This window comes from Portunus trituberculatus, chromosome 25, assembly GCF_017591435.1.
Source record: "Portunus trituberculatus isolate SZX2019 chromosome 25, ASM1759143v1, whole genome shotgun sequence".
In the NCBI taxonomy this organism is placed as follows: Eukaryota; Metazoa; Arthropoda; class Malacostraca; order Decapoda; family Portunidae; genus Portunus; species Portunus trituberculatus.
The window spans coordinates 8,213,271-8,351,152 of NC_059279.1; the positions used below are offsets into that span (position 1 = coordinate 8,213,271).

General features: G+C 47.3%; 2 protein-coding genes across 3 annotated transcripts; both read left to right on the forward strand.

Annotated features, from left to right (window-relative positions):
- The first annotated feature begins 54,220 nt into the window (after nt 1-54,220).
- LOC123508646 (serine-rich adhesin for platelets-like) lies at nt 54,221-120,960 on the forward strand. The gene is made up of 15 exons (XM_045262490.1): nt 54,221-54,230; nt 54,597-54,670; nt 72,798-72,833; nt 83,054-83,269; nt 84,322-84,363; nt 84,983-86,380; nt 86,482-86,654; nt 88,471-88,771; nt 89,085-89,250; nt 90,512-90,810; nt 91,034-91,354; nt 94,321-94,426; nt 115,727-115,925; nt 120,537-120,688; nt 120,856-120,960. Exons 1-15 carry the CDS (start codon nt 54,221-54,223, stop codon nt 120,858-120,860), a joined length of 3,498 nt encoding a protein of 1,165 aa, XP_045118425.1. The 3' UTR covers nt 120,861-120,960.
- On the forward strand, nt 101,028-115,353 carry LOC123508981. Of its 2 annotated transcripts, none has more exons than XM_045263081.1 (2): nt 101,028-102,451; nt 115,225-115,353. In XM_045263081.1, exons 1-2 carry the CDS (start codon nt 102,100-102,102, stop codon nt 115,233-115,235), a joined length of 363 nt encoding a protein of 120 aa, XP_045119016.1. In that variant the 5' UTR covers nt 101,028-102,099; the 3' UTR covers nt 115,236-115,353. The 2 variants fall into 2 exon arrangements, with proteins under 2 accessions (XP_045119016.1, XP_045119015.1); XM_045263080.1 differs by lacking the exon at nt 115,225-115,353 and adding an exon at nt 104,177-104,313 and having other exon boundaries at nt 101,045-102,451.
- Nucleotides 120,961-137,882: the final 16,922 nt, after the last annotated feature.

Genomic DNA, 137,882 nt, shown 5'->3' on the forward strand with positions numbered 1-137,882 from the left:
GGTGGGTGAGTAGGAGACGCCTCAAGATCCTGTAACAATTCCTGCGTTCACCTCAATGGCTTATTTTCTCCACATTCTTTCTCTCTCTCTCTCTCTCTCTCTCTCTCTCTCTCTCTCTCTCTCTCTCTCTCTCTCTCTCTCTCTCTCTCTCTCTCTCTCTCTCTCTCTCTCTCTCTCTCTCTCTCTCTCTCTCTCTCTCTCTCTCTCTCTCTCTCTCTCTCTCTCTCTCTCTCTCTCTCTCTCTCTCTCTCTCTCTCTCTCTCTCGTCTGAGTAGCGCATAACTTTACAACTCACGTAACTGTCTATATATATAACCAGAATACCTTGTTCTTTAAATGCTTAATCCTTTAGTTCCCATTGTATGTACCTGGCCTAATCTTCCTTGGTCTTTATGCTCTTTACAAGTCGCCTAATTCTTGGGTTAAGGTTCCTGCAGCAACACGCTCACTTATTGGGACACTGGGGAGTGAGGAGAAAAAATCTGGTTCGTGCAAATCAGGTTTAGCTGAGAGGAAATTTAATTGGTTGTGAGTTGATGCAAGGCTTGGCTACTTGACTGCTTAGTGAATGAACGCCTTACTCTGTTCGTTGGGAGTTTGAGTGTGTTGCAGTGATTGACGAGGGTGTAAGTGTGATTGAGTGGTATATGTCACCTTCTCCCATTGTGTGTGCTTTAGAATCGAGGGAGGCGGTGACACAATAGCTCAAGGTTGTAATGTGGCCTCGAAATAATTGTGATTTAAGCTGCTTAGGTTGTGGGTGAAAGTGAGGCACCATTACCCACCGCCGGCAGGATGATGAATTACCTGCGTGCTCACCTCACGCTCCTTCAAGGGTGTTTGCGTGGATTTTGAGGCGTTGGCAACAATGGTTTGGTTAATTAATTTACCTGGTGAATTTTCAATATAACAAAAAAAGACGTTTTTGTGTGATAATTGTTATGGATTGATTGAAAGCTCCTTCGCTAATTTCAAGATAAATGGTGAAATTGAGAGACGGTTTATAGTATCAGTGTGTGTGTGTGTGTGTGTGTGTGTGTGTGTGTGTGTGTGTGTGTGTGTGTGTGTGTGTGTGTGTGTGTGTGTGTGTGTGTGTGTGTGTGTGTGTGTGTGTGTCGGTAAGAATCTGTATAGGTTTTTTTTTCTCTCTCCACTGCGTCACAGTGTGTCCATATGCTCCAGGTGGTAGAAGGGCCTGGCTACTCGAAGAAGTATTGCGTCATTTCCATTGACTTCCTTGGGGTCGGTGGCCTTTACGAGCTCTTACCCAGCGGGGCACTAAAAGGCCTTTGTCGCGCCCCTGCCCCACACAAGCAGACGAGGACCATTGTGGAGGCGGGAGCGTCCAAGGCAAAGCCTCCCTGAGACGAGGTAGTTTCTCCGTGATGGATGTGTGTCAGTCCTCTGCGGTGTGTGGCAACCTCGTCTCCTGATGGTGGTTTTAGATCTACGGCCTGGGTGTTGAGAATGGCTGTGGCGTTGTATCGCGGCAGAACTTTTATCAAAGTCACCTAGTCTACGCTGCCTTTTCCGTGGCTTGATTCATGTCATAAACTATTATAAATTTCGTCTTTTAAGGCGTCATCGTGCTGGAAGGCTCATGACGAGGCAAGGACTGGCTGAAAGGATCCTTGAGGCCTAAACGAACACTGTCCTTTGCTCTTCGTGGCGGCAGAAACACAAATAAAGTCTCGCTCCTCCAGCCCCATGGAGACACCCTTCTGCCCAGGAGGAAGAAAGACCGTGACAGGTCGTGGCATGGCGGCGTGGCCTTCATGCAAGGTCAGAGGGTCACGGCTCACTTGGCAGATTCCACATTGCCTTTGGCCATGAAATCTGGTTTTCATGAGCACCTTTTTTTTTACACCAAAGTTCGACACCTGTTCGTAAGTCAGTGAATGTGCTTTGTTCAAATTGATTTGTACATTCATTCAGTGATTCTGCAACTCCTGAGATAGCAAGTTGTCAAATTTATATTTTAGGTAATAATCACTATATCAACCCTATAGGTAAGTAACGCCACAAAATAGAAATTCATGTACAGTTACACAGTAGACACTAACCCTTCTGGATACAACACTCGGGCCGGCAGCTCACGTGACACAATGGACAGCTTTATGGGCCTTTGCTGGACGCCAAACACAGGCCAGAACCAGCCACGGTGTCCCGCTGCTCTCTATTGACCAAACGAGACGGGAGGCGAGTCACGTCCTTCCTATTGCCACGTGTCTTCACCGCGGAGTCCTCCAAGTGGGTAAGAGGAGGCCACTTAATGGTTCCATGACGTATTGGCATGTCTGATTAAAAGTCGTTTCCTTCAACTTTTCCCCTTTCAAATTCTTCACTTTCTATACTCTACAGTCCCTCAGGGATGCTGTAGTTTAGTCAGACAGGTAAGCGACCACTTTCAGCTCTTGTTTGTGGTGAAAGGGTATGAGGGAAGGAGAAGTTGAAGGAATGTTTTATATGGATTTCGTATCATCTGTTGGGAAAAGTGCCAATAAAAAACTGCCTTATCTATGTCGCTTTTGAAAACACCCGTGAAAACTCAAAATGTTCCAAAATACACCCATTAAAACTAGACAACCCAGCCGATATAGGATAGTGCAAAGCAGCCAGATGGAGATACATAAATAAGCCTTCTTGGGCTCTTATATTAACGCCCTTATGTAGTGAAGAAAAGGCGGCGTTAGGTAAGTCAGCGTGATAAACTCCCGTGTCGGCGGGGTGCGGACGAGGACAAAGGGCGTCTTGAGGCAGCCCAAGTCCTGCTTGAGAAGAATTGATGGTTCCATAGCGGCTCCAGTATAGCTGTCGTGACCGGCCAACCTGAGGCTCTTGGAGCGTCCGGCCTCGGCTGGTGAATGAAAACGGGGCTGTGTGGCGGACGGGGGATAATGCGACGGTTTGGGCGTGATGTATTGCGTGGGGTGCTTCGAGACAGGCCGGGAGGGGACGGAAGGCGAGCTGGAGATGGGAGGGAAAGGGAGTTTTAGGCTTCTTGACAGCTGATGACGAACGAGATCAGATAGCAGGTCCACTCTCAGATGCCTCTTAATTTTGGGTATTGTCTCCTGGCAGTGTCGTTTTCGGTTCTGTTTTTTTATGTATTCTTTCGTTACTGTTTGACTTCTGTTTTATTATACCTTTATGTTTTTATCTGTCATGTTATTTTCGCTACTATTTCATCTCTTCACTGTTTTGCCTTGGCTATCCTTTCATATCTTCCGTATTCGCTGCCTTTGTATTTACTCTGCCTTCGCTGCCGCCATGCCGTTAGTACCGCTACGCACTGCTGTCTCTTTGTTGCGCCGCCGTGACTGTGGACGCGAGCAGCACGGAGAAAGCCGCGGCAGCCTCTGTGGCGAGTCACGTAGATCATGCTAAATCAACTGTGGGTGAATGATTGGCAGGAAGGAGGCGTGTTTGGCCGTAGACGCAAGGTAGACTTTCTAGTGCGTGTCTATAGACTTATCCCTTTCACTCATTATAAATCTGGCTGGTGTTATTTCAACTACAAAGGAAGCCCGAAGAAAGAAAGAAAAAGAAGGGAGGGAAGGAGGAAAAAGATACTCAGCGAAGAAAAAGAAGGTGACCCTTGACTTCCTCTATCATCAAACCACAGAGACCCAGCCAGCCTGACCCAGAGAGGAATGTGCGGGGTAGGCTGCAGCGCCGGAAGATCGGGACCCAGAGGTCATGGCCGTGAATGATAAGGCTCACCTGACGTCGCATCCTCGCCACCTGCGCCAGCCAGGTGTGGAAGGGAAGCGTTTAGGTGTTAATGCTGCGTCGGGAAGAGATTGCTTTAATGTTTAGTGACAGTTTTGGAGTGATAAAAAGCAAAGCAGGGATGAGGACTATAAGAGAAAAGTTGTTGTCTTGCATTGGAATCTTAGGTTGGTGATTGCGAAAAGAAAGCGAATCACGTGGGTATCAGTTAGCGTGCAGAGTAGATGACCTACCTTGGACCACATTGTCATCGAGCACACCATCGCACCGGAACATACGGGCGCCTCGAGTTACCTCCATCATTAGCATATTCATTGTCTGTCTTTGCGGGCCATTAGTGCCGTGCTTCGTTTACTCTCTCTTTTCTCAGCGTGAATTGGGGTGAAGGGTGCTGTCCGGGGTGTTTTCCTCCTGGGGCATGAGACGCGTTACCAAGTGATGTACTGGTGGTGGTGGTGAGATAGTGCCACGGCCTCCTTGCATCATTGCCTCGGAACATTGGTAGAATTTCGTCAGGCATGCCAGAACAGTAAGAATAGTGAATTGAAGTGCTAAAGTCATTTGCTTTTATTTTACCCTAGATTGTGGGATGTAAGTCGTTCAAACGTGATTTGTGTTGTATGTGGAGGCACACCTTGCCGTGGTGAAGTGTCAGCAACACGGGTCTTGCCAGCAGCCGGGGCGTCACGCTGGTTCCTCGCGGTAAGTTTAGCTCATCACAAAGACACCGTAAATAACTTGTAACACGCGGTGCTTGCTTGGCTGCTAGCGAGGAATGTCTGTCATCTTGACTCCCTGTGCTGCTCTTGAGATTTACTATATGTTATAGACATACATAAAGCAACATCTTCGGAACCTTAAGAAAGTAAATTTGTTGTTTTTTATTCGTCATGCTATGATGAATCAGAAGGGGGAAAAACAAAATTATATCAAGCCATTTTCAAGAATGACATGGAAATCCTTACAACGCCTCTCTCCAAAGACTAAAATGCCTTCACTTATATTGCATTTCTTCCTGAATTCGAGCTGTCCTAGTCTTGTCGTGCAGCGTTTCAAGGCGCCCTGGGTTAAGTCGTAAAGAGCCCTCGCAGCGAGTGTTAGTGTCCCTGAAGGTGATGAAGTGGGATCTCTGGCGCTCTTCAATGAATAGTCCTCCTGCGATTTAAAGAGACCAGTCCTTCATGCACTTAAAGAGACGGAGGCGAGATGCGTTCACTGGGCCACGGTGGGACTAACTTGCTCCTCTCCTCCCCTCGGCCCTCACTCAGTAAGCTCGTTGGAGGCCAGTCACTGTTTTGATCAATAAGGGGCGAGGGCTGCTCCTGTGTTTGGTTCAATTTGCCACGCCGCCCCTCAGCACTCTCATCGCAGATTATTAGTTGTTCTTTTTCCAAGTGTTCTCGTGAAATGGGTTATTAGTCCTTCAAAACTCAATTACCGGAATTCTCATCTCGAGCAGCTGTGTGGAAGTGGAGTTTGTGCTTCCTTTGAGTTGTTTCTCTGGCTGTGCAGGAGTGTGTGGGGGAGGGGGGCGGATGCAGCTGTCGCCTCTGAGTTTGTAAATGAGATTATTTAGGCAGAACATCACAGGAAATTGCCGACGGCCTTGTATTGATTTTTTATCAGACAGGGATGGACGTGACTAGCCTGATGTGGTTTATTCCCAAATGTCTGGTTGAGGAGGGTTGAGGAGCTTGAGGGCAGGTAGGCATAGGGAGGGATGAATAAATGGAATTATTCAATGTATCAGGTAGAAGAAATACCGAATTTTCACTCAGTCTAGATTTCACTAAATATTCCGCCTTGTATATATAGTTTGAGGGATTTTTCAGTGTTTATTAGAGCTCCGGAAACCTGTGATGTAGGGAGGATGCGTGAGGCTGAGAGGAATGCACAAGTAGCTTCCGTCTGACTCTTGCCACTCACCAGCACTCCAGTTCTCCAGTACTCACTTCACACCTCTCTGGACTCTCATGCCTCACCCCATTACCTCCTCACCTCCCTGCCTTCACCTCATCACCTCGGCCTGATTTATCAACTGCATTCAGATCTGGAATAAAGAGACAAAGCTGAAATGGCACTTCACGTCATTATTCTGGAACTCTGTTTTTGTTTCCTCTTTCTTTTGACTTGAACAATTTTAAGAGGGAGGTTTCATGACACTTATTCTCCTTTTTTACCTCTCTTAGGGGACTAATACTTTTTATTCATTAATTTTTTTTTGCACTTCTTTTATTGTCTTTGGCCAGTGTTCCTCTTACACCAAAAACCTGGTATACGTATGCATGACTCGTAACGGAATGGAAGCAGAGGGATGGAGGCGTGAGAGCTGCATCTTGTGAGTGTTTACCGTTGTATTTAGTTCGTTGGAGTCTATAGTGAGGACAGATTTGACCTTTCTCTCTCTTGATGGGTGCCCAGAAAATTGACCCCGAGTTGTATAATGTGAAGGAAGAATTAGAGGGCGCTGATAGCTTACCTGCCAGATTTTTTTTTTTTTTTCAAGTGTGTTAATGAGGTGGTTGAGTAACGTTAGGTTCAAGGTCCTCACATCGATCTTCCAACCTGACGTTCACCGGTAGTTTAGTTTCATAACTCCTTTATTAATGAGCTTATGTCACCTGAGCGCGCCTGGTGATGAATTCTGAAGTGTAATATTGCCAAGTGATGATTTCCTTCAGTTCACACCAATGCTTAATGGTCTGTAAGAAAAAAAAGTAGCAAAAAATATCGCTATAACACTTAATGATTTGTAAAACCGCGAAAAACCGGTTCTTGCTTTCCAGAGGAGCACGTGTGACCTTGAGTACTGTTCCTCTTGCGTCTTACATAGCACCCAGGCAGTCACTCGAGCAGCACCAGGGTATATGCAATCCCCCACCTACACTGCAGCCTCCCTAGCAACCTTGGGCTTTTGTAACTAACTGGCCCGGACTGGAGAGGGAGACAGGTGGGGGAAAAAGTCACCTTTCATGTCGCCGGTGTGTCTAGCGTTGCCATTCCTCGTGCTGGTTGACTGAGGAATATACTGAGGTGTAATGGAGGTTTAATCTTTTCACTGCGATATGCAACAATTGACTGGAGTAAAAGCATTTTACAAAATCGTAACCTACACCCATTAGGAACAACTGAACGAAAGGTATAGATTTTCCAGTATGTTGCTTGTGTTGACGAATGTTAGATGTAGAATGAAGAAGGAATGCCACAGACTGGTCGGTGATTGAGGAACGATGCGCCAAATAACAAAGGTTACTGTTTGTTTTGTTCACTGCATGGATTACTTATCACCACGCAACTGTTCCATCTTGCCTCACACCGCCACGCCCTCACCTATGCCTCACGCTATATATAATATGGCGGCGACCTCGTCCTCGCTCACGACGTGGCCGTCAACTTCGATATCTCTTGGTGGTAAAGGGAAAATTCCCTCTGTACGTAGTGTAGCTGGATGCTTTTTGCCTGTAGTGGCAGAATAACATTCGGCTCACGCGAGAAATTTGTCAAACTTTCTTGTTGTTACGCCGGCGATCAACATGTGGAAATACGGTGCTTGTTTTTGGCAACAATGTGATTTATATTTAAAGTTGTTCTTAAGTCATAAGTCATCTTCATATGTCCCATGATGGCACCATACCGACCGTTCTCACGCTGCCCGCGGAAGTCACAGTCACAGTGTCTTTAGTTTCCCTGTTTGTCTTTCTAAGATTAGTGTTCCCGTTGCAAGTCTTCTTCGATGCCTCACTGTTATTCGGCTTCATCGGGATGGACCACCAAAGTTTTCTTCCTTGATCTTTTCTTTATCTTTTTTGCTTGTCTTTCAGTTTATTTTTTGCCACAAGTTTATCGCTAACATTCAGGATTTATTAATGTCTAGTTTCCTTATAGCTGCATGTTCTTGTTCCAGTGGGTGATCAGAGGCGGATGACCTTTTACGTAAATAATTTTATTCTTTAACAGTTGAGGTTACATATGAAGCGTGAGAGGGCGTTCTCACCAGTGGCGGCCGCTGGCAACGCTGCTCTCGGTGGCTGTGACCGCCGTGCGGCAGCCGTGGTGGCGAGTCAGTCTGCCCTCGACAGTGCTGTGAGGGGGAGCTGTAACCCCTCTCTCACTTGCGTGTTCTCTGAAAAATCAATTAGTGGTATTTTAACAACGTTTTTTTGTGGTTTTGGTGTATGGTAGGAGAGTTCACGCCCCGGGGAGCATGCAGGGTGCCACGAGGGGCGAGGGGGCGGCCCTCGGGAAGTGTGGAGTGTGTTGAGGTGCCCGGGTGATGGGCGGTATCTTGGTGTGTGTGGCGGTTGAAGTGGATGCAGCGGCTCTTTCTCAAGCAGGGTATTGCAACGTGCCTCACTGGACTAGCCTGTGCCATCGGGAAGCAGCCTCAGGATATACACGCTGGTGAGTCAGTCTCCTGGGCGCCACGCCGGGCTGGCGGGGTGCTGCAAGGCGGACACTTGCTGAACATGGACTGGTTTTTCTCCCGTGTAGTGGTTATGTAGCCAACCACATGTCAGATAGGAACGCCGCCAGTAACTGTCCGGTGCATTGGGTACTGGCAGATTTACAGGTGTATAGTGTGTCGCTACTTGCAATTGATAAAATGAAGTGTGTTCAGTTTAGTACAATTAGTTTTTTCAAGATATATGAAGGTGTTTTTACCTTTCCATTCAGCTGAACACGTTGAGCCACAGGAATTGATACTTTCACTTGATAACAGTTGATGTTCCCACTGGTGAGCGAGAACTGAACACTAATACACTTGGTATGTCATACAAGAGTGTCAGGTTTGGTGTGTATACTAGCGCGCACGTTTGCACACGCTCACACTTACACGGTCGTTTTGAGGTTGTGGGGCCGACGACTCAAGTCACTCGAGCCGCACAGGTTTTGTTTTGTTTAGCGGGATTTTTGAGACGAATGCAACAAGAAGGAATATTCTTTAACGAGAAACAAGTCCAGAGCAAAACAGTTTAAACCTCAACACTTATCATTCATATCTAATGTTTATTGTAGCACACAGTTCATTGCCTCTGCAGCATTTAAGTACTGGAGTCGACACGACAGTAAAATGAAGTACACGGACACTGAGGTGGCGGGGCCTCTTGCTTGGCCCTTAAAAATCCATCATTAATTAGCCCCAGAAGGGAGGCGAGGACGCGGCAGTGCCTTTGATGTTGCTGCAGGAGAAACAGTAATTCCTCACATTGTGTCCCTGCTGACCTGACGCGTAAGTAACTAAAGACAACATAGAGACGATATGAACTTGATACAGAGATGAAAGAAATTCGATATCACCGAGTAGTTTAAGTGAGATATGAAGTCAATACGATCAGTTTTCAATGCAGGTTACTTGGAGGTTCGTCAGAATACTTTTCTCTCTGACTTGTGACTTTCCCGCTGGTTAGGAAGGAAGAAATCAAACTCGAGGTGCTCCGGAAGCGCCTTCCCACCACGGTACGCGGGCGACGGTTGGCGATGGTGGTGCGGTAATGACCGTCATCGTTCCGGCCCCGCGGTGGCGTGCTGCGGGATTGCCTCGGGCCTTGGCGGTGGTGGCAGCAGCCTTGGGACCAGAGCAGCGCTGGTTTACACAGGAAGGAACACGAGCAATGTGTAACGCTGATATGAATGCCAGTTTACGTAATGTTGTTATCAAGTAACCCGAGTAGCAAAGGCTCCGTTTAGGACTGATGGAGTGCTGGGAAAGTGTTGTTGATACATTGTTTGTATTATCCAGAGGCAACTAAAGAGAGCAAATCGCTAAGTGTGTACACACAAGATTTCAACTTGGATCAGCTTAACGCTCTGTCTGCAGAGATTGTGAAAATAACACCGAGACGGAGGAAGCTATGGGTGATGGAGTGAGGAAGCTGTGGAGGCAATTTGCTCAGGTGCGTGAGGTGCGCCGGGCGGCAGTGAGTGTACTGAAAAGACAAACCGAGACAAAAGGCTGCCCATCACACGCCAGGCCCGTGGCTGCCGTGTTGGACACAAGGATCTCGGCATGTTCATTGTGTATATATATATATATATATATATATATATATATATATATATATATATATATATATATATATATATATATATATTGCCCAAAGTTAGATTGCGGGGGGAAAAAACCCGGTTATTTAGCTTGAATAGGTGAAGGAAAATGATAAGGTGAAATAATGGCTTGATGCTGTTACATTTTGAAGAATCATTAATTGCATTAAAGGGAAAAAAAAGATGAATCGCCGATAATATAGTATTAGAAGTTCATCTTGCATGAGACTACATCTTCTTCCTTGCATCGTAACATCAGATGCCAGGGAAAAATGAGCACCCACATGATCCAGGAAACGGCTCGCTTCCTACAAACGTTAGAATTTCTCCGCCAGTCACGAGTCTCTGGCAGAGGAGCGAGGCGTGAGAAGGCTTATTTGTGCAGCAGGGAAGTGAAACCCCGAGTCGAGAATTGCCAGAGAAGCGGACCGTTGACCGTAGTAATGGCCAGGAGGAAGGGAAGCGCCATGACCACCAGGACTCGCATCTTCACAGGGGACGGTTCTCTTTTTCCTGTGATAGATGTCTTCATTTTGCTGTCGAATTTCCAGAATCCCTGAAGTGTGTTGTGCCTGCTCGATCTCTTCTAAAGTTAGCGGTGTGATGTGTTGTTTATGCGGGTGGGTGAAGGAAGGGAGGAAGGTGTTGTGGTGGCTGTGGGTTGAGTTGATGAGGGGCGTTCAGGGTCGGTCACGTCCTTTGCTTCTCCCGGCACACGCCACGCCACTCAGGTGCACTTTCAGCCGGGACTACCTTGCATTGCCTCACCTGATTGCACCTCACCAGGGAAGGACAATGTTAATTAGCCTCAGCCTCTTGAAGTTCTTCCCTAAGGCGCCACAGTCTTTGTGCCTTGGTGGTCGTGATTACAGATTCCCGTGTTCTCGGCGCTTGATGCTGGGATAATCTTAGGCCTGAGTTGCCTTTCATCACCGCTCCATTGATCGCAGTAACTAATCATAGAGGGACGCGTGTGTTTCTCTTTGAGCTTCACTAATGTGTATACTCACGACTCGGCCAGCGAAGAAAACACTGATTAAGAGAAAAATAACGCTCCTGTAGGGATAGTCAGTGTTATCTAGAGTTGTTTTCCTTATACAGTGCAGCCTCTCGTGTTGAGCAGCGCCGCGCCAACACCTGCAAAGTGACTCCCTTGTCATCACCGCCTTGTTTGTTCCTGGTGAAGAGGCAGGGACGTCGAGTGAGGGGGTGCTGAATCCTCGCTACCGTGACATTTGTACTTGCCTCAGCTACAGGGAAACGCTACCAGGAAGCCTTGTGGACAGGGCCTAAGTGTGTCATGGGCAGACCAGAATACCGTGGGCAGTAGGGCTTGGGGCGAGGAAAAAGAACACGCGAGACCACCTGTCGATGCCACCTGTAGAGCCGCGAGCGTCAGTGGCGAGGAAGCACTACGGAAAGTGAGGTTGAGAATAGGCTGAGAAAGTTATGATATATGTGGCACGGAGGAGGCAGTGGGCTGTGTTAGGGAGAGTAAAGTGAGGGTGTAGTGGTGATAGCTTCTATAGTGCGTAGGGAGTATTGTGATGGTGGTGGTTGCGGTTGCAGGGCAAGGCAGCATTGTGTGGTGAGGTTTGTGGTGGCAGAGGAGAGAGGAAAGCAGCATGAGCGTGGCGACAGACTCACTGGAAAATGGAAAGTGGTAGACTGAATGACATTTTCACTATATCTTTGTCTATTGGTGTTGAGGTGACTCTGTTGATGCTCTAAGTGAGAAATTAATTAGAGTATCACTTATCTTTCTCATTAAGCTTGCATTTCCGTAAGAGAGACAGGTGTGTGTGTGCAGCAAGGCAGCTTTCACCCTCTTGAAGGTAAACACGAGGTGGAGGGTTGCATACACTTAGCCTGGTCTGGGTAAACAACACAGCTCTCACGCGCCGTTCTCAGCCAAACAAACAAAACTTAACCCCAAAGTGTTCTTGGGCTTGTATCACTTATACCAGACGCTAGGGAAAATTTTGCAATATGTAACATTTTGAATTTAAGAAAACGAAGGGAAAAGAAAAAAAACAGCAATGCCATTAGTTTATTTTGGGTTAGTTAGATGTGTTCATGTATTTGCTGAATAAACAAATCCTTTTTAGCAGCCTTGAGTATGCTTGTCTTGTGTTTCCTTTTTCAGTCTATTCATAGGTGTTGTTTCACTGTTACTGAGCCGAAGATACTGTTACTGGGCCTCGGCTGGCTGGAGAAAGCGCAGCAACAAAAGGATGTGGTGGCTGTGGAGTGGGTGGGAAGATAGCGTGGGAGGGAGGGCAAGGTAGAACAAGTAAAAGGCTTGATTACAAAAAGAGAACAAAACACAGTTAAGGAAAGACGTGCAGGCCATACAGATGCAGGTGAGAACTTCAAAGTAAGAAGGAACAGGACATGTAGCAAGATAACTCAAGAGACACGACCTCAAACTTCCATCATTAGAAAATAATTTGGAATTTGCAAGTCGGAGCTGAAGCCTTAGCACTTAAGTTCCCTGCCTAACAAGGAATGCTCATATGCTTCATATTCCTGATCGGCGGAGTGTACATGAAGTAACAGACGTGTGGGCCGCGCTGGAGAGAAAGCGGGTTGTCTGAGTAATGTGACTTTGCTGACCTTCACTGTCTGAGGCTCGCGGGGCGGTGAGGTGAGGTGAGGTGGCCATCATCTGCATCCTCACTACTCACTTTGGGCATCGTGGTGTTGTATTGTCTTAACTAACAGAACTAACTGGTCATATTGTATTGATTTGAATGAACGATAGTATTGAGTGAGTCACCGGGAAGGATGGTGGTAGGAATAAGTAGATTAGAAATGATACCTTATGGAAAAGAATAATAACTTCCTTGTGTTGTCTAAGCTCTAAGTAGTAATATCTAACGAGATAGGAAGTGAATTCAAATTACTGGCTTGGTGAATAAGTAATTGTGAAGAAAAGTCGATTAAAGGTAATAAGGTTGCCTCCCTAACAATGTAAATGGACTTCCCGGAAACCTGTAGCCTACACAGTGGAGTTATATAAGCAGCGGCCATCAGCTGGTGGCGCGGACGTGACAGGTTCATCTTCTGCAGGCGCGGGACTCTTGACCACCCTGCAAACCAGCCCATCTCTTTCCATATTTTCTTTCCCCGCGGCCCACTGACCGGAATAGTAGGAAATTTCTCGTGTCTCCGAACCCCCGCCTCTCGCCCCCCGCCGGGTGGTCGCATCGCCAGGCGCCGCGGGGCCGCCTCCACCTGTTCCTGGAAGGTCGGCGGCAGCGGGATGTGTTGCAATATTCGCCTTCATTGTTATTTTAAAGTTCCCTTAGTGTTTACAAATGTCAATTGTTCCATGGAATAGTATTGTGCCTGATGGAGTTACGTTCGTATGTCAGGTGACAGAGTACACTACCACCACTCCGTTCTTTCTCCTCCATTGCTTTTACACAGACTGCACCCGCCAGATGGCGTTGACCTTTTGTCCTGACACGCTCACATGCATCCAGATGCAAAAAAAATCACCGTGTATATCTTGTACTAAGTTTAGATAATTTCTGAAAGTGTAATCGAAGAGAAGCATTAAAAAAAGCATCACAAACAAGTTGTGTATTTTCAGTTAATACATCGTGCCAAGCAGGTGTTGACAGGTGCAAGGTGCAACATGTGAATATCATTATTAGTAGACCCTGGCGGCGAAGGACACCCGGGAGGGAAAGTTGTTTGAATCGTTCGTGTGTGGAGCGTGACGTAAGCATCCACGAGCCATGGAAAGTTTCTTCTTGTGTTTTAAATTATTCCAGAACGACAAGGCAGCTGGTCCATCACTGAGCACTCTAGTGATCACTGAAGCGGTTAATGAAGAGAGCAAGCCGCCCCTCTCAGTGTCCGCGGCAGGAGGTACACAACAGTTGTCAGGAGAGCCATTTAGGGCACAGCAGCCTCGACACTGAGTGAACAAGTGGCGCGGAGGGACCTAGATTAGTTTCCAAAGCTTTCATCTGCTTGCCGCCGCGCACTGCTGTCCATATCATGCCGTGCAGCTGACGTACTTATGCATGTATACAGGCACACCCATCACAGCTACGGAACAATACTGTGGGGCGGATCACACACACACACACACACACACACACACACACACACACACACACACGTGCAAACCAGCGTATTAAGTCATGTGAGGGAAGGGTTATATAGAAATTCACTTTAAATGCCTTTTGTGTATCAGTAAGTTGGTGAAATGTGGAGTGGTGATTATTTCTCCTCAACCCTCCAACTTTTTTACTCTTTACTTATCTTTCTTATGCACCACCACCACCACCACCACCACCACCACCACCGATACCACTCCCATACATCTTAGAGTGAAGTGGTGCCAAGTTTTGAGTGGTGAGTCATACATGAGTAGTCTCTCTCTCTCTCTCTCTCTCTCTCTCTCTCTCTCTCTCTCTCTCTCTCTCTCTCTCTCTCTCTCTCTCTCTCTCTCTCTCTCTCTCTCTCTCTCTCTCTCTCTCTCTCTCTCTCTCTCTCTCAGTTCACACTTGCATGCACAGCTACAATGATCACTGCAGCTCGTAAATAATGCAACTCACTCGCCCTTCCAGCAAGCAACAATAATTTAGGGCGAGGGGCTGCGGGACGGACGGGCGTGGCTCACGGATTCTATGCTTACTCGATACTGTACCATGACAGGCACTTTTTTGCTTGCACTGGCACCCTCCACCATCACTACCACTAATACTGCATGTACTTCATTCTCTCCTGTTACTATATTTATTACTAGTGCACTCACCTCCATCATCTACCGCCATCACCCCACTGTCAACACCCGCCCACGCCTCCAGTGATAAAGCAAGTTACTTCATCACCACTTCTCGTGCATTATGTAATCAAATTAAGAAGGTTTATAGTTGGGAGCGTAGTAGGTAGACATGCTCGCACGGATGAATGCACTCTTGCACGCAAACTAGCAAGGAAGCAAGCACACACACACACACACACACACACACACACACACACACACACACACACACACACACACACACACACACACACACACACACACACACACACACACACACACACACACACTCTCTTTGTTCATCTCACTTTTCTCCCCCCCCCTTTTTTTTTTTAGGTCAATTTCACTCACACTATCAGCCCATTGACTCGACCACCACCACCACCACCACCGCCGCCACCACCACCACCACGTCACTTGTTTGCAGAGATGTTCAATAAAATTACAAGGTTTATCTCCCAACCTTGGACTCATAGACTATGGCTCACATGGGAATCGGCGTGTGTGTGTGTGTGTGTGTGTGTGTGTGTGTGTGTGTGTGTGTGTGTGTGTGTGTGTTATCTGAGTGGCATCGTAGTGGCCAGTGGTGAGTCACAACCCTGGACTGTGCCCACTCACCCTCTCTTCCCTCCTCTTCCTCCTCCCTTTCACTTGCCTCCCAGCGCCTTGGTTTAATATCTTTGTTGTCACACTTTTATTTTCTTTCTTATTAACTTTCCCGCCTCTGGTTGCCTCATCTCGGAAACTTCTCCTTACCGGCATAAATCCCTATTCCTCCTCCTCCTCCTCCTCCTCCTCCTCCTCCTCCATCGAGAAAATCCGGGAGTTTATAAGATTTCCCGTCCCTTCAACATGGCGGGAGAAGGAAGAGGAGGGAATGTGAACTCTGGTGGTGGTTGTGATAGTAATAGAGGAAGTGGGAGGGAGAGAGGCGAGAAAGGGGAAAAACACTTAATAGGAAACTTATCCACCTCTCGCTTTACTGGTCCTGTTACCCTTGTCTGTGAACCTAAATGTTATCAGTAAGGGATGAGTGGGCGGCAGGGAGAGGATCGGAGTCTTATACTTGCATTCGAGTGGTCCTGATAGCTTATCGTGTTGTGTCTACTTTATATATAGAGTGATATGTGTTACTGTAAGCCTTATCCTCTCAGCATATCCAGTGTCCTTCAGTTCAGTTTCCTTTTGCCTTTGTTTAAATTGTATACTGGGACCTGATACTGTTGCCACATTTAAACTAGAGTATTAATTCCGTACCGTTACGTGTCAAGTGGTATTCAGTGTACTAGTGTATATTTGTCCTGGCTCTACTGATTATTTGAAGTTCTGAAGTGGAGCAAATCTTAGTGTGTTAATTCCATATTGTTATTTAGTATTAGTGGTGTATATTTGCCATGGTTCTGCTGACTGTTTAGTATTCTGTTGTCTGTTACTGTATGCATGAATTCTAAAGTGCAAAAGATCTAGGGAGTCAATTGTTTATCGTTAAGTCTCCAGTGTTATTTAGTATCGGTGATGTATGTTTCTCCTAATTCTTACTGACTAGAAAATTATGCTATTCTTGTGCTCTGAAGTGGATGAAATGATTGACCCTATTTTACCTCTGATGAAATTTTCTAACTTTCGCAAGTCTTCCATTAGCATCTCTATCTTGTTTATTCCATTCTTGTTTATACTGTAAACGTAGATTTTTTCTCATTATTTAGAAACTTCATCAGAACTTTCCTTGGAATCTTGACTTCGTATGTCACTTAATGTGGTCACAAATGAGTTAATGCTCGCATCGCCTCTATCCCGAAATCGCCGCACAACGATTGGTGTGTTTCCTGTGTTAGATAAGGAAAAACACCGATTCTTGGTAGAGACGCAAATAAAAAGTCTGAAAATTAGGAAAGAAATGAGTGAGGAAATAGTAAATCACTTGAAACTAAAAAAAAAAATCTACGAATAATAGCAGGGTTGGTTACTGTTTTATGGGGAAACCTTTGAGTGAGGGACGCAGCCAGTGAAAGGTGAAGTGTCAGCGTGGCTTGAACGTGAAACCCGCCCAGCTCAGCCCAACCACATCCTCCCTGTACCTTTTTCCACACTCCCACTAGTACACTCCACAGCCACGAGTGTGATTGGTTCCTGCTTTAACGGGACTGCCATTCAGGAAATCATCGTTAGTCACGTATTTCGCATCGCTTCTGTTTTTATCATTTGCAGCATTACCAGGCTGATCTTTCTTGTGTGTTTGTGTTCGTGGGGAGATGAGACGTTAGTGCTGCCATTGTCACTATTTCATTTATTCCTCACTGCCACTATCACCTCTTCATCATTGCCTTTATGGTCCATTATTGTGTGATGAAAGGGAATAGAATATGTTTGTCACCATTCCATTGCCATCACCATCACTTTCATCACTGTCGTTGCCATCACAGTTAGTTTTGTGGAGTTTTGTTTTCATTGTGTGGTGAAAGAATACGTCCAATCACCATTATCCCATAAACATCACTATCAATGTCATTGCTCTCTTATCACTATCATTATCTGTACGTCACTATCATTGTCCTTTTATATAGATGAAAGATTAACACTATCATCATATCTCATTGTAATCATCATCTCACCACATCATCATTGCCATAGTCCTTCCTACCCACAATTTTATTTCCACAGTAGAATTTTGGCAAGTTACGTTTTTTGGTTTAATTATTCATCATTTGTTTAATGTATAGATAAGACAAGGCAAGATGTATTAAATATAAAGCTTACCCGTCCCTTCCTTGTAAAGGTGTATAAAATAGTAACGTTTTTTTTATAGGATAGAAGGAAAAGAAGTTTATTGGGGCTATATACACATTTTTTTTCAACCTTCACCCTCCTCTTGCTTCATGCCGGGGTTACGGGAAGATGGGAAGGGGAGGGGGTACTGTGTTGGTGTAAGCTTTGTGTGTTACTTACCCTTACGCAACACAAGTTTCCCAGGGAGTCAGGTCGCTGTATTACTTCAACACTCATGTTACTGTCTTTTATGTCTGATGTTCTGGTCAAGGTTGTGTTTCATATGTTCATTAGTTTCGTATTTTCCTTTCTTCTGTGACCGTCTTTTTGTGCGTGGCTGCAAGAGTGAATATCCTGTCTTGTAAGCGTGAAGAGTGAGTAAGAGCATGGGTAAAAGCACCGGTAAGAGCAAGGCTTGGAGGTTCATGAGGGAACGAAAGATTAATGGGTCGATTTTGTAATTCGTCTCGCCATCGGTGACGTGTACAGCCGCGCCGCGCCCTAAGCCTCCTCCTCCGAACTGAGTCTGATGGATGGAATACTGTAAATGTGTACCATGTGTCGAAGGTTTGATATGTTTTACGCCGCAGTCAGGGTGTATTTACTAAATATTAGGTTCATTTTCTTTGAACGGCGTCACACCTAGAGAAAAACTTCCGTTATTACGAGTAATACCACTGCCTGGGTGACCGTTTACCGGATGAACGTTTAGCTGTGATCTGCAAACGTGCACACGAGACGGTCTTGTTTTCTTAGTCAGACAGACATGGCGTAGAGTGCATGGCTGCTGTGTGGCCGACACTAGAGTGAATAGACAGTAAAGTCAGGCGTTCTGTGATGATATAAGGTTCACATTAAGAAACATTTATGTGTTGCACCTCCACTTTCAAAAGGCTCAAATTTAAGTTATTCGGAATTTTAAGGATGTTTTCATGGTCGTAGTGAAAAGATAGTAATAAGGTTTTTACATTATGAATAGGAAAAACACTTAACTGCTAATCATCTTTGTGGCCTTTGAAAACAGCCGTGGTGAGAGGGCAGGGCAGTGTTTCAGAACATTTCAACGGTTGATCATTTCATTGGGTAGTCTTGTTCTTCCCTCCTGGTAAGGCGTCCTGACGTCCTTCTCACCTTGGTCTTCTCTCCTACAGATCCTGCTCAAGGACATCGAGGCTCACGGTCCAGTGTTGAAGAGCGTTGTTCGCCAGTACGAGCGAATCGCCGCCGCGGCCGCCTCACCACCAACATCATCACCGTCACCAACACCAGCATCAGGTGACCGTGCCGGCGCCGCCCCACAGGACCCCCTCACTGCCCCGGGCCGCTTGCAACACCCCCGCCGTGGCACCAAGGACAACATTCCACGCAAGGCTCGCTCCCTGGAGAAGCGCTGGCACCAGATCTACCTGCGCTCTCGAGTGGCACTACTACCTGGAGGGCGTCATCGCTAACTTTAAGGTAAGGATCACTGAACCTCATCGTTAATTACTGTGTTGATCGCCAGACCTGTGGCGTGTACTCCAGAAAGAACAATAGTACCCGTGTCTTTGTGCTGAGTGATGTCGTAGTTCCTCAGTAAAAACCTCACTTCTTTCTTATTGACATGGTGGGGATTGAGCACCGTCACTCCTCAAGGCTGGAGAGTAGAGTACTTTTGTGGCTGTGTAATTTCATGGATCGAGACTCGGTGCTTTTTCTGAGGTACATAACGGGAACCTTCTACCATGAAACGCACCTTTGTTTCAGCCAATTTCCTGTGTCATTTGACAAAACAGGAGAACTGAGAGCGGCATCCAGCACTGGGTTAAGATCGAGGCGTGTTGTTTGATAGCGAGGAGGGGAAGAGAGAAGGAGGGAAGGAAGGGCTCGCCGGGACTTACTCGTAACAAAAGGCATTCTCGTCACACCTCCATGTTAAGGCACATGGTTAGCTTGCCCTCGCCGGAAAATTAAGCAAATCAAGTGCCCCGTGAAACAAGATAATGACTGAGGGACGAGAGTTAGGCGTGTGTCGGCCCTGAGAGAGAGAGAGAGAGAGAGAGAGAGAGAGAGAGAGAGAGAGAGAGAGAGAGAGGATGATGAAAGTAAGAATAGCTTCATTCTAATTGTTTTCTATTTTCGTTATCTCCATAATGCTGCAGGTGGAACGGATGCACGTGACTTAGGAAAGGTGTGGCAATAGCGTGGTTGTAATAACTAGGCAGGACGGAGGTAGGTAGTATTTCCTTCCTTTCACTTAATAGACATGTTGCTGACTTCCGACCGAACACGGCAGCGAAGCGATGAAACGAAGACAGCCGCAGTGTTGCCTTTTGAACACAAACACGTATAATTTTCAGCGCTTCACTTGTAATTATTAGGGTTTTCTTGAACTTAGGATTGATATTTGAAACCCTACATCTCTGGGAACAAAACTTCACGAGAGTCGAACACGCCCGGTAGCTCAGTGGTTAGAGCGCTGGCTTCACAAGCCAGAGGACCGGGGTTCGATTCCCCGGCCGGGTGGAGATATTTGGATGTGTCTCCTTTCACGTGTAGCCCCTGTTCACCTAGCAGTGAGTAGGTACGGGATGTAAATCGAGGAGTTGTGATCTTGTTGTCCCGGTGTGTGGTGTGTGCCTGGTCTCAGGCCTATCCGAAGATCGGAAATAATGAGCTCTGAGCTCGTTCCGTAGGGTAACGTCTGGCGGTCTCGTCAGAGACTGCAGCAGATCAAACAGTGAAACAAACAGTGAAACAGTGATAATCGCTGTGGTATCAAAAACTCATCTTGAAACCCACAGCAGCGTCAGAATGTGTTAGGAGAGCTGAGGGAGGAGCGTAGGATGTGTTAGAAGCTGGAGGAAAAGGAAAAGTGTTAGGGTATGTTAGCAGGGTTGGAGGAGCCTCAAGGTGTGTTAGAAGAGGTTCAGAAGGAGCATAAGATATGTAAGTAGGGCTGGCGAAGGCGCTTACAATGTTGGAGAGTTGGAGAGAAAGAAAACGTTAGGGTGTGTTAGTACTTAGTAGGGAGGGATGAGCGTCAGATTGTGTTGTGGAGCTGGGGGAGGAGCTTAGGGTTTATTGGTAGGACTGGGGGAAGGAGTGTAGAGTGTGTTAGTTGAACTGGGAAAGAAAATCCTTAGGATGTGTTAATAGGGATGGAAGAGCGTCACGGTATGTTAGGAGTAGTGGAATAGGATGGTAAATTGTGTTAGTGGAGAGGAGGAAAAACGTTAGGTTGTGTTAGTAGGGCTGGTGTGAGTTGTGGTGCTGAAGGAGGGTGGAGGATGCGTAAGTCGTGGCGTCCGTGAGTCAGTGAAGAGAGTAGCAGGTTAGGGAGTTCATTCGTAGGCCCTTTAAGCATCTTGTACCCTTGATCCACACGCGGCGAGACTGAAGCCGTGTGTTTGTGAGCATAGCAAGTGGCTATTATGAATAGGCCTCGCTTTTCATAGAACACTGAGTATCTAAGAACACTTCCCCAGCACTATACCCTCCGCCACCGCCCCCGCCATGCCCAGTCCCACTCCCCAACCAAACACTGTACCTTATGACTCTTCCACGGGTGACCTCCCTCTCCTCTCACCCACACACTTCTGAGACGCGCAGTAATTGTGTTAATCGTATCATGTAGACAGAGAGAGAGAGAGAGAGAGAGAGAGAGAGAGAGAGAGAGAGAGAGAGAGAGAGAGAGAGAGAGAGAGAGAGAGAGAGAGAGAGAGAGAGAGAGAGAGAGAGAGTGAGTTGTCCCAGCCAGCATCTCCTTTTCTTTTCCTTAACCTCTGCTCATTCCCCTCTTTCCTTCTACTTATCTGACCCTCCTCATACTCCTCACTCCCCCTCTCACTTCTTCCCGGTCATCAATCATCTCCTCCTCCTCCTCCTCCTCCTCCTCCTCCTCCTCCTCCTCCTCCTCCTCCTCCTCCTCCTCCTCCTCCTCCTCCTCCTCCTCCTCCTCCTCCTCCTCCTCCTCCTCCTCCTCCTCCTCCTCCTCCTCTTTCTTCGCCTACTGAGTCAACCCTAGGAGGGAAGGAAGACTGGGGTGCCCTTGTGGTCATTCCTGTGGCACTAGACAAGAGGAAGAGGAGGATCACTGGCTCTCTGCTGTTTATTCTCTCTCTCTCTCTCTCTCTCTCTCTCTCTCTCTCTCTCTCTCTCTCTCTCTCTCTCTCTCTCTCTTTCCTCTCTCTCTCTCTTTTGAACTAGACTTTTGAACTAGATGAAATTAAAGTTGATCCTTGAAATCGAAAATAGACCGTGCCTTACCTTAACTAATTAGTGTGGCCTACATCCTTCGATCAGTCAGCAGGTAGGTAATTTCTCACGGTGTAGGTCAGAGGGCGCAGGTGGTGTGGAGATTGAGGGAAAATAAACAGGAAATTATCGCGGACGTCGCCACTTTTCAAATAGAGAGAGACGAAGACAGGCCAAGACAAACAGGCAGAAAAGAGCGAGGTATTAACACACACACACACACACACACACACACACACACACACACACACACACACACACACACACACACACACACACACACACACACACACTACAGAGAGACAGAGAGAGAGAGAGAGAGAGAGAGAGAGAGAGAGAGAGAGAGAGAGAGAGAGAGAGAGAGAGAGAATGAAATAAGATACACTGGAGGTGGAGTGGGAGGAAGAGCGATATTAGGGCGAAAACGGGAAGGAATGTGTGGCTATGGCGAGGCGGTGGGCGGAGGGGAGGAAAGGTAGAAGGCATCAATAAAAAAAAAAAAAAAACTGGAGGAAGTACATCACTATATCGAGGCCATGAGAAGGTATAAACTCGGTAAAAACTCTTCCCTGTGGCCATTCCTCTCGCCTGCCTTCCTCACTTGTATTAGCTGATAACCTGAGCTGTTACAGGACACCGCAGCCTCCCCACCGCCAGTTCCGAACATAACAAGGCTGTCCACCTCTTGCCATGTCCCAGCTGACCGTACCTTACGTGACTTTTGCCCCGTGACGTGTGGTTTCTTGCCTTGAATCTCGTTTGTGGAAGGTCAGAGGACTTTGTGAACATTGCTGATTTATAAAAAAAAAACAGTACTTTAGTTTTTTTATGAGTATGTTTTGTTGTACTTTTTTTTTTTTTTTTTTTAATTGTTTGATCGTTAAGTGGTATGGTTTTAAGATAAAGAGAGAGAGAGAGAGAGAGAGAGAGAGAGAGAGAGAGAGATTTCTGCCTCAACATCACTTTCTTCCCAGCAATCTTGTAACTTACTTTCCTTCTTTCCGTTCTAGTCCCTCTCCCCTTCCTGTCATCCCCATCTCTCTCTCTCTCTCTCTCTCTCTCTCTCTCTCTCTCTCTCTCTCTCTCTCTCTTGTGGCTATTAACCCTTTCTGCTTTCTTCCCTCTTCCTGCCTTTTGTATTTCCCATTTCCTCCTGTCTTTCCCCCTCTCCCTCTCCCTCTCCCTCTCCCTCTCCCTCTCCCCGCCCGTCGCTCATCGCTCTTAGATTGCCGTTCTTAATATCTCATTCTCCCACGACGCAGCATCGCCGTGTTTGTATGCAGGCGCCGGTGAAATGAGCAGCCTAAACAGGAGACAAAAATAAAAGGTTTTATGCTGAGGTAGTCATGTGTTTGGTGGTGGTGGTGGTGGTGGTATGGCGGCGGCGGCGGCGGTGGTTGTGGTGTTTTCCTGTCATATTATTTCTTGGAATTGTCTTTTTTCCTCTCTTTTATTCTTTATTGTCATTGCTTAACACACACACACACACACACACACACACACACACACACACACACACACACACACACACACACACACACACACACACACACACACACACACACACACACACACACACACACACACACACACACACACCGTGGCAGAAAACAAGGTCTGTTGGATGACCCCGAGGTGACCCCAGGCGCCACACTGATCCTGGGAGCCCCGATCGATGGCTGGCTGATGGGGGAGAGGAGGAGGAGGAGGAGGAGATGGTGGTGAGGGAAGGGAAGAAGGAAAGAGGAGAAGGAAAGGAGTAGAAAAGAGTGTTTGTGTCTGACGTTTCTGAGTAAGGTCATGGCACTAGTTAATTGGCGCTCCTCCTCCTCCTCCTCCTCCTCCTCCTCCTCCTCCTCCTCCTCCTCCTCCTCCTCCTCCTCCTCCTCCTCCTCCTCCTCCTCCTCCTCGCTTTTAGTAAACATAATCATCCAAACTTTTTCACCAGGTCTGGAAGGCAAAATCTGATACCTAGTAGTAGTCCAAACGAGGAACGTAAACAAGGTCATCATTAAACCAAAACAGACGCTGAGTAATCCAACCCGTCATTCCTCCCTTCCCTCCCTACCTCCCCCTCACTCCCTTCTTCCATCCCCTCCCTCTCCCCTCCATCCATCCCTCCCTCCTTCCATCCCCTCCCTCTCCCCTCAATCCCTCCCTCCCTCCGTGTTACTGACTCCGAGACTAATTAATTATCCAAAGTGGGAAAGTAGGCAAACAAAACCTCAGAATTTGCATTTAATTACCGCAACCTCTACTAATACGATGACTATTAGAGGCACCACCACCACCACCACTACCACCACCACCGTAACTGTTCTTGAGGTGGGAGTGTGAGTGGTGGTTTTATTCTAGGTGTGGTGGTGGTGGTGGTGATGGCGGCGGCGGTGGTGTGGCCGGGGTCAGTGTATTAGGTGGGAAAGGTGAAGCGTGCGAGAATCTTTTATTTTTCTTTCTTTTTTCCTCTCAGCCTTGTACGAACCTTAATTTCCTGGAGGTGGTGTGTTGATAAGGTCATGTGTGTGAGAGAGAAAGAGAGAGAGAGAGAGAGAGAGAGAGGAGAGGGAGAGGACGGGGACTATAGACTTATCTGTTCAAATTTAATTAACACATCAACAAGTTTACCTGTGAATGTTTCTTTAGTCCGTTGTTTACACTCAGCATCGTTTCCAGTGTCAGTCTCCCAGGGCGCCGTTCATTACCTTCCCCTTTTGTGCCTCCATGTCATTTTCCGTCGCCGCGTGAGTGACACGATGTAATTAGTCACGGAGGGAAGAAAACGGAAGCTCAGGCGTGTGCTGTTTCCTCTCCCTTCTTTCCCTCCCCTGTTCCCTCCTTTCATCCGTCCCTCCTTGACTCCTTCGTCTCCTTCCTCCCTTTCTTGTCTTTCCTCCCTTCCTGTCCATATCCTCTTCATTCCTCGTCTCTTTGTTGGCTTATCGTTTATGTTACTCGTCATCGTTACTGTTCTTTCCTTCTTTCCTTCCTCCTCCTCCTCCTCCTCCTCCTCCTCCTCCTCCTCCTCCTCCTCCTCCTCCTCCTCCTCCTCCTCCTTTATTCCAGGCTTCCATTACCCAAATAGTTTCCTTGGCCATGTTCTTCCAGCCCTCACGTTCCGCCCTCCTCCCATTTTTCCTAACTGCTCCATCTTTTTCCTCCCTTACTCCCATTATCCCCTTCTCCATCTCTCGTTTCGTCTCCTCTCTTTGCCTCTCTCATTCTCTTTCTCTCTCTCATTCCTTCCCCTCTCATTAACTCCTCTGCCTTTTGATTTTCGTTTCTCCTTTTGTGCTTTTATCCTTCTATTTCTTTATTCTTACTTTTTTATTTTCTTTCCATTAATTCTTTTGTGTTTTCATCTTCATTCTGAAGGTGTGGACTTTTTTCGTTTGTTTTCCTTTGTGTCTTGAAAATACTTCGCTTAATATTGTTTTCATTAATGTATTTTGTTTCTTATTTTACTTTGTATTTACTTTTTTGCTTCGTGTCATCATTATTTTTTTGTGCGCCTCCAGTCTTCTTCCTTTGTTGTTACTGTTTTTTTTTTTTTCCTTGTTGCTCATCTTGAATATTTCCTTCCGTATTATTTATTCATTTTCTTTCTCGTGTTTTAGTTTTGTTTTTTCTTGTTACCTTCGCTTTTTATTTATTGTTTTTTCAAGCAATTCGCCATAATTTAGCCATTTAACATGTTTTTTTCCCCTTCTTATTACTATCTTGTATTTTTTTTCCCAGTCATATTTTACTTTCATTGTCGCTAGTTATTTCTTAGAACATTACTTTATCATATACTTTTCACTATTATTTCGCCTGGCTTCCTTTCGTCAGTCTCCTTAGCGCATGAGTATCTGGAAGTATTAGGGAAAATGAGAGACGATACATCACAGTGAATGGCAGTGTTGGCCCTATCACCACCACCACCACCGCCACCCTCCTGAGGTGTGATGTCAGGCCGCACACGTCTCCTCGAAGCCTTAGCGCGCCCTCTTTTCCCCTACACTCATCCTAGGCCTACCCGAGGCTTGATTGATTGCCATACAGTGAGGTTATAAGAAGGCAGGTCCGTGGGTGGTGGCTGGTATGGTAGGCTTTTGTTGCTCTTTGTCTGAGGTAGTGAGAGATTTGCGGTTACTCCTCCTGTGTGTGTGTGTGTGTGTGTGTGTGTGTGTGTGTGTGTGTGTGTGTGTGTGTGTGTGTGTGTTGTAGATCGGTGTTAGCCATCATTGTTATTTATATATCAAATTACTGCATTTTTATATTCTAAAGCAAAGAATTATTAATATATTCCATCCTAACTCTAATTTCGAACACGCACGCCGCTTTGTCTATCCTCTGTCAAGTTAAAGTCACGTCCCTTTCGATTCCCCGAGACGCGGCCGCCTGCTGGACACTGAGGAAAACTTGAAGGCTTCGTCACCCACGCTGCCCCTCCCGTTTCCTGGAGCGGCGACCAAGGCAGCATCCGGCCACCATACCCTCGCCCCGCCCCACCGCTGTCGTATCCTGTCCGCGGCGGAAGTGAAACGGCAGCACACGTTTCTATAGCGCGGCGTCTGTGGTTGGCGTCATGGTGCTGAGGCATTGTGGGGTATTAAGCTTAGTATTGATGAGCTGGATAAACACGTGGATTGGAAACTTAGTCTCGGACGTTTTTTTTTTTTTTTTTTTTTTTTTTTTTTTTTTTTCTCCTTCCTGACCACATCCACTCATTTCCTGCCGTCTCTTTCTCTGTAGTACTTGAGTCACACTGCGGATGTCACGCGTCATACACCGGCGGCATTGTTTCTTCTCAAGTCGCTCTGTTAGCTGGTCACGTACGCATGGCAGTGTACCACTGTTAAGTGGTTGTTGAGTTGTTTTGGAACGTGTGATATCTCTTATCCAGTTTACATCCACTCGTGTTAGTTAGTCCCAGAGTTAACAAGCGTTACGTCACCTGGTGTTTAGCTAGTCCAGAGTTTGCCTGATTGCCGTGGAAAGTGACACACGCACGGACGGAGCATTCTTAGTATTATATGTTCCCAGTATCCAGCAAGGTCGTCTATAGCTCACCACCTCAGTAGCACCGCTGCACTCCACGTCCCTGCCAGAGGTCGGTGGTGGCTTCAGTCGACCACAGTTGCGTCACCGTGACCACATCTTGGCGGAGTGACCACAGCTCGATCGCAGCACCACACGAGGCCGGCTGAACCGAGAGAGAGGAACAGGAAGAGGTCAGGGATTGGTGGAGTAAAGTTTTAATGGTGTGTTTTCAGCCAGGCATGTTGACGTGACTGCACCGTCTCCTCCAGGCCGTGATTGTATGCTTGACGGTCACGCGGCGGATCAAATATGGAGGGCGTCTTGAGGGGAAAGGGCTGCACTATTTGCTCTCTTAGTCTTGTTCCCAGCACAGGCTTTTGCATAGCTCAGGTTTCTCTCCCCACCATCTCTGTTAAGAATGTGATGAAAATATTTTGTCAATGCCATAAGGAATGACTTTGACCGGAGGATACGAGAGCAGAACGAAGTAAAACCAATTACGACTGCTTTGTAGTGAATTTCATGCTGTAATAAACAAAACGTGACGTAGCACAAAGCATATACCGTCTCCTTTGTAAGCGACATGACTCATAACATGTAAATGAGAGGACTCGGCTCCATGTGTTATTGTGCTGTGGTGGAGCGAACCGAGGCTGCAGGAGGGGCGTGGCACGGCTGACGGGAGATGGCTGGGGTCTTGAACTGGAACTAGAACACCCAACCACCGGCCTGAAGGGATTTGATGTGGCTGCATAACATCAAACATACAAATACGCAGGTAGATGAGAATGTTACGATACGTATGTTGAAAGTGCATCCCCATACAACTCTCTGGCCCCTTTATTACATCCTCTTCTGACGACATCAAAGGAGCAGGAAGCTGCGACAACACACAACAGTCCCGAGCGTCATTAGGTCAGCTACTGCCTCGCCCTTCACTGGAGTGTCGAGGAGGCTTACCGGGACGTGAAGAGGCTTGGAGTGGCTGTCATTACCGGCCTTAAAAGAGAGAGAAGCCATTTATTCTGACATTTTTCAAGGTTCGGAAACTAGGTCGATCACACGCGAGGTCAAGTAAATTGGGTCAAGCACGGGTCAACGATACAAGTCAGCAGTTCCCACATGGTCAGGTATGAAGCGTCGTTAGCCGAGGAATGGCCGGCAGAATGAGGCGGGGAATCAAAGGTAAAGATAAAAGAAAGCTTGATGGAATCGAGGACTGTATAATAAGGCGGTGGTGGTGGTGGTGGTGGTGGCCTTGGGCTACGTGTGTATGCGGCGCCACAGGGGGACTATGGGACGGGGCGTTAATGAGGAGCTGGAAAATCTAAGTCATATGCCGCGGCTTCTCTTAGATAGGACGTGCCCTTGTAGCTGCATTGGCTCGCTCCTTCAGGTATCGGAGACAGCTTTGATTTAGGTAGACTTTCTCGAACTACTGTGTATAAAAAGAGAGAAAAGTTGTAAGCCTATCAGGAAGCCCGGAACTAATGCGATTACTCTTCAGATTGGCCTGGACAGCGTCGCCCGAACTTAGGAAATCATGTTTGCTCATAATTAGTCCTGGGCTCCTCGTGGGGACTGGCTGTAGGGGGAATACGAGCCGTTGTGTGAGGAGTGAAGGGAGTAGGAGTGCACACCGTGTCTTTTTCGTCGTGTTCCTCCTTCACGTGACCCGCAACGCTCTCATTTACATAACACAGCGTGGATTTATCAAGACTCGCCAAGTTCGGGGAAAGGTTTGTGCTGATGAAAGGGTTCGCGTGATGGACGGGATGTAGAGACAAAAGACGCATGATGAGGTGCTCAGGAATTGCTTCAAGAATGCACTCACGCGAACCGATAAGATCACAAAGAATAGTCAGCCTTTTTCTTTCATCTCTTTCCTCCTTTCTTCCATCTTTCCTTTTCTTCCATCGTAGCGATAACGATAACAAGAACTGCAGAGAGAGAGAGAGAGAGAGAGAGAGAGAGAGAGAGAGAGAGAGAGAGAGAGAACCACTAGCATATACTCCCCAGCAACACCGAAAAAGACGTTCAGGTCAAAACCATTACAACGAAAAGTGGTTACGGCGGAACGTGCGCGAGTGAGGGAGAGAGTAAGAGGTCAAGGGAGGAAGCGTGAGGGCGGGCGTGCAGCGTGGGGCGGGCAGGTGGTGGCAGAGAGCAGCGACCAGAGAAACAACAGGTGGTGGCCGCTGCTTTGCTCCACCCACCCTATGCTCCACTCCCTGCCTTCATCTTATCGCTTTATGGGAGACTCAATTAAATGTGATTATATTGCCCGCACGCCCGCTCATCCCAGTGTGGTTCCGTGGGCGCGTGGCGGTGAGTGTGACGTTGACCCTCCCTCGTAATTGTTCTATACCCTCTTCCTGTGACTAAGATTAATGGGAGGAACACTGGCCTATAGAGGGGAGCGAGATTTCATGGTAAATATAAGCTTGACTAAGAGCCTGTGTGGTACTGTTAGTGTATATCAAAGACTGTACATGCATTCCTCTTTCTCTGTTTACTGCTGGCTTGTGTGAGGAAGGCTGGGGAAGCAATACAGGTGTGGGAAATAGGTGAGGAGGTGAGAGAGAGAGAGAGAGAGAGAGAGAGAGAGAGAGAGAGAGAGAGAGAGAGAGAGTACCTATTTCGTTCCAGGGTCTGAGTGGGCAGGGTGAATTGCGTGTGTGGGGAGCATTAGGGCAGCTGGGGAATGTAGATAATAAATGTTCGAGAGATGAAGGTGCTGATAAGGGAATATATGAACAGATGGTCACTTTAAAGATTGGAGGTTATGAGGGTTTAGCAGTGTGTTGAGGAAACGTGAAGGTGTAAGATGATTAGTGATGTGCTGTGCTGTTTTGGTATATCATTTTTTGTTGTGTTGAGTGTTGTCGAATGTTTTGATGTGTTGAAAGGTATCAGTGTCAATATATGGTTTGGTGAAAGTATTATGTCTTAGTAGTAGCAGCGTGTTATTTCTGTTGTATCCCATCGTTATCACCATCCCAAAACCACATCCCTATAGTTACAGCAACACCGCCATCATTATCCCACATCCAACCCTCTGGAACCTTTACCCTGCCTAATTCTATCCTTCCTAACATTGTAATACATTATCTAACCTAATCTAACATAAACTTAACTCAATAACCTTTATCGTCCGGAATCTCATCCCTATTATAACACCCCATCCAAATATCCTAATGCATTACCTAACTTAACCTAACCTAACCTCATGAACATTTACACTTTGAAGTCTCATCCACATTAAAACACCTCATTCTAACACCCTAACACATTAATTAGCCTCCTCTCTCCCACCCCAACACCTACCAACACCCATGGCGAGGTACAATGACCACCACACCTGAGACACCTGTACAAACACGAGTCACACAAAGCTTAATGACAAATGTAAACTCGGGTGATGGACGGAGCGAGTGGCAGGTGACGTCTGTAACACTAAGGGGCGAGACTCTTCACTCCGCCAGCCACTTAGCCAACAACACAGCCAAGGACGACTTTCACCTTCAGGAGATAGATTGGTTCCTTGTTTTTTTTTCTTGTCTCGTAACTTCTTGTGTTTGGTTTGATGGTGAAATGAGTAGAATATCGTCACTCGCCGTGTAGTCTGCCGTTTTATTGAAGATACAAAAACTTAGACTGGATTAGATTTTTTCATCGATAGCCACTGAGATATTTTTATTCTTTTTACACCATACAGGCTAGAAATTATGACCTTATTCTTTTGTTACCCTTCTTTCTTGTAATGACTAATATAGATATTTCACACATTGTTTTTAGTTTTGTGAATTGTCGTATATCACAGTGAAAGAGTTATGTTATGTCGTGATGTAGATGCACTAGTACATTGTAAAGGAAAGGGATAGAAATGTAAGGTTCGGTACATGAAAGGTAGCAGTGAACATTGGCGGGAATACTGACGAAGTGGAGGTGAGTTGAGGAACCAAACGGCGGCACAACAAACTAGGCTGTCTCGGTGTGTGGAGGCTTTAAAGGTCAGCGAGTTGGTGCATCGTGGAATCAAAGAACAGAGAGGTCAGTGGTAGGAAAGGACAAGCCACACGTGATGTGATAGCAACAGTATCCTGATCCTGAGGAAGCGGAAGAGGAAGCAGATGATTTGGAGAATAAACTACAACTTGGCCAGTTCATACGTGGCAGCTTTCTGGACGCGGTAATGAAGGGCGGTTGAGTTTACATCAACGAATTATGTGATGTGTTTGTTAGGCGTTAGTGTAATCAGTAAGCATGGAGGGTAGGAATGGGTGGAGGACGTCTGTATGTAGTTAGTTTTGTTGCACAACGCGGGAAGGAGACGCTGTGCGGGATCTTAAGTGCCGGAGCGGAGCCACTGACCCGCAGATGAAGGGGATGAAGGGGTGACCATCTGGCAGTGAGACCTAACCCTCCCTTTCTCCCTCTCTCCTCTCCATCCACGTGTTGGGCTCCAGGCATCTCTCTTACCCCAGGGAAGAACCTCTCGTTAGGCCTCGATGAATTACAGCTTGCGTTTCTAAGCACAGGTCTTATTACAGTGTTATCATGTCTATTAATCTTAGCGGGCCTTATTTTTTACCGCCTTTAGAAAGCACACCGCCTCATCAGGTCTACGCTGGAAAATATTACGCAGAACCGATTTGATAACGCCGTGGGCCGATCTCCGCCATTGGAATTCCGCCGGTGTGGTGACCCAAGACAAAAGAGGAGTAGGACTCGCCACACCTGCACCCGCGCACCGCCACCTGTCCTCAGTAGCTAATGTGCGTGTGTCTATTGACGTCACGAGTCGCTCAGGCATCGTCCATCCTGCATCGTAAATCTCTGGAAGGATCAACTGTCGCTTCATTCACAAAGGGTGTTGGCCAGGACTCTCTACACCTCCCCGCCTCCTTTATGTGGATGGTGTACGTACTCCTTCTACGGCGCCACCTGCAGCCGCCGGGAGAGGTGGTGTGCATAGACAAGCTTGGCGGACCTGAGGGTAAACACACACGGCTCTCAGGAGGGGAATGTTGATCGGGGGTTGGGGGTATGAGCTGGGAGTGAAGGAGGCGCCGGATGCCTACCTTTCCTCCACACGTACTCCTCTCTCGCCATAAAGCTCTCCGATCAGGTATTCTTCGTGGCCTGGTGTACTACGCTGTGCAATGTATACATGTATGTGTATGGACGTGTATGGCTAATCAGCGTGTGTGACTCATTGGTTAGTATACAGACGCGCGTGGCGGTTACCTGTGCTTTGTTCTGATTAATGGAGTTAGTGGCAGCCTTGGGTTAAGAAGGGTCGAAGGACTGTTGGGTTGAGGGCGAGAGGAATGAATGAGGGAAGTCAGGGTCGGTGGAGGGAGTGGCGTGGCGGGTGGAGACATAGAAGATGAATCACAGCCACACATAACTGAGGGACCCAACCACGACAATTGCCAGGGTGACTGAAGGGAATAAATGTCTCCAGCTAATGGAAGCAGCCACGTAGGAGTACTGTCTTCACACACACACACACACACACACACACACACACACACACACACACACACACACACACACACACACACACAGGACGCTGCCAACCTTCTTTTACCCACCCGTATTAAAGATAGCGCAAGGGCCGACGTTTTTCCCTAAGTGGTGATGCTGGCGCTCGACTGCACCTCAAGGGCATGACTCACTCCCTCGTCCACTGCCTCGTCTCCGCCACCCCGACCTTGCTGTTGCACCCTTTGACAACAACTTTACGCCTCCGTCACGTTAAGGCCTCCCCGCATGTGTGTTGGGATGCACTGGGGAGAAAGTAAAATTCACACGCGGCGCTGGACGTTTGCTTTCTCTGCTCATAATGGGAAAGAAAGTGTTTTGCGCCAAATAGAGAAGTGATGCTTGCCACTTGTCATGCTTGCTGAGAGAGAGAGAGAGAGAGAGAGAGAGAGAGAGAGAGAGAGAGAGAGAGAGAAACATAAACACAGACAGAAGGACAAATTGTATATACAGGAGCAGCGGACAAAATCTCAATTATCACACAATATAAACATTGAATTCACTATTGTTCCGCCGGCTCCTTTGTTTAGCCAGACCGTACAGGCAACACTCGCCCTTAAAGAAGCACTAGGAATGAAAGCTTCACACCAGCACTTGAGGCGGCCGTGTTTGTGGGAGCAGAGGAGCAGAGCGGAGAGGGACAATGCCGCCTGCTCCACACTGACAGCTTGTACTGGTGTATTGTGGCTCAAGTGGCTTAATATTCTCTCTCTCTCTCTCTCTCTCTCTCTCTCTCTCTCTCTCTCTCTCTCTCTCTCTCTCTCTCTCTCTCTCTCTCTCACACACACACACACACACACACACACACACACACACACACACACACACACACACACACACACACAACGTACTCGCTCTAACGTCACTACTGAAACAAGAGACATACGCTGAGGCTCAAGATTGATCGCGTTGGCACTGTCAGCGGTACCGTGAAACAGCGACTCACAAACTGCCTTCGCGGACTGAAGGGACGAGAAACGAGGAAGAAACGAGTGTTAGAAATGTAAGACGTACACACATACAAGCGTTAATACAAGAGTAACCTTCATACCCTCACCCTCCCTCCCCTTCCCTCGCCTTTCCTACCCTCCTTCCCTGCTCCGCCATCCTTGCAGCCTCCCACTCTCCACTTCACTGTGTTTACTTCTTGTGTGTGGATCATCCATCGGGCGTTAGGCGGTGAGATGTTTGGCGTTTTTCATCATTACAGCGATAAGCGAAGGCCGAGAAAGAGAGAGAGAGAGAGAGAGAGAGAGAGAGTAAGTGTGATGGAGCAGAGGAAGGGCTGAAGGGTTGAGGGAGGGGCAGGAGGGGGTCCGCCGTAATATTAATAGTCCCGGGGAGGCGGGTGGGGGCATCGTTACGGCTTGACGCGGCAGTAACGGCTCTCCGCCACCTCCTCCCACAACATCACGTTTTCTTTGACTCCCAGCACACGCCCTCGCCTCTGTACACCGATACGTGTGTGTGTGTGTGTGTGTGTGTGTGTGTGTGTGTGTGTGTGTGTGTGTGTGTGTATGCTCTATTTCTTCCACGCCTGGCTTGATTGTTTTTTAAAACTTTATAAATGAGAGAGGGACAAAAATTATAACTAAGAAATGCGGTTTATAACTATGTGTTGATATGAGGCAGGCACACTCTGCTTCTTTCACTTATGGTTTGATTAATTTTTGCTTTAGAAAGGAGAGAGCAAAAAAGTTTATTAAGGTATCAGATATAATTGAATACTAAAAGGCCAAAAGTGAGAGTGTGAACTTAAGAGGTGACTATTACAGAGGAGACGTGGTAGAAAGGACCTTAATGTAAAACGGTCATAACAGACTTGATTGGAGGGACATGACAGACGCAGAGACACAGAACAATACAGGTTTAAAACGAACGGAATTGAAGGCTGAGAATAACTTTTAAATGTGAACGCATAAAGAAACAGCTCCCCACATGACTGACCGGGCAAGCGAGAGGCAGCCGTTAGAAAGTGATGCAAAAAACTTAAGTCTATGTAACTCGCATTCACTGAGATAAGGGTCGTCTGTGTAGGAAGAGGCGATAAGGCGGCGCGGTATCACACAAGTACAAACCGCGGGGCTCAAGAGCAGGTTTGGGGGTGAGTAAGAACATGTTATTTGATTGGTTTTGTTTTGCATTTAATATTGATGAGTATGTTCGTGGTGAGCGTGAGACCAAGGCACACATTCCTAGACACTTCTGCCTGCACCTCCACTACTTTCAAAAGGCTCTGGATGAAGTCACATGTGTTTATAAGCGTGTTTTTATGGTTCTAGTGACAGATTAGCAACATTTATATATTATCAACAGGGGGAACACTTCAGAATCCAGTCAATCTTCTCTGTATCTTTTGAAAATAGTTTTAATGTGAGAGCAAAGCGTTTCTGTTTACGGTCATCATTGAGAGAGAGAGAGAGAGAGAGAGAGAGAGAGAGAGAGAGAGAGAGAGAGAGAGAGAGTATTAAAGTTTAATAAATATGAAACTTTTTTGCCTTCACAATATGCATGAAAAAAACCTGCGCCAACTTTTACTAAATGTATCAAAACTACGTACTGAGAGAGAGAGAGAGAGAGAGAGAGAGAGAGAGAGAGAGAGAGAGAGAGAGAGAGAGAGAGAGAGAGAGAGAGAAAAATGTGGAGTAAATTACATGCAAATGTTGAAACTTGAGAGAGAGAGAGAGAGAGAGAGAGAGAGAGAGAGAGAGAGAGAGAGAGAGAGAGAGAGAGAGAGAGAGAGAGAGAGAGAGAGAGAGAAATGTGGAGTAAATTACAGCAAATGTTGAAACTTGTTTGAGAGAGAGAGAGAGAGAGAGAGAGAGAGAGAGAGAGAGAGAGAGAGAGAGGTCACGCACGTGGTAGCTCCGTGTTTTCGTGGTGTTACAGTGGTTTAACAAAGTGCAGTGTTGTGAAAATTTCAGTGCTTGAAGTGCTAAGTGTCCTGGTGTCCATGTAAAAGTGTAAGGTGTGCTAAGCCTTGCAATAGTGTTGAAAAATCACTTGAAAAGAGTGTTTGTACCCGTGCAGTGACCGAGACCCGGGCCTGACCTGACGCGAGGCCTAAGGCAGCACACAGTTGCCAAATCTCTCCAAGGTAGTTTTTAAACAACCTGTATCTCTCTCCGTGGCTGGTTTGGCTTGACTTGTGGGAGAGGTAGTTAGTGTCGTGTGTTTTTTGTGCGCCTGTGGGGAAGTGCTTTGTGTTCTGTGCCAGTGTTCAGTGTCTGTGTTCACGAGTGTGTTAGTGTCGCACGTGTCGTTTAGAGCCAACACTCGTTGTCGCCCCCACACCTGGCTCCACAATTCCCCAGGAATCACTTATCCTCTCCCTCAATGTCTAGCCCCGCCCATCGCCCCATAGCCAGGCGAGACTTGCCTGGCTACCAGCCACAGAATTGGTGTTGCGTTTGTGGCAAAGCAACACTTAAGACTCAACACGTGAGCTGTGACGAGGAAACCTGCCGTAACCTTTGTCACAACAGCTGCCTTGGGGATACGCCAGTCTTCAAGTGTAGCTACACGGAGCAGCTACGACTCCAAGCAAACATCCCGGACCCCGTCACCTACATCATCGAGGAGACTGATACACCCCCAACGCCACTACCGGACGATAGTGGGGAGAGTCAGTGGGAGGGCTTGAGAGAGGAGAGCTAGTTTCACTAGTTGAGAAGCTCACTGAGGAAGCCTCTCAACAAAACTGTGTGATTAAGTCCCTCCAGGACGACCGAGACTTGATCATACAACACAGAGACGTGTTTGCTGCGGCTCTCAGAGTAGCAGACAGGCTGATAGCGTCAAAACAGCGCCAGACGCAAGTAGCCACACGCTCTCAGGCAGTCAGCGCCCACGCAGAGTCAATTGACGAACACTGGGAGGTGGTTTGTCAGGACTCTGAGAGGTGGAGGACGTGGTGGAGCTCGGATAAACCGCAACAGCTCCGCCACGCAGCTGTTTTCTCAACTTCCACCTTCCCTTCGCCTGCCCGGGAAACAACGACCGCTCCGCCTACCTCCACTGCTTCCACCGCCACACAGAGCGACTGTGACACCTCCCCAGCGTCCACTGTCACTCCTTCTGCCACACAGAGTGACTGCTCGGTACTCACTACCACGTCTACCGCCACACAGAGCAGCAGGGACTCTTCCTCCATAAACACAGCGAACGGAGTAGATCGCGGTGCCTCTGTTCGCCCACGAACCTCTCCTCAGACCACTTCAGGAGATTGGAGAAAAAAGAAAACTAAGAGGGAAGTGCAGCAGGACGCGAGGAAGGTGTCCAGCGAAGGACTGAGGACTCACCAGGCCACCAAGCAGACACAAAAGCGAGCCAAGGCAAAAGTGTGTGAGTACTGCTCACGGAAAGGACACACTTCTGCTACTTGCCACGCCAGAACTGACGATTTACGTCAGGAGCGTCTCCTACAGCGGCTCCTTACGGTGGAAAGACACACAGCCACACCCTTCCCACCTGCAGCGCCTCAGCCCGCCCACCACCTCACTTCATTTCAGTCCTTACCACAACCTCGCCCACTCCTTCCTCAGCCTGGTATCTGGAATCAGAGCCAGGGGCGGCAGTGGACCACTCCTCTTCACCAGTACCAGCAGTCGGCCGCGGACCCTAACCACCACCTCGGACTAGCAGGCCTCGCTCACTACCATCCCTCACCATGGTACAGCCAGCTTGCCCCGCCGCCAACTAAAGGTCGTCTCTAGCAACGTCCGTGGTCTCCGGACTAACCTTGCAGACTTATACCACAACTGTGTGCAACGACACAATGCAGACGTTGTTGTGGTGACAGAGACATGGCTGAACAGTGAGGTGGAGCCCACGTATGGCAGGATGCAGGGCTTCACCCACTGGGTGAGGAGGGACCGACAGGAGCGAACAGGAGGTGGAGTGGCTGTCTGCTTCAAGGAAGGAATGCAGGCCCAGCTACTCGACATAGACACGCCTCCACTGATGGAGATGATGTACTTCCGAGTAACGCTGGCAGACCGCTCAGCCCTCCTGCTGTGTGCCCTGTATCGCCCCCCGCGACAAGGGCCTGACTCACTCCTGTACCTGACTGAGACTTTAGACAACCTGATGATGGCACACAGCTGCAGCCACGTGCTGATTGTGGGGGATCTCAATCACCACCTGGAAAGAGACGCCTACGAGAATCTCCTGAGGTGCAGGGTCTGACAGATCATGTCACCTTCCCCACACATGAACGAGGAGGGACATTAGACCCTGTCATCTCAGACTACCAGGAGGACAAGCTTCAGTGTCATCAGCTGGGGCTCGTGGGCAGCTCTGATCATCACGCTGTACTGACACAGCTGGAAGTGGGCGTGGCTCAGGACGAGGCCACCACCCGCACCATCTGGCTGTGGAACAAAGCAGACTGGGCTTCCCTGCGCCGCGACCTGACCCACACCCCATGGGCCACTCTGCTACAGGGAGGAGCAGAGAGTGAAGCACTTGCACTCACCTCTCACCTTCTCGCCCTCCAGAGACGCCACGTCCCACACAGGGAATACACCACCAGACCGACGGATCAGCCATGGTTTGGCTACCGTTGCCGTGTTGCTGCTGAGGCAAAGTATGCTGCCTGGCTCCGCTACAAGAGGAACCCGACTCGGCGCAACAAGGACCTGCATAGGGCTGCATGCAGGAGGATGGTGGTAACCAGCAAGTGGGCCTTAAAAAAGTGGGAGGAAAGCCTGCGCCGGAAACTGTGTGGCACTGGCGTAGGAAACAAAACTTGGTGGTCCCTTGTTAAGGACAAACAGGAACTGGCCACCAAGAATCCATCCCTCCCTCAGCAAGCAGGACGGTACTGTCGCCACCAGCAGTAAGGAGAGGGCACAGTTGCTGGCTTCCTTGTTTGCTGGAAAAATGAAGGTGGGGAATCCACAGCAGCCACCGCCTCAGCTGGTCCAGCAATGTGAGAAGACTGTCACCATGGTGGAGGTGACGCATCAGCAGGTGAAGCGATTATTGCAGGGGCTGGACACACAGAAAGCCACCGGCCCTGATGACATCAGCCCGCACCTGCTGAAGCGATGCTCCCAGGAACTGGCTGCCCCTCTCACCCAAGTTCACAACTTGTGTACGGGAAAACGTCTGGCCTTCAGTGTGGAAGGAGGCTCGAGTAGTTCCTGCACACAAAAAGCTCCAGGACGGACCCAAAAAACTACAGACCCATATCCCTGTTGTCAGTGGTGGGTAAAGTGTTTGAGAGGGTCGTGGCAGAGGTGGTGTGTAGCCATCTCAAGGACAATGCCCTCCTCTCAGACCAACAGTTTGGGTTCAGACCTGGAAGGTCAACCTCCGACCTAATGATGCTTCTCACCAGGCAGTGGCAGGACGCCCTCGACGACGGCAAGGACACTATAGTGGTTGCTTTGGACATAGCTGGAGCTTTTGATAAAGTATGGCACAACGGATTACTAGAAAAGCTTCGTGCTAAAGGCATCCAGGGTGGCTTGCTACGACTCCTGGGAAATTACCTGCAGGACAGAAGCCTCAAGGTGGTTGTCAACGGGCAAACATCTGAGTCCCTGCCTGTGGAGGCATCAGTGCCACAGGGTTCAATTCTTGGCCCACTCCTGTGGAATATCTACGTGGATGATCTTCTCCAGCTACTGCCAGGAGTCAAGGCCTATGCTGATGACTGCACCCTCTCCTATACCTATCCACGCCAGGACAGTGGGCGGGCTGCTGAGGCCATCAATCAGCAGCTACGAGTGATAGAGGAGTGGGGTGCTCGCTGGCAAGTGACATTCGCGCCGGAGAAGACACAGGCAATGGTTGTCTCTCGGTCCCCAGCCGCCATGGCAGCAATGGCAGGAAAGTTGTCTTTGGGCTGCTGCTCTCCCACTCCAAGATGACGTCAAGATACTTGGAGTGGAGGTGGATCGAGGGCTGAGGTTTGACAGCCATGTCAAAACCATTGCCAAGAAAGCCTCTCACAGGATCTCCGCTCTCAGAAGGATCGCCAGTTTCCTCGACAGGAAGGGGAGACTGCTGCTGTACAAGGCACAGGTGCGGCCCCACCTTGAGTACGCAGCTCTCTCCTGGATGTCCTGTGCCGCCACACACAGAAGGAGACTGGACAGCATCCAACGCCGCGCCATACGGCTAGTAGATGCTGCAATACCACCTCACCCAGAGCCTGAGCGTCCCTTGATTCACTGGAACACCGCAGAGATGTGGCGGCGATCGTAGTGTTCCATAAGGCACAGGTGCAAAGAGTGCCACATCTGGCAGGGCTGCGTCATCCTCTGAGAGTCACCGCACGGAGCACGAGAACGGTGCTCAATGGTGGTGACGCCGTAGAGGTGCCGCGATCCCACGGGTGTCAGCATCAACGCACCTTCGCAGGACGCGTCTCCAGGATGTGGAACTTGTTCACGGCCGCGGTGCCTCACGTCCAGGAGATGAACACACACAGTGTCAAACTGATGGCACATAAGTGGAGACAGACACTGCCAACTCCTCTGACACTCTTTGTGACGTGACACTCAGTGTAGTGCAGTGCGTGAATAGTGCTAGTGAAGTGAAAAGAACAGTGCTCCATTTACATGCTGACCATCTTGTATATTATCTATTTTTAAGTCTTGTAAATATTGTAGAGAAATAGATTGTAGTACCCTTAGAATAGGTAGCACACGACAGTGCGCCTTTGGGTACATGTTCTTCTGTATAAATTATGTTTAAATAAAAAAAAAAAAAAAAAAAATACTACTCTTCCCGACCTAAACCTCCCATTTGATGGAGGAAAAGACGTGATGCAATATTTGGGAGTGGAAGAGGAAGAGAAATGCGAGTGTTGGACCTCTTACGGATCACTGCACCTCTCTCTTTCCATCCTCCATCTCTTTCCCTCGCTTCCCTTCCTCCAACAACCATTCCTTATCCCCCCTCTCTCTCTCTCTCTCTCTCTCTCTCTCTCTCTCTCTCTCTCTCTCTCTCTCTCTCTCTCTCTCTCTCTCTCTCTCTCTCTCTCTCTCTCATCTCTTCTTTGTCTCTCTTTCTCTCCTCACCATTGCCTCGTCTATACCTCCCCTTATTCTATTTTACGTAGCATTGTTTTATTTCATTGAGAGAGAGAGAGAGAGAGAGAGAGAGAGAGAGAGAGAGAGAGAGAGAGAGAGAGAGAATAACCAGTCCTACTCTTGTTTCTGTACCTATAACACTGTATTCCCCTCTAAGAGTCTCAGGTAAATGCAAAAGTGCAATTATTTTTTTTCGATTCGAGAGTAACAGTTACCAAGTTGGCCTTCATTGCAACTTTCACGCTCAGTTATCTCGCTGAGGTTATTAACACCTGCTTCCCATTAGGCTTATTGGTATAGAAAGTCTTCTGAAGTAACTTAATAATGTGGCTCAGTGTGTTGCATTAATTAAAAGAAAGTAAGGTATGTTTTGATGTTATGGTGATTTAGAGTCAGTGATTTTTTCTGAGTGTCTTAATCATTGAAGGTGATGTTCTTAGTATTGTAATTACTGTGGATTTTTTCTGAGTGTCTTAATCATTGAAAGTGATGTTCTCAGTATTGTAATTACTGTTTTGTATTTATTTATTTTTTTTTTCTCGTTCCAGGTGAGTGTTTGTAATGTTCTGGCGCAGTGGTGTTGTTCCCTCAGGGTGAGTAAACAATTGGTACTTCTGTTATACAAGACCAGCGCTTTTGGTAACCTTGCTGAGTTCTGGGACTGAAGAGTGAATGGAAACCTTGGTGCTGTGATGAGTGTGTGATGAACGTTTAAAACAACACTCAACGAAGAAGTCATGTGAATATGTTGGGCTTTGTGATATGAATTACAGAGAGTGAAAGTTTTATTAGTTGCTAGAACTTTAAAAGAATACATCAAGGTAAAGTAAAATAGAAATGAGTTTGTTACTGTTGATTTATGAAAATGAAAATTACTGTAGTGATTACGTAAATTTCAAGTAAATTAAATGGAGTATAGAAAAGAGACAAGTTATGTAGGAGAGAGCTTTGTTATGATGCCATTTCGAAACTTTTATAGTTATAAGCATATATGTACATGGGATAAATCAAGTGATGAGTATCGTTTCTACTACGTAAGTTGATGAATGTGGTAGTGAAACCTTAAGAGAAAACATAGGAGGAAAATCAAAGGGTAGGATTGTCACTTCAATAGGAAATCTCGTAGTATTTTAAGATCCGTATTCAGAAATGCTTTTTTCTCTCACCATGACTATTTTTCAAAGGGCACCGAGATATCTCGATTAGCCAGATTCCTAAGACTGTTTCTGCGGTCAGGGACGTGGAAATCTTATTAATCTGTCACTGGAACTATGAAAACACCCTTAAACTTCCGAGTAACTTGAATTAAACTATTTTAAGTGTATTGGTGGTGCGAGCGGAAGTGTTTCAGAATATGGTGAGTCAGAATATAGTGCTAGTTGCAAAAAGGAGGCCTAGAGGGAAGGAACCTATGACGTGTACCTGTGCCGCGGGGTTCCTACAGATTACACAGGATCCGCAGGGGAGGGCAGTGTCTTGTTTAGTGAAGGAATCCATGTCTCGCCGGCAGCTTCTTTGCCTTATGGGGAAAGTGTCAGGGTGGAGTTGGCCTGACATCACCCGCCCAGCCCACATCCACCAGCCGCCCCCGCCCCACCCCCCTCACAACCATCACCCCCGCCCTGCCCCAGGTGTTGAGGCCTCAGGTGGCTGTGTGTGGAACAGACATGACCCGTGTGACCTGATTAATCTACTTTCTAGCGGTGATTGGGTCAGAGAGAGAGAGAGAGAGAGAGAGAGAGAGAGAGAGAGAGAGAGAGAGTGCGGGGGGGAGGGGAAAGAAAAAAAATATCATGCCCACAGGGAAATTAGGGCCTGCAGTTCGTGACCCGCCAGTGACAGAAGGATGTGAACCATTTCTGCTCATTTTTTCGTATATTTTTTGTCGTACTTTTTTAACTTTTTTATTTTTTATTTTGCCAGTTGATACTTTTTTGGCCTTTGCTTTACTTTTTCAAAATTTTACCTCCTATTTTTTTTTGTTGCATCTTGTACTTTTAGAATGTATTTTTACCTTTTGTACTTTTCAATACCTTTGAAAAATATGTCTTCTTTGTACTACTACCGTGCCTTGAGTGATCCTATGTAAACTCATGAATATGACAACTGCTTCAACATTTTACCGAATCTGCGACACTTTTATAGAGTTTGACCTTTTTCTTTGACCTCTCTTTCTTTTCCTTGCTTCTTTTATCAATTTAGGTGCTGTAGTATTAACCAGTCCTTTCTTTTCTATCTTCCTTTGTCTGCTCTCCTCTCACGTGACTTAGCTGACCTTTCTCTGGGATTACCGGTACTCACATCAACTATTGGTACAAGATTTTCAGTTGCCTTTCTATATATTACTATATCTCTTTTTGCTTCTGGCTTGACTCGGTGTTCTTCCTTGAGATCACAGTTACTCCAGCATTGACTCTGTATTGGCGTGAGGTATTCAGTTCTTCCTTTAACAGACTTTTCTTTCTCTGTTTCCATCTCTCGTAGGACTCTTAGCGACCACTTCCCTGAAATAATACTGCAGCATTTAATTCTTTCTATATATTCAGTCCCTTACCTTTCTTTTTCTCTCTGTTTCTACCTCTTGTTTGATTGTTAGCGACCCCTTCCCTGAAATCACAGTTAGTTTACCATTGACGGTTTGTGGCGACACTAATCTGGGTCACATCACGCCCTCACGTCCCTCCCTCACCATTCCCCCATCCCTCACTATCTCCCTGTCTCCTCTCTCCACCCACAATCCCTTCGGCAAAAGAAAAATAATGATTGAGACTCTAATTCGCTTTCTTTCTTGAATTGCTGTTTTTTTTTTTTTTTTTTTTTTTTTTTCTTTTATCAGCTTTGTGTTTTCGTTTTGTATTGTTGGGTTTTATTAGGTGTATTAGTTTCACGCTCACTTAACAAAGAGTTGAAGTTCGCTTGGTTTCAATTGACCGGTGAAGTTTGTATGTGAATCCTGTCAGTATTAATGTAGATTATCTTGTGTTATGGTGTGCAGTAATCCCTCGCCTGTTGATGCAAAGCCGTGCAGGGAACAGTTAAGCTCCATTACATCACTTAAGCTTCCATTCACTCATCTGTTTTGCCCTCACCCTTCCCTTCCTTCATTGCTCTTCCCTCCACCCATCCCTTCCCTTCTCTTCTCTCTCTTCTCTTCTCTCCCATTCTTAAATTGAATCACTTGTTTTCCCTCTGCTTCTTCACTTTTTCCCTCATCCCTTTCCGTTTCTTCCTTCCCCTCCCTTCCCCATCACTTGCCTTCCTTGCCCTTCCTTTCCACTGACTGGCGTTTTTCCTTTCCTTCACCTTTCCCTTACGCTGAGTCACCTGTTTTCCCTCTCTTCCCCCCCTACTCTCTCCTCTCTCTTCCCCTCCTTCTCCCTTCCCTTCCTGTTTGTAATTCTTGCCGTACTATCAAGTCAGATGCCAAGATGATAGTGCTCTCTCTCTCTCTCTCTCTCTCTCTCTCTCTCTCTCTCTCTCTCTCTCTCTCTCTCTCTCTCTCTCTCTCTCTCTCTCTCTCTCTCTCTCTCTCTCTCTCTCTCTCTCTCTCTCCCCTGTCTCCCTCTCCTCTCTCTCCCTCTCCCCTCATCGCGACAGAAGATATATTTAGCCCCAGTGCAGGATGGCGGTGACTGTCAACAGATGGAGGCGGTACTGAGCTCCTGAAGGCCTCAAGATGCTGCCTCAGTGCCTTAGATAAGTCAACAAGGGTTTTAGAATGCTGTATGATAATGTAGTAACAAGAGACACATGGTGATGATGAATTGACACGGAGGCACAGGTGGGGAAATACGGGCACAGGTGCTTAGAGATGACAGGTGAGGGGAAGCAGGTGAGGGGCTGTGTTTAGGCTCAAGACGTCGTGTGTTGAAGTACAAAGGATAATGTGGACGTAACTTGTGGTGGTGTTGGTGTGAGTCATGTGTGGTCTGGTGTTGAGGCTTCTTTGTTGAGAGAGAGAGAGAGAGAGAGAGAGAGAGAGAGAGAGAGAGAGAGAGAGAGAGAGAGAGAGAGAGAGAGAGAGAGAGAGAGAGAGAATTAATGCCGGCCTTTCTACGTTAGTTTACGTCAGAATTCTGCTGAAGTCACGTTTGTATATATTCAAATGTGTGTTTACTTTTTTTTATGATGTTGATCCAAGGTCTTCTCCCCGCCATTTCTTACCTTCAGCGCCTCGTCAGAGCGTCACGTGTGAGTGTTAACAAGTACGAGTACAAGACTGTCGGTGTAATTCAGAGCACGCGTTAGCTGCTTTAAGTCATCTTTTGTTCCTAAGTCCTTGAAAGGCTACAAACACATCACTATTCTTGGATCCCTCTCGTTCTCCTCCTCTTGTCCTTTTAAATACTGAGCATCACACATTTTTCAGCAAGACCACCGATTTGACACCCTGAATATTGTAAAGGCTGCTATTCGTGTAGGGCGTCTATGAATGAATACATACACCTCATGTCTACTTCACTCAGTCCTCCCATTGTTTGTGGCAGAGTGGACACCCATTTAAGGATCTTGACGTAATGACCACCAAGATTACACTTTCGCAAATAAATACTCTGCGCAATTGATTGGTTATGCATTCACCGCCGAGTTACGTGTACGATTATTTTTGTCATGCGGTCGAGGGTGAGTGTGAAGGACCTCTCCAGTTTCCCAGGGTTTGGATACGTTTCTTATCGGGGTAACTTAGTAGGTTGTTGACCGGTGCGTGTCTGGGCTTCGTGAGATGTCGCTGGGTACAGAAAGTGTTCAAGGTTTTTGTCCAACAGTATTCTGGGAGCAGAGAAGTTAGGCGGAGTGAAAAAGGAGAAAGGGCGGCGGTTGGTAAGCGTAAAGGATGGAGGAGGGAGCCTGAGGGGAGAGAAAGTGAAGAAGGGAGGTGGAGAGTTAGAGAGAGAGAAAGGGGAGCGGGGAGGTGGTGAGTGAGGGGAGAGGAGGAGTAGGTGGCTGAGTGAGGGAGGGATGCTGGTCGCGGTAGCGTGGGTGAGGGAGGTCCCGCGTCCTCGCCTTCTCCTCGCCGCGGGTGTCAAGTGTCATTTCTAGCAGTGGGAAGTGTGGCGGTCCCAGCAGCGCCTTCCACAATGTGCCTCGCGTGCTGCTTGATGCTCCTTACCATAACCTCCTTATTGGATTCCTGCTGGACGCTTCCTCTCCCATTTCTTGACTTCCTTGTTCAGAGCGTCGACCTTTTTGTTTGGTGTTTCAGCCACGCCAGGAAATCGGTAACAAAAAAAAATCCGCTGTTAATACCAGAGTGCGGTGATGTGCAGGGAGATACCTTAGCAGTGATTTAGTGGCACTGGCGTGTGAGAGCGTGCGAGCGTGGGTGCAGTTAGTGCATAATGGGTACTCTGGCCAGCCTGGGGTGGCGTGGAGTGGAGTAGTGCAGAGACAGTAATGGAGTGAAGGGAGGGAGAGGGCTGAGGGATGTGTGGGTAGCAGGAGGGGGAGGGGGTGTGGCTGGGCGAGGAGGGACGCGAGGCATCTTGTGTTGCTGCGGCTTTTAACTCACCAAGGTCAAGAGCAGGAGGGTTGGGGGCAAGCAGACACAACCGCTGCACATGATCGCCTCCACAGCTGCAACAAACGGCTCTCTTAAGGCTCTTGATAGCATCGTGTAGCATCAGGAACAAGCAGACCCAAGCAGGAGATACATGAGGGCGTGATAACCTGTGAATATGAGAGGCTTAGTGGCTTAGAATATTAGCTTCCAAGCACTGCAATATCTGAAAACCCTCCATTATTGTGCAGTGTTGAGACAGACAGTGCGTATGCTAATAAGTGCGTGTTGTATCCTGAAAGTAAGCTGGTCATTGGCGGGGGTGGAATGTGGAGGTGAGGGGAATGGATGGAGGGACGGATGGGGGTCACGTGGCGAAGCATGAGACGAGAGTTGAAGGGAAGCGGGCTGGGGGCGGGGTCTGGCTGGCGAAGGGACGAGGAAGGGACGCCACAACATAACACTGCCTCACGCCGCTACTTTATGGCAGTGACTCAAGGCTGCGTAGTGAATCACATGTCAGTGCAGGCCATGACATGACTTCCTTCTATGCATCTCCTCTTGTTCCTTCATATTCTTCATAGTCTTCTCATCCATCACGAGGAAGGGGCGCCACAAGACACTGCCTCCGCTACTTTATAACAGTGACATGACTCCCTTCCCACTTTGTTCTTTTTCCTCTCATTCCTTCCTCTAGTCTATCCATCCATCACTTTCTCCACCCTGCGTCACTTCCCAGAGCCACTCGCAGCCTTTCACTGATCATCGTCTCTCAATTTCTCGTTCATCATAATTTTTTTGGCACTTTTTCTCTCCATGTCCCGAACGACCATCATTCATACCCTAGAAGCGAGTGTTGCTGTGGGAGGAAATTGGACTCCTGAAGCTGTACTGGTGGAGGTTTAAGTTCCTTTCACACCGCAGCTGGGCGCGCGCACACACACACACACACACACACACACACACACACACACACACACACACACACACACACACACACACACACACACACACACACACACACACACACACACACGGAGGCTGAGTCACAGTCGCTCTATCATACACTGCAGGAGACAACAAGGCTGGCTCTCATCCGGGCTTCCTCTCTCTCTCTCTCTCTCTCTCTCTCTCTCTCTCTCTCTCTCTCTCTCTCTCTCTCTCTCTCTCTCTCTCTCTCTCTCTCGAGAGAGAGAGAGAGAGAGAGAGAGAGAGAGAGAGAGAGAGAGAGGTTACTCTATATTTGCAACACTAGTGATCCTCCCTTTAGCTCAGGCTCCCCTAAATCATCTTGCTTTCCCTTCATCTCCCCTTCCCTCCGTTTTTTTGCGTCCTCTCTCGCGGCTTCTTTCCCAGCCCAGCCTAGCCCAGCCCAGCCCAGCCTAGCCTCCCTTCACGCTACCGGGTTGTGAAGGTGCGTCTTGTAAGAATACTCAGCTGCCGTGAGGGGATCTGGCAAATCCATTAGTATCTCCTATAGAAGCCACGGATGAGACGAGAAGTGGAGGGAAAAGATAGAGGGAAAAAGTGTGTATGAAGCGAGAGTTTTGGAGCAGCATGTGATGGCGTGCGGTGGATGACAGAGCGTGATGAAGGCTTGTTATGCTAAAGGGAAGAGGTGTAGTTTTTCGTGGTACGGTGGCGAAGTGATGCGTGTGAATCTTTTTTGACATACGTGAGTTTCTTTTTGAATTTCTTTTGGAATGTTTAACGAAGAAGGAGAAAAAAAATATGACGTCAGAATAAAGTGAGTGTAGAATTGGAGGGAGAGGAAGGAAAATAGATGAAAAAATAGTAAGATAAAATGAAAAGAAATATCCGAGAAACGGATACAGTAGAAGAAAAAAAGAAAAAAGCTGAAGAAAGATAAAAAAAAGAAAAAGAAAAGAAAAATAAAGAGATGATAAAAGGAGGGAAACTAACAGAGTGGAGAAAATTATGTAGATGAAAAATGAAGAAAAAGACAGACGAAAAGAAAGAAGCAAACGAAAAGAGTTGGAAAATAATGAGGAAGAGAAGGAAGAGCAAGAGAAGAAGTGGAGACGTAATAAGACGGTCTTGTGTGTGTATGGGTAAGAAGGAAGCCCGGGAGGTGATCTTATTAGGTCAAGAAGATTGGTGTAGTAATCCTGGAGCTACGTCAGGTGCTGGTGGTGGTAGTGGTGCTGGTGGTGGTCACGGTGCAAGGATCCTGGCAGTGGCGGCGTTCCAGTGGTTGGGGTCCTGCACCGCCACCACCGGCCCTTCACTTGCCCTGCAGCCTCACCCTTTCACCTGGACACTATTCCTGCCAGGTCGTGCCGCGGTGGTTGTGTTCTTGGGTATAAAATAGGTACTTATTGAAAAATTCGACGATTAAGCCTTTGAAATGTTTCTCAAAAAAATACTTTAATGGTGGAAAGAGGAATGGAAAGTTATACAAATAAATAAATCTGGAAAGACGTTTCAGTGTAGGCAATAATCGGATGGCCAGGTAATGTTTTCCTGATGCGAATGAAAGTTTATAGAATGTGTTCACCTAACGAGGGATTAGTGGTAGACTCTTATGTAGATTTCCTCAGTATACTATAGTCTCAATATTGTAAACGAGAACACTAACCTTTTAACTTCCTTTTGAGCTGGATGAAGAATCTTGTGTCCTCTTTAAAAACATTCCTCCCCTTTGAGCTTAGAAATAATCCATTCACATATCAAACTATTCCTCCCTGCTCCGGCACGCCCCAGTAGGAAGGTCAAGTGCGTATCATGAACTCCGCACGCGAGGGGAACCACTGAGAGGACTTGGCGTGGACATAAGCCACAGATTTGTTGGGTCTGCAGATGCAACAAAAGGTTTGCGGTGAGAATTCGACTCAGGTGGGAACAAATCAGGTTTACAGCGACACCGTATTTGGGGAGGTTCTGAGCTTACCTTTTACGGCGAGTGGGGAGTGTGTGGGCGGCGCGGCAGCGGGAGGCGGTCCATTAAACCCAGGATTGTGTGGGACAACAGTGCAGGGAGAGGAGAGCTGCAGCCATCTGGAAATTAAATGGGCAATAACCACTCGATATAAACCAATTTCTTTATACATTTCGAGTTAAACATCTAATACTTTACGTTCAACACTGTCTTGAAAATAATATAAGCTGCTTAATAAGAGAAGACGAGTTCAGTATCAGCTTACACGTAAACACAGGAGACTAGAGGTGAAGCGGAAAATCCCCACCAGCACTTCCTCATGTATGGTTAGTGAAGACCTGCAGGATGTCAGTGCAGGCCAAACGCTCCTTAGCCCCCGCCAGACGCGACTCAATACTAACATTGCATAACTTGGCTTCAGTGAGAGTGAAAGTGCTTGGTAATGATTGACACGATACCCTCAGGCAGGTTGGGGTAAGTGTGGTAGTTCTCTGTTCAGGTTGGAGTTGTGTGTGTGTGTGTGTGTGTGTGTGTGTGTGTGTGTGTGTGTGTGTGTGTGTGTGTGTGTGTGTGTGTGTACTCGTGTTGATTATGATTGCATATGTTAGTTTTTTTTTTTTTTTTTTTTTCTCTCTCTAGTTTCAGTTCGAATTTGCGGGGCAACACTTCCCAAGCGTTAAGAATAGCTGCTCTCATGTTCTCTTTACTTTTGAGCTGCAAGTTACAATATTACAATACTTATCAAGCAATTACAAGTCCTTATGAATAGTCATCGGGCGCCAGACTGGTGCTACCCAAGACTAGCTCACCTTCTTGGAGCTTTCTACGATCGCACGTGAATTACCAAGGCTAGATGAATCAAAGGCGAGGGAGTCCTGATGTGTGGAGCAGGTTTGCATCTGGAGAAACACATATATGGGCAAAGAATGGTTCTGTATGCTCTGTTAGGCGCCTCGTGGGTAGGACAGGTTTGGAAGGGCATTTTAGGAGGCTTATTGCTCATGATGGAGGGTAGAAGGGATTGTGTAGGGACCGCCAGCAGCCACCCCACCTCCTTTACCTTCCAGCATCCCTCCTTGTCCTCTCCCGAGTTGAGTCATCAGATTCAATTACTATTTTTCACTCAGCTCCGGGAGACCCACTGTGTGTAATTATCGTCTCTAAGCCGCGCTCGCCGCCCCCTGCAAAGCCCCTTCTCTCTTGCCGGCACGCGCGCGCCCCCCCAGGTGCACGTGGCAGGTGTGCTGCACGTGTAATGACCTGGCTTATGCACGCCTGGCGACACGTGAGACGCTGGCCAGCACGCGCCGCACGTCTGGCCGCTCAGATTACCTGCCCAGTCAAAACGGGTTATGCTGTCCAGACGGGCGGCGGCTGCTCCAAGATTACAAGGGAGAGGATGATGTCACTCCCTGGATTCTCTATTGAAAATCTCCTGATGAAACCTATGAAATGCTCGCAAAAAGTATAATATTAAGTTGTGGAAAGAGAAATGAATGATCGTAAAATATATAGCTAAATTTAGCAAGGCGTAAAGGATGATGTCACTCCCTGGGTTCTCTATTAGAGATCTCATAATGAAAAATCTAAAATGTTCCCAAAAGGACGTAAGGTGTTTAAAGAGGAATGGAAGGTAGTAAGATAAACAAATAAAAGAGAAGAATAAGAAAAAAGAAAACGAAGAATCGGTGAATTATAATTATACTAGATAAAATCCCTCAACCAAAACCCTAGAATAGTTATCTTCCACGTGGAAAAAAAAAAAAAAAAAAAAAATATATATATATATATATATATATATATATATATATATATATATATATATATATATATATATATATAATGATGAATAAATAAGTTAATAAGAAATAACTTCAGAAAACCAGCAGTGGAAAAAGGTGAAAAAAGGAGAAAAGGTGCAAAAAAGTTTACATAGACTCTTAAATATTTATGATGCCATTTGGGTGTTGAGATGGCGGCGGTGGAAAGAAGATGGCCCGTCCTGGGCGGGCTGGAGTAGATTGCAAGGCACTGAGGGGAAAAGAAAGGGACGGAGGGAAGGAAGATCGGAGGGGAGGGTTTGGAGGGACAAGACAAAGGGAATGAAGGGAAATTTTAAGTGGTGCAGTAATCGGGTTTAGGCGGGAGGGCATCACGGCGTCTTTTAATGAGTGTTCAGGTATTGATCTTGTGAGTTGAATTGTTCCCTGGAAGACCCACTTGTGCTAATCGCTTAACCCTTTTTTAATCTTTTATCCTTACCTGCTGTGTCTTTCAATTTGATTTTTACCTTTATGCCACTTTCCTCCTTCATATTTGTCCATTACAAGTACATGCCCCACCTGTAATCTTCACTGCATGCCACACTAACCCTTCTGCACCCTTCACCTGAATGCCACAATTCCTTTCCTTCATTTTTTAACTCTTCATTCTTACCTTCTGTGTCGTCATTCTAATTCTTACCTGTATGCCTTTTTCCCCCTTCATATGTGCTTATTACAGGTATATGCCACACTTAGAGAATTTTCACTGCTTGCCTCTTTAACCTTTCTGGATTTTTACCTGAATGCCACACTTCCATTTTCTTTATCTTTGTCTACTTTATGTCCGTCGTATTTCTAATTTGACTGGGTTTCTTCATCTTTACACTCCTCTTCATATTTACCTGTATCCCACATTTTGTCTCCATCATCTTTCCTTTGGTGTATGAGGAACTTATCTTTATCTTATGCCACTTTCTCCTTCATCACATCTTCCCCCTTCTCTTTCTTTGTACTTCCTTCATTTCATCTTAATTATCCTTTCTTTCGTCAGTTCATCCCTTCCGTCATCATCTCATCTACTCCCCCTCTTCTTTCTTTCATCTCTTTTTCCCTATCCATTCCTCTCATTTACCTACTTTCTCACCGTCCTCCCCCTTTTCTCCCATTACCATATCGTACCTTCCCCTTCCCTCTGCTCTCCCCCGCTGTGCTGCTGTCATAACTTATTTAAGACTAGCATCAGCTCAAACTCATATTGCACGTGTTTCTCCTTTTTTTTTTTTTCGCAGTTTTGTAATACACACACATCCCTTGTAATTCATCCCCTGTTCGTCTGGTCCTAAAACTGAAACACCACAATTTTCTCAATATTTGATCTTGTAACGGCAATAAGAGACTAGTTGGAGTTTATTTTCCCATTACATACCAGGGAAGGTGTAAGACTGTATTGCTTGCCGAGGTGTATTGTGTTGCTGCCCAGACCAATGCTGCAATACAATACACTCGATAGTTTTAGAAGACAATACTTTTTAGGGTAGAATTAGCAGATGAAGGTGGTGAAGATTGATTGAAGAAACAAAAGGATATTGATATACATGTTTGTTGCTTAGTTTCAAGACAAATTTTGGCGTAATTTCGTGTACATTTCAGGTTGCAATTCTGTTTTAGATCTTCAGTCCACCTCGAAATAAAAACAAATAGTACAGTTTCCTCGTATTCAAGCAACATTTTCCCCTTCGTCTATAATCCGGCATTCGCTCTCAGTTCCGGAGCTGATTTTCCTTCCTTTGAACCCTTCCCCTTTGTGCGTTAACCCGATGAGGTGCGTAAGGTTCTTAGCGGCCACGTGTCATGAGGCTCAGCGGGGCAGTGACACCATCCCACCAGACACTGACCTTTGATTTCGACGTGATATCTTTGGCATAATCAAGTTAGCACACTGGATAAGGTTTCGCTACATACGTAAGCCCTGGCGGGGAGTTGATATTGCATCAACGTATCGTCATAACTAAATACCAAGGTCCATTATGTTGTAACGAGGTATTCTTTATTATATTTAACGAGGTAAGTTTTTTCCATACGTTCGTTTACGCCGCCTTGCTCTGATCCGCTGCGACGGTTATGAGACGCGTCCCCTCAGATCGATATTCTTTCCCTCTCGAATTTAATGATGTGGATTACCGCGTGTTCCCCCTCGCGCCGCAGCTCTGAGGCGTTACAGAACCTAGAACGTTGTGAATGGACCGCCAAAGACACCTGCAGTTATTAGCCAGCACAGATGCGACGGTGTAGCGGAGCATGTAGGAATATATTAGCGGAAAGTTGACGTTCAGGTGTGTAGGGTGATGGACCAAAGGGGTAATTACAAGAGCTGAAGGGTTAAGTAGTTCACGTTATTCATATTTTTTTCTTTACACGTTTCGTTTGTCAGCAGGTGAAGCATCCAGCCAGGTGAGACACGCTGTTCCCTCCATACCACACAGACACACAGTCACACACACACACACACCTGCTACCCCCCTCCCAGTACCCCCCAACTTACACACCTGCCCTTTACTCCCGCAGCTGCTCACCTCACACCGCTGACTCACGCTCGTTGGATTTCATTGAAGTTACTCGTTTTTACTCTATTAATTATCTCCAATTAATTTTAGGTCGAACTAATTACTCAGCATGTTCTAACGTACTTCTTCAGCGACTTCAGTAGTGACCTTTTCTCATTTGCATTTCAGGAAGGCCAAGGCGTGGCGATAAATGTTAACGTTGAGTTAAATGTTCCCCGCCCTGATGTTTTCCGTCGCGCTGTCGAGTTTAATTGGTCCTACAAAATATTTCCTAAGCGTGGCTCGAGTCGTGGAGAGACATGTTTAGTTAGCCTGTCAGTCAGGAAAAGGGAGGTTGTGTTAGCCTGACCTCGTTCGTGCTAGACAGTCCTCTCTTGAACCTTTGCTTTAATCACCATTAAGTTTAGCAAATTTACCCCTGTGACCTTTTTAGCACCTACTGTTGACTCAAGTCTGTGACCTTACTGAAGTGAAAGTTAGTTAAGCGTGGCCGTGTCTTGGAGAGCCGTGACTTGAGCGTGGTCAGGTAAGCGTGTGTGCCCAGGTAGCTCTGCAGTATTGACCGAGTGACAGTCTTACCTTGAGGGTGCCAAGAGTGCCAAGACACGTGTGGCACTGAGAAGAGGCCTTAATTCTGTCCTCGAGGTCTTCTTTGGCACTTTTCCTTTGACTTAATGTGTGGAGGGAGGGAAACAAGATCAACATGAAGTGTGACAAAAGAGGCCAAAGGAAAGACGGAGAAGGACAAAACTTCCTAATTTCTTGCCGAGGCTGTTGACTAATTTGCATAATTGATGGATTAGATGAGAGAGAGAGAGAGAGAGAGAGAGAGAGAGAGAATGGAAGTTGGTGAGATTGACAGGAAAGATCTGCGGAGACCCAAAAACATGAGTTACGTGAAGAGAAAGCGATGCCCGTTCCTGCTCTTCCCCCTCGGTGTCCCCTGAGAGAACCTGCGGCGGCGTTGTGGCTGCGCTGTCACCCCGGGGCACTGATGGGGAGGGGAGGAAGACAGGCAGGGTGACAAGAGTCCCGCGGCAGCTTTCCATCTCCCTCGGCCCCATCATTAATTTATCTCACACTCCCCGGGGCGTCTCCCCAACAAAGGGCTTCATTACGTCTTTTTAATATCAAATAACGTCAACAGCAGAATAGCGTTTGTTCAACCCTGGGGGGGGGAGACTCAAATTATTGGCTGGGTTTCACTTGTGTAGTTTTCACTGATGGGAGTGCCGGAGAGAGAGAGAGAGAGAGAGAGAGAGAGAGAGAGAGAGAGAGAGTTGCACCTTGGTGAGAGTTCTCCAAGGTCGGGCTAAATATGCTCAGAGGTCATCTGGTTAGCCAGCAACTCTCACTCGTGCGCCGGCCACTCTCTCTCTCTCTCTCTCTCTCTCTCTCTCTCTCTCTCTCTCTCTCTCTCTCTTACACCTTCATTCTTTGCTCTATGCTGTCTACACGAATCTGTTTATCACTTTAGTGTAAGTATTGCTTCCACAAATTATCCCATTAGGGATGAAAAATAATCTTGGTTTGCTGTTTTTCTTTGTGTTCCGTTGTGTTCCTTCAATCCCTCCCTCCTCACACCTGCCTCATTTAACGCTTTCACCAACCCCTAACACGATTATCCTCGATTCGCTTGTATTTTTTTTTTAACCTTATTGCCTTTCACTGCACTCCGATACGTGTGTGGTGAGTAACTGTATGTGTTCTTGTTTTGCAGGTATGTCGTAGTGAAGCGTGTGGCTGCGTCCTGTGCTGGCAGTGGGAGGTGAGTGTTGCTGTTTGCATGGTAGTGTGTGGTGGTGATGGGCCTTATAGGGTCTATAGTGGCGTGTGTTTATCGAGCTGGGTTTCGTTTACAGTTCATCTCCTGGGAGGGGAAAAAATTGAGTCAGGGTGTACTTTTCTTTATGGTCTATTTCTCCCGCCCGCGTCACCTATCATCTCTGCCACCATGTATCATTTCCTCTGTGTAATGACGCAGCTTAACCAAATGGAGCCCCTGGGCACCTCACTCTAGCAGCTGCGAGCCATTGCACCATCACCGCCTCCTCTGAGTACACAGCAGGAGGTGTATATTACCATGTAGAAGCCAGATAATTGTTGCATTGGTAGAGAAAACAAGAAACGACCTGATAAAATCACGGTATTAGTGTTCGTATGAATGTTACGAAATGAAAAAGTTTGGAAACGTGTTACGGGTTACGTGTATATTTTGCGTGTGTAGGAATAACGGGAACGTGTGCGGCGATGCGCGACCTGACGACACCAGCGAACATGGGGATGGGAGATAGGGAGTAGAGAGAGAGAGAGAGAGAGAGAGAGAGAGAGAGAGAGAGAGAGACTAATGACGAGGGGAAGAAGAGACAAAGACAGAGAGACACAGGGAAGACAAAATATCTTGAAATGAAGAAAAAAAAAATAGCAGAAGAGAACGAGAGACCCAAAAAAGATGAAAAAGACATGAAGGAAATAGAAGAAAGATACGAATGCTGGAGACATGAAAGGCTAGAGCTGAAGGAAAGACAACAGACTGAAAGATGCTGGAAAGAAGACAAAACTGAGAAAAAAAGAAGTAAGAGACATAATAAAGACGCAGTCAGACACCGCTCCTTATCGCGGCCAAGATACTGTTATCACCTGCGGGGAAATACACGTTCTGGCCACGGCGACCTTAATCAGAATGCTTCGTGCACCGCCCTTTCCTAACGAGGAGACGCTGTTCAGAGGAGGGGGGTCGTGGCCTTTAGTTTTGTCCCGCGGCCGAGATAATGATTGGGATCCATATGAGGAGCGGAGGTAGTCGTAAAGAGAGAGAGAGAGAGAGAGAGAGAGAGAGAGAGAGAGAGAGAGAGAGAGAGAGAGTGTGTGTGTGTGTGTGTGTGTGTGTGTGTTTTAGTAAGCAGCGAGGAACGATATTCTGAAACGTTCCTTCATCACCCTGACTACTTCAACCATAATTCAAGTATACATTTTTTTTTATAGTTTTTACTGTTCTAGTGAGGGATTATTTAAATATTTATATTATTAGCATAAGAAATAATCTTGAAAACCTGGCTAATCTCCTTGGTGGTTTTCGTAAATAGTCGTGGTGAGAGAGTAGTGTTTCCTAATGTGCCGTGGTCTTTGCTTGTATAATGAGGTGAATAGTATCTAACATTCCATCTTCTACTCCTTCCTCCTTCCGGCTGTACACACACACTCACACCTTCGGGATGTAGGTCACCCTTCTATCATCCTTAGGCTTACACTGTGACTCCAGGTGATCGTGGCTTCAGGTGGTCTAGGTAATGCATGTTTAAGCACCGCCATACCTGAGTTTCCTGAAATAAACTCCTGGTTCCTGTGTAGATTTGTAGGTTATGATAATTTTCCATCGGTAGGTAATGTGTGGTTTGTGCTTGTTGCCTGCTGACGATCAAATTTGGGAAAAGTTGTTTTTTTATTATTTATTATTTATTTGATCTCATATCAAGCATCTATACGGTTCAGCATCCATAGATCAGAATAATTATATGAAATCACTGAAAGAAAGAATAAAATGCGTTCAATTAATCAAATATTTTGTTATTTACTTGGATTTGTCCTATTAAATTTACATTAAAAGCTGAAGTTACAATATAAGGTAAATACAAATGTAGATTAATTAAACATCTTAATATATGCCTGTGTAAACTCAAATCAGTAGAGCAATAAGTCAAAGTATTAGCAGAGAAAATACAAAAGAGAGTGACCTGGTCGTTTCCATGTTCATGTTGGAGGGAGATTGTCTTGAACAACCTCAAATTAACAGCGGAAGTCCAAACATTAGTTATTCGGCTCCTAACTCGCACTCGTCCGCCGCCACACGCTGGGCCGCGGCAGCCTGACCGACCTGCCACATCCTGCTGCCTCGTCGCGCACGTGCGACTTGCGCCTGTTGCTGACGGAGGTGGAGAGGAGGCGTCCATGCGTCAGACTTTTTGCTAGTATGTGATGGCTTTGCCTCGCTTCTTCCCCGTCGATGGAGATGAAAGATGATAATGATAAGATAATCCACCACTTAACTTTTTCTGATTTTTTTTCTCGTGTTAAAGATCACTAACGATGATAATGATAAAAAATTAAAAGAAAAATCACTCAACTTCTTTTCCGCTGGTGGAGGTGAAAGAATGACGACAACAAACTCACTAGATTTTATTTCCTTCATCCCAACTCGCTCTACGAAACCAGTCAAGTTATCCGGATTTCCAAGTACAAGCACAACTATGCTCAGAGTGGGTGACACAAATCAAAGATCGTCCACGTGGTGTGACTCTCGTAGCACTGTTGAGTCATTCTGGCCGTCCTGCATGTTAACTCTCCTAATTGCGAAGGGCGGCGGTGCTGTGGGCCGGCGGGGAATCGCATGTTGTGTTGACATTAATGTGCGTAATAACAACATGCGGGGAAAGAGGCTGTTACTGGCATATCCAAGTGGGTTCAGCAGAGACTGAGCTGGCGTGCCTCGAGGCTGTTTGTTTCTTCCGACTCTGATTAACTGGCGAAAATGAACTGCCCGGGCCATTACCTCAGTGAAGGAATGATGACGTGGGATTTGTTCGGCTTTGTGTTAGGAGTGACTTGTAATGGAGTGTGTGCTTAACGTGGTGGTACTTGGTGTGAGTGAGGAGTGGTGGTGGCTAACGCTGTGTGATGAGAGGGAAGGATAACTGATATGATGTGTGTCTTCGTTGTGTTGTGTTGTGTGTTGTGCAAAGTGCGGGGAACGATTAGTGTATAATTTCAACAATTGTCAAGACTTAGGAAGCCCTTTGTGGAGGGACGGGCTCACTCACCCCTTTCCCTGCGAGGCCCCGCGACCTTCTCGTGATGTGAAGCCGTTTAGCGTTCAGTACTTCGTGTCTTTCTGCGGCCTGACCTTTGTGTACAAACATTGCCTCGTCTTCTCCCTCCCTACGCCCCTCCCATTACGCCCTCTCCCTTCAAACCCTTACGCCCCTTCAAAGGGCCTTCACTCGCCCATAGACAACATTTAGTCAGTGACACAACCTCTTCCTCCCGAGTAGAAACAGACTCTGACAGTAATGTTACCCAAGGAGGCAATGCTGACCTCTCGCCCTGCCCTTGTTGTTGTGTTGGCTGTCTTAACCACTACTTTACTACTGCAACTACTAATGCTGCGTCTAATAATAATGATAGTAATACTTTTACTATGCACAGTAGTAGTAGTAGTAGTAGTAGTAGTAGTAGTAGTAGTAGTAGTAGTAGTCGAAAAAGACGACATATAGATGCTGCCAAAATTCTCTCATTCAAATCACAAGAAACAAGAACAAAACCACACCTGGTATCCACTAAATAACCGGAAGATAGAGAGACGGGCGTGCTATGCAAATGTACGTGCGTATGTGTATCCAGCACACGATATATGGTGCGATATCTCACCCGTAGCCACACCTGCCTCGCCTGTCACGCGTTTGAAAGGAAGCGTAAATATTGGAGCTGTATTAATGGAAGGAGAGTTGTGCACGCTAGTCCGAGGATCAATGTAATAACGGGTGTGGCGAGGACGTGAAGGGGGCGATCGTGTACGAGGGGAAGTTGACATTTTAGCGGAGGGAAATGTATGTGCTGTGACAGCGTGAAGGGGAGAGAAGTGAATGGGTATGTGGCGCCGCGGGACTGAAAATTTTGAGGTCAGAAGGGAGGAGAGAGGCTGAGACGATGTGAGAGGGGGAGGAAAGAGGCTGGAATGCTGTGAGAGGGGAGGAGAGAGGCTGAGATATCCACTTGTGATCTTAAACCGTTGGAGTTTTCACTAGGGTTCTCATAAGTCATATTGAGGATTGCTCGGGTTAATCTGCTGTAGGAGTCATCAAGACATCTCAATAATTTCCATCATGTATTTAAAAGTAGATGAAACTGAAACATGTAAATTGTGGGTGTTAGTTATGAGTGGAAGGAGTGTTAGTAATAAGTGAGCGAGGCTGAGACGGAAGAGATGTTAGGAAGCGTGAGGAGGGAACGTTTGTGGTGCTTCTATGTGTCAAAACCCTCGTGCACTTCTATGCCAGTAGAGGACGTGTCGCGACTGTGCCAGGAGCTTCGTGGCACTGTGCGGTAAGTGAACTTTCCCTCGCGTGACCTGCTCAGGAAATCGAGTCACTCTGGCGTGCAGAGGCATCAGGTGTGGGGGAAAGGGAGAGCGTCAGTTGGTACTACATGACGTGAAGGGAAGTCTTGCTGTTGCTAAAACGTAATTACGCGATTGATCTAAAAATAAGTATCAAATATCTCACATCATACTATTTTTCTTTTTCTTAGATATATCACTCCTCCTCCTCCTCCTCCTCCTCCAGTGAAGGCCTAACTTCTTGTAATGGCGAGAACAGATGAAGCTGCAAAAAATCGCCTGTAGAGTCTGTCCTAATCTTGACGGTTGCCAAGACTACGGCGGCCTCTTGGCACCAGACTGACGCCCTGTAGTGACGGGAACGTGTAGTAGTAGTAGTAGTAGTAGTAGTAGTAGTAGTAGTAGTAGTAGTAGTAGATAGGAAAGTAGTAGTAGTAGTAGGAGGAGGAAGAGGAAGAGGAGGAGGAGGAGGAGGAGGAGGAGGAGGAGGAGGAGGAGGAGGAGGAGGAGGAGGAGGAGGAGGAGGAGAAGAAGAAGAAGAAGAAGAAGAAGAAGAAGAAGAAGAAGAAGAAGAAGAAGAAGAAAAGAAGGAGGAGGAGGAGGAGGAAAAAAGAAAACGCAAATTCTCAACCTAACGAAGCCTTGGCGTTGTTTATCTCTACGTAATCTTATCAGGGAGTCTGCTTTTCTTTACTTCAGAAGGGAGCCGAGGGACATGTTTGTAAGAATTCAGACTCAGTACTTTACGTTGCCCTGTCCGCTAGGCTACTCAAGTTCACCGCCAGGAGGGAACAGGGGCGGACCAAACACACACACACACACACACACACACACGCACCCCTTAAGAACATACGAGGCTCGGGGAAGACGCTCCATACACACCGCGTTAAATCGATTGGCTGGTTGAGGCGCGGGAGAGCATCTAGCGGAGGCGGGAAGAAGTAAGCAAAAAAAAAAAAAAAAAAAAAAAAAAAATCTTGGGGCTCAGCAAATTACCACTTGAGGCGAGAGGGCGCTGGGTTCATCTTGGCGCCACGCACACCAGCAACCGACACGCTTGCTTGGCGCCAGAAATCTCCCTTCTTTTTTTTTCGGGGAGGCTTTGTTGTGACGTGGCGAGGCGGGATTAGGAGGGACAAGGCGGAGGGGACGAGACGAGGAGAGGCTACGCGGACATGGGAACAAGGAAACATGTCAGTAGTGTCGTCATTCATCGTCTTATCTACGCTTTTTTTCCCATATATCTTCAATTGATGTCCTTTATTCAATTGTTTTACTAGTCTTTTCTTTATTCCCTTGATTTATTATATACCCATAAGGTTGATAATACCAAGCCATTCATATGTAACTATTCTTATGGGCAGTAGATCCAGGGTTCGATTCCCAGGCCTTATCACGCACCGTAGAGGCACTGACCATCCCATCCCGTCCAAGGCTCCTCGTTCATTCTATTCTGGGGCAGGACGAGCAAGACGAGCTTTGATATAATAGAACTCATCCATTCACTTCCACTCCATCGGACACAAGACGGCGAGGAGATGTGTTATTTCTTTCCCCGCCGTCACATCGCTGGCTTCTCTTTGTTACTGTCAGAAATGTTACTGGAGAGACGGGAAGTTTTTATTTTATTTTTTTTTATCTTCATGTCTTGTAGGAAAGTATCAGATTGTTGACCGGGAAGGAAGGAAAGAAAAAAATGTATACTGTCAGATGAGAGAGAGAGAGAGAGAGAGAGAGAGAGAGAGAGAGAAATTGGGCCTTTTCTTTTTCATGCTTTTTTTTCATTTTTACGTCTTCTTTTCTTTTGTTGTTGTTATTGTTGTTCTACGTGTCTAAGCTTGTCATTGTCACTTTTCTCCTCCTCCTCTTCCTCCTCCTCCTCCTCCTCCTCCTCCTCCTCCTCTCCTCTTCCTCTTCCTCTTCCTCTTCTTCTTCCTCCCCCTCCTCCTCTTCCTCCTCCTCCTGATGGCCCTCCACGTTCTGATCCGGGTCGTTCACATGGAGCATCTCATTACGGACAAACTGGTGCTGATGGTCGTGGCTCGTGTGTCTAACTCACCTCCAATAGACTCTACGGTAAGCAGTGGTTGGAATCCCGTTAGGCGGGCAAGACTGATAGTAGTATCCGAGTAGTATAGCACATTCTGGTCTGCGTGAGTTGATGTGCAGAGAAGTTAAGGTAAAGTTTTGTTATTTTAGGAAACATTTGTTCTTTTACCTTTGAGTCCCGTTAAGAGCGTTTCTTTCTTCCACCTTCCTTCCATTGTGGCTTTCCTTCCTGACAGCAGCAGTTTGTTTACCTCCTAAGGGACGTGTATATTTGCTACCACCACCATCGCCACCACCACCACTACTTTGTTTTCCCCTCCTCTCTTTCTCTCTCTGTCCTTTTCTGTCCCTCCTTCCAGCCTCTAACCTTTCTAATTATGCTCCCTTGACCGTCCATATATCCTTCCCGCCGCCATTTTCACCCTTTGAACCTCCCAGCTCCTTCCCTTTCCTTGCTTACACAATGTTCTCTTCCTCGCCTCTTGCACCACCACAATTGTAATCACGTAGAAAAATTGTTTTCTTAATTTCAAACCCTGAGAGGTTTTTTTCTTCATTGCGAGACATAATAAAGCTGTTAGTCTCTCTGTTCTTAGTAGTACTGCCCTCGCACGATATATTTTAAGGATCTCTTGCCTTAATGTTCCTTTCTCTAACTCATAAAAGACTGAAATGTTTCGTTTATTTCATAGCAAGACGTTAAGAAGCTCTTAGTTTTGTTCTTAATAATAATGGTCTTTGATGATAAATTTTAAGGAGGATCTCAATGTCGTGAAGTTCATGATGGTATAGTTCGACTCTTGTAAAAGCTGAGATATTCCTTTTTTTTTTCTTTTTTTTTCATATTAAGACATTATGAAGCTGTTAGTCCCTCAGTATGATGCTCTCACTCTAGTAATGTTAGGAAGGCTCTCAGTGTCTCGAAGCCCTGCGCAGCTTTGCTCGACTCGACAGTGATGAAGGAGAGTCGTTCACCTCCTTGAGTTCCCTCCACGGGTAAACACTCGCTCCTTCAGAAGACAAAAGGTGTAGGGTGTCGGCCACACAAAGCGCCACCTCCCTGTAGGAATGAAATAGGCCTATCCTGCTGTGGTGGGGCTCAGCTGGTTACTGCAGCCTCCGTCTCGACACTGGGGGAGAGAACCCGCTACCGTTTCTATCACCTTCATTTTGAGTCAGTTATGTCAGTAGAAACGAAAAGTTGTATGGTTTTGACGTCTCACTGGAAAAAAAATGTGAGTGTTTGCCAGGTTTAAGGTAATGAAAACAGTAATAGACAATATTTTTAGCATTCTTAGATAGAAACACAATGACCTAAGGAAATCGCAATAAGAACTTGAATGAAAACTACTAAAACTGACGAATGCTATAAAGTGAAGGTTAACGTGAAGGTCAACAGAACCAGCCAAGCCAATACCTGACAGTCACCACTACACTGACCTGTCTCACAGACACGTAACCTAACACACAGTCCTTTTCCCGAGGAGTGTGTCATCTGAGGAGTCGTGGCCATATCTTTGTCCTCTTCCTTGTCACTAAAGTTTCAAAGGGACACTTGGAGAAGGAGAAGGAGCAGCAACCCAGGAGAAGTGTGTGGCATTGTGGGAGTCTTGGTGGCGTGAGCTGATAGGAGATACGATAAGATGTGTTGCGTTGTCTTCTTGCCTGACTGTCTCCTGCCATCTTATCTGAGAGAGGAAGAGGGAGAGGGAGTAAGGTAAAAACAAAAAGCTCTCCAGTATTTCGTGCGTTGCTAAGATGCTATTTCCGCGCACTCCCCTCGTGTGTGTGTTTATTTGTGTACGTGTTTGGAATCCCCTCCACGTGTCTTTCTGCCACGCGCGGGAGAACACACACCTGCTTCACGTTCTCTATGGAAGCATCTGAGTATGGGCCACGGAAGGGAAGGGGAAGGGATAAAGGGATACGCGAGCAGACATAATGAATAAGGGGAGAGAAGTGAAAGCGGGAGGAACAGGAGGTAGTGTTAGGAAGAGGGGAGAGAGGAGGGGAAGTGCAGTGCTTTCTCAATACAAGTTGATTATGTAAGCCAATGTTTATCACCAAGGGAAGCCGTGGTTGAAATGTGAATTCACTTAATCACTAGTTATTGAAAGCGACACATTTGCATCTCGAGGGAAAGGGGGAAGCTGGAATGCAAATATCTCTTATTCGCTGCTTGATAATTATGAGTGATTGAGAGGGAGAGGGAGAGGGAGAGAGAGAGAGAGAGAGAGAGAGAGAGAGAGAGAGAGAGAGAGAGAGAGAGAGAGAGAGAGAGAGAGAGAGAGAGAGAGAGAGAGAGAGAGAGAGAGAGAGAGAGAGAGAGAGAGAGAGAGAGAGAGAGAGAGAGAGAGAGAGAGAGAGAGAGAGAGAGAGAGAGAGAGAGAGAGAGAGAGAGAGAGAGAGAGAGAGAGAGAGAGACTTCTTTCCTAGTAATAATCTGCCACGCTGAACTGTTCGGTGGCGATACGCTAATCGATATATTATTGATGATGATGAGAGAGAGAGAGAGAGAGAGAGAGAGAGAGAGAGAGAGAGAGAGAGAGAGAGAGAGAGAGAGAGAGAGAGAGAGAGAGAGAGAGAGAGAGAGAGAGAGAGAGAGAGAGAGAGAGAGAGAGAGAGAGGGGATCATGATGAAATTAATAAAAAAAAGAAATCTCCTAAATCCTTGTGTGCAAAGCGAGTGGCCACGAGAGAGAGAGAGAGAGAGAGAGAGAGAGAGTCAGTGTAAATATATAAAACAAAGGAAAAAAAAAATGTAATCCTCTGTAAGGCGGGACCACATGAGTCTGAAATAACAGGAGGACGCGGGTGAGCCTAATTACCTGGGCGAAATCACAGGTAACTCTGAGGTCCATCATCCAATTATCGAAGGAGGGCGAGCGGGATTGGGGGTTTGGGTTTGAGTTTCTTGGGAGGGAGGAAGGGAGATTGGGGAGTGGCAAGCCATGTAGTAACGAGGCACAGGAAATGCAATTATTATTTTTTTTCCCGTGTAGTTCTCTCTCTCTCTCTCTCTCTCTCTCTCTCTCTCTCTCTCTCTCTCTCACACACACACACACACACACACACACACACACACACACACACACACACACACACACACACACACACACACACACACACACACACACACACACACACACACACACACACACACACACACAGAGAGAGAGAGAGGGGAGACTAGCTACACTTTCACATATAATTTTGCTATCTCTCTCTCTCTCTCTCTCTCTCTCTCTCTCTCTCTCTCTCTCTCTCTCTCTCTCTCTCTCTCTCTCTCTCTCTCTCTCTCTCTCTCTCTCTCTCTCTCAAGTAAAAATTAAATAAAAGTTATCTCCCCAACAAAACTACTCTCCTAGTTATCCACACTTTGGGACCATTTTCACGCTCCTCGCATGCTGAGTGTTTCCTGGGGTTGGTGGCCGCTTTACTGCCACCAGGGGAGGAGGGAGGACTGGCAGGACGTAGTAATGCATCTCAGATAAACATATTGGCGTGCAGTGACCCCTGTTATTATCACGCGTGGAGGAAAGTGGGAATTAGTGTGCTAGATTGCTTCCCCGATTCCTTCTTTGGTTCTGGTGTCAGGAAGAAGAGGAGTGTAAACGTAGATGTTGCGAGATGATAAGTGTGTTAGAATTGTTATTTTCTTCACGATAAGCGCTTGTAAATGTTGGTTTTGGTTTTTATGTATGTTTTCCTGTGTAGTTGTATATTTTTAAGTAAAGATAAGATGTTAGTGTAAGATGAAAAGGTTACAGCAAGAGTGCCACTATTACCGCCTCGGATTGTGTACTTTCATAAGTAAGAAAGTAAAAGCTTAATCAAGGAGGCATCTGGAGGTTTCGAAACGTCAATTTCATCGCATTATTTTCACATTAGAAGACGAATGAAAGAAACTTGTGTAGGCATTCACAGGTCTTAGAGTTCCTATCTGTTTCCCGGGGCGTTGTGAGGAAGGCGCCTCGTCAGCGTGTAGGTCAGGAGGCTGCGGCAGTCACGGGTCGCCATGACGAGGCACACTTAACTCTCTTCTCCGCCATAAGGGTCACCGGTATGGAGGGAAGTGGTTACAACCCTGCTGTCACCACCGAGGTTCGTGTTGTGGTATTTATAGTGCATCGCCTCTTAGGTCACCGTCTGGCAGTGGCCGTCACACGTCACACACTGCCTTTCTTTGTGCCCTAGATCGTATCATGCCAAGAATGAATGCCTGCTAGACTGCGGCACTTCCTCTCCCTGCTCTTCGTCGCCCAGTCCACGCCAGAGACCAGTAAGGCGCTGCAGAACACAAAGCATCCTCTTGTTCAGGTCTTCGTGCCGCGCTGACCTCCCTGTGACAGACATAAACCGCATTGCAGACCGCAGCGTGACGTGCAGTTCTATAACCCTCTTTAGAAACTTCTTTTTGCATTAGTGGTAGCCGTTAACGTCTTGAGTGATTCTTACGTGATAGGATTGACTTGTCCCGAGGCTCATGTCAAGAACTAGCTGGCTTCCTCCTCGTGACGCTGAAGGGTTTGTGTGCGAGTGTTTTGTTATTGTTTTGGTAGCGGTGGAGGAGTGGGGGTAACCGCTTGCGGTGAGAGCGAGACATTAGCAGCATTCTGCGGCTTCTCACGTAGTGCAGACACAGGTAGTGTTGGCTAGGAGGTGATGCTCTACTTGCTGCGAGAAGTGAATGGGAGCCAGCACAGTCCTGAGGTGCGGTGGCCGGTTGTGTTTGTATGAGAGGGAGGAGGGGTGAGGACTCAGCGAGGCGTCTGGCTACCCGCCAAAGAGGAAATGATGTCATGATGGTATTATTGCCTCCTTAATTTGCACTCATGAAGAAACAAAACGAGGAAAAGTTTACACCACCACGCTAGCTGACATGTGCGGTGCAGGTCTTAAGACACGTAAACAGAAACAACTTGAGCAGAATGAACACTTACACCTGAAACTAAAAGAAAATACAAGTCAAATGAAATAAATAATAACCCACACTTTAATAACTCACAGCCACACACACCAAACAGACACTAGCACCACATCACACACACATTGTAAGAAGTGTGACAAAAGCGTCTGGAAACCCTAAAGAAACCCACCAGGAACCGACCTCTGACCTACAGCTTGCTCACCTTCCGCCTACACTGCCTGCCTTATTACAATATTTATCCTTGGGCCGCCACTTGTCACTCGCAGGCATATGGAGGCAAAGATGAGCTACATTACCAAGATCCGAAGATAAAAAGTCGACAACGTGATTACAGTTTACTTCTCCCTGGAACGAATTTTTAACCACAGGGACTGAAAACTCGAAATATTTCCGTAATTGCTCCTCAGGTAACTTCTTATACCTCCTCTACTTCGCTGGCCATTTGCATTTCTTTTTACCGTCAGCGACAAGGAAAATGGCGGGTTTTTACGGGGGAAATTATAGGGTTGGCTGAGTAGAAAAAGTTGACATAAGGACTCAGTGAAACGGGAGAAGCTGCTCGTACATCTCAGGGAAAGGTAAACGGTGTGTGTCTCACTTTCATGGGGTGTTTGTTCTGGAGGAAGAGAAAGCACGGAGCTGGGAGGAGCTGGTGGGGAAGGAGGCTGGGAGGCAGAAATTAGTTGCAGCAGCCAACTGGAACTAGGCGAGGATTATGGAAGTGGGAGGAAGTGGAGGAAGACAAGAACACGGTGGCAGAGTAATGGAAGAGAAAGATGTAGTGAGAATTTAGGAAGAACAAAGATGGAAGACAAAATGCAGTGTGATAGAACAGGAAGAGCAAGATGAAGCAAGAATAAATAAGGAAAAGAAGACAAGATAGTGTTGCAGAACAACGGGAAAGAATCGAATATTGAAAAAAGAAAAAAGACAAAATGCAGTTCACGACAGCATGCGGAAGAGAAAGACAGGTGAACGGGAGGAAACAAAGGAAGTGAGAATAAGCTGAAGATAGACGAGAGTGAATGCTGTGTTATCCTAAGGTGTGGAAGTCAAGCAATCGTAATACTCCTCGTAGTTGATCCTGCATGTACTGTGGGCTTTAGGAAGAGACAGTGAGTGTCGCAGTAAGTCACGTGGCCGAGGTGCTCGTGGTCTGAGAGGGAAGGGAGAGGATGACTAGAAGCAGGAAAGGAAAGGGAGGTGGGTGTCCACGTGGTCGGCTGTGAAGGATCTTAGCGGGCAGGGATCTACCTCCCTCACTTCCCCGTCACTCTCGCCTACTCCTCTTCCCTCCACGCATCCTCATTTCTCTTATTTATTTATTTTTTTTTCAAGTTTCGCCGTTGAATACCGACTTCCTTTCACCATTGCCTGCTTAGTGCTTGATAGAATGCAGTTTCACGCCCAGAACGGCTTACGTCAGCGTGGGGATCGGTGTGGATGGCGAGGGATGGCAACGCTGTGTAATCTAGCACCCGTGAGTTGCTCGTTCCCAGCACATGAGTCACCCGAGGCGCTCCGAAGCTGACCCTCACTGCAGCATCCGTTTTACTATTTCTTCCCTTTTTTCAACTCTGCACTTTCCCCTTGAAGTTTGGAGAGTTACGTGAGTGTGTTGTCAGTATTCCCTCAAGTGTGCTGTGGTCTGTGTGTGCCGGTGACGTCACGGCTATGTATGGTGCGTGGTGGGCGGGACAGCAGACAGCGGTGCGGTGCATTGCTGTTCGTTAGCCAGTTTTGAAGTCTGACGACCGCTCAGTGGGGCAGGTCTTCCCGCGCTTTCCCTTCCCAAGGTGGTGTCTGGCTGGTCTTTGTGGACGGCCCGCCGCGTCACACCGAGGGTTCTCACTTCACTCCTCACCGTCACTCGCACGCTGGTTGAGAAGGATTCGTATTTATCACCACCTCTCCTCTGCTTGCATCTCACACGCTTGTAATGCACCGCCCCCCGCTGCCTGACAGGACTCCATCGCTCAGGGAATCCCTTTCCTCTGCTGTGAGTCGAGTCTGTGTGGGCGGCTGGCAAACAGGAACAAGTTAGGATGTTTTGATAGCTATCCCCGCACTCCTCACACCCACACACTTTAACTGGGGGTCGCAGAGGTGGTGCACTAACGGTGTGTGCTAATATCAATGCAGATTGGGATTGTGAGGGTCGCGTGGCTGTCAGTTTAGTGTCAGGCGAGCAGGGTGGAGTCAGGGAGGCTGTGATGTACAGATAAACGGCTGTGTGGGGCAGGGCAGGCAGGGACTAAGTGGCCCTGTGTACACATGTGATGGGGAGGCGTCGTCTTTGCCCTGCGGTTGTTAAAGGAAGGGTGGCCGAGGGGGAGTGTGGGAGAGAGAACGGATGGGCAGAGTGGAAGGAGGGGAAGAGAGGAAGAGGATCCCTTTGGTGCAGCGGAGAGAACACTTGGCATGTGAAGGAAAGGGAAGAAGTGCCTGGCGTGAGTCAGGGCGTGAGGGATGAGGTGGTGGTGTCAGGCAGCTAATGTTAAGAGATTTTAAGCGAATAGTAGATGGTGGATGTTTACAAGGCAGTCCATCTACCACCCAGCAGGAGGCAACAGGAATGCTGCGTGGGGCGTGACCTGTGGGGTCCTCCGAGGGGCAGGAGTGGGGGAGGAAGGCTAGTAATAAAGGGAGGGACACGAGCCTGAGGGGAAAGGGAAAATGTTAGCCAGTAAAACTTTTTGGAAAATGTAACACGTGTGTCTGTCTGTCTAGTGAGTGTGTTTGGTTAGGTGACGTCCTGCGACATATGGCGAGGAGGGGTCGGCTCACATCACTCCTGCCGCTGCTATCACGTCCATAATCAACCACCACCACCATAACCACCACCACCACCACCACCACCACCACCACCACCACCACCACCACCACCACCACCACCACCACCACTACTACTACTACTACTACTACTACTACTACTACTACTACTACTACTACTACTACATTTACTTCTACACCTGCTTCTACGTTACTACTACTACTACTATTACTATTACTACTATCCCTACCACTACTACTTTTTATTTTATTATAATATGGATAAATTACTTGAAAAGAACACCTTGCCATTATAATAATTGATCATATCACGTAGAGAGAGAGAGAGAGAGAGAGAGAGAGAGAGAGAGAGAGAGAGAGGAGAGAATCACAGTCGAACATACATACAGACAGAAAAACAAGCTCATAAACTCATACAAAGAATTTATCTGGCCCCAAAATATGAACCCTTAGGAATGCCACATCAATATCTCCTCGTGTCCCCTCTCTGCTGTTATCTGTGACGCTCTCTTGCCTCCGCTGCTGCCGTGACCTCGGGGACTGTTAATAAAGGACACAGACACTAGAAGGCGAGGAAGGCGATGAGTGACCTTTTCAATAGACTCTGTAAGCAAACACACGAGTCTTGGCCGAGGGAGAGTAAACATAGATGTCCTTGTTGGTGTGAGAATGGCGAGACGGGAACGCTGAAAGGAAGGTGGGTATCTCTCTCTCTCTCTCTCTCTCTCTCTCTCTCTCTCTCTCTCTCTCTCTCTCTCTCTCTCTCTCTCTCTCTCTCTCTCTCTCTCTCTCTCTCTCTCTCATCCTTTCCTTGTCTCTCTATTCCTCATTCTCACTTCAGTTTTACATCCTCTTCGCCTTCTCTTCCCCTTTCTGTCCTCCTTCCTCTGATGTGTGCGTTGTTACTCATACGAGGTCCTTACACTCAAGAAGTCTGGCCTTGACTACCTGTGTGTGTGTGTGTGTGTGTGTGTGTGTTGTGTGTTGTGTGTGTGTGTAGGGTGTGGCTACCTGGTTGGCCCTGTGCCTTCCTTGTGCTTGCAGGTGCCAAAACATAACTTCAGTGTGCCATGTATACACACACACACTCTCTCTCTCTCTCTCTCTCTCTCTCTCTCTCTCTCTCTCTGTGAAGCTTGATTTTCTGTATCAGTGTTTTCGTCTCTTTTTTCTCTTGCCTTTCAATGACAAGTACCCAATTTTAACTCCGTGCACTCCTTAAGAAGCTGCAGGTGTTTGAATGCCTCGCCTCGCCTCGCCCCAGCAGCCGCGAGATTGAAGGGAAATTATTTATCTCATTAAAACCTTCCTCGTCTTTCACTTGCAGAATTACACAGCAGCTTCTCTCACGTCTCTTATCTCCCCATTTTTCATCCCACCCTCACTTTCTCGCTCCATCTCTCCACTCACGTCCGTCAGAAGTGGCGGAAGGGAGTAGCGGTGTCGTGGTGGGTGGGGTTCCCAGTACGCTCACCCACTCAGTCATCCACTCCCTCGCCCACCCACTGTCATCACCCACCCACTTAGCTTTTGCGTTCAGTTAAGGACCACAAATTACATACCTGGACAGGCTTAAGACGTTCTGCTGTTTCTCTCTCTCTCTCTCTCTCTCTCTCTCTCTCTCTCTCTCTCTCTCTCTCTCTCTCTCTCTCTCTCTCTCTCTCTCTCTCTCTCTCTCTCTCTCTCTCTCGTCCTCCGCCCTGGATCACGTCTGTCAAGCATCCCTCAGTTCTCGTCACCGCGACACACTTTCCACCATCACGTTTCGCTTCGTGGTCGCGGGATGCTGCGTCTCCCTGGCTGTCGGTCATCGCTGGGATTTTTTTTCCCTTCATCTTGTGGATGAATGGAAGTAGTAAGGCTGTGAGGCGTTACCGAGTCATGAGATGCTAGGGATTCTTTCGGTTTTGGGTTTACTGTTCCTCTCTGAGAGTCTCTAGAATTACCGTGGATAAGAAAGAAAAGAGCACATAATCTTGGAAAACTAGTGGCATACGTAAATTAGACTCAGCTTCTTAATTAAGTGGATATTGCAACACAAGGTAAAACGATCACGGACATCAGGAATTAAAGTGACATAAAGGTGAAAGTGAGAAAAGGAAGAATATCCCAACAGGAAAGAAAATAATCGAGTTACAGAATCTAAAGAAAAAATGTTATTTATTTATTTTATTTATTTATTTTTTTTTCATTAATCTCTCCCTCTTACGTTCACTTGCCAAGAGACGTCCAGATATTGCAGCGCACGGAGGATCAGGTTGAGCGAGCGTTATCACAGGAGAGGTCAGCAGGAACGAGGGACGAGGCGCAGATGGACGCAGTGTTTATAGATTCACGGAGCGGCATTGTCACCTTTACTGCCCTCCGGTACTGGACTCATATTTCCCTGGCGATAGTCCGGCGGGAATTACGTTAGCGAGGCACTGGCGCTACCGTGGTAATGGGTCTGTAAATAGTTGAAACTGTAATGGGGTCGTACAGTGTTCTCTACAAATGCGGTGCTATCGCGTTACGGGGACGGACGAGAGTGCAAAAGTCACCCCTGGCATTAATTGGGTGATGGATTTATTTCCCATTTCTTTCTTTCTTTTTTTTTTTTTTTTTTTTTTTTTTTTTTTTTTTTTTTAACCATCTTTTCTGTTTTTGTTGATGTTAGGAAGCAGTAGCAGCATCAATAGTAGTAACAGTAGAGATAGTAGTAGTGGTAGTGATAGTGGTGATGGTGATGGTGATGGTGGTGGTATGACATCAAAACAATACACCATCAGAACCTGGATAAGAAAAGGCTGACTGTACGGCGAAGTAAGTGCATTGAGGGGGAAGTCTCTGGGCGGCGTGAGGGCGTGTGGGGCGTGGGCTGGGTCGTAGGGGTCAGGGCCAGCCAATAAAGTTTCTCTCCTGCACCAGCACCGCCACACACAGGTTGATATCTCAGTACCTTACGCTTCACGTCGAGAATGTCAGCGCTCCTTGTATCCCTTTAGTCTTTATTGGACCGCAGCCGACCTTCCGTGAGAGAGAGAGAGAGAGAGAGAGAGAGAGAGAGAGAGAGAGAGAGAGAGAGAGAAAACGTTCTCTCTCGACAGGGAATGACCTCTGTTGAAGTTATTGTCTCCCATTATGTCGTGAAGTGGGGGGGGACCAGTTTAGCCAACCCCTCCACCCACTCTCCCTTTCCCTTCTCTCCCTCTCTCCCGCATCCTCCCGCTTCTCCCCTCTTCCTTCACTCAACCTTTTCCACTCACTCTCTTCCATTCTCTTCTGCATCTCATTCATCTTTGTTTCTCTCCCTCTCTTGAACCGAACACTTAACCTGGCATTACATTAGACAGAGAGAGACAGGGCCAGAGAGAGGGAGAGGGAGTCACCAGTCACCAAGCACCAAACAAAGGCTGTCAATTTCACCCATATACTGGCAGACGAAGCCATACTTTCCCAGATCCTGCTTTTAGGTACTGGCTTCAAAAGGGAAGGTTTTAAGCCTGATTTACCCTTTCCGTGGTGGGCGTGGCGCGAGGAGGACCCCGAACACTGCCTTAAAGGAGGGAGGTAATGTAGGCTCGAAGGGAGAGAAAGGTTATCGGAGGGAAGGGACGAGGAGGCGAGGCACGGGCGTGTTTATACCCACTTTGGTCTTGGAAGGAAGGGAAAAGGAAGGGCGGGAAGGAGGGAGGACAGCGTCTAGAAAAGGAAGAAAGCTTTGTTCTGGTTATATTTCTCTCTCTCTCTCTCTCTCTCTCTCTCTCTCTCTCTCTCTCTCTCTCTCTCTCTCTCTGTGCTGGAATATATGTATCTCCGCTTTTTTAGTGTTTTCGTGTCGTAAAAATAGGTGTAAGATATAGATCAGCGGCAGCAGAGAGTCTAGTCAGCATATGTTCGCTGTCAGACCTGTGGATTATTAAGGGAGCATTTTTTAGTCAGTTCATATTGTTGCACTTGATCGCTTTTTTATTGTATGTGTACTGTATAATGTGATGCGTGATTTTAATGTTCCTATATCTTTCTTTACAGGTGAGAGGCCATGGGAAGGTGACAGCTGGGCGGCAGGTAGGCTGAGGTGAACCGTGTTTGGGCAGATGGCAACCCGGAAAAAATTGTGTTGATAAATTGTGGGAAGGTCGTGTGTGTCTCTTTGTCATTGTCTCTGGTGTTTTGATGTTGCTTATCTTCAAGGATATTCATGACGTGTGTTTGAGTCACCAAGTACCGCGGGATAGGAATTGTACGCAAGGGAAGGGAAAACGAGACACAGGGACACATACTCTTTATCAGTGGCGCCTCATTTCGTACCAGTCGTGAGTCACCAGTCTTATCAGTATTTACTTTTATCAATCTTTCATTTAATCTGATAGCGTTTAATTAGGGGCTAGATATCAGGGTTTGGATGTTCGTTGTCTTCATTATCTCGTGCTTGGCTGTCTGGCGCCCCTGGGATGATAAGGTTGTTCGAGGGAAGGATAGAGGTGGTGGTTTCTGTACAAGTGTGTTGCCTCGGGCTATGGTGATGTGCTTACCTGTTAGTGGTGAGTCGCTCGTGATGAATATGTAACACGGCTTTAGTAAACTGCGTGGTTTGTTTATGAACATGTGTTTGTTTCGAGCTAAACGTGAATGTGAGAAAGCCACACAAGATTATGTAGAGAGAGAGAGAGAGAGAGAGAGAGAGAGAGAGAGAGAGAGAGAGAGAGAGAGAATATATCCTCCAATACACACACACACACACACACACACACACACACACACACACACACACACACACACACACACACACACACAAGCGGTAATCAATTGGACGTAGACACTTGGTCATGCGTGGTGGCAGGGCGTGGTCACCTTGATGTCATGGCACGGGAGGGGGCGTGCGGGGCGTGGGTGTGGCGAGTGTGACACTGTCTAGGGCGTGGCGGCGCTGGGTGTGTCGTGGCGCCGGTGGGTCTTGTTTGTATTGCCTTGCTCTTAATTCTGCTCCATATTCACAATTTTATGGCTCAACTACTTCAGGTAATTAAGTAAAGGAAGGGAGAGTGAAGGGAACAAGTTTGGGTTATTTATAGTTTATACCATCTTATGTAGAGACCAATAAGTCTGCAGCACGAAGGGAACAGGTCCTAATTATCCATATATCCTTAAGACACCCATAGCCCGCCAGCATATCCATATCCAAGAGCTTCCATACCCACTCATACTCTACCTTCACGTATGTCCACACAGACACGCCCACGCTCCACCACCACCGGGAATTAATGGGTTGATTGAAGCTCTCACCCACGTCATAAAAAGTGAAAGGCAGTTATGAAGTAGTTACGAGTCATTAACGCCGTCCAGGGAGCAGCTTTGGAAGTTTGCAATGGGACAGACGCATCAGGGCCGAGTATGGCTGTCTGTACCTGTGTGTGGGAATTACTTTAGTCTACCTGTCTGTTTGGAATGTGAGTCTACCTTTGTTGTTAATTTCTGACCAAGAGCAACTAAAAGACGGTAAAAGTACATAAAGACACACTGAAGATGTCGTTCTTAAAATATGCAAAATAACGATTAGTGTCTTGAAGCCTTGTATGTGCCAACTGTTGATTTTGGCTTCTGTGCTTAGAAGTGACCTGTGTAAACCTAACCTGCGAACAGAGGCATGACATGTTTCTCTCTCTCTCTCTCTCTCTCTCTCTCTCTCTCTCTCTCTCTCTCTCTCTCTCTCTCTCTCTCTCTCTCTCTCTCTCTCTCTCTCTCTCTCTCTCTCTCTCTCTCTCTCTCTCTCCTCCCCCTCACCCCCCACGCACACACACACACGTAAACTTAACTAACCTACGAGACTGGAAAACATGGAAACTCGCTTATCGTTCTTTTGTTTGCTCTCTGAGTTATTTCCTCTTTTGTCCTGATTTAGTACCAGAGAGAGAGAGAGAGAGAAAGAGAGATAGATAGATAGATTGGTAGTATTTAAGGAAGCTTTTCCACATAGTGAGTTCTTGCTTCTGATTAAGTTTTTATTGCACGGTTTAAGAGGACATCCTTATACAACATACGTACATCCTTCTCCCGTTGCCACCGCGCCGCCTGAACTGTGCCGATGCTCGCTGCAACACGCTGCGAACATTCACAGAAGACGTCAAATACTTTTTATGACGAAAGAAAAAAGGAGGAAAGGCGAATCGTCCGTCGACAGGACAAGCAGCGGGAACCCTGACCTAGCGTCACGGGTAGTGGCCATCTCCCCCACCAGCCAGGTGGTCAGGGTAAACCTCCACGAGCGTAGCCTCTTGATTGGTCACAATGGCTGCACCCTACGACGCCTGCTTGCCACTCACAAGGTGCGAATGAGCCTGAGTCGCGGCGGCCGAGTCACCGTCCGAGGCCAGCAGATGAGGGTGGCTAGAGCCGTGGCCCACATCGACTTGCTTCTCCGTGTGCCTCGAGCTGCGGTACATTGCGGCCTTGCGCCACACAGCCTCGGCTCGCAGTATTTACGGCAGGGAATCGGCGCCGTCAGGAAGGAGCAGCACTCCATGGATCAGCCTTCCGTCCTGCATGTCAGCCTGACGGACGGCAGGGACATTTGGGCCAAACCGGAGGTCCTGCGAAGCCTCGGGAGACAAGTAGGAGTTGTCCTCCGCAGGATCTTTGACTATATGTGTTATCCGCACAAGTGAAGGCTACTGCTGCTGCCTCACTTAACCGTGACTATATTTTCTTTATTTCATGACGGTATTTACATAGTTGTTGAACTAACGATCTCGTTATTCCTTCACTTTTTCAGCAGTATGGAAACGTTTCCTGGGAATCAGAAGAGAAATAAGAAAACACGGTTCTGAAATAAGACAGTATTATGAAAGGAGTGGTGATCTCTGGCGCTGGCGAGGAAGTGAGGTGGGCATGGGCGTGAGTTTCCAGCCCGCCTCCTGCCTCCCGGTGACCATCACGCCGCGCCGAGGCTGCAAACGTTGCCATGACTACCGGAAAATCTTTTGTTGCTCGTCAAGTCATCCTGCTCCTCTCGGCCCGTCACTCACGGCAGAAAACGGAGGGTGAGATTGCCTCGAGACTAGCAGTACGTATACTTCGCTGACGGCAATCTTCTGTCATGTTTAGGGGGGAGAAAATTCAGAGAAACGTTCATTATTACATTCACCTTTTTACTACAGAGGAAAAGTAGCAAAGATAAATGTTGGTCTAAAATTGCTATTATATTTATATCATGAAATGTCTAGTAGTACAGAGTTATATATGGTTTCATTGATCCTAAACGCTGACAACGTATTATGTTACTTATGAGAATTGAAACATCGGAAAAAGAAAAAAAAACTCAGATAAACGTTTTATGTATTTTCCATCTTTTCTTCTCGAGTTCGTGTAGAGACCCCACGAGCGGCGGGAAGAGAAAGAATGAATCGATGTGCAGTAATGAATATCCCCCTGACTCACTTTCCACGTTACTCAGTCGGAGGGGCAACAATGGAATGGCAATATACACACACATGTCAACAGGAGAGAGGAAAGCGATGTCGATACTAAAATCCGATGCGTGTGAGTGTGTAACGTGAACCAATAGGCTGGATGCGTAGGTGTGGAGGCTGCGAGGGAAGGTAAGGCGGATGTGCCGGAACAAGTGAAGGACGAGGCTGCTGTTCAACTAGTGCAGCGAGAATCTCAAATCAACATGAGACTCTGGAGATTGCAAAGTTATAACGCCTCTCTCTCTCTCTCTCTCTCTCTCTCTCTCTCTCTCTCTCTCTCTCTCTCTCTCTCTCTCTCTCTCTCTCTCTCTCTCTCTCTCTCTCTCTCTCTCTCTCTCTCTCTCTCTCTCTCTCTCTCTCTCTCTCTCTCGTATTCCAATGGCTTCCTTTTCAATTCCAGGTTCCAAGCACGGAAGTAACTGCGCACCAACCAATAGTCAATCCGTCACTAAACATTTAATTGGACTGTTGTGAAATGCTTGTAACATATTGGCCTTTTATTAAAAATTTCCATGATATAAACAGTACTTACAGATCATATATTTAGCAGAAACACGGAGCAACTGGAATATTACCTGTGTATATCTAACTAATTGTAGGTGGGATGAGAGCATTAATACGGTGCTGTGTGCGTGCGTGTGTGCGTGGATGGGTCAGTTGGTGGGTGGCTTTGTGTGAGAGAGTAGAGGAAGGAAGAGGAGAGCGATAAAGAGAGGGAGGAAAGTGAGGAGAGAAAGCTTGTGTTGGTCATAAGGGTGATGAAGAATATATAGAAAGGCAGTGGAAAGAGCCTTCCCTTAACCCTCTCTTGTCCTCTCTCATGGTCTGAATGCTTCACACTCACACATTTTCCTCATATTTTCCTTGCATTTTTCCCCTATCACGTCCTTGCGGAGTCCTGTGAATTCTGCCACGTACAAAGGAAGGTTCTCATGTTTTGCCGGTGTCAGTGTTTTCATTAGCCCGAGTTCACTTTCCTGTCACATGTTCGCTCTGTTAATCTCTTCATATTGGTTCTCATCTCCCCCGAACTCCTGGTCTCACTGCATTCCCGGCCCTTTCTCTCTCTCTCTCTCTCTCTCTCTCTCTCTCTCTCTCTCTCTCTCTCTCTCTCTCTCTCTCTCTCTCTCTCTCTCTCTCTCTCTCTCTCTCTCTCTCTCTCTCTCTCTCTCTCTCTCTCTCTCTCTCTCTCTCTCTCTCTCTCTCTCTCTCTCTCTCTCTCTCTCTCTCTCTCTCTCTCTCTCTCTCTCTCTCTCTCTCTCTCTCTCTCTCTCGTCCGGGTAATGCGTGTGGTTGCAGCAGTGACTGGGATAATTGCTGTTCACCGGGGCGTGGAGAGAGTGGGAGGGGGGAGAGGGAGAGGCCAAAATGAGAGGGGGGGATCACCCACGCTTCCCTTCCCCCCATTTTTCCCCTTCCCCACATCCTCCCCCTCTTTATCTCGATCTCGCCCCTTCAACTGCTATTATTATTATCATTGCCAGCCTGTCACATCAGCGCCATAAAGGAGCAATGGCCGCGGGATGCCTCGGCACTTAGGGAGACAGAGGAGGAGTGTTACGACTAGTGTTTTCTTCTTGGTGGTAGAGGAAATAAGGAAACATTAAGTCTCTCTCTCTCTCTCTCTCTCTCTCTCTCTCTCTCTCTCTCTCTCTCTCTCTCTCTCTCTCTCTCTCTCTCTCTCTCTCTCTCTCTCTCTCTCTCTCTCTCTCTCTCTCTCTCTCTCTCTCTCTCTCTCTCTCTCGTTTGTAGGAGGGGCATCATCCAGTGGCAACATAGTCAAAAGGAAAAAGTAATAAAGATTTACTAAGATGCCCGTCCTCAAATAGAAACCATAGTAAAAAAAATTGAGGGAAAAGTTGATCTTGAAACCTTTATATTCCAACAACGCTAATAATGGTAATGATTTACAAAGCATGTGGATTCTTAGGTATATTTATCTATGGCACGGAACGAATGAACCTATAGTAAGTTTTCACTGTTATGAAGGGCAAGAACCATTGAGTCCCTCTAAAGTCAGCCTGCCCTTGGTAATTGAAGTCGCACAGTCCTTTAAAGAATGGGACTCACACGCAAAACTAATGGAAGTCCAACGTTACAGGCAGAATTTAATTGAAAAACCTAATGACACTCACGCAAACCTGGAAAACTTAATGCTACTCACGTAAAATCTAATGGAAACTCAATGTCACTAATGGTAAAGTTAATGGCACTCACTCGGGATGACTCAATATCACACGCAAAATAAAATAAAAATCCAATATCACTCACGCAAAAGTAATGGGGAAACGGAACAGCAGACACAGTAAAGTGACCCAAAGATGACCGGGTGCGACTCACAAATGTCCCCTCAACGGCCTCGTCCACCCTTGATATGCTCCAGCGACCCCGAACCTCCCATGTCCAACCAGATGTCTTCGTCAGGAGGGTGGATGGCGAACAGGCGTGACGGGTTTGAGGGTCAGGACGGATAAGCTGATGGGGGAACTCGATCAGAGTGACGGAGGGGCTTAAAGGAAAGGAGGAAATGGTAGCGGGAGAGCAGATGAGGAGCGAGGAAAGAGGAAAGAAGAAAATGAGGAAAAGACGTAGGCGAAAGAGGAGAAGAAGGAGGAAGTTGTAACAAAAAGAGCTGTGAAAAAAGGAAGACGAACACTAGAGAAGATAAATGATTTTGAAACAGGCACATGAAACGGGTACTGGATAGACCAGATGAGGAGCGAAAAATTGAAGAGTGAAGAAAATGAAGTGACGTAGTAGTAGTAGTAGTAGTAGTAGTAGTAAGAGGAGTAGGAGGAGGAGGAAAAAGAGCTCGAGAAACTGGAGAAGGAATGAGGAGAGCTGGAGATGAGAGGAAAATGATGTGGCATGAGAGGGGAGGAGGAGGACGAGGAATAGGAAAAGGAAAAGAGACCCTAGAAACTGGAGAAGGGAAAGAAGACTGGAGAGAACAGAGAGAGAGAGAAGGAGGGGAGGAAAGAGGCTGCAAATTCTTGACCGTGCCCAGGACAATAAAGGCAGCTGCTGGTCGGCAAAGGGAAATTCCGCACAAATCACGGAGATGTTCACACTGTAGCCGCTGACTGACCTTACAACTAATACAACCAGCCTGACACTCCTCTACTGATTCTATTTCCCTTTACCGCCGCAACGGGAAAGCGAGGCATGTACTTGCTCGCAGCGGGAGGTAAATGGCCCACGGTTGTCTCGGATGCGTGTGAACGAGTGTGTTTACGTATTTCAGTTCTGTGTGAGGCGCCGCTCTTCTCTGGTGTTCCCTGTGGTCGTGGCGGAGTCGGGGATTAGTTAAAGTTTATATTAGGTTAAGTTACGATAGGTTAGGTTAGGTTAGGGCTGATGTTGGTTCTCGCTGTGTTTGCGTGATGATCCTGCCGTGACTTTTCAGGTGTCAGTTTTTAAGCCATTACTCCTCGTGTACCCAGTGTCTCGGTATCTCAGTACTATTTTGAAATGCCTCGGATATTGTATTCTCATTGGTGTTATCTCTTTTCCCTTTTTCCAGATTAGAGATTTAGAATTCTTGTTAAACTATCAGTAAAATCATGAAAACTTGTCAGAATCCAGAGAGAGAGAGAGAGAGAGAGAGAGAGAGAGAGAGAGAGAGAGAGAGAGAGAGAGAGAGAGAGAGAGAGAGAGAGAGAGAGAGAGAGAGAGAGAGAGAGAGAGAGAGAGAGAGAGAGAGAGAGAGAGAGAGAGAGAGAGAGAGAGAGAGAGAGAGAGAGAGAGAGAGAGAGAGAGAGAGACACGGACACGCCATAGGGACCGGCCGGACAGCCTGGTGGGAGAAATGCGCGAAGACACCTGTACAAAGCAATACCCTCATTAGCCTCGCCTTCCATCACACCTGAACTGCTTGTCATGGCGAGGCAATTGTCGCAACAAGGACATCAGATCCGGTCCTGAAATTATTACATTTGAATGACGAGCAAAAAGTGGAAATTGAGAAATATCCGTGAAATTCCACATCACTCCCCCACAACTGTCTTTTTCACCACTCCTAAAGCTGATCACTGGACTGGCATTGACTGGCTTGTTATGTAGCAGTGATTAGCGACGGTATCTTGACCCATTAGTCCCTGGTGTCAAGATACGGGATTAGGTTGTGGATGAGATAAGGAGAGAGGGATAAGGTGGCGATAAATGTATGGGGAGAGGGATTACGTTAGGAGTGGAGTGACTGGCTCGGAGGACTCGTAATGGCTAATGACGTTTTTAAACCTTTTATATCAATTGTATTAAATTTTTGGATAATCCTTTTGGCTCGAACTCTTTAGTGGGCCTTTTTTTTCATATTAAGCCATTTTGTTATCTATGAGTAGAATCTTAAGAAAATTTAAAAGATAATATTTTCCTGATTCCAGTGGTAGCTTAACAAAGATTCTACAACATCAATAAGAAAAAAATGATATGTTACATCATCAATAAGAGTGAAAAATATGTGAATCGTCTGTGGCCTTTGTAAAATAGAATTAATTAAAGTAGTAAATTTAAGAGCAAAAATGAAGAAGCGATAGTTTTGGTTCAGGTGGAATGGAATGCTTGGCTGGAAATGGATGGTTAGGTATTCGTCTCGTAGTATTTCCGTGACGTGGGTACTTAGGGCAGCGAGGGGGATGTATTGTAAAGGTGACCCTGGATGCCTCACAGGAGGCTTGTCCTAAGAGTTGCCTGAAGCTATGGCCAGGTAAAAGGAGGTGATTTTAAAGGTATGGTCTAATTCAGTAGCTATTAGTATCTCTCTCTCTCTCTCTCTCTCTCTCTCTCTCTCTCTCTCTCTCTCTCTCTCTCTCTCTCTCTCTCTCTCTCTCTCTCTCTCTCTCTCTCTCTCTCTCTCTCTCTCTCTCTCTCTCTCCTATTTTCCCAGTCACGTATCCTTGCTATCTGACGCAGGGAAAGACGTATCCTTGAGTGTCTGGGTTCCTTCATGTAGGAGTGAGGAGGCTCCCACGGACACAAAACAGCGTGGAAGTTGCTTATCATGGTCACGTGTGTCTCTTCCCTGGCGTATCATCAAAGACTTTGAAACTAATGCAAATTGATGCGCCCGAAGAATAAAAAAGGATACATTACACATTCCCTTTGTAACTAAGACCACACGGGAAGATTTCTTAGGTGTGATGTATTGAAGGTTTATTTTGTCTTTTTTTTCTAATTTTGGAAAACTGAACGAGTCTAAAAACGAAAACGAGGTGTGTGGGTTAGTCTGGCGGGTGTTTTATTAAGCGATTACATCAAAGCGATCACCGCGTCTGCTGCTGCCTTGGGGGACAGTGCGCCCTTTGTTGTATAGGCTCCATCACCACCCTTCACCAGTACCCTTCACCCTCCAGTGTCGCCACCGTGGCCGCTCCTGATGGAAGATAAACACATTGACGGGACTAACAACACCCCTAATATCCGATCCTTTCTGCCATCGAAGCCTAAATCTCTTTTTAAAGAGGATTACTGCTCACTTTTTTCCCCACATGCAGACTAGGCTCAATTCATCCCTCAGGCCGCCACACCCCGCGCGTCAACCCCCTGATGGATCCTCTGTGTCGGAAAATGAACTGCGATTAGACCCGTGCAGCTGCCGCGCCACGGAGGTCTGCACTCTACACTACTACAGTCACGCATAACCTTAATGTTGTGGCGCTTCGAATTGTATAACGACAGATCGGAAAGAGCCTCGGTCCACAGTCTTGGAGAAAGTATGGTGTTTGAGATTAAGGAGTGCATGCTTTCCCGCGTCGCTTGATAACTACCAGGCTTTACTTGGAAGTTGTTATCGTTATCAAGGATGTTTTCATGCTTATATTGATAGCTTAAGAAGAACTCTGCATGTAAGTGGGGGGAAAAAGCACTTGGTAACCTAACTTGTCATCTCCGGCTTTTGAAAACCGTAAGAGAACGAAGCGCCAAGAATCCAAGCCTGAGTGAAACATTTAACTTCGTGTAGAGTGTGCAGTGCAAGGTTCTGTTATTGAATTGCTTGTAGGCGACAGATGCCGGGCCGTTCAGATTAAGCCGCTAAGCTTCCTATATATTGATTCCACGGTGGGGTGCATTGTAGCAGCGACGGTGGTGGTGGTGGTGGTGGAAAGGTGACCTCATGTCGAAATCAAGACAGAACCTGATGTTAATAGTCACTAGGTTTGCATCATTGTGGTTGATACTAACTCTTCATCCCCCCCACCTCTCTCTCTCTCTCTCTCTCTCTCTCTCTCTCTCTCTCTCTCTCTCTCTCTCTCTCTCTCTCTCTCTCTCTCTCTCTCTCTCTCTCTCTCTCTCTCTCTCTCTCTCTCTCTCTCTCTCTCTCTCTCTCTCTCTCTCTCTCTCTCTCTCATAGCTTATCAATGTAAGCAGCACCCAAGGCTGAGGCAAGGTCCACTCTTCTCTGTTAATAGGGATGCATAAGGGGGATGGGGCGCCTCACAGCTAGCAGGAGCAATTAACGCCGTCATGTTCACACACCTGATGCCAATGCCGGTGTTAAAGGGATCAGGTGGGACGAATGGCGACGCTTATTACTGATTATTAAAAGAGGAGAGTAATTATTGAGATGGTTTTGTATTTGGTATTGATTTTCTAGGCAGTGGATTGTGTGTGGGGGGAGGGGGGCTGAGGGGTTAGGGAGTTGATGGTGCAATGTACAAACTATCTAATCATTTGGTTACAGGTATGCTTCATGTACGTACACCAACCTTGCAATTTTTCACTCTACAAATGCTAATCTTATCTTACATTGTCGTCGAAATTATACACGATCTATTGCTTGGTGGAGTCTGGGAGGAGTGCGTGACTTTCCATTCTCTGCAGGAACCTCAGAGCACGTCGGGCAGCGAGTCTGAGGATGAACCGGTAAGCAAACTCCGCCGACTGTCCACCTCTTCGGCTTCCTGCGGCTCAACCTCTGGCTCCTCCTGTCCTCCCTCGCCGCGCCCTGCCGCCCGCCACTACACCCGCCGCGCCAGGACGCTACGCTGGTCCGCTGCCGACGATTCCAGCCTCTCGGAAGCTGGCTCCTACATTGAGGTGAGTCTTGAGCCCCGAGGAGATGTTCCTTTTACCCTCAGCTGATCATTGTGTCTGAAGTTTGAAGAGTTTGCTAAGCTTCATATGTGGGGTTAGGTATATACACCACACATTGCCACACGCTCAGTACTGCTTGTGTTCAATTAAGACTTGTTCGGTCTCACCACCTCCTCGCCGCGTCCCTCTTCTCTGACTGGCTGGGAGTGTCAGGGCGCAGGGAGTGGTAGGAGTGGTGCCAGGCCTAGTTATGGCTGGCACTCGTCTGTGGTTGCATCGGGTTGGCACTGAGTTGTGTAACTTGGCCCAACACATGGTCATTTATTATATATATATATATATATATATATATATATATATATATATATATATATATATATATATATATATATATATATATATATATATTTTTTTTTTTTTTTTTTTACCCTCCTTTCACCTACTGCACCTGACCGCCGCCTCTGCACTCCCCACCTCCCACACACTGCTTGGCTGACTCGCCTCACTTTCATTTTCGTCACGATGGTAGATTTGAGTCGTGTCACTGCTTCATCGTTTAGAGCTGTTCCTGGTTGACTATTGACTGTGCTTTCTCTCTCTCTCTCTCTCTCTCTCTCTCTCTCTCTCTCTCTCTCTCTCTCTCTCTCTCTCTTTCTCTTTCTCCAGATTACTTCATCCCATCGTTTGTTTTTTTGTTGTTTAACTCTTCTTCTCTATACGTTATTAGTTTGTTTTCTCGAGTAATCATAGATCACTTGAGACAAACACTGCAATAATTAAATCTGCTCTATCTTTCGAAATATTTATAGTCTGTTTTTATATTCAATAATTACTTGCATTTTATCTAGTCATTCCCTTGTCCTTCCATTATCCTGTAGCCTTCTCTCACTCCATTCTCCTCTCAATAGCATCCTATCCATTCTTCCCCCTTTCCTCGCTCGCTTCCTCCCTCCCTCCCTCCGTCCTACCCTTCTTCGTGTTGGGTCTTGTTGTGTCAAGACAGGGAAGTCATTTCCTGCATTCAACCGTCTTCCTTTCTCCCTCTACCGGCCCAGCCCTCGCCGGCAGTCGCGGGAGGCAGCCACACACAGGCCCAGGTAAACACAACAGCGTTCCCCCGTTGCCTAACCTCCCACCTAACAGTTGCCCCTCCCTTGCATGACTTGCCTGTCTCTTATCCACTAAGTTTTGTTCTTATCCGCATCACATATTTGCATGTTGACGCCATACTGCTTCTGATGTTTTAGCTTGTAGGTATTTTGTTATTCACGTTAGTCATTAAGGTCCTTGCACACTCAGGTAGGTGTTGGCAACGACTGATAAAGAAGATGATGCAGTTTGTGATGTGTCATGGAGCGGGAGGTGCAGGGCTGGCGTGAGCTTGGGCACGAACGCCACTGATAGTGTTTGTCCATGCTTACATTAGCTCAGTTTAGCCTCGGCAGTGGACATGCGCGCCCAGCCTCACCAGCTCCTCCCAAGTTGAATTACTTACCGGTGTTAGATTATGCATCACGTTCATAACCATGTCCGCAATGTTGAGTGATGTAGCTTCCCTCGTACAGTTCCTGTGCATGGTCTATGTATGTCTTGGTATTCATAGTCAGTTGTTTGTTATTCCCACATAAACCTGATATTGTGGCATGATAGTTCTTTCATAATGGTGATAATTTGAGGTTACAAAATGTGACGCTGTGTTTACTTGGTGTGTTCCAGGATGACTACGTGTGTGTGACTGGGACGTCAGCAAATGACCCTGCGTCCCCCCCGTCCTGCCTTGGCCCTGAGCCAATGGTGATTGAGCCTGACCAACAAAAACAAGGGACCACGGACTCCACCTCAAGTCCAGACTGCGACACTCCAGACGGGGCCCACAGCATCGGCAGCAGCAGCAGCTCGGCGTCAGGTAACCAAGACCCCGTCATGGTGGGGAGTGTCGGCCTGAACACAGTGCGCGCTCGCTGTGGTGAACTGACCACGTCTCCTGACATCCTTGCTGACGTTAACATGATCCACAACACCCATAAGTCCTCTACTGCTGACATCACTACAGAAGGAGAAATGGAGAACATGAATCAGGTGAACGGCAACACTGTGGTGAGCTCCCCGGCGACCACTGAGGACTCCGGCCTCAACTTGAGTTCTTCCTTGAATGAAGTGTCTGGAAGTAGTGAAGTCAGCGGCGTGAGAGACTCGCCATCCAAGACCAGCTGCACAAACGTTGAGCGACCGTCACCGAACTGCGCCATCTTTGACTTCAAGCACCAGGACACCGACACAGAGGAAGCCGCCACCAACACCCACACCGCCACCGCTACCGCCGCCTGCCAGGCCAACCTTAACTTGGTGGAGGGCGACCCGGCCAAGAACAGGCTTTACCAGGTTAGGCGGCGCAGCACCACGCTATGCCGGGAGTCAATCCGCACCAGGCTGGAATTCAGTTGTGATGAGGAGGTGGACCACGATGCCTTGCAGAAGATCATCGACACGGCGGTGCCCGAAGAGCTTGACTGGCTCAACTCCAACATGTCCAGCGACAATGAGGTTAGCGGCACTGAGGAGGAGGTTGTGGTGCACGAGCACATGGATACTGGCAGCGATGGAGGCACCCCGGGACAGCAGCAGGCCCCGCGCGCAGAGCAGCAGCCTACACAGTACCCGGAGGCCCAGCGCTCCATCAGCAAGGAGTCTCTGAACCTGCTTGTGTCTGGCGCTGAGCGGCTAGTGCGGGAGCCAATTGAAGGCGACGAACCGCCCCCGGTGGTGTCCCCGCGGCCGCATCTCCAGCTGCAACTCAACGCCAGCCTGGTGGGTGCGGCGGGCAGCAAGCAGGCCCGGGTCAAGCAGTGGATAGCTTCCCAGCGCCGCGAGGCCCGCCTGTCTGCCTCCTGCGTGCAGGACTCCTGCGATGCCTCTGGTGAACTGACGACCGGCGAGAGCGATGTTGAGTCTGCTTCCTCTGACGACATGGACGCCTCCACCGCCACGCAGCGAGCCACATCCACCAAGGGCTCCCTTCGAGGCTCGCGTGATCCGCTGCCCTCCACGGACAACACCCCTACCACAGAGCGCATAGCCTTCTTCCCCTCTCTGCCGGACTCCGCCCAGCCCAAGGTGAGGCAGCAGTTCAGTAAACAGTACGCCACTTTGGATGACAGGATTTTTTTTATTGAACTGCAAGAAAAAACACATTTTTTTCTTTCTTCCTACAACAGGTTGTTCTACGTAATCGGAAGCGGCGGTCAGGCGAGCAGCGTCCCCTGAGCGTGAGCGAGCTGACACAGTTGGCCGCACGCCTGGACCAGACGCCCTCGTCAGTGTCCGAGACAGCCCTGCACTGCCTGCTGTCTGCCACCCCAGATACCCCGACCAACGACAACCAGGCTTTGTAAGTGTTTACGCCACGCCATTCACGAACTGAGGCGTGCGGTAGTTAACCATAATGTTTAATGATATTGCCTCTCGCTGGCTTGAAAGTTAACTGATAGGATAATGTTTTCGTCTGTTTATCAGTATTTAGAATATTTTTATAAAACACACACACACACACACACACACACACACACACACACACACACACACACACACACACACACACACACAATGAGTGACGCCAGACTGCACGCAGCCTCACCCGGAAGTGCATGGTGTCTGCAGTGGCAAGGTGTTCCTCGCCCGCGCCGCGCTGTCACAAAGGGACACATACTGATCCGGTATCACAGCCACTGAAAATATTACTCTAGCTATTCTGCCACAAAATCAAAATCGGAGAGAAAAATATCGACATCACTGCTTGCCTTGTGAATGTCAGCGAGAAGCGTAAATGATTTTCCGTTCCTGACACCTGCCTCAGCCACTCACACACTCCCTCGCTGCCACCTCCGTCACACCTTTCGCTTCTCAACTCCCGCTCAACACTCGCAGTCGGTAGAAAATTAACGTGGAGACGTTGTGGTCTGTGGTAGCGCGAGAGGCTGGGAAGGCTTGCACAAGGTGAGTGTCTGAAGGAAGCACGAGAGGAAAGAAAGTCACTTCCCGCAAACATTCTTCCCCAGTTAGTCACGTTTGCAGAATTGACAGTCCCTAACCGTCTCTCTCTCTCTCTCTCTCTCTCTCTCTCTCTCTCTCTCTCTCTCTCTCTCTTTCTCTTTCTCTTCTCTTCTCTTCTCTTCTCTTCTCTTCTCTCTTCTCTCTCTCTCTCTCTCTCTCTCTCTCTCTCTCTCTCTCTCTCTCTCTCTCTCTCTCTCTCTCTCTCTCTCTCAACATTTTACCAGCAATCTCTCGCACTTAATAGTGATAGGAGGTCGTGATGGTGGTGTTCCTGCCTCATCTCCCTTCCCGTCGCCAGCTCACAGCGGTACAGGGCGTGGCTACAGTGCCGGGGTGGAATGCGGAATGCTAGTCTCCTCTTTCTAGGACGCCTTTGCGTTGACTTCCGTGGTTCTGCCTCATTAGCCAAGTTGTAGGTTTGCTATGTGCTAGTTATTGTTCCTACACGGTACATGTGGCTTTTTGATGTGTTAATGCGACCACTCTGTCATACCGGGAAGAAACGCTCCGTGTTAAGTTTGCTCTTCTGATCCGATACAAATTGTTACTCTTTATGACTGTATGTAGAGCACAGCGTGGCTAAACACACACACACACACACACACACACACACACACACACACACACACACACACACACGGTAGCTCAGTCGTTAGAGCGCTGGTTTCACAAGCCAGAGGACCGGGGTTCGATTCCCCGGCCGGGTGGAGATATTTGGGTGTGTCTCCTTTGACGTGTAGCCCCTGTTCACCTACGAGTAGCAGTGAGTAAGTACGGGATGTAAATCGAGGAGTTGTGACCTTGTTGTCCCGGTGTGTGGTGTGTGCCTGGTCTCAGGCCTATCCGAAGATCGAAAATAATGAGCTCTGAGCTCGTTCCGTAGGATAACGCCTGGCTGTCTCGTCAGAGACTGCAGCAGATCAAAGTGAAACACACACACACACACACACACACACACACACACACACACACACACACACACACACACACACACACACACACACACACACACACACACACACACACACACACACACACACACACACACACACACACACACACTTATCCATATGTCTTTATTGGTGTCATGTAAAGCTTAAACCAACCTCTTACCGCGCACAGTACCTCTTGATAAAGTTTACTCTTTTCCTCAGCGGACCAACCACTACTACCACCTCTACCACAACCACGACCCCAGGCACCACTTCTACTACTTCCACTACTTCCACCACTTCCACCACCTCCACCACCGATGCAGCCCCCAGCAGTACACCACAAAAGGCCACCTTCGTTACGCCTTCCCCTGCTACTGTTGCGAGTTTGGCCGCCATGTCCAACTCCACCACCATCACCACCAGCATCGCCTCCACGGGCCGTATCTCACCCATCAGCTGCGCCACGGGTTCTCTCAGAAGGAAGAAGACAAGGGCTCGCAGGAAGTCAAATCTGTCGCTGGTAAGAATTACACGGAGATTTTACGTTTTGATATTAACTCATTCATAAACATAATTTTCAAAGCCTACAAAAATAGTTGACAAAAATCTTACGATTTTTCTTCCAACTGATAATGCATAATCTTTGTTAAAGTATCAATAGAATCACTGAAACTACCTGAAAACCACAATAGCTTTCAATAGAATCTTTCAAAACAGGCGAAATAAGGGTTTGCAAATGTTCTAGGATACAAAGTGTTTAGTGTAGTCTGTCCTTCATTAGAGAAAGAAAATGGCTAGGTTATTTCTTCATCTCATTTTCTGTTCTCTTTCAGGGGCGACGTACGGATTCTGGTTCAGAGGGGATCGCTCTCAACCTCTCTGGGGGCTCTGACCACATCCAGGTGTCCCCCACGCGCCGCTTCTCCAAGTCTCACTCCTCTGGTTCAGACACCTGCTCCCACTCCCGCCGACAAATCGTGAAGAGTTCCTCCTTCTCAGGTGAGTCTCAGGATCACTCCAAGCCTGTGTGATTGAATGTTTCTTGTCTGTTACAATATCTCATTATTGATATTAGTTTTTTTTTCCCTTATCATTGGCATTCACGTTGGTATTTCAGTTCTTATCCAAAGGTTTTGTATTTTTGCAATGGTCTAATGAGTAATTGTTGTGAACAAAATTAAGAGTCGGTGAATGAAGAGTTGGTGTAGACTGGTCTTTATTATCTTTCATAAATTTTTTTCTCAATGATCATATATATATATATATATATATATATATATATATATATATATATATATATATATATATATATATATATATATATATATATATATATATATATATATATATATATATATATATATATATATATATATATATATATATATATATATATATATATATATATATATATATATATATATATATATATATATATATATATATATATATATATATATATATATATATATATATATATATATATATATATATATATATATATATATATATATATATATATATATATATATATATATATATATATATATATATATATATATATATATATATATATATATATATATATATATATATATATATATATATATATATATATATATATATATATATATATATATATATATATATATATATATATATATATATATATATATATATATATATATATATATATATATATATATATATATATATATATATATATATATATATATATATATATATATATATATATATATATATATATATATATATATATATATATATATATATATATATATATATATATATATATATATATATATATATATATATATATATATATATATATATATATATATATATATATATATATATATATATATATATATATATATATATATATATATATATATATATATATATATATATATATATATATAACTGAATCTCATTGTCATCATTGTCAGTATGGCTTACCATATTGCTCCTTAGTGATGTATATAATTTTGAATCTGTTACTTAAAACCAGAATATATATATATATATATATATATATATATATATATATATATATATATATATATATATATATATATATATATATATATATATATAGTTTTATGTAGAGTCAAGTTTTGAATCTCTGGTATTCGTCATTGTACTACCATTTACTATTACGTTACTATTATTTGTACATGTAACTTTCCCAGAGTAATGAATATTAATGTCAGGTAATGCTGAAGAATAATTATAATAGTTCTTCATCCAGGAGGATGCCGTGCTGGGTCTGGGGGCATGACCTCCTCCACGGAGAAGTGTGTTTCTGATTGTGGCGCTGTGTTAGGCGTACCAAGGACACCAACCCGCCGTGCGGACAAGGTTTGCTACTCCAGCGACGACTCCCGTTGCGCCAGTCCCGAGCTAATCATTAAGGAGCTGCAGTCCACCCGTAGCCCTGCCCACACTGCCCGCAGCCTCACACAAAGTGATCAGGATGGCCCAAACACCCATGAGGACATGAGCTCCCTCTCAGAGCAGGCATGGGATAACTACCAGGTGAGCAGTCCAGCCAGGCTCATATTGGGAGTAGGGTGGATGGCTCTAATGTGATTCAAAATAAGCCTTCAATTTCCCACGTTTTTTCCTGTAATATTATTAGGTATTTGTGAAAAAAATAGATTGATATAAATGCTTTTGACTGTTTATTATGTAATTTACTGTATCCAAATTCCAGTTTTCATGTTTACTGCCATATATAAAATTTATGCCTGTCTTTCAGGAGTACAAGTACCTGAGTGAGCCATACTCTGAGGACATTGACCAGGATGCGGCCAGGCGGCTGCTGGAATTTGGTGACGACTATCGCAAGTATATTGATTCTGACGGCGCCTCTTCCTTCTCTGGCGTGCCTCATCGCGGCCGCCGCACTCCACCCCACCGCCGCCACCGCTCCCTGGCCCCCTCTGGTCCACGAGATCTGGACTCTGATTCAGACCTGGATGACCTGCACCACGTCATCGACCAGTCCAGGTCACAGCTCACCGTCACAGAGAATGTGCTTAAGAAGTACTCAAGCGAGGCTGGCCTTGGCCTGGACTATGTGAGTATTGTGACTGATGTGCACTTGTAGAGATTACCAGATGTGTCTCATTTGGGAGGTATAACTTGTTCATGAATGGCTTTTATATTGATTAGAGATGTACCGATACCAAAATTTTGGCCGATTCCGATACCGATACCACCTAATTTGGATGATACCGATACTACTACCAATACCGATACCACCGATACCGATACTACTACTTATAGTGATTACTGCACTGGACACCAGGATGAGTTGGTGGACGGCGAGCGTTATCAGATGGGAGGCTTTGTTTTGGGGATGCTGTAAGTCCTTCTGAGAACGTTTGTGAAATAGGAGCAATTCTAGAAGCTTTTTGAAGCCATTTGCAAAGGTAAATTAATCAGTAATTGGAATTAATATCTTCTCAGTCTTCTGATTCTTGTCAGTTATTTTAAATTGTTACTTCTTACTCCTTTAGCGACCATTTGGTCTTGTGCATTTTCATTAGTAATCTTATTGACAATATTTTGGCGATCAAAAATATTTTTAAAATTATTAAAATTGTAAAACAGACACAAAATATTAGCAAAAGAAACTCATTTTGTTGTGTATTTTTCTCTTTAATTAAATCTGACATCCTTTGATATTAATTCATTAGACATTAGTAGACCAATTCAGAAAAATGAGCTTTCACCTAATCTTTTCAATTAAATAGAAAAAGTTTAGTTTATTCTAAATTTCTAGTGTATTGCTATGATCTTAAATAATTAATATGCAACAAATTATACACAATGCACATGATTACAAAACAGAATCGTTACTTTCTTAGTTATGGAATTTTTACATCCTTAGGTTAACACAAGTAACTCAAAAATTAAACTTGCATTAAAATTAATATACATATATAATTCGAGCTTCCACCTATTCCAGTATGATATCTTGGAAAAGGCTAGCACTAGCACTGTTAATTATAAATCAAATAAGAATATGCTGTTATTTACAATAATGCAAAATGCCTAACTATATATATATATATATATATATATATATATATATATATATATATATATATATATATATATATATATATATATATATATACCAAATCATTTTGTTGGATTCTCAATATCTGAAGTTTGACATTCTTAGATTATAGTTAAAAAAACATAAGCTTTTCACCTGTGTGAACTTTGTGTGGGTGGAGGAGCAGCGTCTGACTGAGAGACAGTGAGAATGCGTGGTGACTCATGACCGACCGTGTGACAGGATGCCGGAGTTCAGCCTATACGCGTTTCATACACGTCCAATTTAGAGGTTGTGGCTTATTACCACAGAAAACAGTATTCTATGACATACGGTAATCACCACAGAAACTTAATACGGCGTATTATATTAATTTGGTATCATCAATCGAATATATTACTAAGTAGGAAATTCCTTTTAGGTATCGGAAGTATCGGCATAAAAAACCCGATACTGATACCAATACCGATACCCAAAAAATGGGCCGATACCGCCGATTCCGATACCGATACTGATGCATCGGTACATCTCTAATATTGATGGCATATTGGAGTGCATTACTGAATAATTAGTGGCCATATTAATGTGTAGTTTATTACTGATCAAAACACTTGAGGGAAAGTAGGATCAGATGCTGCCAGACTGATATGAGGGAGAGGGTGAGAGTTTACTGTGAGTGTGAGGGTTGAGAAGAGTTAGGTTGAAGTAGTTCAGAAAAGTTGAGGATTAATATCAGAATAGATTTTGTGGTTATTAGAGGAATTCTCAATGAAATGTGGTTCAGAAATAATTCACATATAGGGATGCTGCATCTTGTTAGGGGATGCAAGAATACGTATTATCTTAAAATGAAGAAAATGGGATATCGTGAATACTAAAGTTCACCATGAAGTTGTAACAGTTTCTTTGGCTTGAGGTGAGACTATTTTCTATGCTGGAGAGAGAGTTGCGGCCTTGACCCGCAGAGCAACGCCTAGCCTCCTCTTCCTGTGTGCTGTGCATGTGTTTAGTGCACTCCTGCTCCTACTTACAAGAACAAAGACATTTATTTCATTAATTGTCACTGCATTTATCATTAATAGTTGCTAATAAAAGATGACAACACAAAGATTAAGTCTTAAGACACCAACACAGCTCCTTGTTGCAGCCACGACTAGTAGAGAAGCGAGTGAAAGGCGCTGGACGAGTCATAAGGCAAGGAGGCCTCGTTACATACGCGGAAAGTGTTGCCATTCAAGGCGGCCTTAATAAACTCAAATGCCAGAATTTACTCCAGCTCATCCATCTCCCCTGACACCAAATTGTTCTTTGATAATTTATATACCATGGTTTTCCTCCACGTAAAAGAAGAATTTTAGTTGCCGGAAGGGGAAAGATAGTTAGTGGCAGGCTAGGAGGAAAAAAGTAATTGGTGACAGGCAGGAAGTGTGGCAATGCAGGGGTCCATTGTACGCAGGGAGGGAGTATTCGCGGCGGTAGCTTGTCAGTTGTCGGAAATGAGGCATTGGTGAGTGTGGTGACTTGGTGAGGTCGTAGCGAGGCAGGAGTGTGAGGTTGTGAGTGCTGGGAGTGAGTGTTTGGGACTTAAACCGCGGAGGTGGCAGAAAATCGTCCTTGAGGAGCTACATGTTGGGAGTGGTGACTAGAGTCACTAGACCCGTCACCCGCCAGTCATTCCCCATCTGTCAGTAATGGAGTGCGGGGTGCCTTCTGCTGTTCCTTGAGACTTAAACCACATGTCTTACTTCTGTAGACTGAAACCAAGCGAATGACTTCCTGAAACCTTATGAAAGCGAAACATTGCAAAATTACTTATACTTTCTCAACGTATTAAGCAACGATACTTAATACTAATAATACTAATCACCTGTAACACTCGGGATTGCAGTGTAAACCATAGCTAGCGAGGTCTTATGGCGGCAAAGACCTGTAGGAGTAATGTGGAGGATTCTGTAGCGTCGCCTTGTGTCCCTCGGCAGGCGGAGATCGTGGCCACTACTGAGACCAACATCAGGTGCCTCATGGACATTCTGCCACATCTGGAGATGGACGGATCACTGGAGCCCGAACTGGAGGAGGTGCAGAGTAAGTACCAGCCCCTGTCCTGCTCTCTGCGGCTCCTATACTCTCTCTCTCTCTCTCTCTCTCTCTCTCTCTCTCTCTCTCTCTCTCTCTCTCTCTCTCTCTCAGGAGCTGTGGTCTGTTTGCATGATACGTGTAAGTTTGTGCGGATGTAAGCTTATGCGCATCGACTGCTACACACACACACACACACACACACACACAGCTGCTCCCACGCATGAACTGGTCTGGTTTATTTTTATTATTACTGTGCAGGTAAGTCTGGTTTTGCTGCACTATTTGTGGCGTCGGATAGCCAGCTAAGTGGAGCGAGAGGTCACGTGGGTGTAGCGGTGCCTTGCGGGCTGATCCTGTTTGGGTATTCTTTTCCTTCTTATGAATGCGAGCGTGGCGAAGCTAATTTTAAAAGCATCAGTTGTAAGCTCATATTTTGAAACAAGCCCATTTTCAAGGATTATCTTCCAAGCTGACTGAGATTTAAGTGAGGTTCTGGAGTGTTTTCCCTTATTGATGGTGTAGAATCCATATTGAATTACCATAACAAGAATAAACACTCCTTTCAACACCATATTACCGTTCACCGCAGACTGCTGAAAGTGTCTAGATGAAGCAATGAAATGTTTAAGAATGTAGTCTGTACGTCGATGGTTTTCTTATTTTCATTATTTAATTTTTTTTTTTTTTCGGTTTAGTGCGTGGAGTTTATGTGCGTACTAGTACCACTGTAGGGAAATTGAAGCATACAGTGCACACCTGATTCATTATCAGGTGCGTGAAGTGAAGCACTTGAGCTCCTTGTGCATGTGGCGTAACGCGGAACAAACTGAGGTAAGGTTCTCGTTAACGTAACCGGCCGAAAGACCTAAGTGGTGCTTCAAAATGACGTGCCTTCATATCCTGCTCGTGTGTTTTAAGAAAATAGCGGGAATGATACGAGTAAATATATTTCTTAAAGCAAGAAATGAAAGTTCTTCCTAACTTTTTTTTTTTTTAGGTCGCACGCGTAACTTAAACCAGCTTTCAGTACCGGTTCATTTATCCGCTTGTTTGTCGCCTCCTCGCGTCACAAGCGCCTGCCAGCACTGATCCACCTTGCGGCTCTCTCTGATCCCTGGCAAGGACAACACGCAGGAAGTTCACGTTACACACAGGTCGAGACTTCCCCTTGCCACGTGTAATCTGGGATGGTGCGTAAGGGCAGGAACCCTTCTAAGGGCCTTGGCACCCTTCTGCAGCCATCGGCAGGGCTTCCCTACGCGAGGGTGGCCTGTGCATTACCGCGCCTTGGTTCAGTGACAGATTGGTCGTGCGAGGCTGGGTGTTGCTTCTCCGGCCTGGCGATGACTTGGCTATTGTTTTGAATATTTTAATGATGAAGTGTTGCGCGGCGTGAGTGTTTTATTATTGACGTGTTATAATGATTGCCTTGTCCTGCCTTGCCGTACCACGCTGGCCAGGAACCTTCATGGAGTGAGTGTGAGGGGTTAACGCAGCGCCAGGTTGTAAAGGCTGATTGACAGTATTCGTGACATGTTGCTACTGAGACAATTGAAACAACTATTATGTTTGACTGATTATAAATAAACCAGTGCTAACCTTCAGCAATACAAATACTAATTATTTATAAAACTGAATATTTAAACCAACGGAAGATTTTAAAACTGAAACTAGTAAAAAAAAGACCAAGATAACAATACCAGATCAAATTAATCTCTAGGAACACAAAATACAACCTGTAATGCTGACCAAAGCTACACACACACCCCTGATGGCGGGAAATGGAAGTGAGCGCCGCGTGATCCCCGTTAGCAGGTTCTGTGCAAAGGGCAGTAGGGCTGCTTCGAAACCCACGTAAATTAGAATGATGGATCGAGTCCGCTGCACCTGACCCCGTGGGAGGGTGACCCGGGGGCGGCATTCCAGTGGTCGCCATGGGAATCAGAACCTGTAACATCGTAAGGGACTCCCGGCTGCTTCTCGACGGTGAGTAGCGGTGCTGAGTGCTGAGGCTCTTATTGAAAAAATGCTTTGCTGTCTCACGTCGACTATTTTTAGAGACCATATAAATTATTAAGCCGGTTTTGTAGAGTTTTGCTCATGTTTGATAGAATAAAAATCTAATTAATCTACCACTAAAATCTTAAAAATACTAAAAAAAAAAAAGTGTAATTTCTATTTGAACCTTTTATATGGAGGTGTGACGGAGAAAGGTTTCATAACAAGGTCTTGAGTGCTGAGCTACAAGGAGAAATACTGAGCCTATGTGTTGCTACCAAACTACGTGTATAACTTGTATGAGGATGTGGCAGGTTCTTATGCACGTATAAGTAAGATCTATATATTGCCTGTCTTAGTGAGTATTAAGGATCTTGGCAATACATACAGGTTAGGTTTTATCCTGCCTGTAAATCATCTTTCCTCCCCTCACTGTTACCTGCAAGTGAAGTGATACCGGTGATACGGACCCAAAAATAAGCAAGAGTTGACGTCATGTTTTATTTATTCATATTCTTAGGTTGTTTATCTGATGTCATGCTCGTATTTGCTGTTGGAACTGATGCCAAACCACCTTTCTCCTTCCCTGCACCATCTTCACTACCATTGCCGTAAATTTATTTTTGCCAACACCGTGATGAGGAAAATTGAATAGCAACACTTTCTTAACAAAAAAAAAAAAAGACTTTCTTCATACCAAAATTGATTGAGCGATGAATATGAAATACAAAGGACAGACACTTCATCCTTCACTAAATGACTTTGTGTACCAGTGAGCGTGGTTATGTAAGCCTGACGGGGCTACTAGGTAAGACTACACCCTGAGAGAGAGAGAGAGAGAGAGAGAGAGAGAGAACCGTCTTGAGGATAGCGGGGAAAGGTGCCATGTCTGGGTGTCAACCAAGAACCAGCGACGTGTCTGGGAATGTGATCCGCGGCTAACCAGTTACTGCTTGTCATTGCTACAGTTCAGCTCTCCTCAGCCAAGCCTGGCGCGGTGGAGCCACTAATGCCTTCTTAGTCGTACCCGTAATTAATATCGTGTTGTAACTAAAAGCTAAACATGGCATTTGAGTTGCGTCTTTATTAAGTAGAAGCTGGTAGTTGGTCGAGGCATCACGTCACTGTACCAGGAGAGGAAAGGGGGAAGGTGAAGCGTTGTGTTACGTCAGGCACGTGGGATGTGGGTGTGGGCGTGCGACAGGTGGGCGGGCGACTGCTGACCGGATGGTAACACACCTGCATTCACCTATTTTTGCGTCACCGCTATTAATGCTACCTGCTGCCCCGCCCTTCCTGCCGTGCAACCTCCCCTATGCCCTCCCTTGCCCCGAAGCTCCAATAGACACCACCCGTGGTCCTCCACCCATGGCATCTCGTCTCCGTCCCCTCCCCACACATGTGACTGCCAGACGCCCTACCTTTCTCCATTAAACCGGTCTTAGGGAGGGGAGGCGTAGGAAGCAAAAGCAGTGAGGTAATTTATTCAGATACTCCTCCACACCTCTTCCGTCACCGCCGTCAGCTAGCCAAGGTCACAGATTCGCTTCATTGCGTTTTGTCGCTATGATGAGGTGAAGGAGTCCTTCGCTGACCTCCTTCCGTTGTGCCTAGTACTCATAGAAGGTGACTTGTGCATTGACATTCATAGTGAACCTGGGCTTAATCCGGAACAAGGTCAGCAACTCTCACTGAGGCATAAACTGGATACTACTACCTCTCATTTCGTGCCTGCTTAGGTACCTTCTGCCTGACGTCTGAAACCAAGAGCTTTTCGTATTTATTAATGCTCACAGACTGTATTGTATAGCGAGACATGACCTGGTACAGGTCTCATAGTAGAAACTGGTATGTACTTAACACCGTTCACCTCTCATTCCGTACCTGACTAGCTGCTTTCTCTTTCCTAGCTTCTAAATACAAGTGTGTGTCATCTTTATCAATACTAGGCTGTACAGTGAGCCATTAATATATTGGTATATAAAATTTCCAAGGTAGAAATAGCTATATACTTGCCCCGTCCACCGCCACCACTGACTAGCAGCCTTCTCTAAGCGTCAAAAACAAGTGAAACAAGTGTCCTGTTTCTTCATTAATACTCGTAAACAAGACTGTATAGTGAGTTGAGGGAAGGTTACGGGAATGGAGGCAGGTTAGGTAGGTTAGACTACTATCTGGTGTGGTAGAAACAAGGCGGACTGTTACTTGAAACCTTTTACCCTTAATCTGACACGTCGCATTCCAAACTTTTTTCCTCACCCGATACGTTTTAATTAAGTGTTATCTTGTGTAACTAAATGATTCAGTAGCTTTCATAGCAACATTTGACTTTTTACCTTATCATTGGCGAGTTGACAGCTGTAACTTTGTACTCCCTTATCTGTCAGGGAAGAAGTACTGCATGTATATGTCATCAGTGTTAAATCGATTACTGTTAAATGGAAGAAAGTCAGTCATAATTAAGCGAAAGGTATTACAGAATGTCTCGTAGGGTAAACCACTTAGTCAGAGAGAGAGAGAGAGAGAGAGAGAGAGCAGTAACCGCTCACAGTGATGACGTGACTTTTCTCTCCCTCTCTTCCACCCTCCATTACACTCTCTCTCTCTCTCTCTCTCTCTCTCTCTCTCTCTCTCTCTCTCTCTCTCTCTCTCTCTCTCTCACTTACATCATAGCTTTCCTTGTGTCGGGGATTTTCTTTACAAAAAGCCTTACCGCGTCAATAAGGCTGGAGGGGAGAGAGAAGGGAAGCCAGAGCGAGTGTCTAACACTTGCCCACCTGCCCCACACCTGTGCTAGGACGCTGTCGAGGCTGCACACACACTCACTGCTACTCCTGCATTAATTCACAGTGGCATGTGTTTCTCTTGTGTGTTCTTTGGTATGTTTTAAGACACGTATTTCCTCGTACACTCGTCATTTTTCTCACTGGATGCGTGGTGGTGATGGTGGTGGTGGTGGTGGTCGAGACGCTATAATGGAGGTGGATCAATATTGGTGGAGTTTCTGCAACACCAGGTATTTACATGCAGACTGGCCAGTCCACCGCTGCCGCCAGGTACATCACGCCGCCCCGGGACGCCCTCAGCCTTCTGGTCTCGTCCTCCCACTTTCTCCCTTACCCTCCCTCCTCTTCCCCTTCCCCGTGACCCAGGATAAGGTTACCGTTCACGTCGGTTTTAGCCACAGCTGTGCCTCCTCCCCACCCCACCATCGATGCAGTTAGACTTACTCCCCAGACACAGCAGTCAGCAGTGCGGTGGACTCAGCCGCAGTTCACCGAGCCGCACGCATCGCTGTTTGTGAAGGGTGTGGTGTTGCAGTGTGTCCTTAAATACGTGTCAGTGCTAAGGCAAACACTGAAGGATGTCAGACGTGTGTGTAATATCCGGTAGTACCTCGCGGAATAAGGCTGCCATTCTTCGGTCTGGTTTGCTCCCATCGCATCCCATCTTCCCCCTTCCCGCCCCCTTGTCCCGTCCCACATGGCAACGTGGAGAGCCGAGGGCAGGCGTGTGGTGGGGTGGGCACTGGACTCCCACGGCCACCAAGACCTGCCTTAGATCGTCAGACACTTCAGTGGGTGAGGAGCAGCGGCAACCCTCGCACTCCCCTCTCCTGTGTGTGACTGACGCGCGTAGGTTGTGAACTTGTGACTTCACCTCCAAATTGTGAAGTGTTTCCATCCCGCCAGCTCACCACGCCCTTGAATGTATCAGTGCCAGCGTGCTGACCTCTTAGGAGTGGCGGGCTCGTGTGGAGAATTTTGAGAAACTTGAACTTCGAGAAAATTGAAACTACGTGTGGTTTTTCAATATGCTAGGGAAATAAGCCGGAACACAGAGCTGCGATGAGACTCGGCAGGGGAAACAGAAGGGCGGGACAGTGAGCATCAGGCTGTGAGTTGTGAGGAACTGACCGAATCTCAGGGCAGGTGTTAGTTTCTCAGACTCGTGGTGGTGGTGTAGTAGTGTGTTCTTATCAAACCATATTACCACATAACTGATTAGACAGTAGGTAAACAGTACATGGAACATTCATAGGGGCGTGTATACCGACGACTTAGAAAATGTATTCTATCTGAGAGTGATGAAGAGAGAGATATTTAGAATGAAGGGCGCCGCCTCAGAACCAAACAGGAAGAGGGAGGGTGTGTTTACCTGACGTCCCCTTACGCCCGTAGGACTAAAATTAGCACTCAGCTGAACTCTTCATGGGGTGCGTCCATATATACCTGTCTTATCACCATGACTTGGCCAGACTACCTTACCCGTGAACTCAGTAATAGAGGCCCCCGTAAATAGTCAAACATGAATGTTATTTGAGTTACTCATTGCCTTTCCTTGCTGCATATCAGTGAATTTATGGATGACATTGTTAATAAGTGTTGTAGGTGAGTTTTGATGGGTAGAGTGATGGCAACAATAATGGCAGCATATAGTGAGTAGCGGTGGTGTGTACCGCGTCACCAGCCATGTTTTTGTGAGCGCGTCGAGACACGTGTGTGAGATGCTGAGTACCACAAGGGAATGGGAAAGGGTTGCCAGAACTCAAGTGCACCAAACAGTCTTCCTTTGCTGTACCTGTCTTATCACCATGACTTGGCCAGACTACCTTACCCGTGAACTCAGTAATAGAGGCCCCCGTAAATAGTCAAACATGAATGTTATTTGAGTTACTCATTGCCTTTCCTTGCTGCATATCAGTGAATTTATGGATGACATTGTTAATAAGTGTTGTAGGTGAGTTTTGATGGGTAGAGTGATGGCAACAATAATGGCAGCATATAGTGAGTAGCGGTGGTGTGTACCGCGTCACCAGCCATGTTTTTGTGAGCGCGTCGAGACACGTGTGTGAGATGCTGAGTACCACAAGGGAATGGGAAAGGGTTGCCAGAACTCAAGTGCACCAAACAGTCTTCCTTTGCTGTTCCTTTACGTTGTCTGCAACACCAAGGAAGTTGCGCCTTGCTGACCCTGGGTTGCCTCCACAACATACACGTGGCCACTTGGTCTGCCGCCTGCATTTCGCGAAACGCTACTTACAAAAAATGTCGTAGTGTTGAGGCGGATTCCGTAGTAGCGGGGCCTGTGTGAGTCACGCGTCGCCAGGGAGCGAGGAACTAGTTAGATGTAAGGCAGAGGCCGTGACAAGCCCTGCTCCCGCAAGATTATCCTGGAGAAGGGTGCCAACCGTGACGGCGTCGTCTTGGCCAAGCCAGGCTTATCCTCACCCGTGACCAGTGTTTATATATCTTGATTATTTTGACCCAATGACGAATTTCAACGTCCTTGTTTTCGTAAGAGTAGACAGGAGGAAACATACGGAGTATGAGAATACCTTTGATCGCCTTTTACAGTCATAAGTTAACACAGTGCCTCGTGCCGTGCCAGCAGTGGAACGTGATGCACAGTGCCTGGCCAGGAATGCACTGAGGAAAGGAGCGGTGGTGTGGCGAGACCACGGGCAGGCCCGGATGCCGCTGATTAACGCTAACGAGCTAAATTTAGAAATGATCTCCATCACTGGATTTCATAAGAGAACATCTCTCCGCGTTATGAATGACAACTACATAAGTACAACGCGAGGCAGCGTAACCGAACACACACGGGCAACATCAGTTCAGTTGGCACCCTTGTGGGCCCCGATGACGTCAGCCCGGGGTGCGAGGCAAGAATGAGGCATGTGCCAACTGCGCGATATCTCTCAAACGCTGTACAAACACCCTAAGTTATTATTCCCGCACCTACACATCACCCCCCAGCAGCACACTGAGGGCAAGGCAGCACTCAGTGCCCACCACAGCACCACAGGGAGGGAAAACGAGACTCCAAGCGTCGCTCCACAAATAGAGTGGCAGCCCGACCCCCTCCGCACCCCCCAGGCAGCCCCGCCAGCGTTTGAATCCTCAGTTGAGCTTCGAGCAGACTTAAGTGTGGTGTCTGCGCTGCCTGGCCCGCCCAGCACCACTGTCTTGTGCCAGTGTAGTGTTCTCGCATCGTATCCTGTGTCTGTCTACGCACCACATTGCCTCCGTGAGCACACTATAGCTACGTAAACGTGGCGTGGATGTCTTGGGTGGAAAGAAGCAGTGATGTGTGATGTCCTTGGGTTTCGCCACCCAACCAACTTGAGGAGGCTGATGAGGCGGTGCTGGAGGCCATGGCACTGCTAGGGGTGATGCCTCCCAAAACAAGCCTGGCCCTGCCTCCCGCTCCGCCTCTTGGCACTCAAATAACCCCGTGATGTCGCTCAGTTTTTCGAGTACCACCGATAGGTGAACGGTGCTTTGCTTTGCTGCACCTGTAACTTTCTGATACCAGTGTCAGAAGAGTGAGTGTCGTGCACTGAACGTGTGGAGGTAAATGGATCAAGCGTTTAGACGGAAGACATTTTATTATTGTACACCACTGGTGTGTGGCCTGAGCAGTGTGTGTCCGTGCTAGCAGTGGAGCGCTTGCATTAGAAACCAGTTAGTGTTCCCACGTAACTACACAGTTAAAAGTACACGAACGTATCCAAGCCAGTGTCCGTGAGGCGCCTTGAGTTAAGGAAAGTTGGACGCGGGTGACGGGCGGGGCAGAAATGTGATTCATGAGACTGCATAAAGATTCTCTTCCCGCCCTTCCCGCCAGCCAACACACGTGTCTTGGAGAGTGCCGACGTTGCCTTCCCTCACTGTATCTTATGCATGACTTAACCTCCCTTATACTCTGCAACGCCTCATCTCGCACCTCCCTCAGCACACACACATCACTTCATTCTTTCCTCTCCACCTCATGCTCTTTCTCTCAAGTATTCAGCCTCACCATACTTCCCCGCAGCCCGACTGGCGTCCCCTCTGACATCCTACTCGGGTTGGTGGTGAAGTAACTTAACCCTGCCCATTATTCTACCGGACACGTGGACAGAGCCGTACCTCCTTCTCCTTTTTTTTTTCTTCCTCTTCTGAGCTGAGGAATTTTAGTTTCTATATTAAGGGGTGAAAGAAATCTTTCTTCTTTGCGCGTCATTTGCTTACTCAACTTCCATTCTTTCCATCCTTCCGTTCCTTCTCCTTCCCCAGCTTCCCATCTTCTCCCCCCTAATCTTTTCCCTTCCCTTCAACATCCGTGGCCTCTCCACCCACGTGTTGCCTCCCTCCCACCCTCCTGCGCAGCTCCAGGACGTGTGATGTCATTGGGGAGGGTGAAGGCCTTAGGGGACGCCACCTGGGGGGGGGGGTCTGCTGTGTTGTTGTCATAGTCTCGTGCTCATTTCCACATCTTGCTTGCCGTGTAACTTGACGCTTGCTTCTTTCCATTGGTTTGTTTACTTTTTTTTAACGGTCATTTCTTTTGTTCTTGCGCTTCTACGTTATATAATAGATTTCTTTTCCTTTCTGAATCCTCCTGCTCTTCTTCCTCCTCCTCCTCGTCTTCTTCTTCTTTTTCTTCTTCTTCTTCTTCTTCTTCTTCTTCTTCTTCTTCTTCTTCTTCTTCTTCTTCTTCTTCTTTTGCCACAGTATATCTGCGCGCCAGCTGATCTTTATTCAGGAAATACCGGTGATTAATTATTATGTTGACTCTCCATTTGTCACAGTCGTTCCTTTCCTTCTCTATTTACCTTTTTTCTCTCCTCCCGCGCAACCCACGTATTGCAACAAACATCAACACTCATCCACTTGCCGCAGCACGGACACCCCTGAACAGGACGCTCGCTCTTACACACACTTGAGACTGCAACAGGGAAAGATTTCACACCTATTTTTCTCTCTCTAGGTGTTGCAGGGCAGATCTTGAATTCTTTTTACCTGTGAAGAATTGAAGTGAAGTGATATTAGAGAACTTATTAAACATCGTGACGCACATGAAAGACGGTTCTGCTTCTCGTCTTGACGGTTCTCTATAAAGCTAATCATTGTGCGTCGCCGTGATGGGACCGAGGCGGGAAAAGATGCGTGAATTCCGGCGGCAGGGCGATCCAACCTTCCCGCCCGCCGTCAAGTCTCGTCCCTCGAAGCCTCCCCCTCCCCGTCCCTCTGAGCCTCCTCCCGCCATCCCCAGTGAACCTTCTGGCACCCCCCAAAAAGAGTCTCTTGCCATTTCTGATCTCACACCCACACGCCCTCCTGAAGGAGTTCTCAAAGGGCACAAAGGCCGCAGAAAAAGGAAAAACAAGAAAGACCTTCGTGTGTCCTTTGACCTGGAGAACACCCAGGAGAGGATATTGCCTTTGGGGGAGGAGGAGGCGGTGGTTGAGTGTTGGGAAGACCTTAGTGACGGGGACGCTTGGAGTTCTGGCGCGCCCCAGGGCTGTGATGACTCTAGTGACGGTCGTGATGAGTCCCTGGGTGCGGGGAGCGGAGCCCAACAACTGAGCGAAATGGCTGAGTCAGTGGAGGGCTTCACCTACTTCGGCGTCAGCTATTCAGATGACAAGCAAGAGGAGGACGAGAGCTTTAACCTGCTGGAGTGTTACCCCAGCGCCGATTTGAGTCACAGTGGTGAAGTGACTCACGCTCATCAGAGTGGACAGGTAACTGACTTAGATGTCATGAAGGCCCCGGTCGATACCAGTCTAGACACAGAACTGACTGGTATAAAGTATCCCGAAGAACTGACTGAGAGTCCTCGTGAAGGAGTCACTGACGTGAGTCACGCAGATAAAGTGAATGAGATGAGACACATAGAGGGACTGATTGATGTCAGCCACCCAGATGAAATGAATGATGTGAGTGTAATGTCATTAGAAGTAAGTCAAGATCAACTCAACTACAGTGAAGAAGTGACTGACATTAGCAATCTGGAACGGCTGGATAACGCCACTAACGTTCTTGAATTGCAGGGTGAAATTGGTAATGAAGAATTACCAACTGATGTTAAGGTTTCTGATGAAGTGAGTAGCACGAGTCAGTTGGAAGGACTGGTTGACATCCATCTTGAAGGTTTGACTGACGTGACTTTTCCAGAGGAATTGAGCGACCCGAGTCAACTTGAAGAAATTTCTCGCTCAACAGAATTAGGTAGTCTGTGTCATCCTGAAGGAGTTACTGACGTTAGTCATCCAGAGGAAATAATTGATATGAGCCACTCAGAGAATGCGTCTGAAATGAGTCATTTTGAGCAACCAAGTGACTTCAGTAATTCGAAAGAAAGTGACGTGAGTGAACTTAAAACACATACTGAAGCTACTTACTCAGATACAGTGGATGACAATAATCTTCATTTAATTGATACAAGTCACGGTGAAGGGAACAACAGCGAAGTACCAGCAAGCGTGAGTCAGCTCGAGAAACTGACAGCTTTGACTTCAGAAGAACTGTATAGTGGCAGCAATAATGAAAAACTGACTGACATAAATCCTGATGACATACTGGCAGTGAGTCTTGACAGAGTGAATGACCAGGCGGCGTTCACTGTGTGTGAAGGAGACTCTCTCTTTGTCGTGAATGACACAAGTATCTCGGCTGTTGAGTCCTTCGAAGAGACGCCTGGTGGTGGTGATAAAGCGTCGTGCTGCTTCCCGACTATCGTGAGTGAGGCTGACCGCCACACTAGCTCTGCCGCAATCCTCACCTGCCGGGATGAAACACCCCTCGTCGCTCCTCCTTCCGCCTTTGACACTGAGATAGACAAGTCAGATGGAGACCTTGAAGACGATGACGACGAATGGGAGACCGAGCCTAGCGGGGAGAGTAACGAGACCAGCGAGAATACATGGGAGGCTATTGAGACCGAAGAAAACACCTGTGCAGGCCAGCACCCCGCTGACGACGGCGGCGAAGACAGCGACAGCTTTATTCCTAATGACGATATTGAAGCTGTGTTAATGGCGTTGATTGAAGACCAGGAGAAGACCCTGCCGCCACCTGCCCCTTACGTTTCCGAAATTGCAGCACAGGAGGAGAAACACACGCAGGCCGCCACACAGTCTCTGAAGGAAGAGAAAGGGTCAGAGAGGGAGGCGTCTCCTGAGGTTAGTATCGGTTATGAATGTCGGGACAGAAAGTCGACTTTTTATGCATCAGAAACTGAATCTGAAGGAGAGCTCGTGCCCTGTGAGGACAAATGTGTGGGCACCACAGACCACAGCGATGAGGACTTGGGTTTGTCGGGCCGAGAGAATATGCCGTGCGAGGACGGGGTCAGCCAGAACACGATGAACAAGTGCCAAGAAAAGGACCTAAGTTTGGATACGAGCAAACAATATACCTTGGCGGCGCCTGAGGTGCAGGTAGGCGGCTCATCTCCGTCACCCGAGATTCCAGAGGTTCCTGAGGAAGGAAAATGTATGGGCAACTCAGAAAGTGCTAAAGAAAAAGACAAGATCAGCGGTAAAAAGATTGTCAAAAAGAAAGGCAAGAAAAATAAGCGAGATGTGAAGGTAGAGCCTGTTGCCATTCCCCCTGATGTAACAGAGAGGCCCAAACTCGTGCGTGGCAGAGCTTGGAAGGAGAAAAAGGAGAGAGTAAGTACTCACCGGATGGCATTGCTAAATCTCTCCTTCGGTAAAGAAATTTGTGAACCTGAAATTGTGGAAGGTACGTCTAACCTTCTTACAGAGACTTACACAGAGACGACCCTTCTAACCCCGACGAGGTGCCCCTTGGGTACCACAGTGTTCACTGAGATGCCGTGCACCGCCTGCTCCTCAGTGTCAGGGGAGTTTAGTGAGCCAGACAGCCTGCATGATAACTGCAAGTGTACAGAACAGCAACTTGAAGATGGTGGGCTGGTAGCGCTAGTGGCGGAAGTGAAGACATGCAAGGAAGCCCCAAAGTCTCCTCCAGTGCTTGTTTCGAGCCTTTCCCCTCCTACCGTGATGGTGCAGGTGACTGGTGCCAGCGACGAGGAAGACTGCCGCACATTTGAAGTTCCTTCACCATCTGAAGACACAAACGAGTTCTTCATCGTTAAGACTCAGACTGTCGCGTCTCCCTCTCAGGTTCTGAAGGAATATGTGGAAGACACAGAATCGGAAGACGATGCGAAACTTCAAGAAGAGGAAGACAGTAAAGCAGACGTTTCCTCTCAAGGAATTCCCGTCATTACCTGCGACTCGGCCCCGACAAGCGAGAACTCTTGTAATAAACCTGAGCAAAACGAGGATTCCATTTATATTGATGCTGATGGTACTTATTGCTCAGACATTATAAGTGACTCATTCGATTATGAAAAGTCGTTCCCTAACGTGTTGGGCACTCAGCAGCTGATATACTCGTATGACTCGGGTCCTGATTCAGACGTGGAATCAGGTCAGGGAAGCATTGGAAGTGGAGGCCAAATTCTTGACCTTGAGGAGAGTGACTTGAAAACTAACCTTGAAAAGGATGGCGAAGGCGATAGAATGTATTCCTCTGGCTGGGGAAAAATTATTTACGAAGGTCCTTGTTTATGTGGGGAGACTGAAGCCACGAGTGAACAACGGACTCCCCCGGCAAGGCAGGGGGGTGGTGGTGGGACGGGTGTGTCTGGCGCCGAGGAGCAGCTCTGTGTTCGGGAGGTGTGGGTTAGTGACGCTGCTGATGTCGTGGTAGGTGATGGTAAAGAGGCAAGGGAGGAAGACACAGGTAGTGAACTCCGGCCGGATGTCATGGGGAGCAACCAAGAAGACCAGGGCGCCGAGAGTGTGGGCAATGCCAAGGACATAAGGCTGAGGATAAATGAAATTGTGGGTGCGCGCTTGCTGCGTGACCGAGGGCGTGGTGCAAGCCCCGGCGTGAGAGAAGAGGGCGGGGCACGTGAGGAACAGCTTGGTGGTCGTGAGGAATCGCCTCTACCGGGATCCTCCCCGGCCTCGAGCTCAGGCGTGCAAGGCTCTGACGAAATGTCATTGTCGAGGTCACGTTCGCGGTCCCCCTCGCGGGAGGAGTCCGTCTCCCCGGGGTGCAGTCCTCGCAGCGTGCCGGAGAGCCCCGCGGAGCCCCGCCCCGGTCACTCACCACAGCAGGATAGGTATGAGCGCGAGGCACTGGAGAGTCTGCGGGCTCTCAGGTTTGAAGGCAACATCGAGACTAGTCCAGAGAAAACCGTCCCTGTGGACTGCAGCTTCAGGACGTTCAGGGACATGTATCAGATTAATCCCATTTACCTCACTGACTCGGACGATCATGACGACCTGAACGAGTCAGACACGGTTGTGCCAGTCTCCACCACTCTCGACTACGACCCGGAGAGGTCCATCACCGTTACTAGTAAGTGGCGCCGCGTACTAAGCAGGGACTCTTGCCTTTTATTTATGTAAATTTAATAGTGTAAAAAATTATCACAGTAGTGTTTGCTCAAAGCAAAAACTAAAATTTATATATATATATTTATATGTCTTGTATAAACGTACAGTATATATTCGTGGTACATAATAGAACATTTAATCACTACTACTCCTTCCATTTCTGCCTTTCTCCTTCCTTTCTCTTGTGCTCGCCCTTTGTGGTGGTGGTGGTGGTGGTGGTGTGGTGGTGGGTTATAGGCTGGTCCTCCACCTCAGACTGTTCCCCCGACCCTCCAGAACTCAGACCATCCCCGCCTCTACACGGAACCCACGCCACTAAAAAGGTCCCCAAAGTTACTAAGCTCCTGCGGGAGACCCAAGGTTAGAGTTGCATGCTGAATAGAGAAAGCTCGCTCCTATCCTTCCTCCCCCCATTACCTGAACCCTAACTGGATGTCGTATGTAACTATAGTAACTGCTACGTCCCCTGCATCTTTAACTTCTTTTATTAGAATACTTGTAGACTTGACACATACCTCTTGCACGTTGTTCCTGAATTTTATGGCGCATTACTGCGGGGCCAAGTGGTGGGCAGCGATGGGCAGTGAGCCAAGGTGTGAAAAGCCGCCAGGGTGCCTCTCTCGCCTAGCACAACCTCACTCCATAAAGACTGCGGCACATGGCCCAGCTATTTATGCAGTGACAGCATTTGGTCAAGTATTTACGCTTTCTACTTCACCATCTAGCCTTGCTCTCACCCGCCCGTTTTCTTTTAGTTGACGCTACAATGAAATCATTTTCTCTCGCGAAAAGTCGTTTTCTGCTGTACGTAGAAGATTGAAGAAAACGCTTTCTTTCATGGCAGACTTACTAGTTCCTACATTAGGTGAAGTAGAATGTTTGAGATGCCAGTGCAAAGCGGTGGTGGCCATGAATATGACTATTTATACAAGTGTCAAGACCCACGTGAGTCAGAGTCTCCGACAGGGTTGGCAATCGTGAAATACCACGCGTTCTCTGCCGTCATTTCGTTTCCTTATTTTTTTTATTTTTTTTATTATTAATTTTTTTTTTTTCAAACATTATGATGCCGTACCTTTGTGACATCGTTTGGCATGGGAGAGATGCCTTTGCGTGTTAGGGGTTGTTATAGTGCACAAAGAGACCCACGTGGTAGTAATAGAGACGTCAGAGTTTTTTTATTTATTTATTTATTTTTTTTTTTATACCATGTGGACTATTCACGGGAGTTTATGGGCTAAAGGAGATACTTTTTGGGGTACCTCCTATCTCAAAGCCCATCCGCTAGGAAACCGTTGCTCCGAGTGAGGAAGCCCAACCTACACTCGGACCGTGGACAGGATTCGAACCCGTGCGCTTGAAGACCCCTCGGATCCCAAAGCACGCATGGTTCCACTGTACCACGGCGGCCCCAAGAGTTGGATGAGAACAGCCCGCGTCACGTAGTTTGCCAAAATTATTTGTGGCGATGAAGATAAAGAATGAGCCGTCAGTTCAACACGTGTTGTTGCAATGTTCATACAGAATCATCACTCATACAAATCGTTCTTGATACAGTTTAAGCTTTAGTGAAAGATCTCAGAAAATATAACACAATTAGTATATTTGTCATGTGTTAGAATGTAAAGAATTAGATTAAGAACAAAATGGAGATTGAATGAAAACAATCGAATAATTGACAATGTTGAATGTCCTTTTAAGAAATACCCACTTTTTTTTACGTTACGTTCTGAATAAGAGTTAGTTTGTGAATTCCTGCAGTGTTCCTCACTCCCGCCTGCTTCCCTGACCTGCATGTGCCTGTCGCTTGCATTAGCCGTGATGTCTTAACAATGTGGAGTCTTCACCATAAACCTGACCTATCCCAAGCCTGTAGTGGTTTGTTCATCTCCTGGTGGAGGCGTGTTTGGCGTCGCTCATTGGGGTGTTTTTTCTTGGTTATGCTGCTGTGTTTGTTGCTTGCTGTGTGCTGAGTTATGAAATGTGACACACACACACACACACACACACACACACACACACACACACACACACACACACACACACACACACACACACACACACACCTTTGTGGGTTTTTATTATCATTGTTGTCCATAACGCTTTATGTCTTCGTCTGATTGAGCTATTAAGTCAAGCAGGCACGCGGCGCTAATGTTACATGTTTGCCGTTTTTTTTTTTTTTTTTTTTTTTTTTGGTGGGGTGGCGACGGGGAAACAAGATTGGCAAAGAGAGATAAACGCATAGGTAATTTACGAACCATTAAACTGAACTTTTTGAAATATAAGAGCAGCTTGAGGTGTAGTGAGGAGGAAAGAGTTGTGCTAGTCGCGTGCAGACGTCTGGAATTATTACTGATGGCCTCATTTCCCGGAAGAGAATTCACAGGATCGCTACACCTACGTGGAATCAATAGCCTTGCACTTGTCTGGCTACCGCTGCTTCGACCAGAAGTTACTCAGATTGAGGGACGGGGAATGGAGAACGAAATACGCGGTGGCATGCGAAGGAAAAGTGGAAATGAAAATAATTTAAAATTGAAACATAAGCCAATTTGGACGAGGAGATACAGAGGGACTCAATTATTGGAGAGACATTTGTAAGCATTCATCATTAGTGTTGTAGGCTGGAGGCAGCAGCAGCGGAAGGTGGCGCCACAAGGGGACCAGTGACAGGCTTCCGGGAATGTGCTTATTGTGTGTGTTCGAGACTTTAATTAGATTACTTGACACCTGATCGGACGTCCGAGGGAGTGACTAAGTAGCGTTATGTGACACTGACCACCCTGCCCGTCCCTTTTGCGAGCCTCCCTGCGTTATGTGCAAGTGTGAATGAGGCGAGGCAGCAGGCCAGCACCCTTCGGAAGTCCCAGTTACCAGGCGATTATCGAGTTAATGCGTCATCAAGGGTGTTGTGACTCTGTAGCCACGTTGATGCTAGGCCTGCCCCCGCGCAACCCACACTGACGACAGCCAGGGTGGGCGGCACGGGCGTGGGCGTCCCTCTTTCCGAAACTTAATCTCTGCTGCGCCAACATGTTTTCATGACGTAAATGTCAATGACCTGGCTGGTGCAGTGTGTGGATGTAGGCGGCGGGTGGAGGGCGGGCGGGGCGGATGGCACAACCTCGCGCAGTGCCTCGCGGAGACGGTCACAGCGCGGACCAGCAGTGCGCGGTGCCTGCCAGACCCTCTCCCGGGCGGCCCCATGTTTACAGCAGTGCGTGGCTCGCAGCGTAGCAACCACCCCACTGTTCTGCTCCTCGCCTGGAACATGCAGACGCCGGACGTGCTTCCCGCCTGACTGTATGCAGTGCGCAGTCTTGCAAGCTTACGGCAAAGTGTTTACAGTGTTGTGCGTTGTGTTGTGCTTCGTACTCGTTACTTACGTGTTGCATTATTCACACTCGGAGGGAAGTTTGATGAATGACGAGAGCACATACCACACCCTGAACAAACGACAGACGGGCGCTGCTGAGAAGGCGAAACCCAGCAACAATGACTATAAATGTGTTCATACTGGTAGAATAACTAGAGAAAGAGAGAGAGAGAAAAAAATTTTAGAAGCCGATTAGTGTGCGATGTTGTGAAAGCGTGATTCATACTCGTAATTCAGCGATGAGTACAATGCAGACTATGGAAGATAGATTAATATTATACAGCATGTGAACCTGTTCCTCGCTAGCAGGATGTAGACTCAATCCTTGAACACTATATCAGCTTACACCTGACAACAATAACGAGTGTGTAGGGCCTCGCTTCACGCCATGGCATGTTTCCCGTTGTGCAAGCTGGCGTGGGCGGCGAGGTGTGGGTGAGGGCGTTACGTGACTTGCCCGCAGCTGCCTCTACAAGCCCTAGATGCGCAGTTGACCCTCGAAGTGATAAAAAAGGGAGATGATTATAGGGGAAGGAAATGAGTGGCAAGAAGCATTCATGTCCTGCTTGCCTGGTCATGTTAATAGCCAGGAAGAAAATACTCGCTTGTCATTGTGAGCTTGTCGTTTTGAGTTAGTACACATATGGGGGAGGGAGGAGGAGGGACAAAGGTGTTATGTAACGGGATCGAATTATAGTACAGGTTATGCAATGTGAAACACAAGTCTGGCAGAGACTAGCAGTGAATATTGTAAGGGCGAGGAGCAAGGACAGGAAGCAAACAGCGACAGGGAAATGACGCAAAGCATAAAATAAGGGATGATTATTCTCCCTCGTGTTTCTTCCTCCCTTACCCGTCCTTCCTCCCTCTCTTCTTTTTTCCTCTCCTCTATTCTGTTTCACCTCGAGATGACTTTGTTCCACTTTTCCTTCACCTAATTTAACCTGATTCCTTGTTTCTCCTCCTCCTCCTTATCACGGCGTCGCATGGGAGTCACGTATGCGAGTAACCCCTGACATAAGTCTCCCTCCTTTCTTGAGTTTGAAGCGACGGTCAAGGTCTTCCCTGCTCATGGAAGCCACAGAGGGAGAGAGGTTTAGTACACAGCTTACGAGGCAACGGAAGCCTGAGATGGGTGGAAAGAGAGGTGGCAAGAGCTATCTGGAGTGACTGTTTTTCAGGCCAGGGCGGAGAGGTGGAGCGCGGAAGACTGATAGATGGAAGTGGAAAGTAGACCAGCTCCTTACTCTCTCTCTCTCTCTCTCTCTCTCTCTCTCTCTCTCTCTCTCTCTCTCTCTCTCTCTCTCTCTCTCTCTCTCTCTCTCTCTCTCTCTCTCTCTCTCTGTGTGTGTGTGTGTGTGGCGCCGCAAGCCTGCGCTCACTCGCTATTATCTCCTCAACTCGCGTGTGCTTACGCTGTCTGCTTCACCCAGCTTATCCTGTTTGCGCTATTCTCCCCCTCTTGCACTTGCGTCATGCCAGCCTTGAAGCGGAGCGGCCGGCGTGCGTCAGAACATCGCCAATAGAATCCTAATCTTAAGAGGCAATGATCGTAGATCTCCCTATTCGCTCACACAAACGATACTTTAGTTTCTCCCCGTACATATGTTTTCCCGCCCTTGGATACTGAGCAGATGTGGAAGTTTGGCGTTTATCGTGAAGTCGAAAAGTCACGCAAGATGATTCTTTTTTAGGAGAGGAAAGAATCTTGGGAGGCTGTGCGGATTTTTTTTTTTTTTTTTTTTTTTTTTTAGGGAGATGTTTGGCACCCTGAGTGTGAACCATCTGTGTGTGTGTGTGTGCGTGCGTGCGTGCGTGCGTGCGTGCGGGTGTGCGTGCGCATGTGTGTGTGTGTGTGTGTGCGCGTGTGTATGTGTGTGCGCGTGCGTGCGTGCGTGCATGCGAGTGTGTGTGTGTGTGTGTGTGTGTGTGTGTGTGTGTGTGTGTGTAGAGCAGAGGGAGAGGACGGTTCTGAGCGACATGGAACCGCACAGTGGACGTGGGGAAAGCTGCCGCGTGAGCTGGTAGCGTTGGCCTTCTCGCTCCCGGGCAGATTTCACTCCGCCCTCTTGTGGTCGCTTCGTGCACGCACCACAAGCTCCAGTGACTGTGCAAAGCGTGACAACGTGATCTTTGGGTCGGAGTGTAAAGAAGAACTTTCGTATTAAACTATGAACTCTATCAGAAAGCCTTACAGTGTGCTTTGTCTACTAATAACTCTCAGTGTAGGCGTGACATTTCTCCACAGCCGCTTGTACCGAGCAGCGGGCGTAACATGCATGTGGTTAGGAAGGGAAAGTCGATGGATGATTGGAAAGGCTTGGTAAATATTAACATAATGCAAACCACGCCCTGTGACGCTGTGACGGTGACACAGACAGGTCATGGGGAGCCTGGCAGGTGGCTCTGCGTAGCGAAGGGGTTACTTAGCGCCGTGGGTTCAATGACCGAGGTAAACAAACTGAAAGAGTTCCGCGAAATTATCCGGTAGTGGCTGGATAGAAGACTCCGCCCTTTCCCCCAAGTCCCCTCACCCTTCTCCCTATTTTTCCATTCAACCCCTGCCATATTCACGTGCGGTCCTTGCCCCTTTCTTCACGTGCCCGGTTGCCACATGTCCATCGATCCCTGAGGTTACCTGCTGCCGCGAGTTCATTGCCCCTGCCGCGGCTCTTTCCCTTCCCAAAGAACGCGGGGAAAGTGAGGCGTGCACACTCATGACTTTTTTTCCACATTTTTTTTTTTTTTTTTTTTTTTTTTTTTAGCGTGGAATGAGTAATCTTCCATTCTCTCTCCGTGTTGTTAATATATGATGTACTGTGAGGGCTAACCGGTATTGATCCTCGCGGCAGGGGAAGGGGAGCGGGAAGGGAGAGGTTCAGATATCGACGTGGCCATTCCAGGAGTGCTTCTCTCCCCGTGATGTGAGGGAAAGTGGAGTGGAAGGAGGAGGCAGCGTGTTGCGGCTATTTAGTGCGACCATGGTGTGCTGCAATGGAACTGAGGTGTACGTAGATGTGTTTCTTGCCCCTGCACGTGGTGGCAGTCTTGCATCTCTCGTGTGTTACGTGTTTCTTTTGTTGGCACATGTTTACATACCAGCTGGGGTGTGTGTGTGTTTGTGTATGTGTGTAGGTACTCGGTATTTGTCATTATTACACCCATGTTGTCGTTAGTTAGTGCTGAATGTCACTTGTCTTTACGTGTATTTCATAGGTTTTCAGTGACTGTCTTGCTTCCCATGTGTAGTGTATCCACGTGGTGCCCTTATTGCGTCACAATGCTCTGCTGTGGGAAGGCATGAGGTGAGGTGCTCTCTGTAAACGATCTGCCGTAAGCTTTGCAATGCCTCCTGATAACCGTCTGCGCCTCGTTGACGAAGGATATGAAAGCGACCACTCCAGGAGGAAATTTTACCCTATACTGTGCCGTAAGTGTCAGGCTGCGTGTGGCATGGAGATGCAGCAGTCTGCCCTCAAGCATCTCCATTCTCGCGGACAGATTTCACTACCGTTTTCGTCCCAGTGCTGTGATGGTGGACTGTATTAAACCCTTGTGTACTGCTTGTGTACCCTTGTCCATTACGCCTGATGTCTAGAGTTGCATGAGTAATTATGTATGTATGTATGTAATAGACGTAGCTAGGCATATGTTGGCCTGCATGTGTGGCTAGTTGTGTTTATTGGTAACTAATATTTCTCCTTGTTTGTCCCTCTAGGCATCGTGCAGCGCTGGGAGGTGCTGCAGGCCCAGGCGGTGGAGCGGCAGCGGCAGAGCAGCCAGGTGAGGGAGCTACAGCGGCAGGTGAAGACTCTGCGCCTGTCACTGGAGGCCCTCGGGAAGCACGCCAGCGAGCTCACAAGGCAGATGACATCGACAACCGTGTCAAGCTCATCCAGAAACTGCAGGAGGCTAAGGTGAGGGGGCTACCGGATAAATGTGTTCAGTATTAAACCCTTCTTTTGTTATGTGGCATTATAACTCAAATTTATGGTGAGGAGAGAGAGAGAGAGAGAGGGGGGGGGTATTTGGAGGAAATATGTTAGGAAAGTGAGGCGGAGGAGGCAGAGACGGGAGAAAGTCCGAGGAAGGCAAGAGAAGGGCCACCAGGCTGGGCGGTGGAGCGGAGTGTTGTGTAGTGGAGGCGGAGAGGCAGCAGCGAGGAGCGGCCGAGCGTGCACCTGCCTTATGTGGTAATTACACACCTGTGGAGCGCCGCGTCTCCCACTACCGAGTTCAATTTATCGACGTGACAGCCTGATCGGTAGACCTTTGGACCGCGCGGGACCGATCCGGGGGGAAGGAACCGAGGGAGATACATGTTTACGCGAGTCGTGATTGCGTGAGTCGGAATCTGACGGATAAAAACTTGTTGCTGCGTCTTAATGGCTTTTTCTCTACCAGTGGGTTTGGGGAAATCTGTAACCTCTTAACCACGACCTGATGTAGTGTGTGTGTGTGTGTGTGTGTGTGTGTGTGTGTGTGTGTGTGTGTGTGTGTGTGTGTGTGTGACCCTCCAGAGAAAAGGTTTTGTTATTAGCGTAACATTTAGTTGGATTGACGTCTCCAGGCACGGGTTGGCAGGCAGGTGTGTTGCTGGCAAGCTGTCAAGGCCACTGTGATGAAACAGCCAGGTGGGGCCACATACTATCCAACTATCTGGGAAGTATTTGTCTCTCTGGCTTGTGTAGGCAATAGAATTTGATGTCATATGCTATTAAGGGAGTAGATGTAAAGGAGACGTGCTTTTAGAAATACAAACATGAATACGCTGCTTCGGAAAGGAAGGTCGTGATGCTAAGTGAGAAGGAGGAGCGTGTAAGCATCTACATCTGCATCACTCCCTGTGGTTAGAGATCAAGCTTATGGTGCAAGATGAGAAGTAAGAGGAGGAGGAAGGTCGTCACGTGACCAGCCGCAAAGTGTACCAGCGTTAGACTCCTGTCACGGCCAGCCAAGGCTATGCTGTGGGAAGTCAGGGAAGTGTGCTGAGAACTCGGTCAATACAAACTAAGCGAAAGACTGCGTTTTAATTTTGATAGTTTAACAGCTGAGAGGTCTGACTGGATATTTAAAGTCTATGAAGGTGTTGATGTTAATTTTGCCGAATGTGAAGTAAATTTTAAGATATTCCTATACTCAATTGAATTCGGTTCCTTCATTCATCGTCACTTCAGGATCCCATCAGACACTCAGCTCTTTGTTGAGGTGACGAGCCGTGACGTGAGGCGGGAAGGAATGGAGGGAGGGAAATGAATAGGCGACGTAACGGAGTAGAAAGAATAGGGAAGTCAGGGAGAGAAGAAGGAAAGGATCCGTGACAGGGAGGAAGGGTAGGAGAGTGTTAAACAGTAGGGGAGGAAGGAAGAGAAGCTGTCATGCAAGACGAGCCACTCGATCGGCCTCATCTGTGTCGCCTTCCTTCCCTCCTCCCTCCCACTCCCTCTTGTACAACCGCTGCCACCATGACAATAACAACAACAGGTTCCTCCTGACTTATCACTTCAAGTGTGCTCGTATATTTTACACGATTCAGCTTGACGAGAGAGAGAGAGAGAGAGAGTGTTTAACTTAGAAATGCGTGGGATAGGCATTGAGTTTGTGTGTTTGGTGATGGTTGTCAGGTGTGCTGGTAGGCAGACGCACAGGAAGAGGAGGAAGGGGTGGAAGGGAGGCGGTGAGGTTGGACTGCTAATTTATACTATGCTCCTTTAAGTTGTCGAGGACCAGGCGCTCCATGGGGCTTCGTGTCTTAGTAACGATGGCAGATTTACACCAGACACACTCAGCCAAGGACAACCTCTCTCTCTCTCTCTCTCTCTCTCTCTCTCTCTCTCTCTCTCTCTCTCTCTCTCTCTCTCTCTCTCTCTCTCTCTCTCTCTCTCTCTCTCTCTCTCTGCAATAGATTTCTTCAGTATTTATAGAAAAGTTAGATTATGTTGAGTTTCACGCCCGTGTGAAGTGATCAGCCTCCTTCGAGTGAAACAAATTCGGCCTTGCTGCCTTGGACGCGTCGAAGATTATTTCGTTAAGTGAAATTTCAGGAGGATAGTGATGGGCGCAGATAGGCGTGAGTGCTGCGGGGGGGCCGTGTATGCTTAATGGCTCAAAGCACGCGCGCCGCCCTTACCCACGGCTCTTACCGTCCCATGTAGCCTCCTCTCTCCAGCCTGCTTTTTATGGCCTTCCAGAGTATGCATATATATATATATATATATATATATATATATATATATATATATATATATATATATATATATATATATATATATATATATATATATATATATATATCATAAAAGACGCAAGTGATTGAGGTACGAGTGCTTTCCGAGGCTTCTGTAAGATTATCAAGATTTCATAGTTTGGTGGTGCATTCCGTAAACTTCATTTGTTTGTCCCTTGATGCACCTGGCGGCTCGCCAGTGTCCGAGAGAGGGAGCAGCTGAATGGTTTCGTCTGGCTGTCATCCTCCTTTCTCTCTTTTGTTATGAGAATGTGGCTGATCAGGGACAGAATGGTGGTATTCTGCTATTGGAAGGACGTTATTCTGAACCCTTGGGCGGCGTGGCAGTAGGTAAGGAGGGCTACGGCGTGCCAGGGGCCTTACCGAGGCACGTGGGGTGGAAGAGCTGTGGTACGTCAGCCCTGGCTTGGGGTTGATGCATAATGGGGCGGAGGAGTGTGCGGTCATGCGCTGGCTGTCTCGTGCTGGGATGATAATTTTGGCGTTCCGGACGAGCGGCCGTGGCGATTCCCCGCGGCGCGTGGCCCCCTACCCCCCACGGCGGTGCTCCCGTGTCCTTCCAACGCCACACCTTCTGGCCCTGACCCTTGGCCGACCCTCGGCAAAATCTTGAGGCTGATGCCGCCACGATGAACATATGAGACGCTCCAAGTGCAGCCCCAACCCTCATGATCGCTGCGTCACTACTATGCCAAGGAATCAAATTCAGAGTATGGACGTGAGTGAGGCACCGAAAATGGCGAGCTGTGACGTGTTTTCTGTCCGTCCTGGGGTAATTTGGCGTCTGCTGGACAGCGCGGCAGTGACAGCTGCTCTGGTGCCAAACTTAAAAGTTCACATTTCCGAAAAGTATGGAGTATCTTCCTTGAAACACATTGAAAGTATTAAAGAAATTAATACCTGAGGCTCCAAGAAGGCTGTCTGTCGTGTCTGGAACACGTGGGGCCAGGAGTCCTGGTCAGGGTGGCCGTGGAGGGATCGCTGGCTCGACTCAAGGCATTGTTTAATTCGTAACATATAAACAATGGCCAGGGACGCCAGATCGCCGGGGTAACCAGTGATCCAGGAGGGGAGACCCTTTGTTTGTGTTCCGGGTGAGTTGTCCAGCGGCCGGGCAGGTGTGGTTGCCAAATGAATTAGGTAGAATGTGCTACGGCAGGCCTTAAGGATGAGGCTTCCGCCTGGACCGCGTGGCGTGTGACCTTCAAACCTTGAACGCTTGTGAAAGAAGGGAGCGTCCCGTCGGCGGCGAGACCAGACAACTTTTTTGTCAAATGACAGCGTTTTTTATCAGAGGCAAGCAAGGACGCGGCTCGGAGCCTCCCAGCAGTCAAGACTTGCCATCACAAGGCGACAACTTGTGTTTCAGTGATATTAATGTTGGTTAATAAGAGTCCACTAGTGATTAAATCACTGATGCTTGTTTTGTGTGTGCGTGTTTACCTGGGGAAAGGGGGGGGAGGGGCTGGTGGTGGCCAGTGAGGTGTGTCGGGCCCCGACGGGGGGTGAGGACCGTCACGACCACCGCCACCCCGGACACGGCAGCAGCCAGATCCTCCCTTCCCTCCCCTTTCCTCCCCCTCCTGACACAGCAAGCAGGTGTGTTGGTCCTCTGCCTGATTGGTTTCACTGGTGTTCACAATGGTGTGCGTTCTCGTGTGCTCATAAACAGGCGGTAGATGCGAGTGTCCCGAGTCCTTCCTTAATCTGCCAGTGTTGTATTATCCTCCCTGTCTCCTTGCCTCACACACACACACACACACACACACACACACACACACACACACACACACACACACACACACACACACACACACACACACCTAGCAGTAAATAGGTACGGGATGTAACTCGAGGGGTTGTGGCCTCGCTTTCCCGGTGTGTGGAGTGTGTGTTGTGGTCTCAGTCCTACCCGAAGATCGGTCTATGAGCTCTGAGCTCGTTCCGTAATGGGGAAGACTGGCTGGATGACCAGAATGCGACCGTGGTGAATTACACACACACACACACACACACACACACACACACACACACACACACACACACACACACACACACAACAAAAATATAATTACAGAAAGGTTAAATCATGATATAAGTTATTTTTTGTCGCATCCTCCCTCCAGAACTTCATGTTTATGGTTACTCATAAGAAAAATCTTATTCTATTTATGTTTTCTTTGCAGCATACTTATAATAACTCTTTTTATTAGCAGTTACATAAAATTATTTTATGAGTTCCATTGCATTGTGTCACTAACCAGCGTGTTTTCCCTGCCAGGCCCTGCAGCTGGAGGTGTCGGCAAGGAAGACAGAGGTGTCGAGCATCAATTTGGCGGTGCACAGGTTCCTCACAGAGACCGGCTACTCCCTGGCCAGCCTCAAAGACGATGTGGCGGACCTCTACCGACTGTGGGACGAGGCTGATAGGCGGTGAGTGCAGAGAGACAGGCAGGCGATACATGTTTTGACTTGTGCCTCTATTTATCCAACCTGCTCCTTGCGTATATAATGACATGCCCACAGACATTTAGTACTTATTTGGTGACAGTTCTTCTGATATCCTTTCGTTGCTCATTGTGCGTGTATGCCTCCGGCAGAGTGAGCAGTGAGGTGTCGCGGCTTGAGAACGTGGACGCTGCATGGAAGTTGTGGGAGTCGCAGGCGGAGGAGCTGACCAAGATGCTTCGTCAGGACAGTGACACGCTGAGGGTCCTGGACGTGGCTATTCAGACAGGCTCGATGACTGACACCACCACAGCCTCCATGCAGGGTGTAGCGCGGCTCCTCAATGAAAAGCGCAAGACACAGCCTGGCAAGAAGTTCCTGCTGCAGCACACCAAGACACAGGTGAGGACTGGTGCTGGAAATCTCGCGTCCCTAATCAGACTGATGTCCGTGTTCTGAAACACACTGTCCTCTTATCGTGACTTTTATTTTTAAGAGTCCACTGAGATGACTGACCGGGTTCTCGTAACTTTCTTTTATTAATAATGCAAAATACTTGTTGATGTACTACTAGAATCATGAATTATCCTTGAAAATTCTCTGTCCATTACAGACTTGGAATTAATAGAAATAAGACGCCAGAGTGTTTTAGAGTATTTCCCTTAGATCTAAAAGTTGATACTTTGGGCTCTCATTACAGGGAGATTTTCCGTTAAATATTTGCATGAGATGGTGTCATGCAGTGTGAGAGTTCCTTGCGGAGTAGTGTGTCAGACTCGGCGTGTGGTCGCTTCCTTCGCTATTCAATTATCAGTGGATCTGCACCAATTGTATTGGTGCATGGTTTGAATCTTGGCCTTCTCGCCGGCCCTGATACTGCCTGTCACGTTGTGCTCCGCGGGTCATGTGGTTCATATCCTCTCTTACTCGCCAGTCGGTGTGGAGGGTACTTCAACAGTTTGTTTAGGTTTCAAGGTCATCGAGAGTTTGTGCATATTTATCGCGCCTGTCAAATGTAGAGGCTGCAGTAAAATGCTAGACGATAACAACTGTAGGCAGTTTTGATTTGTAAGCCCGCCAGATTTGATAAGCGGCTCATCGACAGAAAAGATTAAAACGTTCCTTTGGTTTGCGCCGTCCAGGGTGTTGGTGGGGAAGGCGCACCCAGGTGAGGGTGAGGGAGGCGGCGAGCAGTGCCCCGTGATAAATACCGGCAGGCCGCTAACAAGACCCCACGGCAACCAGCCAATGTGCGGCCTCGCGGGGGGTAGCAGCTCTCCTCAATCTTATTTAAATGGGAGAGAGCTTACTCACCCCCGCTACTGACACTTGCATTAATCACCAAATTGAGAAGTGTCATCGAGGGGGAAAAAAAATATGAGCCGTGGCCATGAAGACGGATTGTCTATGATGATTAGCGGAATCGCGTTTGACGCAGTGGGTCGTGGCCGCGAGGCCTGTGCGAGGCGCTGAGCAATGGCTCAGCCAGCCTGAGACGAACGCACCCACTCCAAAACACGGTAGATTGTTTGTGTTGCATTTCAAAAGAAGATAATGGTTCATCCTTCCTTGGTGATTATAAATAACTAAACCATTGGCGGATACACCAAATTTCTGAAAACGAGAACTACAAAATACTGCCTCCATCTTGTATTTCTCACCTTGCAAGTGAAGAGCAAATCATCTAAAGAAAAGCCGATGGAAAATTTTATTTTGAGAGATTGAATAAAGTCTTAGTGACGGTAACATCTTCACTAAAAGCCTTGATGATAACGTGAAAAACGGAGAACAGGAAACGAGCGTAGTACTTTCTAAGATATCTCTTCTTCGAAGAGGACGTGTCGGGCTGAGGGTGCCGAGACCGCCTCCAACACTACGGGGGAAGGGGAGGTCAGACGGCGGTGGCAAGATAAAAGAGGAAGGATAAATGGGCGGTGTGTGTGTGTGTGTGTGTGTGTGTGTGTGTGTGTGTGTGTGTGTGTGTGTGTGTGTGTGTACCCGTTGTGCGTCATGTCGTCATGTGCGGCGTGTGCGTGAGGTGCGTGGATGCTTGTGTGGAGGATGGCCGTGATGAGCGAGGGTGACGGACACGGAAGATGAGCAGATTCGAGGCGGCTTGTGAGTGTGTGGTGGTATTAGGCGCTGGCTGTGGGTGTGTCTTGGGCAGGGGAGTGGCAGGGTGATGAGCAGCCATTAGCGTCCCGTGTAGAGTCATTGAGCTTTCCAAGAGGAGACTCATTGCCAGGCAGGTGAGGCGGTGGCCATAACACCTGTCCATACACTTTATTCTTCATGCTATGGGGGAAGTGGCCAGCAGTCTGTAGGCCTAGGCTGCAAGCTGCATTATTTTCCCTTCACCGCCCGCTATTGCATACTGACAGTGGACATGTTAACTGAAGTAAGATGAAACACTGCCGTTATAGTTTTACTATTCCCCTTATATTCTACTTTGTTGTTACTGTATTTACATATTTATTTGTATTTAGTATTTATTTTCATCATTTTGATTTATTTCGTGTGTGTGTGTGTGTGTGTTTTGTGTGCGTTGTGCGTGCGCGCGCGCGTGTGTGCGTGTATGCGCGCACGCGTGGGCGCGTGTCTGTTTGTAGGTCTTTTGAAGCTGGCGAGGCCTGCACTTACCGTTATCACATAAGGGTGGCAGGTGGCAAAAGAAGACGTCAAAACATCATATCTATCACGTTACTAAGCCTCATCCTTTCTCCCTTCAGAGTGTTGACATCCAGGGGTCCTCACTTTCCTTGGCGGCATCGGGCGACGAGTGTTTGAGCGACTCTGGGACGTCTGGCTACGAATCTTGTTCCTCGGAGGAGCTGAGCGAGCGGGAGCGACGGTTAGCTAACCTGCGACGGCTGGCGCGAGATCTGGAGGCCTCTCTTCACCCTAACTCACAGGCGTGGGCCTCCATCTGTAAGGTGAGTCACGGCAGCTGGGTGTGTTCGTAGTAGCGATACTGCTTTGTAAATATAGTGAAATCTAAATGTCTATTTTTCTTTATTATATTACTTTTTTTTTTAAGTATTTGGAAAGGTAGTTTAAGAGTAAATAAGGCCAAAGAAAAGTTCGCTGATGATGCCACTTTATTCATATCGTTGGTTGCATTCTTCCGCATATTCTTTCCTTGTCATATCCTTGAAATCAAGTTTTTGTTCTTCCAGACATTGTCCAGTGCCGAGGCGGAGCTGAAGGGTCTGCAACAGCACTGCCGCGAGCTAGTGGTGAGGTCCTCAGAAACGCTGGACCAAGCCAAGACGTCGCCGCAGCTCAGGTAGGGACAGTTGTCTTGTGTACGCCCGCCTTACTCTACAGATTGTTGTCCATTAAAGATAACCGAGAATATGTTTTTAAGCAAGCGAGCTGAAGTCACGCGCTGCTCTGTGCCGTGGGTCACGAGCACCGCTACCTGCCGTGGCTCGGGTGCTGCGCGTTACCGCCCTCGTGTTGATCCCTTCATTTCCCGGGTTCAGTGAGACATCCTGGCCAGGTTTTCTCTCACATGTAATACCCTCACTGCTGCGAATTATCCCCACATTTGCATATCTTTCAATGGCGGGATTACGTGTTGCAACATGAAACATAAGGTGACAAGTGAAGCGAACCACGATTAGCAGGGTCATGGGAATGGGAGGAGCCGGCGTGGAGAGGCGGGAACTGATTGGCGGATCCCATTCACGGACTTACCCGGCAGGTCATTACAGATCAGTGATTCGGCCTTATCATGTATGGACCAATCGGCGGAAAATGGATTTGCTTTCGGTGGATTAGAGACAATAAATAAGAGGGAGAGGAAGGGGTGCGGGTTCTCGAACTGAGCTTATGTGGAGGGTGTCGACGACCGCGACGGGCCGATAAGGTGCCAGGCTCGGCGCGGTGCGGCTGGGAACAATTCTGGTGGTTTGTGGGAAGTATTCATCAGGCAAAGCTGGACGAGTTATTGGTGATGATTCAGCCAGTGGTGTTTTCGTTAGCGTTTGAACAGGAGGAGTCTGTATTCCAGAGGGGCCAGCGAGCCTTTCAGTATTTGCCATTTTGTCTGGTAATCACCAATAAGCGTTAACTTGTTAAAAATTGATAATGAAGTTTTTTCCTGTTGTCTCTTGAATTTTAATGAGATTATTCTTTACTTTTTTCAGAAGGAGAATGTGGTCCAAAGACTGCAGGGTCGGTAAGGCGTGTCGTCGTTCCAACACCGTGAGTGGCAGTGGGCGTGGTGGAAGCCGCCGCGGATGGGTGTGGCGCGTGGTTCGGGCAGCACTGCCCTTCCAAGCAGCGCTGCTGCTCCTTTTTTGTGTGGCTTGTTTGCTGGAGCCGAACTGTTGTGACCACGTAAACACCCTCAACCTGTCCCTAAGTCCACAGCTCCGCTACGTGCACGGACCGCCGCCCGTGTGAAGGCCGCGTCGGTGCTGTGTTCATAACCCTTGTACCTGAGCTTCGTGCCAGGTGTAAATACCCCGCCGAGTGTACATACCATGGTCTGGTGTACATTTAGGGTAGCACGGAGGGCTGTAAGACCCCTGGTCTCATGTTCACTGTAGATGTACATACAAATCGGAGGTGTGACCACGCACGTCTCCCTGTACACTGTGTGGCCAGGGGCGCGGCGAAGTGCAGGGCGGAGTGGCCCTGGCAGGCGCGGCGGCCGCAGCATGGCCAGCCGGTCGAGACCCCGCTGTGCGGGTCCTGATAGCGCCCCGCATGGCGTGAGAGGCGGCCGCGTTCCGCACGCTGCTCAGCACTCACATCATGTCAGGTCTCATATTTTTGTATGATTACATGTATTGATATCGTGTGAATGAATTGAATGTTGAGTTTGGTGTATGATTTGTGTTAGCAAGCTTGATTATGTTTGGGTATGTCTGTGGCCACGTACTTTTGGGGCTGAAATAGTTTTAAGCAGTGTGAAAATTGTATTATTTATATGATACCCTGTAAATGTGTAATTACAAAGGATGTTTGATATCTCTGATTCTCCAAGTTCCAAGAGGGACTAAAGCAAGGCAAGTTCAGTGGTTGGTTGCCTCGAGTCGTGTCTCTCCCATCAACGGGAAGTGGCTCGCTGACCCAGCAGCTTAGACTTGAGTCGTCTCTGTTTTCTGTAAATTTGCTCCATATATTGACCAAACACAGTCCGGGCTGCAATGGAGACACTGCCTATGCGGCGCCACAATTCCCGCAGACCCGGACTGACCAGGCAGTGCTGAGCGCCCAATCTGCAGTACATACAAGGCTGCAAGAAGCAGGAAAGCCAGTCCCTTAGTGCCAGGGCGCCCGCCATGTGGTCAGTGGTTCAGCTCCACTTCATGCCCCGAGCATCTTGACTGGCGGCTCGCACTAGCTTACACTGATTTGACAATACATTTTTTATTTATTTATTTTTTTTTTTCGCAAGTGAGTTACTGCCTGAGCCAGACGGCTTATCGCGGAGCAGCCACACGTGGCTCCTCACTGGCCAAGTTAACACCGCCGCAGGCTGGCCCCGGGACCAAGCTTCTCGCGGGAGCTGCTTCACAGTTTACGAGTAACGTAACGCAACGCAGCCGCAAAAGCTTTCATTTACCAGGCGCCGCCGGCAGCGGGCCGATACGTGGTAGTGAGTGAAGCCAGCCATTTAGTGGTCAAGTTGTACCATAAGTCTCACTACTCACGTCACAGCTTCGGAAAGTTAACTTTGGCAAAAGTATCAAAGCTTTGTTTTACATCTGGCTGAGCATCGTCATTTGACGTTCTCAATAATATCGGCCGTGCCCACGAGCCTCTGTAATGCACCGCCACTCTTAGTGTCTTGGCCCAAATTCAGGAGGTTGCCATCAAGGAAGCGACACTGCCGGGATGCGAGCGTGGTGGTTGTCATGAGGACGCTGACCGTGGTGGTGAGCTTTAGCAATTGCTTGAGACGCCGCGCGAGATTGTGTCGGTACGGTCGTTGGTGTGCCTCGGGCCACTACTCCAGCTAATGTTAGGCATGTAACACCCTAGAGTAGCTTGACTATCAACTCCGGCTCTGGTAACAAGGGTGGGGCGAGATTCCTTGTGGCCCGGAGAGGCGTGTGCTCTAACCATGGAGACCAACACTAAGCAATAAGTCACGCCAGTAGTCTACATGAAGGAATCTTGCCTCGCTGCAGTACTTCGTAGCCTTAAGGTCACTGCCTAGTCAGAGCAGCAGGAAAACGGCAGGATCACTGGTATGTAGTCCACCATTTACTGACACCTTAATGTGCGTCTTATGCACGATCAGGCATAAAAAGAATCGAAAATAGGCTTTGCGCAAAGGAGCACTTGCCATTCTTCCTGTTACTCTGCCAAAAAGTAGTAGTTTTACAGGTGGCGTGCTGGGCGGCTCTGCGTTCCTTATGCTTGGGGACGGCGGCCTCGCAGCACTGCCGCCTCGGGTGTGCGCGCAGAGGGTATTCAAAAGAATTTAACAATTCACACTGCATTTCAATCTATTCAAACATATCCTTATTTGATCAGAATGGGTGATTGTTTTTATTTTCTTATGGTGCTAATGAAGATGAACTTTGTGTTCTTATTTGATCAGCAGATTATTAGTATGTAGCGAGCATGCCAAAGGCTTCTTAATTAGTCTTGAAGTGAATGATTATGTTGTAGGTTATTGTGATTTTTTAATGTGCAAAAATCAGAATTTATAATTTATTTTATATGAAATTTTGTAAGAATTACTCGGGGGAGTAACTACTGGGCGATTGTTCTTAGTTCATTAAAGGTTGGACGTCGGGGCGGGGTTGTACCTTTGTAGCTTAAGACACTGGAGAAAGAAACTGTTGCCAACGATACCAACAAATTTAATGCCACAGTCATTGTTCCTAAATGTAGAATGTGCTCATTTATACGCCTCGGGAGCCCGGGAGTCTGTCCTGGCACGAGCGGAACAGCGTGGAGACCAACACCGCGAGCAAGTCATGTGTCCCACGGCTGGACGCTACAAACAACTTGCGGGAATGCAGCGCTTCCCGGCCCGCCGCGGGTCTGGGGCGCCAAGATCACTGGGTGTGCGAACTGGAGTTTGCCAGCGCCTTCCATGCATTTTATGATTGCCGATGCTGATTTAGTTGTAGCTTTTCTTATCACCCTAAGATTGCTGTGTGAGCATTTCTTAGAATACTTCAATCACGGATCCTTCAAACGCCTCCCTGTTTTATTTTGTGTGTTTGTGTGTGTGTCGCTAAAGACGTTCCCGCTGGCGGACTCCGAGCCCGGTTATAGGTCTGTGCGAGGCGACTCCCGCTCCCCGCTACTGTCGCTGCTACCTACCACTCTGCAGGCTTGTGTCGCCCCGCGAGGGTGTGACGGGCCGATCTGTCGTCACGGTTGTAACATTAGCCAGGGGGGGATGTTCTGGGGAATCTTGGCCCATTACCGGTTGTCTCGTCTCCCCTCACAGCTTCAGATGGCCTTCTTCTCTTCTTCTTGTCTTTCAAAACTTACCTTCATTCTCGTTGGCATTCAAATTCTCAATATTCCACGCCGACATGAGTGGTCCCTGTACTGCTGGAGTCGGGAGCCAGAAGGCGGCCATCCAGGAGCTCAAAATAAGTCCCTCAGATCAAGTCAACTGTCCCTCTTGTCAGTCGTGTCTAAATCAGTCACTGCTTTTAGTCCCTTCAGTAATCGCTTCTTTCCACTCCCCAATCCTCACCAAGCCGGTAATGTCATAGGTCACCCATGAAATCTCCTCTACGGTTTACAGTACAAAAAAAGCCACAATATGTTCTTTTATAAGTGCCTTAGTGTTGCTGTCTTGTAGGTGTGTAGTAACGACAGGTGTGTGCCCACGCCAAATATCTGGCGACAATAATCTCCAACAAGGATGTTGGTCGCAACTCGCGTTTCCTTGAGCTATCGCTGCTCGGGGGAAGCGGTGTCAGATCGGTGTCCCATGTTGGGCAGGATAATAAATGAAAGCTTGATTCAGCGCTGCTCCCTTACGGCTTATTAGCTTAGATATTTTATTTGAGTGTGTCATTAAGCCTGAATATGTTTTCTTGTGTTTTATTTGTATTTATATTTTCCAACACCTAACACCAGGTTCTTTCTCCCGTATTTAACTTAATAAAATGCAGATGAGCCTTTTGTGTTTTATTAACATTTCTTATTTTTGAGTCTCCCTATAAACACTGAATCGGAAGTAGCACATACACGTGAAAAAATGTGTAAAATGCGGATAAATACACCTACATTTTGTTTTGGAGTCATCTTGGTACATGAGGAGGAGGAATTTGAGTGAGAAGGAAGTTGTGGGGAGGTAGACTCATAAACATCCTCCTGAAGATTGTAATTATCGAGTCCAACAAGTAACCTTGCGACCTGAAACCACAGCTGTTTAAAATATGACATGTATTAGATGCAAAAATTCATACGAACATCTGTTCTGCTTATTATTAATATGAAATAAAAGTACATGTGGGGCCTTTCAGTATTATAGGCATTTACAAGTTATTTATTTTTTTCATGCCTCCCACTCAGCAGATATGATAATAGGCTATATTTATTATTATTTTTTTTTTTTTATTGTTTTGCTTTGGTGCACTTCTAAGTTGTTAATGTGCCTGATACTATTCATATTAGTTCCTGTGGTTCATAAGCAACAAGAATCTCAAATGTAAAGTATTCTAAGCCTTCTAAGGTATCGCAATGTGTTGGAATGGTGAACGAAGCGTCTGCGATACAAGCTGGGCGATAGAGGATCTGGCGGCGGGGCTCACATTGACGCCACTCTCGTTGGTAAGTTTCTCACTGGACTTGGGTATGTGCATAAAGGTAGTGTGTAGTCAGGTAAGTAATACTAAAACTGATATGTACTTGAAATTTTTACGTATGATTCTTTAGTTAAAACATTCAAGTTTAAGTGATTTGAATAGTGGCGAAAGTGTCAGCCTTGAGTGTCATCCTATGCATTCCTTGAGCCTTATACATTATAATTTCTAGTGTTATGAAGTTATATGAAGCGATTTGAGCTTTTTAAAAAAACACGAACTACTATCAGGCAACAAATATAGTTAGATAGCAGCTTGGTACACGAGGAAGTCGCCACGCAGTGTTGCCTCATCTCCGGGAATGGGAATGCGGTGTTGGTGCTGCGAGACATTCATCTGATAATTATTTTCGCGTTTCTGTCGCATTGGTGTTCCGCCTTATTATTCTTTACGAATTATTAGTATTCTGCATGCGATAGCTGAAGAATAGGCGCAAAAATTGATGATGTGTTTGTAATGCTGCTGCGCCGTGGGTCCGAGACTATCGAAGCTTCGGTCATAGGATCGAACCAATATGATGCCAGTAGTTTCCTTGATTTATATTTCATGCTCAAATTACAAGGCTGACCTTGGTCTGTGTCTTGCTATACATCGTTAGACTGAAGATGTGCTGTACTGAAACAGGCTTAGGGTAGGTATTTGAGTCTGAAGTACGTGATAATGATATACAAGACAGTTTGGCATGATCAGCTCACCAGGGCCCCATAGAAAGGCTACTATTTTCAGGGATTCAGTTTGGTGATAGCTGATTGACGGGAAGGTGGCGTCGCTTGGTGGAGCTTCCTTCGTGCTCGTCTGCACGTGAATCAGGCTCCTCGTCAGGTAATATCACGGTCCTTCTTTACTAACGCATGTATTTCTTAAGTGTGAGCTGGACATTATATTCATTATCAACCGCACGTGTTCATTATCCACCAGTGCACTACAGCCATGGAAAATCCCATTGTTCTTTCCTCGCTTTTTTTATATTTTTTTCAAAGGAATCCGACAAGGTTGCTTCTCTCACTACACGTGTATTATAAGTGCCAAATTATTATGGTTGGACAGGAAGTATCGACAGTTACCTCACATGCATGAAGACTGTTCCGTCCCCTCCCATCATCATCATCATCATCACCACCACTGCTCCCACCACCACCATCGCCGCCGTCACCACATCACCTCTGCCGACACCAACATAAATTCCATATCACCGCCACACCTTCCCTCACGCAAAACAAGAATACTTTTTCCGCATAACCACCACTTCCTCTCCCCCACCACCACCACCACCATCACCGCCGCCGCTGCCCCTGTCGCTGCCGCCGCCGCCGCCGCCTTCAACACACCACCACCACCACCTTTTCCCAACCATGTTACCATTTCATCTTCTTCCCTTTGCTTCCACCACCAGTACCCAAACTCGCATCATCACTTCACGCACACCACCCACCACCTCGTCATAATGAAGTAATCAGAAATAATGACATCTTTGGTATGCGAGACTGCTTCCACCGTACGTTCATCAGGCCACTAAACGTTACCGATAATGCTATAAGAGATCCGATGAACGTACTGTGGAAGCATTGTCTCGCATACCAAAGATATCTACTTCATTATGACGAGGTGGTGGTGTGCGTGAGGCGATGGTATGATGTCGAGAGAGTGAGGCACACGTGGAGGCAGTAGCTACGTGAATAATGGTGGAAGGTGGAAGAGGAGACTAGTTGTCAGGTAGTCGTGGTGGTGATCGTGGGAACAATGGGTGGTAAAGTATGGGTACTGGTGGTGGAGAGAAAGCGAAAAAGAAATGGTAACTTTGTTGGGGAAAGGTGGTGGTGGTGGTTGAGGTGAGGTGTTAAGGGCGGCGGTAGTGTCAGTGCGGGCGGCGGCGGCGGTGATGGTTCACCATCGTGCTGTCTCCTATAGAAAATGGATTACCCACACTCGTTCGGTTTTCTCTCCAATCCTAATGGGGAGTTTGATAAGGAAACCACCATATGTCCACGCTATCTATAATCTTGTCACAGTTATTTCCATGTGCATACCAGTGCTTTAAGGATTAATCAGTATATTGCAGAGAATTTATTCATAGAATTATTGTTTTGCATTGATGATTTAAGACAAAAGTATTATTCTATTAGCATCGGCAGGTATAGTCTTACAGCAGAGAACAAGTCTTTTAACTATTTGATGTAAAAACTTAAACAAATATATGAGATACTGCTGTACTAAGTTCATACTCAGTGATACTTTATGCAGTGACTCTCTCAACTCAGCGATCAGGGCTCAAATAACAGCAAACTACTCTCACGACTTGTCATGATTTGCAGCTTTGTAATGAGCGTGTTGTGTCATATTGTTCAAATAGAGGTGGGTGCCATACACATCCTGGTGATGCTGAGCTAAAGAATCGTTGGACATTTGGTGATACGAGAGACGATTGTGTCACAGGCTGTTCATGGAGGGCGACTGTTGCTACCACTATTCTTTAAATAATTCATGTTAAAGGCTGTATAGGTCGCGTCAAGGGCTCAGGCCGTGTAGTCACACCCGCACACCCAAGATAATCTTAATATTCCATAATCGCCAGTATTTGTTGTCACGAACGCAGATCTGTTTTGTGTTACTACTCGGAAAGAAAAGCGTAAAAACTACTCGTGCAAATATGCTAAATATGCTGTTTATGCAGAATGGCTCTATAAAAGAAAGTAAATAGATAAAGCTCGAAACTGCTCACTGCTACCACCTGGCGATGGCCACCTCTTACAAACTCCCCATTACTCCCAGACAGTTCAGAATCACTCAGTCTACCTGTGTCATTGACGTTTGTATGGTTCTCAGAGAATGAATAGAGTTGACATGTGGAACAGCTGAGAGAGACAAAAAGAATAAAAAAACGATAGTGAAGAATGTCTAGACCGAACGAATTATTATAATCAATATATTTTTTTTCTGAAGCGAAGGAAAGAGTTTTATCACTAGGCGCCTGGCGAAATAAATCATCTCCAGTGTTGTAAAATGCAAGGACTCAAACAAATGAAGTCTGAGTCAGAAATGCGGATCTTGTTATGAATCTGGGCCGTGTAATAACTAAGCACGACACCGAGCTGGCTGATAAGGCGCTTCTTCCTCGGGTAATTGCATGTAGGATTCCTCGCTCGAATAAAAATCAGAGTATTTTTCCCCAACGAATCCGGATCTGCCCTTGCTTGTGCTACTTAAAATTTACTGCATTTTTACCTCTCCGGGGGGATGAGGGAGTGGCGTGATTGTTTATGAACGAAAACTGAGGTGTGAGTGAGCTGAGGTAACGCATGCTGGGAGTTACGCGGTGTTTACCGTCGTGGTGTTGCGATGGAGAAGGGTGGATGTTGAGGAGGGCGCCGCGTGGCTCGGGTGGGCGTCAGGTGACACAGGCGGCGCGGGGCGAGGGAGGGGCGCTGGTGATAACGCGCCGCGCCTGTCAGAGGGTCGCCTTGTCTCCCGCGGGTGAGTTGTCAGACAGCTTGCCCCGCCACCGGTTTGTACTGCATAGCGTCAGCCGCGGCGGGCCTCCCTTCTTGCTGCACTCGTATTTACGGATTCCAATTTTTTTTTGTCTTTTAATCTAAATTTTTAACTTTTACAATGCACTCTAGAGGGTTTTTTCTTGTCATCCTTGTGCTTGCCTTTGTGTTTAAACTCATTTTACGACAAAGATGCTTTATGTATATCTACAAATTAATAATGGCGGGCAAGGTGCGGCGCCTGCGGCTCACCACTGGCTGCCTTCAGACTTACACCAGTTACAAATAATTATTTATTCTCTTGCTCCGCGACCTTGCGATACTGCGATACTTTACCTTTGTGGCTTTGTAAGTAATTAGCATACGAGACTTATTATATATTGCTGAAGACAGACCAGAGAGAGAGAGAGAGAGAGAGAGAGAGAGAGAGGAGGAGGGAGGGGAGGAAGAGGAGGAGGAGGAGGAGGAGGAGGAGGAGGGAGAGGCTAGTAGAGTAGACAAACATATAAGCAAGGAAAAGAAAACGAGTGAAGACAAAGACTTTGGCGTCTCTGTTACACCGATTACACCACATTAACCTATAAACTGTGGCGCAGGATGAGCGACGGCGAGGCGGCGTCGCTGTGCATTCTTTATGAAGCCTGAGCTGGCGGGAAACAATAGTCATGGAACTGGGGCTTCCTCGACGCCCAGGCAGCGGCAGCGTAATTCAGGGACGAAATTGCCGCGAGTCGGTGATTTGGGGGTGAAAATCTGGGATCCCACACCGCCAGAACTTATGTGCCGTCAACGGTGATGTATAGGCGGGCCGCCCTGCCCTCACCAAGCGGCTCTGTCATCACCGCCTGTCAAGTGTCGACACGGCAGAAGGGAACAAAGGTCATGCTCCCACTCCAGACTATTATTTTCACCTCATTGTTGTTGGTAAGGACGTGGAGAAATGTAGTGTCTTCGCGCTCCCTGCTTGTAAACGTGTTCTGCCGGAGAGTAGAAGCAGCGATGCCTTTTTTTTTTTTTTTTAGTATATATTTTTATTATTCATTTTTCCTGTAGTTATCGGTCATGCCTTACGAAAAACATGTTCTGCAGAGGCTTAAGACTTTTTTTTTCTCTCCTTCTTTTATCGCCAACAGTTTACTGAAAGCTTGTTCCTACATCTCCATTTATCTTCAGGAATTCCGTATTAGTGGAACTTTTAAAATCATTAAACACATGAGACGCGCCTCTGCCTTGTATGTTTTGATGGCGCCCTTGTCTGCCGAGCTGCTTGGCAACACGGATAGAATAAGAGTAAAGAAGAGGAGGGGACATGAAAAGCGAAAAAACCGGAGAATAGGATGAGATAAGTCTAGTCTCTCTCTCTCTCTCTCTCTCTCTCTCTCTCTCTCTCTCTCTCTCTCTCTCTCTCGAAAAACCGGAGTCTCTCTCTCTCTCTCTCTCTCTCTCTCTCTCTCTCTCTCTCTCTCTCTCTCTCTCTCTCTCTCTCTCTCTAGGATGAGTCTTTCTGTCTCTCTCTCTAAGTCTAGTCTCTCTCTCTCTCTCTCTCTCTCTCTCTCTCTCTCTCTCTCTCTCTCTCTCTCTCTCTCTCTCTCTCTCTCTCTCTCTCTCTCTCTCTCTCTCTCTCTCTCTCTCTCTCTCTCTCTCTCTCTCTCTCTGTCTCTCTCTCTCTCTCTCTCTCTCTCTCTCTCTCTCTCTCTCTCTCTCTCTCTCTCTCTCTCTCTCTCTCTCTCTCTCTCTCTCTCTCTCTCTCTCTCTCTCTCTCTCTCTCTCTCTCTCTCTCTCTCTCTCTCTCTCTCTCTCTCTCTCTCTCTCTCTCTCTCTCTCTCTCTCTCTCTTTTATTTAAACATTATCTTACATTTATAAATTTTACAATAAATCAGGTACAGAAGGAGATTTAGACATAAAGCTCCTTGTGTTGGCAAGGAACTATTCTAAACGTCTTTTTCTCGTTAGTATATTGTTTTGACATCTCACTCACTGCACTACACTTCACAACACTAGCCGGGCAGGGAGAGCGCTTCTCCAGACATTGGCGGCCACTTTTGTCTGCTGAGTTGATAGTCCCGCTACCTCAGCAGGCGTGGCCACCGTGAACTGATTCCACAGGCGCGCTGCCCTGGCTATGAATGTTCGCTGGTGTTGTGAGGAGCGGGAGAGAGGCACCAGTACCTGCTGGTCCCCATCCGCTGCTTGCCTCGTATTTCTCCCGGGTGGGTGTGGCGGCAGGCTGAGGCGGGAGAGGTGAGGTGTATGTAGCACTTGAGCTTTGTGGCACACCGTCAAGGTTGCCACGTCCCTCCGGTGCTCCAGTGACGTGATACTTGCCACGCTCTCCTCGTCTTCCCCCAATAGACGAAGAGCGCGCCTCTGTATCGCGTCGAGCCGGCTGGTGTGGGTATGGGCGCTGGACATCCATGTCAAGGCACCGTACTCCATACAGGGACGGATTTGTGCCCTGTAGAGAGTGAGGATGCCTCGCGAGTGCAGACTGCCAGCCATCCTGCGCAGGGCTGACACACGCTGAGAGGTCTGGCGGGCTACAGACGTGATGTGGGTGTCGTAGCGCAGCTCACGATCCATGGTGACTCCCAGGATCTTGATGTGTTCCTGGAGAGGCAGCTGCTCGCCCTCAAACTGTAGTTGTCCTTCCACGGCCTGAGAGGCGGCAGGGGATCGTGAGATGACCATGGCGTGTGTCTTGTCCGGCGCGAAGGTGACTTGCCACACCTTCCCCCACTCTTCTGCTGCCTTCAGCTGGCGGTTGATGTTGGCCACGGCGCGCTGGCTGTCCTGGCGGCAGTAGGAGAGGGAGATTGTGCAGTCGTCGGCGTAAGCCTTGACTGCAGGAAGCTGGCGCAGGAGATCGTCTATATACACATTCCACAGGACTGGGCCAAGCACTGAGCCCTGTGGAACTGACGCTCCTATATTGGTGGGTGATGAGGTCCGCCCATTGACGACGGTTCGAAGTGTCCTTCCTTGGAGGTAATCCTCGAGTAGCTTCAGGAGACCGCCGTCGATGCCCTTGGCTTGGAGCTTAGTCAGAAGACCCGCATGCCACACTCGGTCATAAGCCCCGCGATATCAAGGGCCACTACGAGCGTGTCCAGGCCTTCGTCAAGGGTGTCCTGCCATTCCTGGGAGAGTAGGAGAAGGAGATCGGAAGTAGATCGACCTGGCCGAAACCCGAACTGGTGGGGTGAGAGAAGCTGGTGTTCATCCAGGTGCTGCCATATGACGGCTGCCACCAGTTTTCGAACACCTTACCCATCACAGACAGCAGGGAGATGGGTCGGTAGTGCCTTGGGTCAGACTTGGACCCTTTTTTATGCACAGGGACCACGTATGCCTCCTTCCAGGATGCTGGCCACTTTTTTTCTGCCAGGCAGGCAGAAAAAATAGCAGCAAGAGGCACTGACAGTTCCCTGGCACATTGTTTCAGCACCCGGGGGCTGATTCCGTCTGGGCCCGTGGCTTTCCCTGCGTCCAGTTGCCCGAGTGCTTTTCCACCAGCTCCGTGGTGATGGGTATTGAGGTGATGGTGTGCGCTGTCTCCCGGGTAGCACTGGAGGGGCGTGTGGGGCACTCAACCTGCATTTTTTCTGCAAATAATTTTGCCAGGAGTGCAGCCTTGTCATCACTGCTTGAGGCAGTGGTTCCGTCCTGCCTGGTGAGGGGGGGCACGCTCTCCTGCCGCATCACACCCTGCCTCTCCTTGACCAGTGTCCACCACGTCTTATCTCCAACTCCTGGGCCTGTGAGCTTTCTCCTGAGGTCTTGCTCCCAGTGTTTCCTCGCCCACTTGGAGGTGTCAGTCATTCTCTTACAAGCAGCTCGGTGCATGGTGAGGTTGTGTTGTGACGGGCGCTGCTTGTATCTCCTCCATGCTGCATACTTGGCTTCGGCAGCTATCTGACAGCGGAAGCCAAACCATTGGGGGTTTGTGGCCTTGGCGAGGTATGTGCGGTGAGGGACGTGGCGGTCCTGTAGTGTGGCCAGGATTGAGGTGAGAGCGTTAGTCATCTCCTCCGCGTCTCCCGTGAGCACCGTCTGCCAGTCTGTGGCTGTCAGTGCGCCCCTCATGTCACGCCAGCTAGCTTGCTCCCATAGCCAGATGGTTCGAGGTGCAGCTTTTTCCCTCGCCACATGTAGCTGGATCTTCGTCAGTACGGCGTGGTGGTCCGAACTACCCACTTTATCCAGCTGCTGACACAATATTCTTTCTTCCGGGAGGTCTGATAATACTGGGTCGAGCAGGCCTCCTCTTTCGTGGGTCTGAAATGTGACGTGGTTGGTGAGGCCGGACACTGTCACTAAGTTGTTGTAAGCTTGCTGCTCGAGATGGAAATTTAGATCTCCCACGATGAGGACGTTCTTGCAGCCGTGGCGTTGGAGCAAGTTGTCCATCTCCTCCGCCAGGAAGTCAAGCGAGAAACGGCCTTGCCTGGGGGGGCGATATAGTACACAGAGCAGCAAGCCACTGTTGTCAGTCAGCACTATTCGGAAGAAAAGTGCTTCCATTTGCTGAGGAAGGTCTACTGACAGTTCCTGAGTCTGGAGGCCATTTTAAAGCAAACAGCCACACCTCCACCTGCCCTGCCGATACGATCCTTCCTCACCCACTTCGTGTAGCCTTTTATTTTGCCAAATGACGGCTCCACAGTGTCACTCATCCACGTTTCGCTCACCGCCACAATATCGGCTTTTGTCGTAGTACAAAGTTGTGGGAGAGATCAGCAATGTTGCTACGAAGCCCTCTCACGTTGGCAGAGACAACCGTGAGGAGAGGGGAGTGGCCGACGTTTCTTGGTGCTGGCGGGTTGCTGTTATGGCGAGGAGTGCTGTTAGTATTCGCTCTCCCAAGGGGCCGAGGTCCATCCCCGCTGGGACCT

Excerpts from the sequence above, each read along its gene's own strand:
- LOC123508646 (XM_045262490.1), top strand. Across the intron at positions 83,270-84,321 it reads AAGCTGGCTCCTACATTGAG|CCCTCGCCGGCAGTCGCGGG; the intron begins GTGAGTCTTGAG and ends CTACCGGCCCAG. Across the intron at positions 88,772-89,084 it reads GGAAGTCAAATCTGTCGCTG|GGGCGACGTACGGATTCTGG; the intron begins GTAAGAATTACA and ends GTTCTCTTTCAG.
- LOC123508981 (XM_045263080.1), top strand. The coding sequence starts at position 102,100 with ATGTGCCAACTGCGCGATATCTCTCAAACGCTGTACAAACACCCTAAG. Across the intron at positions 102,452-104,176 it reads CTACGCACCACATTGCCTCC|GTGTTGCAGGGCAGATCTTG; the intron begins GTGAGCACACTA and ends TTCTCTCTCTAG.